General features: G+C 40.3%; 1 protein-coding gene across 1 annotated transcript; it reads right to left on the reverse strand.

Annotated features, from left to right (window-relative positions):
- Window positions 1-2,344: 2,344 nt before the first annotated feature.
- afap1 (actin filament associated protein 1) lies at window positions 2,345-68,027 on the reverse strand. The gene is made up of 17 exons (XM_062444331.1): window positions 67,930-68,027; window positions 53,301-53,429; window positions 48,976-49,058; window positions 25,427-25,535; window positions 25,053-25,264; window positions 24,693-24,872; window positions 18,061-18,147; window positions 16,672-16,747; window positions 13,295-13,447; window positions 12,536-12,747; window positions 11,928-12,073; window positions 11,227-11,341; window positions 6,678-6,807; window positions 5,105-5,269; window positions 4,684-4,874; window positions 4,376-4,543; window positions 2,345-3,426 (listed from the first exon to the last, which is right to left on the reverse strand). The coding sequence occupies exons 1-17, from the start codon at window positions 67,964-67,966 to the stop codon at window positions 3,400-3,402; spliced, it is 2,220 nt and encodes a 739-aa protein (XP_062300315.1). The 5' UTR covers window positions 67,967-68,027; the 3' UTR covers window positions 2,345-3,399.
- Window positions 68,028-117,058: the final 49,031 nt, after the last annotated feature.

The raw sequence follows: 117,058 nt of genomic DNA on the forward strand, positions 1-117,058 counted from the left end.
GATGAGAATCAGCACCTCCAAATCCGAGTCCATGGTCCTCAGCCGGAAAAGGGTGGAGTGCACCCTCCGGGTCGGGGATGAGATCCTGCCCCAAGTGGAGGAGTTCAAGTACCTCGGGATCTTGTTCACGAGTGAGGGAAGGATGGAGCGGGAGATCGACAGGCGTATCGGTGCAGCGTCTGCAGTAATGCGGACTCTGCACAGGTCCGTCATGGTGAAGAGGGAGCTGAGCCAAAAGGCGAAGCTCTCGATTTACCAGTCGATCTTCGTTCCTATCCTCACCTATGGTCATGAGCTTTGGGTAGTGACCGAAAGAATGAGATCGCGGGTACAAGCGGCCGAAATGAGCTTCCTCCGTAGGGTAGCTGGGCTCTCCCTTAGAGATAGGGTGAGAAGCTCAGTCATCCGGGAGGAGCTCGGAGTAGACCCGCTGCTCCTCCGCGTTGAGAAGAGCCAGATGAGGTGGCTCGGGCATCTAGTTAGGATGCCTCCCGGACGCCTCCCGGGTGAGGTGTTCAGGGCACGTCCCACCGGTAGGAGACCCCAGGGAAGACCCAGGACACGCTGGAGAGACTATGTCTCTCGGCTGGCCTGGGAACGCCTCGGGATCCCCCGGGAAGAGCTGGACGAAGTGGCTGGGGAAAGGGAAGTCTGGGTTTCCCTGCTTAGGCTGCTGCCCCCGCGACCCGACCCCGGATAAGCGGTAGAAGATGGATGGATGGATGGACATTGATCAGTAAATGGAGTTTACCCAGTTGCCATTGAAAAGTGAATATTCAAATTTGCATTTTTATGAGCACTTTAAGGACAACCTCAAGTTGAGATTGTTCTGAACTTGAACCACAGCTTTTAACCTGGAGACCTCCTTAAAATACTCCGAAAAATATACATGTTGTTCTTTATTTATAATAACAACCCCACCAATAATTCACAAGTCACCAGAAGGGTTGGTCAGGATTTTTATTAATTTATGTACAAGCATTTCTGTCACCAAGGTGGAGACTGTCTAAGATATAAAACGGAGTAGAACATGTATAAGGTGCAAAAACAAACACTGATGCATGAGTCTGTCCCCCCCCCCCTCTCCCCCAAAACCTCCCACACCCACCCCCACCCACAAAGCCAAGCTATGTACAGCAGGTTCACATTTACTGACATCAGACATCTTGCTCAGTTTTTAAGCCACCCCAAGCTGACAGGGAAACGACATGAACTAAATACGTGTAGATATGAATCCTTTACTCCTTGTCTTCATGCTAACATGCTGGCTACACTCTAGCTTGCAGACATGTGGGGTATCAATCTGAAAGCAAGAAGGGGATAGAAAATATTTACAAGACAGAGAAGCGGCTGGCGTCCATCTGCTGTATGTCTTGATTACCGAACTCTAGCAGTAGTGCATTCTAACGCTTCTGTTCTGTTAACAGTCCAGACGAAGCACCTTGTAGAGTTAGCAGTATCAACATGGCAGCAAAGCGTAGGCAGTGGAGCATAAAGCTTTTATTAAAAAAGCACCATTAAATATATGACACTGATGAGCGCGTGTGTGTGTTAGTGTGTGTATGTAGCTGAAAATCAAAGTCACAGTCTCTGATTCAACACAAAACACAGCAATGTGAGCTTACAGCAAGTGCCTCTATTTCAGTCAGTGTATTATTGATGGGTTTGGAATGTGCCTTGGAGACGTATGAGAGCGCACACACACACACACAGAGTAAGATCACAGGGTTACAGTAGACCAGTGGCGTGATTAGAAGAGCTGGACCATGGTTCTTAGATGAGGGACTAACATCAGCCACATCGTCTGAGGTTTCTGAGTTTTCCAACAACTAGCTCCAAATCTAAGGCCGGCCCCGCCCGAGCCCAGCCAGCCCTGCTTTCCAAGTGCTGCAACCTAATGACAACCATCCATCATCACACTAAGGGGCTATTTAAAGAAGCTCAATTACTCTATTAGAAAGATACAGTACTCTGAAAGAGCACAGTTGAAGCTGCGCTGAGTAACTTTGAATACTGGCGTGTACAAATGGTAACGGGGAAGTTACCATATCTATGTATTAATGAGGAGGTTTTATTAAGGGGCAGATGAGCCATCAAGTAATTCATTTTATTTGCTAGCTTAATATGCTTTGTTTTAACATTGAATTAGTTGTTGTACCCTGTCACATACTGTATGTGGCTAGTGATAGTGGAATCAGACTAATCTTATTTTACCTGTGACCCTAGGTACAGGTGGTAGCCATGCAGGTACTTTTGGTTTGGAACAATTTTTTACTGCAAAAATTGTACTTTTTTGTACTGTAAATACATTTCTTGCAAGACATATTATTTTGGGGGTTTTAGATTATTCAATTCTGTTGGTGCCATTACCAAAATTCAATTCAATTCAATTGTACTGGTGTGGAGAAGTAAATGATCTGTATGGCTAGAGATCACAAAAGAAAAAGTGAGAATAATATGGATTTCCATCTTAAAAACTGACAGTTCAGGTAATGGGCACAACTAAAAAAGGACCTGATGAACACGAGGGGCTCAGGTTTCAGACCTAGTGGACACTAAACCAGGATGAAGAGGCCTACCAACTGTCAGCTGCTGTCTTGACACAGCTACCAGGGGTCAGTGTCTGGAGGTACTCTTGAATACAAATACAGTATTTGTATTCATTCAGCATGGATACATGCACAAGGAAACAGGAAAAATGAACCATTACCCACCAACATACCTTCAAATACTCCCACATCAGAGACATACATAATGAATTCATGATGTTTTTTTTTTTTTTTAGAGTTCTTTGGATGATGCTGAGAATAATCCTGCTTCTTCAAATAAATAGCTTTTTGAGAGGAGCTGAATTATTATCAGCTTGTGTGTGTGTGTTACTGTGACCTTAATAATGCACTTGGTCTGCTGATGCTGACACCCATGAATGAGAACCAGTCATGATGTAGAAAATATGATGGTGTGTAGCGCCACAAATTCTACATAAAAACTTTAAATATATCAACATAAATAAACAAAGGGAAGCTAGTATTTCCTTTAAACATTTACAAATAAATACTTGGTTTTGACCTTTCTGAACCCAAACTGAATCAGATTTTGAGTAAAAGGAAACAAAAAGACTGAAGGTTGCTTGAAGAAAAAGTAGAGCAGACAACACAAGTTGCACAACTTTGTGTTCTAAGCATGCTGGATAGTATAAAAGTTTAAAAAGGTTGCTATGTCTGTACGTTGTGGTACTAACAGTATACTAAAACAGGCAACTTGTTTTGGTTCATGTGAATGCTATGCTTGTGTCCTCCTCAACATGCTCTTAGACTGTATGAACAGTTTTAAATAAATATATACACAATTAAAAAAAAGAAGGAGATAACATGAGACTGATGTGAGGGGTTGAGCGGTTTATGTGCCATTCTTCTGCTCCCATTCCTACAAAACAGACAAACAAAAATAGACACATTTAGTTTGCATGTTCCACATTATTTACATAGTACATTTCATTCCAGGTAGAAGCACAATGTGCTTCACAGAGTGTGAGTTACCACGGAAACTGCAGCCACGCTGTGGCAGGAAAACATTGTGGAGGAAAAACGGCTCAAATTCAACCAAATATGCACATAATGTTGTACAATACATAAACATAATAGTAGAGGATTAATAGAAGATGTGCAGAACAAATTACATCCATTTTCAGCACTTGTCTGTTCTAGCCTCAAGTCTGTCAGAATGATTACAAAAGTCTAAATAGAATGTGCCTCAGTGAATATGTGCAGCAGGATTTGAATGATTTAAAGGGGAGTTTGTAGTGAATTGAATGTTTAAAACACAAACTTACAGTATTTTGATCTAAAAGTGAAAAAGATAATTGGCTCACTTCTAGTCTGTTGTGTCTAACACACTGCTCCTCCTCTCTCCAACCTGACACACAACTTTGCATGCCATTGATGTCACTAGTGGCATGTTCCTCTTTCCCTATTTGCTGATCCAAACACAGTTTCCAGCACTACAGATACTAGTCATACAAATTGTAGTAAAAATGACCAATTATTTTGGTGAGTATGATGTTATCATAAGTGACAGAACTATGATCCAGAGCTGCAAAAATAAAATAAAAAGTTTTCCTTTCCACAAGATGTTGGAAGCTGGCTGCAGGGATTTGCTCCCATTCAGCCACAAGAGCATTAGTGAGGTCCAACACTGATGTCAGGTGATAAGACAGTGTGAGAAAATGTCTTTATGAACTTAATGCATGAGGATACTCATGTTGAAACCTGGAAACAGGAAGGGGTCTTTCCCAAACTAGACTGCAAAAACATTCCCAGTATATTGCAATCTATTATACATCATTCTAGTCCCAGTTTACATTGTGAGCTCTGACCTTGGCCTTCCTGAGGACATGTCCCCGGACTGGTGAGGGCTTCTGGCCGCCCTGCTGCCGGCGAAGCAGTGAGGCACTGTTCACTGGCAGGGAGCAGGACTCAGTGTCACTGGTGTCACAGCTGGAGAAGGGAGAAGACTCCTGGGTCCGACGCATCATCGCCGGTGACTACACACACACACAGGGAAAAATTAGACAGCTAATGGTGGCATGCAGGCAGTTGTTTGCAATTTAAAGTAAACTGCTGGGGGAGTTATGAAGCACCACAGGCAAGTAAAAGACAGTATATTAGAGGTAAGTGTTCTGACCTGGAGGCAAGAGGAAGCAGTTTTCGGTTCGATAGTGAGGCCAAGGGTGACTCCTCCGCTCAGGGCCTTCTTCAGACTCTCTTTCACTTCTGTCATTTCCAGCTCCAGGTTCACCCTTTCTTCCTCCCTTTGCCTGCAGTCATCCTCCACCTTCTTCAGTCGCTCTGACAGGGAGGCATGCGAACGTTTGCCTAATGGAGTAAAAGAGACAGGATATCTGTCCTTTTTTTTTACATTTCGTCCAGCACTAAACACTAAGCCCAATGTTAATATGACGTCTGAAACTCCATCCCCCTCATACATTTCCGAATCCTTTAAATTAAAAACTATTTTAGATTGAATCTTAAAACACAATAAAGCACCATTTTGGCTTCGTCATTTGTCAACAAACACCTTCTCAACAGTGGTCTATCTTTATTACCAGTGGAATTCTCCACAGCAGTACGCAGGTCTCTCCTCTCCTTCTTCAGATGGGTCAGATGGTTCCTGATCTCCTGCTTCTTCTTCATCAGCTCTTCCTCTTTGGTTTGCAACCTCTTGGCGTCAGCCTCCACGCGGTTCTTACCGTACTTAACCTGATCCGCATCTGCAAAACAACAACAGGTGTGAAGAAACTGAATTCAAGAGGCTGGTGTCCATAAATGATGTAACTGGTACCTGTTTCCATTTGCTGCAAGTGTACAGCTTTATAGCCTGTGAACCTGTTAAATTAGGTTATCCCATTCAGTAGACCATAACATAACCAAGGTAATCTGCTCTGAATTGAATTTGGGTGAATTAAGACTCTTTTCATTCTAGAAGACATGGCTAAGAGCAGTAGCTTCAAACAGCTAATGTCTGCTTCCTCCAACACAAAACCTTCTGAACAAATTTAACTGTAAATGTTTTACTGAATGACGAAATCTATAACAACTTCCTCTCTATTCAAGACTTGATCCATAATACTGTTGGCAAACTTCAAAGTTATGGAAAAAAACCTAAAATCCTTAACATTTTAGTTGTTAAAATTCTTAAAAGTTGAAATAAATTGTTCAATAAAATGCTTTTGAAGCCCCACTTCAATAATCTGAGCTCTGGACTCAAGGCCAAAAGACCCCTTAGACCCTTCGTATGGTGCTGCATTCCTCAAAAAATCTGACAGTATGATTTTCCAGGACAACGAGACCCTAAACCAACACATAAGGGGGGGAAAAAAGAAAAAGAGAGCGTAGCCTTGATTATCGGGACACTGGTAAGTATTGGTTAGACATGAACTGCCCAGAAACCCACTGAACTCACAGCCACAACCTTAAGCAGTCATTAATTACATCAGGACTATGCCTCCTCTTACTGGAAAATACACTGAGGGTAACCATCCAACAATGTGTGTGTCATCGTTCACGCATGTGAACTTTGCTCATGACGAATCACTCAATCAAACCGCCTCTGACATTTTCAAATGAAGTACAAATATTTGACACTGGAAATATGAGAATCGTGTGGCGTACTCTTAATCCAACATGACACATATTTAATTTCCATTCTGACGTTTGGAGAAATGACAAGCTACACAAGCGGTCATAACCCTCCTCGTTCACACATTAGGCAAAAAAAAATACTATTCTGGACCACAAGGATTAACATGACCACAGTTCAACCTCTTCCAATGATCTGGCCCCGCTTCTGCTTATCGTGTCTGATTGAACGTTACCCCAATGTTGGCAGAAGGTTCAAGTCTGGCTCAGTGCGTCACATGGATCTTCTTGAGGGTAGGATAGGCTTTAGGAGTTATTTACCCCCCCCCCATTTAAACCAACTGTAATTTGGACATCCTGCATTTTCCAAATTGCTGTGGAGCGGAGTTTTGCTAGAAAGCAATCAGTGGTGGTGAGGCTGGGACTGGGGAGCCAGACACACTGTCTGCTGTTCACTTACAGCACCAGGAACTGAACGGGAAGGGTGGACAACTATCAAAAGTGACTATTTTCACAAAAGTAGTTTATGTCACTACTTACTGGAGTTGTTCCGTTTCAGAGATGCTGTCCCATTCGTCCCATTAACTCCATTCTTCTTGTGCTGATTCTTTGGCTCTGCCTTCTGTTTTGACGCCACCCCATTGGTCGCAGTTCCCTTCTTTCCCTTCAGCTGATTGGAGGAGAATAAGGAAGAGATAGACTTTTCAAATCTCTTCAAAATGTCTTGTGAAGGTTAATACTTTACATAATTTACATACATGTACCGGTTGTCCCAAACATTGCACCAAAAAACGAACATATGAAATTTAAACTCTACAATAAAACCCAATTGCACATTTCTAATAAAGGCTGATGACATTTAATATGGCAAGAAATCTGCTTGTTCCACAGCTTTAGCCTATGGCCCTGGATTGAAAACATTATAATCTTAGTCACCTCTAAACATAATAGAAAAAAGGTGCAGTTTGATTGATTGATTTATAGTAGAATTGGGTCAAAACATGAAAATATATTTGAAAAAGGTGGAACGCATGTGATAAACATTCCATAAACTTAGACTAATAGCATAAATTACAAATAGAAATGTAGAAAATTAAATCTTAAATTGCATTTCATATTTTTGGCCACTTGGGGGCAGCAGAACATGCTACACACAACACAATATTTTAAAGGTGTTATAACTAACAAAAACACTTCCATATACACATCCAATAGAAATGGAGCAACATTAACAATCATTTGGAGTCATAATTTAAAATGTAAGTCTTTGTTCTTTACACCCATAAAGGAGATAGCTGCTTGATGCTCCATTGCAGTATTTTCACTTCACTTTGTCTGTTTCCCATTTGATGCTATTACGTTCTACTTATGTTCTATTTACAACTTCTAATCACACATTCATGTCTTAATTGTTTAGTTACCTCTTGTGGTATACCAAATATGTGTCAAATACACTTTAAAACAAATAAAAATTGACCTTTTTGTGTGGGTTATTGTAGCTAGCATGGCAATATCGTCAGTGGAGGGGTACGTTTGGTTCAGTTATAAAAAACAACAACAAACTACTTCCGAGTAACAAGTAGTGACTGAAGGTGTGTGTTTTTCTCTACAGCTTCGTATCACATTGTATTCGTGCCTACATTTTAGTGGTCCAATCCAATTTGAAGGATTTGAATTAAATCCATCTAGAAATTTGACTACATATTCATTATTTTTCCCTGGGAAATATGTCACAGTGCTGAAAGCGTAAGATATTCTAACATCTGTTTCACTAATAACAGCAGCTTTAACCAATTGTTTTTGTATGGGAGATTTATTTGTGTTTGTTTTTATAATTTTACCATTTAAGAATACCATTTCAACACTATCAGGACATGTTGCTTACAATAATGTGGGGTGGTGAAGTTAGGAATGTTTTTTACCTCATTGTCTGAATTACTTTTTATGTATTGCTTAGGCACAAAAAACACTCAGGGACTGATAATAAATCATATGATTAAAATAATCTGGGTAAACTGTCAGAAAGCAGTACAGGTCCCAGTTAAGTGGTCTCTGTTGCCCTTAACAAGATCTACAGTATTTGTGATCAGAGTAATGGCAGGAGATTTTGCTTGCTGTCAAGGCCAACACTCATATTTTACAAATTCCTTGGTCTGAAAGTCATAAATGTATCAAAGAAACAGAGATATGGAAGCACTATATGATATGGTTTGAATTTGATAGCTTTGACTTTGACTTTGGATAGCTTGAGGCCAGCAATGTGGGCTGTCATCTGTTGTACACCTCTCTGGATGAAAATCTACTTCTTCTACAGTGGAGCGGTACTTTGTGGTTGTGGAGGCAATGTTAACACCCCTTGGCCATGCCACACGCAGCACACACATCAAAGAGTTGGCGGGGAGGAGGCGGAGCTCCATGCAACACCATGCGGTGACTTATGTGGCCGTTGAGGCAGGGTGGCACTTAGAGCAAGGGCTGTAAAAATATAAATTACACACACAGCTGATGCTCATTGTAAAGGGGAGGAAGGACGTACAATATGTGGGACAACCACACAAGCACAAATACACACACACACACACACACACGCATATATATATGCATACACATTCAATACACATGTTCTACTCGTACTGTGCATATAATACACATAAAACACAAGGAAACTGAAATCTGGCTTTTACAGGAACTTATGCAGAAACATTGTATAAAACTACTTGAGCCCTGAACGTGATCATTCTGTAGTGGATGTTACTGATATTAAATCAGTTATTGGTATCAGTCCTATAAAAACTTTAATTGGACCTGAAGTACATACTGAGCGTTTCCAAAGACTGGACACGGGAATGATTTGGGGCCAGTCGTGGTAATAATCAAATTACTTAGAACTACACCAGAGGGAGAGGCAGGCCTCACAGGCTGATGGGAAAGAGAGGTGGACTTGTGGGTGGCCAATATCAACACCTTATCTAGTGAGTGAAAGAATACTTCTTCAGGGATAATAAACAGAATTCCCTCTTTCCCCTTAACCAAGCATCTCTCACTTTGCTCGTTCTCAGAGAATGCAAATCAGGGAATGTCCCATTTCATGACAGCTATGCGCTATAATCAGAGTTTTGAATACACAAATACATACACTCCACAGTTTCACCTAACAGGAAATGTGTTAGCAGAGGTGTTTAGCTTCGACCCTGCAATAATCAATGTTTCTCATATCAACAATGTGTAGCGTTAAGGGTGTGACTCATAGTGAAAAATCTATAGAGAATGATCACATTTCTCCTCAGCTCTACCAAGCTTTTTCAGCCTCTTTCAGCTCATTGTTTCGGTTTCCTGGCCCTGTAAGCTACAGCTGCAGACAGCTGTTTTTGGGCAAACAAGCTCTGATAAACTGACTGCATGCGGCCTGACGGGCACCAAACAGCAGACAAAGTTATTGACCAGCAATTTAGTGAAACATTAATCAATTGCAAAAGCCAAATATCCCCAACAGTTCGTGGAGATGAATGACTTCTAATCAGATAAATCATAGCATGTGACAACTTCTCATCCCAGTTATCCTATAAAAACTTTGCTTTCTGACAGTTTACTCAGGGGCAATAAACCCTAAAGCCTACAACAATGAGAAATAGTTATGTGTGAGACATTTCTGGTCCTATTTCAAGTCAAAATAAGCCTCTGTTACAATCAAAGCAGGTGGACTTATTTGTACAGTTAACAATTGTTTGGGTTTTCAACAGTCACACAGTTAAATATTTGAACTTTTTAAGACATATGAAGTCTAGTTTTTCCGTGGGTCACCATATAAATCCCTAACTGAAGTAGACACACACAAAGAGAAAGTGATGCAAAGTCTGACCACCAGGAAGTATCCTTTAACATATCAAAAAGAAAAGGTTAATTATGATGGTGAATTATAGAAGAGTGAAAGAGGAAAAAGGTTAGGTCAAATGACCAGACTGTTAGTCACCTGAGCAGTGGCTTTAGTTTTAGTATCAGCTGTGAGGAACTTAGAAGAGACTTTAGAAACAGGGGTTTTGTAGTGACTTCTCGAGGTGGAGGAAGAAGAAGTAGAAGAAGAGGAAGGCTTTTGAGGATAGCGAGTAGCCAGCTTGGGCGAGGGCATGTTCTCATATAGGTCATCATTCTCATAGTGCGCATCCTCTTTCAGCTGGCGCCCCCTGGTGCTAGGAGAGGAGTACTGCACCTCCGGGTCCTTGGGTTAAAGCAGGCAAGCATGCATGCAAGCAAGCAGAAGAGAAGAGAAGAGAAGAGAAGAGAAGAGAAGAGAAGAGAAGAGAAGAGAAGAGAAGAGAAGAGAAGAGAAGAGAAGAGAAGAGAAGAGAAGAGAAGTGAAGAGAAGAGAAGAGAAGAGAAGAGAAGAGAATAAAAGAGAAGAGAAGAGAAGAGAAGAGAAGAGAAGAGAAGAGAAGAGAAGAGAAGAGAAGAGAAGAGAAGAGAAGAGAACAGAAGAGAAGAGAAGAGAAGACAAGAAACATAATCCATAACAGCAAAGAAAGATAGAAAAAGGAGAACAGGAGGGAAGAGATGTTGAAATATATTGTTAGTATAGTATAGTAGGCTATAGTATAGTATAGTATGGTACAGTATAGTTATAGTAAGTTCTATGACATGACATTTATTAAAGGTGCTACATGTAGCATTTTAACATTCAGTTTAATTAAAACTGTTCATTAATATTTCTACTTTTAAAAAAACAACAACAAAAACAACTAGCATCAGCTAACATCTACTTGTAATGGAAAGCAATGGCTTTAAGGAAAACTGAGTTTTATGCTTAATAACTTTAATGGTTGTTGCAACAATATTTTTCTCTGTAAAGCACTTTGAATTGTCCTTGGTTGACTGCCTTAACTTACCTTAAAATACCAAACCAATATGTAGGATAATAATAATTTGCTGTGTTCTCACTTGTTTATAATTATTTTGTTCTGTTGTCTACACGTGGTGCCTTTATTGTAATACAGGAAAGTGAAGAGCAGCTAAATCAAAGAAGGAAACAATCAATATGTAGTACAGCCAAGAACTGAATGATGTGCGTGTATCACTAATGAGCAGGTGTGCTTACTGTTCCATTAATAGGCACGTCATCGTAGTGCAGAGCCATCCCTGTGGGGCAGGCGTAGCCGTTGACTGGATTGTCCAGGTACGGGTTAGGAGAGACAGCGCGCTTACTGGTGAAACTGGTGAGGAGATCAAAATTTATGTAAAAATGCATGTATCTTTAATAAAGTACTAAATTAACTAAATTAACTGTATAGTCCTCATTTAACTGCACTTTGGTTACCAGCTACACATGCATGCTGTGCTTAAATGATTTGCTTATCACACAACTACCGCAACAGATAAAAAAAGTTGGTAAAAAAAAAAAGCTAACAAAATAAAGGCAACATCTGCAATTTGGAAGTATTTTGCTTTTAAAAAGATGATGGGAAGCATAGACACTTCCTGTTTTTTTTCTTCCGTCTTTCTTTCTTTGTATGACAAACAGCCGAAGCTACAGAAATATACATTTACATACAGTACATATATCCAGTGAAATTATGAACTTTACAACATATTGCTATGTCATTGTAATATTACGTTGTTTCTTTTTTTTTTTTTTTTTTACAACATTCCCTTTAAAAAGTGTTTTTCATGGATAAAAATAATAAAACTAAGCTAGAAAATACTGAATTACTGAACAAAAGCAGGGAAAAGTAGGGAGAAAAGCGACGGCTCAATTAGAAGTAAATGGCAATTCTTTCACTTTGATTGCGTGTCTCTCACCAGAAGGACTGCTTGGCCAGCTGGATGACGTTGGCAGTGGTCTCGACGTCAATGTAGTCGTAGTGCAAGGTGGCGGGATCAGTGGTGGAGCCGGTCTCTGCCAACAAAACTCCCAACCAGCGACCCATCGCCTCAGAGGAGGAGGCCTGGAAGAGGAAAAAGACAGTAACAGTTTGCATGATATTAAAGAACCTAAAATAGCCTGACACTAAGAGCTTAGAGCTTCACTTTTTACATTGATATAATTTTTTCAACATTTGGTTTGTTGTAGGGAATGGCCACTTCTTGCGTGTTACTACCCATCAAAGACTTGGTAATGATATGGTTGAACAAGGAAAAGAGCCAGAAGGCTAGTAGAGAATATCGTGCAGATGCGTGAGGACAACATTAAAAACATTTTTTTTAAAAAGGCAAATGGAGGAGGTTGATATACACCAACAACATCAAAACACACGCACAAGTCACTGCTGGGTGGAGGAGATGCTTTACCACATGAGAGGAACAGCAGGAATAAGGAGGAAAACGTGACAATCATTGTATGGTTGTACCACGTTAAGCACGGGAATCTCATCTCATCTCTTCATATGTGGGATGAATGTAAAACGAACCTCCAGTACAGCGACCTCCTGGCCGTTGCGAAGCAGGCGGAAGGCGAAGGGGTGTTTGTGGTCGAGGCCGGGGCTGACCTCGCAGCCTCGCAGGGGCAGCGAGGCGATGTGGCTCTTCAGGTCGTCCCGGTCCTTATGGAGGAGCAGTTGGTTGTCTTTGAGACGGCACCAGCGCTCCCGCCAGCGGTTATTGGACAGAACGTTCAGGTAGCCTGTCAATCAAAGCCAATGAAGTCTTTAAGAACTGTGTTGACTGTCATCTTTACTTTTCTTAGTTAGAACAACATGACCTGTCATTATGTCATCATGTAAACCCCCAATTGATTTGGCTGTTTGCTCAAACCATCTCATTCTGCCCTGATTTTCAATTCTGAACAGAACTCTGGGACCTGAACTTTTAAGACCTACTTGCAGTTTCCACCAGCTCTCACCAGGTGTCTCCACATCAACCAGGGCCTCATTAAGGCCACAATTCCAGCGCTTCCCAAACATTTTTAATTACTTGCAGACCAACCAGTGGGAGTGGGCTTAATGACTTTTTTGGGTCTGTTTTTCATTTCGGTTACATACAAATTAACAAATACAAATAGACATGTGGAGATGATGGACTGGTTATCTTCAGTGCTGAATCAGGATCCGAAGCGGCACTAAGTTCAATGAATGTTTTTGAGAAAAGTGCTCAGTGTTATCCCACTTTGTATAATTCTTTACGATCTATTAAAGTTCTTCGGGATAATAACTTAACAGTCTTCTTCTTACCACATGTAGGTGCGTCTTCCTCTGCTGACGAGGTCTGCTCATCCGTAGACGGCTTCTTCTTTCCCAGCCCGATGATCTTAGTGATCTTCTTCCCCGCGCCCTTCCCAACCGTCCCAGACTTCTGCTCTGACTTTGAATTCTTCTTTCCTTTTCCTGACAACGAGGCAGAGATTATGAGTTTAATTCATGACTTAAAACAAAGGGGAAATGAGTAAAATACTGTTTAATGTCCTTTTTCCGATGGCCTCCTGCAGACTTAATGTGCTCATTATTTAGACAAAGGGAATTACTAAGAGAGATGATACATGTTCATTTATGTTGATTCAATTATGTTTGGGTGATTTGGCAGTACTGTAAATAAAGAGGTAAAAGAGAAGGAAAAGGGAGAGAGAGAGAGAGAGAGCAAGCAACCTTAGACTCCACTATAAACAACCATAAGTTCAGAATCAGCTGCATTGGGTTTAATCAGACCCGTGTGGGTTCAAAAAAGCTCTTTGTTGGTGAATTAGAGAGAGAGAGAGAGAGAGAGAGAGAGAGAGAGAGAGAGAGAGAGAGAGAGAGAGAGAGAGAAAGAGGAGTGACAGTGCACATTCTGCTGGAAGAGGACCTAAGCCAGGTCTTAAGAGGCTATGTCTCAGTCCCTCTGTCTGCCTGACTGCAAGGCTACATGAAGAAAATAGCTCCTGCTTGGCTTTCGTGTTTAGATACTGTGGTCTGCGGCGTTTTCAAAATGTGTGTGTGTGAAAAAGAGAAAACGAAAGAAAAGGAGAGAAGAAAGGCGGTCGGGGTCTGAAGACGTGATAGCGCAACGTCAAATATAACAGGGCTTGAATTCTAACCGACAGATCTCGAGTCGAAAAAGAGACAGTGGAGAAGAACTGAGGGGAGCATTCCCCTTCACTGATGTCATCCCGCCCAGACCGCTAACACTGAGTGTCTGGAGTGATTCTAGACGCACACATGCACACATGCTAATATAGTGTGTATAAATCATCAGAGATGGTGTCTTTGCCTTGCACGCATCAGCACCTAGCTGCTGAAAATGAACGAATAGTAGTCCAAACTGATACAGTAACGACAGAAACTCTTTCTATTAAATTCTTTTTGGCACTCGAAAGCTTCTGTTTCAACATTTTTTCCGCATTGCGTTTCGCTCCCTGATATGATGTGACAAACTACCATGGCGACCGCCTTAATTAAATAGGAAGCCGTCTGCACTCCCTTTTCGCGGGATTTCTCTCTTGTCATATGAAAAGTATACAAACACACATGACACACAATGCGGGCCTGAGGTGGAAACCAGACACACAGATGTGAAAGCAATTCAAATCTATTTAAATAAGGAGGAATTATTATTATATTTTTCCCTTTAGGAGGAGAGGAGGAGGAAAACTCTGATCAGGTAAATTTGATTCCAGTAAATCAGCTCTTTTTGTTACCAGCCATGGAAAGAATGTGCCTGATTAAGCTGAAAAGAGGGTTTCAGGGCTGAATGAAGGACTGACTGAAAGTTCAAGGAGAATGGGTGAAGTACAGCGTAGAACGCAATGGAGTATTACGTTTATTTCACTGATGAATCTATTGCTTACTTGTTTACTGGATGACAACAAATGTAGCAGGCAACATTCTTTAGTAACCCAAAGATTGTGACATACCTATGACTTAGATAGATTAGATTCTCCTTTAAGGGTTAGGGTTAGTAAATGTCAAACAACCAATATGTTTCTGACCAGTTATCATAATGATTTACTCTGTATACAACCATCAGCTATAAATACTTAAAATGTCACATGACTTGGGTGTCACAGATGACTGCTCAGCTAATGGAGCTTTTTATTTCCTTCGCCCTCAGAGGGTGCGTACATGTACCGGGAGGCTGAGAATGAAGACTGCTCCGTCCTGAATGATGCTTCTATACATCTCTAGAGACCAACAGGCCAACCAGGTTAAAACCTACCTCTCTGGAGAAGTAATCAACAATTTTATATGACTGCATTAAGCTCATGTGGGAGATCATTACTGATCCTATTTCCACATTTTCCTCCACGGTTTCACAGCATTGACACATAAACACGACTTACACAACCGAGTCAATGAATCACAGCTCTGCGCCGACTCCATAAAAGCACAACTGGATTGAAGATTTGAAATGAAAGTGCTCGTGGGAAATGTGTTTAAGACATAATGTTGGAAAAACCTAACCAATCTTAATGAGGGAAGAGAAATAAGAGTGTTAAATTTTAGTTGCAGATCCAAATAACTGAGCCGAGCTTGACAAGTGTAATGGAACTTCTCTCCCCCGAGGGATTCTGCCTGCTCCGCAAACAAACGGTAAACAATCGAAGACCTTTTAGACCGTATCTCTTTGTTTTGGCGTCTAATCCGGCAGGGAAAGACCAATCTCCATGTTCAAACCCTGATAAATGAATCGAAAAATGCTCATTCTTCATGCTTCATACATTGTTATTAGAGTCTGACCTTTTCAGAGCTTGCAGAGATTCCAAAGATAAAAATAGTGATGATGTCCTACCTCTTATTTCATTTAATTAACAGTGTTGTATAGTGTTTTATTGCACACTTTTATAACACTGCTACACAGTTGAACCATGTGAAGATGTTGAAACATAACACAAATCTGACATAAACATTCCAACTAAGTCCACTTAATACACATTTTTTGTTTTATTTCGCAGTAACCCAAAGAGCAAAGTGTGGGTGGGCTTTGCACTCATGGTGGGACCCTTGATATAGGTCTTTACATAAAGTGGGTTCTCACTGTGGTCTCACTGCTATGGGCCAAATGGGATTATAAGAGCTGTCTACACAAACCCTGCACATTGGGCTTGGTCTATGCTGGTCCACTAGGGCTCAACTGTGTGGGGCATGCACTATGTTGCACTACATGTGGCCACTTGTAACTGTTTGTAGCTGCTTGTAGTTTTAAGAAAATCCAAATTGGGGTCAGTACCTTGGCAAATGTTTAGGTAAAACAAACTGTTGGGGTGTTTTCTCATAATTCCTGGAATTCAGGATAAACCAGGAAATTGAAGAGATGAGAGGTGGTCAGCTACACTATGACTGTCAAACAATAACCTGACTCAAATAAATGTATGACCATTACTGTCTATTTAGCATCTGTGTTTTCCCTGTAAATTTTGAAATGTTGTTCCTACATCCATGGTCAGTTTTGTTGCTCATGCTAACTATCTACTCCTTCTTCTTTTTGTCCATCAATCATCATTTCAGAGGGATTGTCCCCCAAGAAACCACAAGAAAACACCTGCAACACTCTCCTGAACTGTATAAAAAATAATCAATTCTATTAGCAGACTTTTAATTCCATGAAAATGTTACATGCCGTTGCTGTGGACTCTCACCTTGGTCCTTGCAGTCGCTGTGTCCATTCTCGTGGGTCACCTCACCGTCGGAGCTCGGCCTGTCGCATGATGACTTCTGGCAGCAGGGAAGACCACACACAAGAAGAAAAATGGATGCACAAGAAGGTACAAAGTGAACAAAACTGTACTTTTCGGAGAAAAAGACAAGTCGACAAAGGCATTAATGCACAAACACAGCTGTCTAAGTACACTGTAAAAACCCTTAAGAGCATCTGCAACATGTTATGGATGAATAATTAGGCTGCGCTCGTGTTTGCTGCGCCAAGCTGGGTTTTTCATTAAAGAGCCTCTGATGTAGCTCATTTTCCACCACTAAACTCACATGCATTACATACAGGCACGAAACACACGTGCAGTACAGTATGGCTCCAGTGTTAACTGCTTTTTTACCTGCTTTTCCAAACCAATAACGCACCCTGTTAACTCCAGCTCCCTCAATCTTCCTCATGTGCCATATGGAATAAGAGTTATTTGGCAAACAGCTTTTACTACCCTGTGTGCTCGTGTTAGATTCTGCCAAGAAGAGAAGTCTTTATTTGGAAGAAGGAATATTTGAAAACGTCTGTCTATTACAGCACGATCAATTTTTAGGCCCAATTAAGCCGTTGTTAAGTTCTGAGGGAGATTTTTTAAAAATCCTCTATTGCTTCAGAAGGATTAACAATGCATCACTAGTGGAGCAGAGTATGGTTGAGATTTGATAGTATTTTATCAAATCTCAATCTAGCATCAATTTTGAATCCTTTTAAATCCTTTATTGAATCTACTATGATGTCACTTTCAACACTAGTATGTTAGGCTACATCTAAAGCTGCAATGATCAATGTTTCAACATACAAAATAAAATGCTGATTACTGATCTGTTATTGAATCAACAGGTGTAGACCACTTTCCAATGTGTATTTTCATTAGATCCTATGTCTAAACAGAAAAGATGTCCCAACCCTACGGAAAACTAACACCTCTATTAAGTCTTGAAATTGATGGAGTTGATGGAGTTTCTTTTGCTAACAAACATTAAGTAGCCAAATACAGACACCACCTTGCAACATCCAAGACTTGAATTCTGGCCTTTCATAACAAATTGATGGAATTAAAAAGAATATATTTTGTTGCCTGCTATGTTCTGTCATTTGGACTTATGAAAACAATAGTTAGCACCGGCTAAAAAACAAGACATCGGCTACCTGAATGTTTTGAGAAAGAAAGGAGAGGTGATGATAGATTCAAATCCATCGCGAACATAGCCAAGCCAAACCAACATAGACAAATCCAGATAATTCCACATAATTTGCCAACCTGGAACTTAATCCTATATTAAACCTAAGTCATTTATGGGAAATCAGCGTATGAGTGTGTTTTGTTTACCTTTTCCAGTTCGGGCTTGTGCACTGGTGATCCAGATCCAGCTCCATCCAAGTCTACACTCCCATTAACACACACCTCTCTCATCACCTGGAAATGTAAGAAAATATAGCATTAGCTAACCAGAATGCCGCTTATATTAAAAAAAAAGGTGGAAAGTCCACTCTCTCACACATCCTGATCACTACCGAGGGAGTTCAGTTTATACGCTGCCGTGTCGAACCCAGCTGGTGGAATGCTAGGTCCTCACCATCATCATAACACATGGGTGGATCCCTCATTTAAAAAATCCTTAAATATTTCCTCGCACCATTGCCACATAATTAAGCAGCTCATTCCTTCAGCCTAGAGAGCATGCTTTGGGTAATGTGGGCCACATGTACAGTGAACTCCCTCATCTCATATCCCATCATGCTACTGAATGGCAGCCAAGGGATCATAAGGCAATACAGCACATGCAGTGCAGTAACTACAGGAGGCAGAGAGCGTGCATGCATGTGTGGCAGGAGTCTGTGGAGGGGTGGAGGTGTCTGCTACACACATTAGACACCACAGAGTTTTTACTACGTCTTTGGAATCCTTATGCAATAAGGTCCAGTAGGGGTGAACGAGATCTGCAGGGCTCTGGACGGGGCGCCAGTGTGCATTACCGTGACCTCATTGGACTTCAGACCTGGCAAGCCACCGTCATATCTGGCAGTCGTAGGCATGCAGCGGTGACAGGGGTGTGCGTAGATGAGCGGTGGGCAGTTGGAAATGAGATTTCAGACGACCTGCTGCGTGCACAAATCGGCTAATGCACTCTCTGACACACAAAAACGCACATGCACACACACACACACAAACACACACACACACTCCCCCTTGTCTTCTCCACAAGCATTCTGAACCATCTCTGACCGCGCAATGCTCCTCAGCTCATTGGTTTTGGCTTGGAGGGAGCATAATTGGGTTTCGCGGGGGAAATGACAGGCTGTGGCTCCATGGGTTTGGCTCAGAGAGCGACTCAAGAGGCCAAAGAGCGGGACAGACAGCAACATCATGTCTATCTTCCACTGGAGAGCTGCGTTGCCAGACCGGGGTACTAGAAGCGTCTGATGATGTACTACAAATCAAGCTAGAGGAGGTAGTGCGAGTGGTGTGCGGTACTTTTGGATGCGGAAACACCACTTTCAATAAAATAAGTACACTGGTGATCGACAACTGCTGCTGCTGCATGCTTTCGGGCATTGAAGTGGTTTTTATACATATGTACCTCCCAGAACCGCAAAGTTCACATTTTTATGCCATGAAATTCGCTCGAAACCTACACATACTGAACTTTTTAACCATATCAAAGAGTAGTGAAAATGTGAAAACTTTATATATTCCAGTGACAGCAAATCTGCCTAGTTTAAAATAAGTATTTGATGCCTTAACCCATTTGGGATATATTATTTATCTGGTAAAACATCAAAAAGCTTTATAATCAACCAATATTCAAGGCTGCACTTATCTGACAGCACATAGTAGGGCTTTTTATTGGGGGGATTTCTGATCATTTCCATAAAAATGATCAAAAATCATGCTTAATGTTCTGTGGCTTTGACAAGTTGCCTTTGGCTTACTTCACGTACGCCACTAATGCATGAAAGCAGTGCTGAGGCATTTTCTTTTTATTTAAATTTATAATTTTATCTTTATTTGTTTTTCCTTTTTTTATGAATTCTGGGTGCATGTTTATGTGGTTTGTGCTGTAGAAAGCTGGAAGAGTTTGATAGCTGCATTATGTAGTATTTTCAAAGGATAATCTAACTCAAGTGGCATTTTTAGCCTTTTCGATGAAGATGAACGGACATCCCTGGATTTGGATTTTCTTTTTCTTTTTGGAGCAATGTATGCCTTCATAATACAGCTGAAAGTAGTGGTGATGGGAAATGATGGGAGACAGAGGCAGGGAATGGCACAATAAAGGTTGTTGGCTGGATGCAATGCAGGGATGTTGCAGCCTTAACCACAAGGTTACCAAGGTATCCCATTAAAGGAATAAGTGATTTCACTGCTTTAATCAAAGACACTTCTAGCAAGCAATACCAAGTCCTTCATGTCTTAACAAGATGGTGACATGCACAAGATAGACATGCAGTGTCAGCCAGCAACTTGCAGTAAGGGTTGGACTGTCAAGGTAGCATTTGATTGCACACTTAAGCAAATAAGCTGTGAATGACTGTAAATACACAACTTACGTTCCCCAAACTTAGTGCAGAAAAAGACAAGAGAAGAGAAGTTAGTAAGGGATAGATATTACATTAGTCAACGGGTAAAGGAAGAACAGTCCATACTGTAGAAAGAGGCAAAAGGAAAGGGGTGAATATGGATAGAAAGACACAATTTTAATGAAAAAGCACCAGGATGGTATAGTACAATGAGGTAAGGTAACAATAAGGACATACGTGTTCCATAAACACATCATTGGCTGACAGTGTCTGGGAGAATCATTAACTGTAACTAGCAGGCTTTGGAAATCGTCAGGTACTCTCCTTGCCTTCCTTATTGTGTCATCCCATCTTTCAATCCTTTCCTTCCCTTACTATATCCTCTTCCTTCCCTCTCTCCTTTCAACCACTTTCTCATTCTTCTCTACTCCTTTTTCTTTCCATCCCTGTGTGCTGGCCATTGGGCAAACAATGCAAAATCCCGGTGGACCTGTTAGGCTTCAACATAGCCCTGTATATCTTCTGAGCGGTCTCCACATATGAACTCTGGACAGGGTCCAAAGAATCAGGGCTGGAATTTTCCGAAATGTCCCTTTCACACGTGTAGCACACAGCAGGAGATGGTCTCACCTACTGTTTCGGTTTGGGCGAAGGGTGCAGGAGGCAGGACATGATACAAAAAGTATGCAGTGGTTGTAATTCAGCATTTTTTAAGCTTTGCATTAGAAATACAAAGGCTTTTATTCCAAAAGACATCACACTCACTTTTTTCCATTAGGGCTAGCTTCACAGTGGATATAACGGCCGTGGATGAGAGGGGGGGCTGACTGCTGCAGGTCAAATACGTTATATTGAAGTTCATGTTCTGCTTGTTCAACAGTTCTTTGATAAATTGCTCGTACCGTGTCCCTTAGTGCTGGATTTTGTTCCACTTATGGCAATGAGCAATTGTAGCTCACTAGGTCTTTGAATTCTGCTGTATTCACACATCGGACATTACATAGACTTTGTACTAGGGAGCTGGCAGGGTAAGTCCCTCCTGAACTGTGATTGGCTAGTATTCTTTATTTCAACTTAGTGGTCACACATACAAAATACTACCTCGATTTAGTTGTATGTATGCATGCCGTGTGAGTTCAACTTTTGGGTGGCTTTTAAACCATAATAATAGTTGCAACACTATGCGGCATGGCAAGACAAGTTCAGTGAAAAGGGTGGTCGGCAAGAGAGAGAAAAATATTTTTTAAAAATAAGTCATTTGTTTGATGTGTCAACCTCAACAAGTACCAAGTATGATGTCACAGACTGGCCACTGGTGGAGGCTGCTGAGCCTGCCATTGCTCACGAACCAGCTGACACAGTAAGAATAATATTATGCATGCAGATGTAAAACAAACTGAACTGAACATTTTGTAGCTGGAGTCTGTCTCCATAAACTGACAGTCAGTTTGTCGATTAGACTACTTTACAGTGCTGCTCAGTACATCACAACAATTGGTAAATGTTCAATGGACTGTACTCATATAGCACATTTCTAGTCTTCTATGACCAATCAAAGCCAACTTGCTCATCAGATGGAAGCAAACCATTCACATACATTCATTCACTGTTGGCACAGCCATCACGAGCAATTTGGGGTTAAGTATCTTCCCCAAGGACACATCGACATGTGTGCTGGAGGAGCCGGCAATTGAACCGCCGATCTTCTGATTGGCGGACGACCGCACTACCTCCTGAGCCACAGCTGCCCCTGTATGCATCCTGTAGCCTAGTAGTAGGCACAAAGGCACTGGTACTGTACTGTCCTTGTTCCTCTTGTAATTTCAGTAGTCTAGTAGTAGTAGCAGTAGTAGTACTAGTAGTAGTAGTAGTGGAAGCAGCCTAGTAGCATTATTATGATGAGTAGTAGTAGTGGGAGTGGTAGCCGTAGAATATAATTATTAAAATGATGATGATTACAGTAAGAAATAATAATAATAATCAGTGACAACCATACATTTGATTTATAAAGCACTCCTTTATATAACACATGAAGGCATTGCACCTAATGGACTGCTGGGCCTGTGTGTGGGCTGGTCTGAACAAAAGTCCAGGACCCGAATTTTGGTCCCAGTTCATCTCTGACCGTGTTGAAGTTTAATGGCTCTGGGTAGAAGACGACAGAAGACCTGGACTAAAAGAGTTGAAGGGAATGATGATGAAATGAGTGAGTGCTTAATACCCAGTGGTCCTAGCAACACTGGATCCAAACACAGACACAAAGAAAAACGCTAATCTTTCTGGCTGGATGCCACTCTAACACACCCTGAGACTCGGGAGAAACTTCAGTCACTTCTCTGCTAATGACAGCATACGGACCTCAAACCAGACTTGTTTTGCAAAGGAGGGTGTGAGCGCAGAACTTCAGCCAACTGGATCCAATGACTGCTGATTGCAGCAGCATGACAAACTACATGTGCATCGATTAAGCGAACAAAAAGCTCCAGGGTGATTGCGAGAGTGAAAAACTAACTGCCGTGGTGTTATCAGTTCAATATGTTTCCAATATCCAGGCACCTGACTAAATATGCACTGAGACCCAGTTCCTCCAAGAAACAATTAGTACAGTTGTTACCAAAGTTTGGGTGGTGCAGAGATTTGTATATTTTCACGGGTCTGGTTGCAACCGCCTGTAGATACCTCGGCCCCGGCGAGGTTACCTGCCCCAGCCAATCAATAAACAACGGCTAATTACCATTCGGAACAAGTAATCGAATCAAGAAGAAAAACACCAACGGTTTTGATCCTTGTTTCCTGACAGCCATAAACATGAAAAACTAAGTGGAGAAAGACAGAGAGCAAACACTGCAAATAAGAAGGCTGGTGTTTCCATCAATGGTCTGCGGGGCAAAATTGCTCCACACTTCATTTTTTAACAAGACCTTCGGGCGAGTAATGAATAAAAAAGTGCGCCTCGGAGTCCAAAAGCCTGTTGGTAAAACTGCAGCGGAGGGGAATGCAGTTGGCAGAGGCGAGCAGGCCCAAATGATTACAGGAATACCATTGCACAAAACGCCAAGAAGGGATCTTTAAAAATAGCGCACAATAGATTGTCAGGGACAAACAAGGGATTCCGGGAGATGCTTAGGAAAGTGAAGTAGAAGTAGGGTGAGGGGTTTCTTTTTAAATCCAAACACCAGATGAGGCCTGTCTTCCCTCCTGTGATTGAAATAGAAAGAGCCCAGAGGTGCTGGCACCACATTCACAACAAACGGACGGAGAGATTGAAAAGCAGAAAGCACCGGAGCCTATTTGATGTCGGCGGGGTAGGTTTGTTTTGCAGACTTGTCGAGCGTCCAGAAGAAAAAGATCAGAGAGCAGAGGAGAAGGAGAGAGAGAGGGGGGGTGGGTGACAGAGGCAGGGAAAGAATGTGTGAGAGACAGAGGAAAGGGATCAGAGGAGGACTGCAAACCAAACATCTTCACATCAGAGAGAAACCAGCAGAACCACCTGTTCATAACAAACCACCAATCATACAATATCAGGAAAAGGCTCATCCTAGAGAACAAAAACCAGAGAGCTACACTCCTTCATTCTTCAATACCCGCATCTAATTTTACCTTCCTGACGACAACATCCGAAATTAAACTTTCAAGCTCGCACAATATCTTGAGAATTTCACCCCAGTCTGAACTACGTTTCAATGATCTATGGTAAGCTCCACTGACGCTGGTATACAGCTAACTTTACTGTGTTTGACAGCTCTCTACTTTATGCAATGAGCCACATGATGCTGTGGTTTAAGTAATTTTAGAACAGCTAACAAGGCTTTAGGCCTCTTCACTGTTTAGCAATCGTATCTTTGGCAATGCTATGCTTTAAGAAAAATGGTCAATGCAAGTGTCCAAGATGAAGTCTCACTTTGTAAGAAAAGAGTAGAAATGATTCAAGGTGAGTAAAACACCCAGTAATCAAATAGGTTATGTTAACATCATTCCATATGGTTAATAGTTGTTAAAGATTAACTGTAAATTATACACACACATTCTAAATCCTCAGGTTAAATCTGTTCAGTTTTCATTAAACTGTAGATGTTCAAACTCAGCTTAAAAGTTGAGCCAAGCAGACATTTATGTGCTGATGAAGAACAAGTCATATGGTTGAAAGCTCTAGAGCAAGTGAGAAAGTGGACCTTGACTTTTGTGAACTGCTTTTTCCAAAGTCAAGAATGTATTGTCCAGCCTCTGACTGACCTTAAAGATCACCAGAAACTCGGGTTCTTGCTCTTATTTCCCTCTCCTGCCATTACATTCATGAAGCCCTGTGATAGGTGCAAATTGTTCCCTCACGCTGAAACATATTCCACTTGTATGGACATGTATTTGCATCGATTTGTGTCATCTGGGCAAATGACTGTCTACTTGCATCATTGCATTGACTAATAGGGTTCATAGCGTCACCTTGAGCCACTCCTCCGCCTGTTCTTTGCTCTGCACTGCCAGCACCAGGGCGTCCGCTCCCTGGTGGACGATCTTCAGTTCGTGCTTCTTCTTCTTGCCATCTTTGGGGATGTGAGTGATGCTGCAACCAGACAGGGTCAGCTCCATCTGGGGGTTGTGGTCTTTGGAGGTTTTGTAACACTTAGAGAGAGAGAGAGAGAGAGAAAGAGAGGTGGAATGTTAAACTGGAGGAACGTAAAATGTTGCTGGTATGATGTTTCCTCAATCGCCAATGGGCGAGAACTTCTTTATTGTCTTTGTTAGCTATAAGCTGCACACATATATACTTGTATGTTTATACATGCACAGAATTGCCCTCACCAGCAGTTTGTTATCCTTGATGACACAGAGAAGCTTGGTCCATTGGCCAAAGCGTTTCTTGCGCAGCAGGAATGCACAGATCCGAGCGTCCTTCACCAGATCCATAGACGCCTCCTCAGAGGGCCACTGGTGACGCATCTTCTGACCTTTACCATCCTCCTCTTCCTCATCATACGACTCATAGGAGCTGCTCATGGCGTCCGAGTCATAGTCTGAGAGGTGTGGGGTATGAGACAATAAGATAAGTAAGCTGAGCAAAACAAGACAAAAGACATGGTTCTACACTGTTTCTCTTCAGCAGCATGTCCATAAACTACTGTCTCTATGTGTGACTGTATTGTATCAGTGATGCCTATTATAAATCAGTCACTCACTGGATGTGATGTATTCAGGAGCCTTTCCAGGAGTTAAAGGAACCGCTTCCTCATAGTAACCTTCTGGTAGAGAGGAGCTGGGCAGAGGAGGAGGGCCGCTGTTTGGAGGCTGCAGAGAAAAAAGAAGATTCTATTAGTCAGTGCAAAGTTAGAGTGCTCACCTCAGCGAATCCTCATGACACTTAAACTGCTTTAAGTCACTATGAATCAACTTATTAGGGCCCGAGCACTAACAGTGAGAAGGCCCTATTGCGTTTGAAGGAATTCATCACTGCTTTTAGCATTTTCACTTCAACTGAATCTTTAACTCCTTTCCATGTGTCATTTACAGTTCAGCTGACAACCTTTCTCCCATATATAACTCACAATGAATACACTGACAATGAAAACAAAAATGGAGTTCAACATGAGATCAACTAAAATGATAAAGTTTTATCTTGTGAGTCTTTAGTGCTGGTGGCAACAATCAGTAATAGTCATTTATCTCCCCATCAGCAAGGAAGTAGTTAGCTGTAATTTGTGGGTCTGTGGCGTGGGAGAGGAGACTCTTCAGATTTTCTTGATCAGAGCAGGGACAATACAAGAGGAGGCATTTATAATGTTATCAGTGCAGCACTCATAATTGGCCAGTGTCAATGAAAAACAGGGCCCACCACTGTGCACAAGACATTTCACTAAACTCAGAATCTGAAAAAGAGAAAGAGTAGAGATCCCGGAGACTGGAGAAAGAATGCTTGTGAGGAGGGAAAGACAATAATTACAAGGTACTGTGTGACAGAAAAAAACAGCGAGTGGCCAAGAACAGTGTTGGTTTAAGAAAGCTATATTAAAGTCTTTCAGTAATGACTAGAATCGAATGTAAGAGCAAGTCGATACACAGAATAAAGAAGCAAAGCCGAGAAAACCGACTAATTGAAAAAGCTGGTGAAAGCTGATATGTTATTGCGTGGTGAATAATTAGACCTTTCATGGATTTAAGGTATTTCATGGTATTATACTGCAGAGCTCACGAGAGGAACAGAAAGAGACGAAGAGGGAGAGGGTGGAGTGTGGAGGGTAGAGGGAGAGAAATGAGACCCCCTTTTGTTTGGATGTGTTCCCTTTGGCACCACACAATCCAGCAAATCCAGTTGTTAGAGCGAGGGATCAACTGAACAGCCTGACGTGATCCGTCTTGGATGGTGCTGAGCACCGTTCCTCTGACGTTTCACCTCTTAAAACTAACAGAACTGTGGTTATAAACATCAAATCTGATAATCTCTAAGCACATAGAAAATAATATCTCACTAGTTGGCATATGTCACTGTGATTCTAGCATTTCCACACTGTAGAGAACTGCTTACTGTAGAGTTAGGTCATATTTAGCTGAATTGTAACCTTCATTCACACAAACAACCATTTGAATGCTGAATTATATACTCCCCCCCCCCCCCCCCCCCCCTTAAAACAGCTAGTTTAACAGGCCTGCAAATGTTATCTGTAGCTAGCTAGCATTAAATGCTCCTAGCTAAAACTCAAGCTAATCTCACATTATACTCTTACCTCTCTTTTTTACTTATTTTTGTAATATTTATAGCATGAAATCATAAAACTAAGCATGAATGTTTGCTCAGGGTGAAGCATTTTTTTTTGATAATACATCTTAGCGTCAGTTATTAGCTTACTTTCCTATTGTGCTGCCTCCATAAATTGGGATATAATGCTTGAGAGTCAATAGGTCTTTATCACAACAGCTATTTAGACTTGTCATGGTAGGAAAAGCACAGGTGTTACTAATAACACTGTTTATTTCAAGTGTCTCAGTACAGTCCTGACAGTGTGACAATGAGCCCCAAATAGAATTCAGCTGTTATTCATTTTATCATTTACACCTGTGCTTTTGTGGGGTCACTGATGTCAAGTGGACGTTCATCCAGACTGGTGAAAATAAAGATTTTTTTTTAAGGAAGTACAGTACATTACAATGAAATGATGCTTATAAACCCCTGCTTACATGAGCACATTGGAATATAACATGGTCCATTAAAAAGCAGTGTTTCTTCTGGAGCGTCGTTCTAATAAGTAGCCCACACAAGCAAGTACCAGACAACCTCAAAGTGTATGAAATGTTGACAAGCCATAAAGACCTTATAAGGCCACACTCTAAGTCTCTCTGAAAGCGCTTTTCACAAGGACCAAGCTGCAATCCAGGCAGACTTTTTCCTCTTATGGAAAAGCCCCTTTGATTTCTCTTTTTTATTTTATTTACTGATGGTGGTGCCGATTTTTCCCCTGCCGACTCAGTTCTGAAGAGGAGAAACTCCACAACTGCTATGAAATTCTATGTGCTATGGGCCATTGGTTACAGCTGACCCAATCAGGCGTCAGCCCTGCGGTGATGTCAGCATCCATTGCTGTAGCAACGTGGAACATTCATAAAAGCTGGCGGCGGGCTTCAATGGCGAACTTCTTTAAAGGGTAGAAAGTATGTGTCACTGCACCTTCAAAGTGGACAGTCTAACATCACAGTCATTCTGCCATAATTATGATGTTGCTGTAATGAAAGAGAACTTTGAAATTTTGTTTGAACAAGCATATCAAAAGAATGCCAAGAGAAAGGCTAATTTATTAGAGACACTACTACATTTGCCATTTTTTTCAAAGATGACCTTTCATTTACATTTTTATTCCTTTTGGCCTGAAACACATTACTAAATGTTAGAATTTGGGGATTTTTCTACAAGTTATTTATTATCCTTTGGTTATTTATTTGGAAGGATACTCCATGTAGTTGATGTTGACATTTAATGAGTTTGAAAATGTGCTTGGAAAGAAGTAGTCTGTGAGTGGGAGGATTTATTGTTGACATATCTGTGATAAATTATTTTAGAGTCGGGGAATATTCATTAGCCTTTTTTCTAGAGTTTTCAACCCTTTCCCCTGGCCCTCTTCAGTGAATGCAACTTGCTAAGGCGGGATCCCCAAGTACAGAACCTTTCTTTACATTATAAGAAGTGGTTGTAACTCCCACCATTTATGACCACTTGTTATCACATGATCAAAATTCTAATCTTAAATTATGTTAAGAAGTTACATCCCAAGAATCCCATCTCGCCCGGTGAAATAAGTGCTTTTGAAAGCTCTGCTGCATCAACGCTACAACCCGTCACATGGTTTTCCTCAGCATGTGCAGTGCTGACTTTGGGGTGGAGATGGACATAGAGCCTAAAGGGTCCAGTATTTTAAAATGAATGAAATAATTTGTCAAATCCACAAATTTCCGTTCATTTCCTGAGATTTCCATTTTTACCTGTCAACATCTACAAAAACCCCACTTGTGCCATTACTTGTGTTAAATCACACATGAGGTACTGTCCCATTTGTTAATATTAGCACCAGCTCTGTACTTTTAGTAATACGTTGAGGTCAAGCCCTTAAGAATGAAAGATGGAAGGAGATGAAAGATAAACACTGATAAATACCAGGCCTACAACACCATTCGCCCAACAATCCATTAAAATGTTTAAAACTCCCTGACCTGACCCTCAGTTTGTTTTCTCACACGTTTTCCTTCTCCCTATAGTCTTCCTTTCGTCACTATACATCTGTCTTTTTTTTTTACTGTTGCACAAAATAGATCCATCTCCACAAGTCATCTAGAATCTAGCTGTTTTCTACAAACTTGATTTTTAAGACTCAGTGAAATGATGAATGACTTCCTAATGAAAAAGTCATCTGTGGCATTTTTGGTTCGCCATGCACAAAGCAAAGTTGTGTTTCTTTGTAGTCTTTCTTTTGTCTCACTCAATACATCCCCTCCTTTTTGCAAATCCTCTTCTTCTTCCTCCCATTTCTTCTCTTTTCATCCATAAGGCAAGTGGCGAGCCAGGCTTCTAGCAGAAAAACCTTATCGCATCTCCTTAGGGGGAAACAGCGGTTCGGTGAACTCATTTCTTGGCTGGGATACATTGCCCTGCTAAACTCCATGGCCGCTAGTACTCTCCTCCCTATCCCAGCCCAAAAGAAGAAGAAAAAATCCCCCCAGAGAGGAAGACAGAAGGAAAAAAAGGCAGAGAACTGAAAAGAACACAAGCACTCAACCTCAACGGTGAAACAATAGAAGAATATCAGAATATCAGGTCTGAGAAGTGGATGTGAAACTGGACTTGTTTGCGTTGGTGGAGGAGGATTGTTGATATGAGGTCTGTAGCTTCATATCTCACATCACAATGACTTCCTTTAGCAAACTTTGAGTCAACAATAATACCATTAATAATCATGCAGAAGACGATTGTTTGGGGAAGCATTTTTCCCTGAGTGCAGCAGAATACATTACACTACACTCCAGAGAATGTGATTCCATTGCTTTGCTATGTGGTGACTCAAAGTTTGGAGGCACTGGGGTTGAGGAAAGTGTGTTTGCATACACTGCATACACACACATACACACACACACACACACACTTGTATACAGATGCGCGTATGCTTGCACTCCCCAAAACAACAGCTTGGCCGTATCACACGAGAGATCTGCAGATCGATTATGCTGCAACACACTGAAGCTAACAGGAGTTCATTGCGGTCACAATGCATACCGCCCCTCTGCTGACCGTAAACACACACTGCGTAATCACCAACATGCAAAGGTCCACGTTTCACTGCAGTCTAGCTCGGGATTTTCAGTGCTTCACAGATCTCAGCTCACTTTATCCATACAGCAGAAACCTACTAACTACAGATGTTAACTCGCCAGTCAAGCTTCTAAATATTCACAACCAAGTTTACATTAAAAGAGATTTCATTATAATGAATTTGAATTATCTTTGCGTGGAAACGAACAGAGACTCCAGGAGGTCAATAAATAGCTACAGCATCCCAATAAATCACAACTTGTCATTTTTACATCTTTTTTTTTTTTTTTTTTTTTTTTTAACAATTAAATAAACAATATTGCATGTTAATTTATCAATTTAGAAGTGTTGGTTGGCAGATTTTTGACCTTTGGACAGAGCCAGACTAGCTGTTTCCCTGTTTCCAGTCGTTATGCTAAGCTAAGCTAATTATCTGTTGTCTTTAGCTTCATACTTAGTGGACACACATGAGAGCCATATTAAGCTTCTAATGTAACTTTCAGAAAAAAAGAAAATTATGGACAAAATATTGAACTAGCCACTGTCTAACTTTTTCTTTGGGTATTCCCAATAGTAGATTATGTGTAGCTCAATGAACCGAAGATATAATAATATATAAAACAAAACAAAGTTAAAACGCAGTTTACATTAAAACATTGAAACAGATTTGTAGCTCAGTTTTTTTAAAGTCTGAAAAGCTGTTTTTCACATGAAATAAAATGCTTCCAAAGGCTCTCAATATAACCTCCTAGACTTTGGGAGCTAACACTGAGGGGATAAAGTATGAAAACTATATTTCAGGATGTCCATGGCCTTGCTTTCATTCAGGTTGCTCAGCTTCAAATTTAAAGAAAAGCTTGAAGGCATATGATTATTTTCAGAGATTTTCAGACGGCAGTCCAGGACCGCTCCAAGCTATCTGAAACCTTCTACAGTTTCAACAAGCTGTCCGCCAAATAAAAATGTGTGTTGCCCTTTTTTTAAATGACATGATGGAATGAATGTACTACTTGTTTTTGTCTTTTTGTTTGCTGGAGAAATGTTCTTGCCAAAGTGGAAAATGAAAACAAAGAAAAACTGACCATCATGAACCAAAATCTGTCAGACATGCAATGAACATGTCATGTCAGGGTCTCATTGCTGTTCCTCCCTGACAAGAATACATTTCCAGAGGAAATACTGTTACAACCATAAGTAGAGCAGTATGTACAGGTCATGTGCATGGATGCAGATCAGAAATGTCAGAATTCCACAGTCATAATGTGTAATTAGGTAGTGGTAAAGAAGTCCTGACCTTGGTTTGGATACTTGGAGTGGGAGGTTTGTCTGCTGCTCTGGCCCTGAAACTTACATCCAAACATTTATGCCAAGTATCCATTTTTGCCCTGCGTAGGAGGACTGGACACGAATAAATGTTTCGACCATGGTGCCAATGGGATGCTGGAATGGATAAACTGAGTGGACACAGGAAAGCCACTCCCTTCGGAAAGGCTTTGGAAAGGAAAAACTGCATTTTCCCATGATTCTTGGCAAATTACCTTACATTGGGTAATGGCACATATTTTTCTAGCTAAAGCCAAACTTAAAATATTTTTGGACAGCAAACATTGCTGGAATGAAACCAGTTTGACTCGTAACCAGTAACTTGGTCAGTATTGCATTGATGAATGACCATGTCACCTTTACATACAAACTATATTTAAAAAAATTGTACTTCATTTGTTATGCTACTGGACAGCAAATGATATGGTAGAGTGTACATAAAATAGTACAAATACCTTGCTATGGCTGCGTTCTGGGAAGGGTGTTTTTAAGGTTCACTGACAATTTTAGGAGACTCAAGATTCAAGATTCACTTTATTGTCCCACATTGCAGGACATTTGGAATGGGCTTCCACCCATTCTGCATCCATAAAAAAACATTCCACATGCATTAAAGACATGGTAAGACAGCCACAGGGAACAAGAAATATATCTAAGAACATAATAGTAAAACATACAGAGAAACATCCACTGATGTTAAATGGATAAAAAAAAAACCTATAGTACAGAAAAAAGCACAGAATGTAAAAATAAAACGTGTTGGTTTTTATATCGATTTAGCTTTATTTCATCTATTGAAGAATTGATACATCCGACAGTTCCTGGGCTTGCATGGGCCTGAAACTATCCTGGTTGAATCATCAGTGCAAATGATGAATAACTGTGTAACAAAATATCTGCTTATCTGCTTCTTTGATATAAAAAGACAAAGGTACAAGTCTCTTTTATATAACGTAAAGACAGATGTCAATTGAGACTCCCCCCGGTGCATTCAAGCAGTTTGGCGAGCTAAAGTCAAAGCAGAACATCCAACATACATTCAGCTGTTTAAATCAGTTCCTCCTATTCCAACAAAGCTATTAGGGTACTAATGATGCACCAGTATATTTTGGTCAATACCCTTACATTTCTATAAGAATACAAAAACACGTATTCAATGCTGTGGTACAAAATATACAGGTCCCTAAAAGAAGCAAAAGGGCTTGGGGGGATATTTGGAAGAAATTTGGTTTATGACAGTGAATGACTTCATGAGAAATGATAAGACTTAGTCTGTAATTTCTATCATTTAAGACAACTACTACTTCCATTTGAAGGATACATGGCTGTTAATGAAAATACCTTCAGCTCCCACAAGGTAAGGATTATCTGTGAAAGCTCTTTTTAAGGTTTGCTCAAAGCTTTATTTATCCAAAGAGGGGTATTTTGCTGAGGCCTGCGCTCTTTTCCAGCACCACCCTGCCTCACAGTTATACACATTCACATCTGGGAGCTGCACAGTCCAACCACAGTCTTCTACTGTCAGCCTCTGGTCACCATTGCGCTTCTACAACCGGAGGTCAAGTGTTTTGCTCGAGGTCACCTGAATGGTAGTTATTTGATGGAGGGCGAAATTTGCTTTTTCCTTGACCAGATTATTGCAGCTGTTCCCAACTCCCCCTCTCATTTCCAAAGCTACTGCCACCCATTATTCAAGCACACATGTGTTCTGTCTTGTTTCCCGATAATGCGCAGATGAAAAAAGACTGCCCAAATTCTTCAGATCAGCTGTTGCAGTATCAGCACACCTCCAAACCTTTGAAAAGTTTTCAATTATGACTACAATCCTTGTCTAACCATCTTCAATAAAAAGAGAAAGACATGGGAAAGACACATGGGACATAGTTTGGACAGATATCCCCTTCCCCCATACATTCTTCAAAGCTTATGCATGAGGTCAAGCTAAGGCAATGACTTATAAATGGATGCCAGATTGCAGAAAAAAGATGAAAGCACAAAAGGCAAAAGGCTGTAGTGATAGTAGCCCATTAGCCTGCAGGTTGACCCAACATGGCCTGCCTTTGTTCCAAGATAACCTTCAGACAACTAGCTTGTAAAAGACAGAGAAATTGTTGAAATTTTACAGCTTGTACTGGATCTCCAAAGGAAGATAACTTGTAAAATTGTATTGCAACAGTGTGTATACCATACATGCAAGTTTTCATGGAATATTATGGTCACTTAAGTTGTGTTTTAAATGAATCTTCTTGTAAAAACTATAGTCTGCTGTTGGCTATTCATATACACTAACATTCAATCATCTCAGACACTCTGTATATATGAATCTGGGTTATCAGTTGAAATATTGTGATTAACAAACCACAGAATACATTATGGTGGTTGCAACAGTGGCAGCTGTCCAGCAGCACTACTGAAAGCCTCATTGTGTGGGAGAGGAACTTAATCCGGATGCCAGCTGATTAGCCAACGCACACCCTTTACATAAGAGCCCTCTTTTACACCATACACACATCCATACTGGTCTTGAAAGAAACAAGGAAATAAAAGACAAACTAGACTAACACACACACACACACACACACTAAATATCTCTAAAATTCCTCTCTAAGCAGGACTCGAGGCCTCGTCCAAGCTCTGGACCTGCCAACCCCTGCGATACATATCTAAGTGTTCCACCTTGCTGTTTATACATGAACCACCCATGCTAGTGTTACCTCCAACATTCACACGTACAAAAGCGTTGGTCTGGAAAGAAACAAGGAAACAAAAGACAAACTAGACTAACACACAGATACACACACACTAAATCTCTCTAAAATTCCCCTCTCCGCAGGACTCGAGGCCTCGTCCAAGCTCTGGACCTGCCAACCCCTGCGATACACATCTAAGTGTTCCACCTCTCTGTTTATACATGAACCACCCATGCTAGTGTTACCTCCGAAAAAACAAAAAACCTTTCTCACAGCTACCATTTTAAACTCTATTCTTCCCTTCCCCTCAATCACTTTCCCTCCTTCCTTCCTCAGGCTGGCTGCTTAAGTGTGTATTTTGCTGGACAGGTGCATTCACCAGAGTGCAGTTACTGGCGGACGTGCCTGCTTGCTGGCTGAGCTGAAAAAATAACTGAAGAGTGAGACTGGGTTGGGTGTTTCCTGCATTTCTCTCACCTCACAATGAGGTGTAAATGTGGGTCAGCAGCAGCCGGTGGGAGCCGGTAGGATCTGGTGGGGTGGGGTGGGGTGGCCCTGCTTTAACTGGAAGGGAGCCATGTGTTAAAAAGTAGGTACTGTACATACTGGAATGGAACCAGTCTATTATAACATCACTAAGGGGGTAGCCCCATGGAGGGACTCATGCGCTAATGCAGAAACACAACATACATTTACAGCATTCAGTCACCTACAGCAGGCATCAATCAAAGATAATGTACTGATCATATATTATGAGTGAAACACATTAAGGTATATTGTATACTGACAACCCTAATCCACTAAGAGATCTTAAGTACCTGGAACCTCCCATTAGCACTTATTGTAAGAATCTGTGAGGTCTTGGTTATAGGTTCTGCCTCGTTTTCCACTATGTATTCCACACCAGAATATTTCAGATATACTTAAATGACACATCTTATGGTGACACCGACAAAAAAAATTTCAGCACCGTTTGGCAGATGAGTACAGTTCAGTTCATTGAAAAAAAGTGTTGCCAATATAGGTTTTCTTTTACATTTACATGTGTTGAATTTTAAACGTCAGTATAAAGTCATAGAAGAGCCCCCACCCGACACCTCTTCCAAAGAGTGCATGGTGTGTTTGCTTGATTGATGCATTTTCAGGCCATGAAACTTAACCATAGTGGTTGCTGCTTGCTTGCTAAACCCTTCTCCATTTCTACCTAGGCTATGCCCCATTGCCCAAATATGGATTTTTATGCTTCGGCAGCTGACTAGAGGCCAGTAAATGGTGAACCACCAGGATTCACATCATTCCTTTAGAAGTCTATGCGTAACGTCACAATCAGTACATTTCTTATGCAGTTGTCAGCCTCACTGTTTAAAGTTTAAAAATCCAGACATTTTTTTCTTTGTGTGCCATTATTGTTAACTCCAGCTTTCTCCAGACAAACTGCTCATTTATTTCTGTTACAGTAATAGCTTGTATTTCCATTTGTTTCTTAATTTGTTCCAATTTTCCTGTCTTTATGTAATCACACCACCACATTAACATGGAGTAGCTCACCAGACACTTATTATTTCACAGATAGAATGAATAGACACCTTACCCATTAAAGGTGGTACTGACAAGTTAATCCATTACTAAAACCTTTATTCAAATGCATATGTTTCAATCACTCCTGATTCAGTCTTCAATTTTTGTTAGTTCTCTACCAGCCTAAAGAAACAGCTTCCCTCAGTGCTTTGTCACTCAGATCACATCATGTGTCAGGAAAAAAGTCCTGGCATTGTAAAAAGCCTTCAAAAGCACTTAAGTGGTGAAAAAAAGCTGTGAAATAGGTTTTCCATCCATGCTCCAGTTTCTCAGTGGAGATTTTTTCCAAAGTATAAGTAGACTGAAACTGTTCTCGCCCTCAGGATTAACCAGCCTGTGGGCATGTGTCACTTAGTGAGGTCCCGCCGCTGACTGCAGTTAATCAATCTCCAATTTGCCACTTGTTTGGTTGCCTCAGTGACAAAAGTGTGACGCCTCCCAATATGATCTATTAAGCAACCTCATTTCTTCTCTTGAGTCAATGACGCAATAGTGCTGATGTCACTGAATGCTTTGCTGTGGTTGACCGAGCTGCAGAGTAGGGGAATCCCACAGAGGAATCACGTAAAGTAAGAAAACAGATTCATCAGCACCAAGTAGAGACCAAAACATGCCCTGCGACGAACTCCCAAAAGCAAATTTCGTATTTTTCCCCACTGCAAATCAACACAAATTTGAAATTTAAGTGATCACCTTTGTCCTATAATGAAGCATTTCTATGCTGATGGGAGTGGTCTTGTCCAAGATGACAGTGCCCACATGCATAGAACACTGGGAGTCACTGAATAGTCAAAATGCAAGGGGATATTCTTACTAAGGATAAAATTTGATGATTTGGAAACTGCATAGGGGCAACTATAAATGGCTAAATGATGTGCGTAATAGTTAAATAACGAAGACTACTGAAAATATATTCAAGTCCTTGCATGAGTTGTTTCCACCAAAATATATTTATGTTTCAGATTTTTTTGTACTCGATAATAAAACCATAAGCATGAGCATAGCCGGTAATCAGAGCTGTGGCTTTCTGAAGCCACAGAAAATAAACCATGTGAAAGCCCAATATGATAGATCCACGTTATTATAGGATACACATTTTTTTCAAAAGCTTCTGTGTATAATCAGTTTTAGTTGTTTAGTGTATATCAGTTTCTTTTGGATTTCTTGTGTATATATTTCATCAATCTATTTTCTTTTCTTCATTGCTTCTACTTTAATCTTAGGATCTATTGGGTTCTTGTGTCCAAACTCCAGGTTTTGGATGGTTCTAAATGTAGAAGTGGTCTCCTGAACTCCTGAAGCGTTTCTCTCACTCATGCCTGCATTTATTTTCCTCCATCCCTGGTTTTCTGCATGTAGCCATGGAAACACCTTTAGTATGTTTTCCTCCTTGCTGGAGCCCAGGTCCTCTTCAACGGTGGCCACCTGGAATCCTGGCACGCTCAGCTCCTTTACGTCCTTGTAGGTCCATGGTCTCCAGTGGATTTCAATTCTTGTGAATGGAGTTTGGAAGTAAATGCTTCCTCTTTGAGCACTTTTAAAATTCTCCCATAGACTCTGTGCTTCTCCATCACCTCACAGGCATAATCATTGTCACAGAAAATCTGCTGGTTATTTATGTTAACTTTCTTTTTCCAAGCCAACTTTAGGACACTTTATGTAACATCAAGCTGCAGGGAGTTTATAATGATAGACCTTGGAGTAGCATCGTGTCCTGGCTTCTGTGTCAGAGCGTTGAATTTGCCGGGACATACTGTCGGGTAAGGGGAGCTCCGTAGTCAGCAAATTTTCCACAAACTTAATCATTGCCCTTGGAGTCCTCAGGCACACCGTAAATCCGAATGTTTTTTCTTGTGGATCTGCTTTCCAGATCGGTCACTTTTTCACGGAGCCAGCGTTGTTCTTTTAGCAGACACAGCAGGGCCTCTCTGGTTACATCGCTGCTAGTTTCCACATCTGAAATGCACTCCTCCACCTTGGTGATAGCCTTGCCTTGAGCTTGTGGAGTGTCGCCCTGACCTCAGATAGCCTCTAGTTAAGTTTCTGTTCAATGTTCTCTACTCTTCCTTCAATTCTTTCCATAAATCCCCCTTAAACTCGGAAATAGCCGTGGGTATATATTTTTTAAAGTCGTTGAGGTCTTTAAAGAAAGACGACATTTCACAGAGCAGCAGCGTTTCCAGATGTACGATAATTATTGTATTTGTATAACATTTTGCCTTCTGTACGATATATGATCAAAACAATCAAAAGTAAAGCCAAAAGTCCCATAATGTACAATAATTTGATCATTTTGTGACACTTACTATTAATAGTTGTAATCAGTTTAGGCTATCTTATTCAATTATTTTCCCGACATGATCAAAATAGTATAGGTCTGTGTTTATGCATTTCTTTTCATATGACGTCTTTCCAGCCAATCAGACTACCCCTCCCATTAATCATATAACTACTTTAGCATTTTTTTAAGCAATGTGGACAGATTTGTAAATAGCAAATGGACTGCACTTTTCTGTACTTTTGTCTTTTTGACCACTCAAAGTGCTTTTACACTACATGTCTCATTCAGCCATTCACACACATTCATACACTGAAGGCAGGGGCTACCACCAGGGGGGGCCAACCTGCTCATCAGAAGGGAACTAACATTCACATCATTCACACACCATTGGTGCAACCATCTTGGTAATTTAAGTATCTTGCCCAAGGTTGATACCCAACATCGACATGTGGACTGGAGGAGCCAGGAATCCAACCGCCAATCTTCCGATTGGTGGATGACTACTCTACCCCTTAAGCCACAGCTGCCAGGTGGTGTCAATTAACTAAATACATTTTTTTCTGAAAATTATACAGTACCAGTCAAAAGTTTGAACACACTTTCTCATTCACATCAATGAAAAAGTGTGTCCAAACTTTTGACAAAAGTTTGAACACACTTTCTCATTCACATCAATGAAAAAGTGTGTCCAAACTTTTGACTGGTACTGTACATTTATCCTATTTTTTTCTTTTGGTTATTACTAGCATACAATAAGTTTCCTTATATTTTAAGCCTCTGGTATGATACGTTATTATTTCCCATATGTCAACGCTGTGAAACAGCTCATATCTGGAACTCCCATCTCAGGAACTTCTTCTCTGCTAGCTAGCAAGGCACCATTTCCCTCCTTGAAGGGCTCTATTTGACCTTTTTTTGATGTGAATTGTTCACTTACCCACTTTTTTGAACTCTTCTGACCTCTCTAATTTCCCCCACTCATACTCTGCCCTCAAAGTTTTCAGGTTAAAGGGGATGTTTTTAAGACCAATTGAGACAGAGTAACTATGCGTCAATCCCAAGCATGGTTTCACCACAAGTCTCAGCAAATCATTTCTAAAGCAAGACTGATTCAACAAAAATCGTCTCATAACGAGCCAACTCTTGCCATGCACGCACTCCGTAGCTTGACACAGCACAGTGACACATTTATTTGCAACGATGTGTTTCCCCTTTAGGCCAGAAAACATTTGGTCTGGCAAAATACAACAGACTTATATTTGTTCCAAATTTAGTGTTTCTTTTTCTACAGCCACCAACATGGAATGCAATGACTTGCAGTGGGTAAGAAATGCTTTGAGAAGATGGTGGGTTCAAAGAAGAAAGAACCACCAGTAATACCTTACAATACATAAGAATGAGTTTAGACTTCATGTGTACCGTATTGGAAACATAAAATTGACCTCAAGGTGGCACTGTAAAAATCAAGTTTAAGTCTTTGCGTTTATCGCGAAAACAGCTTGGCTTAGAGTCCAAATTCTCTCAAGTCATTTGCATCTTTGCTCTCCTGGTCTTGGCTACTTGCCACCAAACTTAGTTAGGATCATCTACAGCTTTCACTGATCTTAGGCGTTAAATATATTTCAATACGTCAATCCATTTCGATTTCAATATTAGCTGATCAATTTTCATCAAAATTCTGAAGTACAGTAGATGTCTTGTATCTTGCCAATGCATCATCTAATATGTCTGCTCTTTATGACATTCTGTGGATCATTCCCACGTTTTATACCAATAGACTACAAATGCAAAACATTTATATCTCATAATTAGCTGCACATCCATTGATGTGCGACAAAGGTTTGCCTATATCAACCTATTATCAATTTAGAAGTTTTTCACTCTTATTTTTCAAAATATGAAAAATCAATCAATATCTCTATTTCCACGAAGTCTTCAATCAAATGCTACCATAATTGCCAGACACTCTTTAGATACTAGACACCACATTTCAATTGGTGTTCAGATGTGTCAAACAGTGAGTCCACAGTAATATTCAGTATCTTATGGCACGCAGGTGGTCGAGTGGTTAGAGCGCATGCCATGTACACAGCTGACCCCGGTTCGAATCCCGGCCAGAGGTCCTTTGCTGCATGTCATACCCCCCTCTCTATCCCATGTTTCCTGTCTGTCTACCTCTGAATAAAGGTGTCTATGCCTAAAAAAAGGCGGTGTCTTACTATAATGTGTATTGTTTGAACAAATTTCAAATCTGCGAAAAGCAGGCTGATAAAAAAAAAACTGTATCTCCAACATTTAAATTACAAAAAATGATCCCATTGGCCCATGTCATTTTGTTCCTTCAAAATCTGCCAAGGCAAAGGAGCTGGGTTAAGGGTGACCAAGTCCTCCTTGTAAACACTGTCAATTTCATCTCACCTACTCTTCAAGCTGTTCAAGCTCCCTTTTTCTAGAACTGTGCATTGTGCTCGGACCCTGTCAATCACCGCTTGCGGCTATATTTATCTTTTAAAGTGCTTGGGAGAAGGGGGGTTGTCTGATTCAAAATGAGAAAGAGAGGAAATTAATTCCAAATGGGACCCAGACTGCAATGGATAACACAATCCGGCTGGTTTGTATACAAATGTCCATGACATACATACACTGTATGCACAATAAAAGCTAAAAAGAAAGCAAACAAACTTGACGCATGGTGTGAAATTTCAGTGTGTGCATGATGCAACGCACCTCTGTGTGCGTGTTAAATGGTTAACTTGCTGAGAAAAGGGAGGGTCTGCTTGAGGGAAGACGAGGGAGTAGAGGAGGAAGGGGTGGGCGTGGGGTGAAGGGGATGGCATCGCTCTCCAACATCAACACAGATGGAAATAATTTGTGTCTCAACAAGAGGACTGGTCCACATTTTCCTCAAGCAAACGGAGACTTGCACGGCCCATGCACAGGATGCAACCGATGATGTGACTGGAATACTGACTGTTTTTTAGAAAATGAGAGCATTAGTACTGAAGTAATCGGCGAGAAAAGCCAAACATTTACAGCCTGTTTCAGCTGTAAATTCATTTGAAAATGTGCTGCTTCTCTCCAGTTCACATTACTGTAAATATTTGGGGGTTTTAACATGTGGCAGGAGAAAACAAGCAAATTGAAGATGGCACTTTGGCTTACCGAACTTGTGACCAAACAATTAATGCAATCCTAAATCACAGTTGCAACATTGTTGGGATATTGTTGGGATGTTTGTTGATAAGGCACAATGTGATAAATGACAAAGACCTTGATCAGTCAACATAAACAATGCGGATTGAGGAAGCGACCCACAGTCAGACATCCCAGGGGGGGGTATTTGAGAGTCATAACGAAGCTTTTTTGGTTTTGTAACATCAGAAAAAGGGGTACTCTGTGACGCAGTGGGGTACCCACGTGACCGTGGTCCCTCCCCTACTATATAAGACCGAGAGTCAGCTCTCCTCATTGGTTAACCTACCTAGTGGCGAGTTATTGTTAATATCTAACACTACTACTACTACAGTCTACAGTTAGCCGCCGAGCTAGCCGCAGCTAGCTCTCAGACGTAGCGTCCATGTTTCTGGTAGAGGTGGTGACTTTGATTGACAGGTGACACTTGGTAGGGGGCGGGGTTTCAGCAAACTCGGCGGCCACTCCCACAGCGTTCGGGAGAAGAGAAATAGGCTGACTTTTACACAACTTTGAAGCCTAATTTCATATATTTGGCGATTTTTTTAATCATTCCAATTTGGCAGGGTGGTTAACAACACACTTTTCTGTGGTGTGTCAAACTCAGAACACATATTTAATCTTATTTTACACGGACTTTAATAGAAGTCATAGGAAAATGACGGGATTAATTGTAATAAAAAATTAAAAAATTGCACACATTCTGACTTTCTCCTCAAAGTTGTCATGGTGAGGCATTTGATTACACACGAAAAGTGACTGAAGTAGGTGTATGAAAAAGTAAATATAAAAACGGTTGAAAGAGTACTAGTTAATCTGGATATTTGGACTATTAGCTTCAGAAATGTACTCAAATGATTTCCGTCATGTACAGTACAAGACATCCATTACAGCTGCATGGCCTTTATCTGGTGAATTTAAAGTTAATTTCAGCATGAAGCATTAAGTATGAAAACTGCAGAAAAAAACAGTTCAATGACGCAGCTCCACTCTACATCTGGAAGTCGATTTTGTTTGCTTCAGTGCAGCTTAATGGAAACACATAATTTACATTTTATTTTTCAGGATTTTTGCTCAAAACTACTTGACAGCTGGATGGAAACAGTTCATGTGGCTGAGGCAGTAAGCTTATTGACGACAGGAATGTATTTCATGCCAAAGATAAAAGAGCAATATTAGTGTAGCATTAATCTTGGATATGAAAAGAGACAGAAAAGAGAAAGAGGGAGATTCTTGTAGTTCTACAAAACTTCAGAGGGATTTTGTCACACTCAGTGATCATTATGATCTAATTAGAGACAGACCTTGGTGTGTGCGTGCTTAAATACATGTGTATGTGTTTGAGTGTGGCACGTAACACATTGTAAAACAGTACAGGGATCCTCTTCTTTAGATCACTAAAGATATTTATGAGCTGAGGGGTGTGGAGAGTATCAAACTGACATGAAAAGATCGAGCTTCTCTCTGTATGTATACAGTAACGTGTGTCTGAGCAAACCTACCAGTTTACTGATTTAAACTCCTGCACACATATGAGAGCCTTTGTGCATGAGAACACAAGGAGGAATGCCTTCCTCCATTTACTGATGTTTGTAGGGTCACCAAGTTTTATTAAAAATCCATCAGCTTCATATTATCATATACCATATTGGCAATAATACAAGATAGTGTATTATCCCTTGAAATTACATGAGCAAGTCAACGTTTTACTGCTCAAATGATTTGTTTATTGATTGACAGACAATCCACAATAATTTGGTAATCGATAAAGTCACAGATTAAGCACAAATGTCAAAGACTTGTTGTTTTCAACTTCTTAAACATGACAACGTACAACGTAATACTCTTTTATATTATTTTCAAATTAAATGTACATTGCGTTTTGAGCTGTTGGCCATTCAAAACAAGCAATCTTAAGATGTGTAATTGGGTTTTGGGAAAATGTGATGGAGATTTTTCATTACTTTGTCACATTTTATCCACTAAAAGCACCCAGAGATAAATATGTTACAGAATAAGCCTGTTAGTTTGAGAGAGTGTTGTATCATGGGTCATCAGTAGCCTTAATGTTGCATTTCTTCCTTCCAGTCTACAGCATGGATATACAGAACTGGATATAGCCCCTACACCTTGCTGCCAATTTGTCCCTGTGGCCACTTGCAGTACTAGAAGAAAGTTGGTGTTTTGCTAAAGTTTTGCGTCCCCATTTTTCTGCTGGCTAACATGTATGGAGCGTGTCTTCTGACTTCTTTATTGAACAAGATCAGTCCCTTTAAAGAGCTTTATGAGAGAGTGTGTGGGTACATGACTAAAAAACAGAGAGAAGTCCACAGCTGTTATTCAGTTGAATGCTTTGGAAATCACATTTAAAAGCCAATAAATATGATTTATCTGCTTTCCTTGTTTTATTCAATGTGGTTTGTCTCTTGAAAAAGTCTTTCCATCTCCAAAAAAGGACACAAGCAGTGTTAAGGACAATGTTACAATCATGGTCATTTCGAATTTGGGCCACTATAGTATTTTTAGCACTAGGATTTGCTGTTGTCAAGGCATGCATTTGCTTGTCCGATGTCTGCCTTGTATTATTCAATTTAGTATTGCAGTGACTTCTTAATTAACCTCTTTAAATGCACTCACATACACACAGAAAAGGGGAAGCCCACAGGGCAGTTCAAAGCAGACCAGCTTGGTTGTCTATTTGATTAGTGAACATCCTGCTGTGTCTCCTGATCCCTAATGATATTAGTTTGTGTGTGTGTTTGTGTGTATGAGAGTCAATAACAAGTCTGGCCTTGGGAAACAAAGTTTCGCTCTCAGCTACATAGTCATAGCATACAAATCAGTTATTTGTTTCTTTTTCACTTTGCTAATGCCCCAGCTAACAAGTGTGACACATGTGACTATCACACCCTGCTACACTGTGTGAGAAGGCTAGCATGTCTTTAGCTCAGCTGACTGTCCAGCTCTCTGTCCTGAGGCAACACCATCACTAAAGTTGTATTAATGTAAACGCTTGAAGAACAGCATTTCTGTAGATGCCTTACAAAGAGCCAATGCATTCATCGGCAAAATCCCATTCTTTATTGCTAACATTTATTGCTAGCTAATAAAAAGACAATGTATTTTCTAAACCACAGGAATAACGAAATTAAAACATCACATTAGCAGTGCATGCTAAACATTGATGTCTGTCCTGAATTTGTTGTGAGACCTAATGGTTCTTGCTGCTACGAATACTTCACATCACAGCTCCTTTGTCAATAAATATATAATGTCATGTCTACTTTTTTTTATACATTACTAATACAACGTTAGCTACTTTTTTTTTTTTTTTTTTTTTACACTTCTACAGACTGAAAATGTTGCATTGGCAGCTGCAGTGCTAATACAGAATTAGCTAACATTGTATTTGCAATGTTAGCTATTTTTGTACACCTTTCCAAGCTGAAAATGTTGAATTGGCAGCTACAGCGCTAATACAAAATTAGCTAACATTGTTATTACAGTATTAGCTTTTTTTTTTTTTACACTTCTACAAACTGAAAATGTTGCATTAGCAGCTATAGTGCTAATGCAGAATTAGCTAACATTGCTAATACACTGTTAGCTACTTGTTTTTACACTTTTACAAACTGAAAAGTTTGCATTGGCAGCTACAGTGCTAATACTGAATATGCTAACGTTGCTAATACAACGTTAGCTCATTTAATTTCTTGCTACCGTATGCAGCATACATTTAAGAGCTTGTAAAGGAAGACAGACCTTCGTGACAAACAATTTCCCTTCAAGTAAACACACCATGGAGGTCCCTATTTGATTACTTCCTCTTTCGTGTTTACTACACAAAAGAACACTTTGTAAATGGCAACGTCCATTCAATCCATGTTATTTGAATGATTTAGTGCAACAACACTGTCACTTCACTATCAACAATTACACTGTAAATCCTCAAGACTAAACTAATCATTCCTTATAACAGTGAGTAATCAAAATGGCTGCCACAGGCTTTGGGGTTCGACGGAGCATTGATGTAGCTTCTAAAGCCGCAGGCTTGCAGTGTTGCAGAGTGTTGGTTTGGCTCGCCACTGAGCCTTGACGGGTCACAGACAGACCGTGGCCAAGGCCGTCTCTTCCTCCTGAATACTCCTCCGTTCTTCCACCACTTCTCTCTCCTCTGTTTATTGCACTTACTCACCCTCAGTGACTCACGACTGATACTTTATAAAATATTCTATTGCACAAATGAACTGAGCATCGCGCATTAAAACACGACTAAACACCGGTTGAGTGTTTCCTCTGCACTAAATATCCTTTCCTCTTTGTTTCTTTAACTCTCTACCCTGTTTACTCCTCTCTCTCTTTTGCAGTCTCCTCCCTTCTCTCTTCGTCTTGACCCATCCATCTATCTTTTTGTCCTTTTTTTCCCCCCGCAGGCTGAAATTTATACAAACGAAGAGCGGTGAGGAAGCAGAACAGATTTTCTTTTTCTCTCTGTCTGGACAGCTTATCCAGAGGTCAGTGTGGAAATGTGATGAATGGTAATTTCAGAGTGGAGAGACAGCAGCAGAGAGAGACAGAGAGCTGGAAGAAAATAAAAGACAGTAGCTGGGTTTCCATCCAAGTGTATTTATGTGAATTGTACTTTACTGCTGTTATTCTGGACACCCTGCACATATGTTACTTGTGGAACCTTTTTTTTATTTTTTTTTTATTTTTTAAATATATAAGGCTATATTTCCATTTTGCATGTTTTATTGTTGTAATAATTGGCTCCATTATGTTTGAATTTCTCCTCTTTATCATAGTGTTCCTAGTCCCCCAAGAAAAGCTACATCCCAGCTAATGGACTTCTCACTGTTTTCATTTTTCATTCTTGTTTCATTATTGTACGTTTGGAGTTTCACAACTTGGCCGTGGGTGTGTTTGGCCATCAATCCCTGCTGTTTATGATAACATAAACCAATTTTCACTCCGAAAAACCGAGGACGCAATGACATCACCTAGAAAAAGAGCAACGGGGAGAGAAATCTGGGACTTTTTCCCCCCCTGAGACACTGTCGGCTTCAAGTTTTAACATCGCGCTGGACGGAGGGAAGACAGAGTGTTTGAAAAGACACTCACAAACTGGACTGGCAGACTGGGATGGTGGTCCCCATTTTTAAAAAGAGGGGCCAGAGGGGGATCACACTACTCAGCCTCCCAGGAAAAGCTTATGCCATGGGACTCTGCATCAAAAGGAACCAGCTGAAGTGGTTTGGGCACCTGGTCAGGATGCCTCCTAGACGCCTCCCTTTTAGAGGTGTTCCAGGGTTCCTCTGGCCTGGGAACGCCTTGGGATCCCCCCCAGGAGGAGCTGATGAGCGTTGCCGGGGTGTCCGGAGTGTCTGGGCTTTCATTGTTAAGCCACTAATGCCACCGCGACCCAGCCCCGGATAAGCAGCAGAAAATGGAAGTGGATGGACACTCACAATCACTATATTATGATCCAGTAAACATTTTATAGAATATGAAGAATACAACATGTTTGAATGGTGATTTTTTTACTTCTGAAGATGCATTAGAAGGCACAGGAAAAAATACAGAAAATGGACTTTTGATTTGAGATGATTGTGTCACACATATCAAACCCAAGAGCTAAAATTAAACTTCAGTTCCCAGGTGTCAAAAGAACAAAAAACACATTTTGCAAGTAACAAAAAAATAAAATAAAATAAAAAATAAAAAATCCACTGCTCGTCTTGTGGTCGTGTTTATCAAAGAAAAAACTGCTGACAGAGGCTGGTCACGAGGTTTTTTTTTTTTTTGAGGAGCTGGTGTAATTGCAGTATGGAAAAATGTCTATGAGGACGTGCAAGGACAGAGAAGGGAGAGACTGAAAGGAGAGACACAGACATCACTCCTCCTCTCTCGTTTTTCTAGATTTTTCCGGGAAAACTTTGGCTGTGATTTCCAGACACACGCTGGGGTCACCGGAGGAGGCTGAGGCTGTGGACTGGTTCTAATTACAAACTGCACTGTAAGGCATTTTGCCTTCAGTGAGAGAGAGAGAGTGAGAGAGAGAGAGAGAGAGAGAGAGGGAGAGAGAGAGAGAGAGAGAGAGAGAGAGAGAGAGAGGATGTAGAACAAGGTGTTGTGGCTTATTGTTATGGTGCGAAGGCTTTGCGAGGCATCACAGCCACCTGCTTTCCATCAGAGGCATCTGCTCCGACACTAACGACACACACACACACACACACACACACACACACACTCCATTATTCCTCATGCTGGTTCCTTTTATACACGTATGCTTCTCATATCACTCGCACTATATAGCACACACGCACACACACAAAGTTGTTATAATAGAGACATTACAATCCTCACTGACTGTCAGGGTGATACAAGGCACAGTGTGAGACAGGAAAACATATTGAAGCCATGACCAGCCTTCCTACTGCTTTACAAGTGACTTGTAAAAACACCCACTCACATGGCCACCATGTCCCACTGTATTATTACATCTGACATTCATGTGACTAGAAAGCACTGAGGTGTGTTTTAATTTGACAATAGAGGATGTCTACTACATTCTAGTACTGGGTATCAAACTGTTTTATTTGCTGTTGATTGAAGGGATCAAAAAACCTACCTACCTACCTACCTACTTACCTACCTACCTACCTACCTACCTACCTACCTACCTACCTACCTACCTACTTACCTACCTACCTACCTACCTACCTACCTACCTACCTACCTACCTACCTACCTACCTACCTACCTATCTACCTACCTACCTACCTTCCTACCTACCTACCTACCTACCTACCTACCTACCTACCTACCTACCTATCTACCTACCTACCTACCTACCTTCCTACCTACCTACCTACCTACCTACCTACCTACCTACCTACCTACCTACGCCTAGGGGCCCCTGGGCACTGAAGCTCATGTCCCCCAAACAACTTTTATTTTACTCTGATTGGATAATGCTGCTGTCAGGTGGAAACATGTAACTCCATATTTTGTTTTAGACATACTAGGTTTCTGACAGTGACCATAATTATCAACATCAAGAGAATGGGTCAAGATAAAAAAAAAGCACACACATCTTTTTTCTCCCCATCATTGAGGGCCCCTCTCTGCTCAAGGGCCCCTGGGCACTTGCCCAGATTGCCCGTACGGTAGATCCGGCCATGTAGACTGGTACTCAGTATCAGCAGCTGTATAATTTGTGTTTTGAGAGAAAGTCAAACTGATGAATCCACAGTTTAGACATTTCACATTTGAGAACACTGGCTTCTTTTGTTCATTTAAAAAAAGTATTAACATCAGAATAAAACTCTAGTATTGTATCAGCATTATTATCAAACCAATAACAAAAGCCAGCCCTGGCTCAGTCCCTTCTGTCTTTCCTGATTTCCTGAAAATGCACATTTATCAAGAAGATTTTGTCAAACTACTACATCCAAGATCAATACTGACCAATACTGATCCAAAAATACAGGATGTCTGAGAAGTTTTTTTTATCAGATTTTAACTGTACCAAGAGAATGTGTTGTGAAATAGAATCTAATCCAGAGCCATGTGACCTGCAAGTGACTTGCCAGCATTGTCAGCGTTGCCGTGGCGATAAGTAAACTTTGCATTGTTCACCTGAGAATTGTCAAATTTTTTTGGCACCACAGCAGCTCAGATCAGCCACAATTTGCAATAAAACAGATGAAACGCAGAGCTGGAAAAAAAAGTGACAGCATTTGGAAACAGTCATATGTTCACATACTGGCCCCGAATATGAAAGTTAAAAAAAACCTGTTGGCTGTAGCTCCTCAAGCTTTTGAGGGATGTGTTGCTGTAAGGTTAAAGGTTATAGGGGTCAGGAAGTCTTACCAGCCAGGGGTGAGGGATTTCAGGGAGGGGCATCTGAGGTGGAGCTGGCAGACCGCTGTGGATCTCTGACTTGAATGAAGGCTCTGGGGAGGAAAATAAATGGGTGAGAATTTTTTATTTTATTTTTTATTTTTTTTACTAGACAACATAAAATAGGAACTAGGAGCCTCTAATCATTTCTTTATTTTCTTAAAGCGACTCTTACCTTTCTTGCATTTCACACAGCACTTGAAGAGCAACAACCCCTCCTCCCTCCTATGTCCCCCCCCCCCCCCCCCCCCCCCCCCCCCCCCCCCCCCCCCCCAAAATTGTACTTTGCCTCATATAAACTGGTTCTCAATTAAAATCAAATCCAGGTCACAATCTCTTCTATGGAAGTCAGTGGCTGCCAATACTAGAATTAAGTAATGTAATCAAAATGAAAGTTCATTTTCCATTTGAGTGTGCATGACGCACTGCTTTAAAACACTTAAAATACTGTTTTCATTTTCATATTCAGAAACACAAATTACCGTGAAGATAAAATAAAAACTGTAATTTTGCATACTGGCAGACAAAGTGCAACCTAAACTAGAAAATGTAATTACAAACTGGCCATTTGCATTCAAATCCAGTCATAATTTTATTTCATTTCTAATAGAATGATGTTTCATTTTAATATTGGCAGCTCTGAACTTCCACATTTCAAACAAATGAAGGCTTATTCCAAACAAAGGCTGTGGAAAAGAAAAACAAAAGTACCTAATGCTGCGTTTACTGGTGGTTTGTTGTGGGTTTTATTCTTTTACCAACATGAATTGATAGAATACTATCATTTAAAATTGCAAAATATATTATGTGTATATATTTAGTAGTAGTAGTTGACGGTAAATGGACTGTACTTATATAGCGCCTTTCTAGTCTTTTTGACCACTCAAAGCGCTTTACACTACAACTCATTCACCCCATTCACACACTGATGGCAGGGGCTACCACGCAGGGTGCCAACCTGCACATCAGGAGGAAGCTAACCATTTACACACATTCGTACACCGTTGGCACAGCAACGGAAGCAACTTGGGGTTAAGTGTCTTGCCCAAGGACACATCGACATGTGGACTGGAGGAGCCGGGAATCGAACCGCCAAGAGGACGACCACTCTACCTCCTGAGCCACAGCCGTCTCAAGCATAGCGTACAATCAGGAACATTCAGTCTTAGTTTTTGGTAAAAAATTGTGCAAATGTCATTTTAAATGAGATAAAACCAAAAAATTTTAAATTTTTATGCTTTTAAAACTATTTTTTAAAGAATTGTTCATCTTGCCAACCCTTATTTGTTACTGACCCATATGTCCACAGCCTTAGCTGACAGCTCCGTTTACTTAAAGAAGGGGGGGGGGGGGGGTATTTAACATATATGTAGGATCATCATGCAGGGACAAAGTAGCATGTGCAATAGATAGCAGCTTGTTGTACAGATTACATGAACTCATTTACACTACAATGTGTCGGAATAATTGATACAAATGAACATTGAGCAGAATTGTTTGTGATTAGAAAAACTGGTTTCATTTTGTATAAACATAGCTGTAATATGATATTCTTCAATGATAACAGTATTAAAGGAGGATGACATCACGCAATATCGTGTGATGTCATTCATTGTGTGATGTCATTATAACATGAAATCCATTTTTAGAATGCCTCTGATCTCACAGGGTATTTTACATTGAAAGAACATTGGTAAGTGTCCATCAGAACAACACATTTGGACTCAACACTCGAGCTGAGGAGGTACCGTCGTCAGTGGAAAAAAACAATCAACTACTTAAAAACATTCAGTTTGTTACCCTGAGAAGAATTTTAACAACACCACCATAGAAATGGCACATAGAGATCTGAAAAGCAAAAAGGTAAGACATTGAGATCAAATACAGGCTCAGAGCAATATGACTGTAAAAAATAGGCTGCAAAAATGAATTCTTTAAATGTAGAAAAAAATAGTGATATGTGCAGATTGCACGGTGCTTTTTAAAAACACTAATCAGCAAATGTAAAGCCAACATCCTAAGTGACAGGGTTTTTGTTTTTGATATGAAATAGTGCTTTCAAATGTTGAAAAGGGGAAATTTCAATATTGAGAGAACCAGAAATGAAATTCAGTTCAATCTATTGTATTGGGGTGGTGGATCTCAGAAATGTTTATCTGTGAAATGTGGACAAATGAGACACTAAGTAGTGCCAACCTGACTAATCATTCTCCTTGTTTTTTCATCAGGACTTCAGGAGGGAGATGGAGGATCAGTCCCGTATGATCCAGAGGTTAATGAAGGAGATGGACTGCCTCCGGGAAAACCAGCAAAAGCTGGAAAAAAAGAATTCCGATGCTGAGTGTATCATCAAGAAGATGAGTGGCCAGCAGAAGAAGATGTGTCAAACTGTTGAAGAAAAAGACAGTGTAATCCACGAGCTGAAGGACAGGCTTGAAAAGTCTGAACTTCGTGTTAGAGAGCTCACAAACAAGTCGGAGGGACAGAGAGCGGAAGTTGAACGAAGCATGTGGGTCACTAAAGTTGAGGCTTTGGAGAAAAGAGAGACAATTTTAAGAGTGGAGCTAATCAAGACGGAACAGGATTTTAAAGAGAAGCTCTCCCAGATGGAGCAGACCTTGACGGAGAGCTACGAAAAGAAGCTCTCAGAAGAAAAGACGTTTTATGAACAAGAGCTCCTAAAGAAAGAAGTGAGCTATAAACAAAAGCTTCACTCCAAAAAACAACAAAAAGAGCGTCCTCTGTGTGAAGGGACTTTGCACCGGCAACACATGAGGTCAACGGTGGAGTACTTCACCCAAGAGTTAAATAGAAAAGAGGAAATCATCGGCCGGGCTGCCACTGTTTTTAGATCTTGGCAGGATAAGGCTCGTGAGTTCGAGAATGAACAGGTCCTGTGGACGCGGAAAGATGAGGAGTCCACAGAACAAATACGGGACCTCATCATTAAATGCATAGATTTGCAGAAACTTGTTTTAAAAAAGGAGAAGAAGAAGAGGAGAAGCTTCTAGAGGTGTCGCCATAACAGCAATGATGATGACATGATGGCTGCTGCTGATGAATTTCCTACATCCAACCATAGATCCCCCATATATACTCCCCTTCAAACCCCCCCCCCCCCCACCCATCCTCTGACCTAACTTTATCCTTCATTTCCCTCCTCTATCTATCTATCTATCTATCTATCTATCTATCTATCTATCTATCTATCTATCTATCTGTGTGTGTGTATGTGTGTTTGTATATCTATCTGTCTGTGTGTGTGTGTGTGTGTGTGCACGTATGTGTATGTCTGTCTGTCTGTCTGTCTGTGTGTGTGTGTGTGAATGTATGTGTCTGTCTTTGTGTGTGTGTGTATGTCTGCGTGTGTGTGCTTATGTGTCTGCCTGTGCGTGTATGTGTATGAGAGTGCGAATGGGTGTGTGTGTGTGTGCATGCCTGTGTATGTGTGTGCATGCATGTATCAAAAAAAACTTTTTTTTAAAACTATAAAATAGCAAAAATAAATGCAGTCACATTCTGCTTATAGGCCTTTTAAAGGGTGCAATCTGTCCCTGTAGATACTGCAATGTTCCTTGTAATCTGGTTATTCTCTATGGTTGTGTGCTTTTACATTATTACTTTAAGGTTTCCATCATCAATTCGACTTTTCAAAACTTTTACTTCAATAACAGTCAATGGCTCTGTCTTACCAAACCTTCTGTAAAGAGCTTCTCTGTGTAGAATGATGTTTTTACATTCATCTGCTGCAAGCATAACATTTCTCTGTGTTCATTGAAAAAAATCGAAATTTAAAGCTTCGGTTTATGGGCATGATTTGTGACATCACAAATAATTTGGAAGCCGCTCACGTTCCAAGTTACAGCGTGTGAAGTCGTAACTTGAAACCTCAAGTGCACACGGAGTTTAGACTTTTTAATGTTGAGCAATAAAACTCAAATGAAATATTTTAACAAGATAACTGATCTTTTTTTGTTAAAATAAACGACATCAGACACAAACTACTATTCAAAGTAGATTATTTTATATACATCATAAAACATCTTAAGAGGAGATCTTTAAATTATCATTAAAAAACTAAAATATACTGACAGTGGGCTGGAAAAGGGTTAGGGTTAGGGTTTGGGTTACCAATGATAAAAAGTCATCATTACTTTTAAAACCCAGTACTATTAAAATTAGCCAAACCTCAAAAGGTCAGAATTGATGACAAGTCATTACAGTTTGATCTATAATAACAGTAAGACTTGATCCAAACTACTTCACCCTCTCTACATGTGACATTACTGTCTCACCTTTATCTGAGAGGACTCTGTGGAGGATGTTGGAGAGGTGCATCTTCTTCTCTCGGACCCCGGCACTCAGGTATTCCCTGTCCAGCAGGTCCAGGAACAGACGAAGCTCACACACCAGCTCCTCCATCGCTGCAGAAAAGACAACAATTAGGGATTTACAGATGTAGTGACATGCACATTAGAGCAAGAGCAACTCATAACACGATCAAATGGCTTGTAAATAGCCAACCGACTGACCAACCAACCAACCGACCTCCCAACCGACCCACCAATTGACCGACCAACCCACCAACCAACCAACCAATCAACTGACCAACCAACCAACCCACCAATTGACCGACCAACCCACCAACCAACCAACCAACCAATCAACTGACCAACCAACCAACCAACCAATCAACTGACCAACCAACCAACCAACCAACCTACCAACCAACCCACCAATTGACCGACCAACCCACCAACTAACCAACCAATCAACTGACCAACCGGCCAACACTTCATCAAACTGCTTCATTTGAAGTTAAAACCAGAAGCGTAAGAGCATTTAAGTCATCATTTCATAAATTACAAGTAGGTCACAAGTCATGGTAATGAAGTCAAAGTCATGGCTTACAAGTGTCAAGTTAAATCAGAGTCCTAAACTTTGTGTTTCAGTCCTAAAGCCAAGTGTAGACTACCCCGACTCGTTTTATAATCTTAAAAAAATATGGAGTCTGTCGGCTTGAAGAGTCCTGTAGTGTGAAGTGCTCAATGACAGGATTATGTTCTGTCCCTGTCCAATCTGGAAGTTGTCTGTGACCACAGGACAATCATGACATGTGAGCTGCTCTCCTTGGACAGGGTGTGTAGACTTCACTTAAGCAAATCGGACAATTCAGATCGCAGCAGTAAACTAAATAAGTACGGTGTTATTATATCAATAGTAAAGATGATGCAAAGCTACAACAATTAGACCAAAGTCGTAATAAACTATACTGCACGTTTTAGCTGAGGCAGTGTCTTTTTTGCACTGTAATCCATCATTAAGCAGACGCTGAATAAAAGCAAAACACAGTTACATAAGAGATAACTGGGTAGCCAGGTAGAGAAGATGGAAAACAGAGCTTTCTGTCAGTCAGTGATAGCCCAGCTCTGTAAGGACAGACCTGGCAACCCACCTGACGGACGTCTCAGAGAAGAGTTATTGCCGTAGGTGGAAAATACACCACCTCCACCTCAAGGATGGGAAATATAGCCATAAAATCATATCACTAGATTTCAGGGTATTTCTTTGATAATGATAGGAGGGAAACCAAATATAACATATAGTGAGGAGCTGAGGTTCATGTGTGTGTTCAGTATTCACATCCTCATCTATGAGAGCTTGTTGTGATATGGATGGTATCGTGTTAAGGTTTAGAAGCGTGACTCGCAGCTGCCACGCTCTGCACAGGCACTCAGATAACAAGCCCCCCTCTGTCAAACTGAGGTTCCTGGCCTGTGTTTGGTGCAACTCAAGCTTTTTGTAAACACGTGATTGTATCGGAGGCGATGACATCGTGCTGGAAAGCAGCTGTGGATTGAAGGGGGGAAGTGGGGTTAATGATAATATGTTTGTTTTTCATTTATTTGCCCAGAAAACGGTGAGTCCAGTGCCAGGTTCTTTTCAGGTCATACCGATGTGACAGTTCCAAATGTTTTACTGTTGGAGCTGAGGGGGTCAGCGGGAGGGAGAAGGTTAAAGGTCAGGGAAAGAAGCTGGTTCAGAGCTTAACAACATGCCTGCATGGTATGCTTGCTCTGACAGAGGGCCAATCTTTTGTTGTAATTGAAACGATGCCACAGTTTTTTTTCAGTCATAGCCCTTAAACAAACTTTTGATTTATACTTCTGGACAATCTCAATGATTCTGCCATGTTTTCATTAGTGGGGAGATCTGTTGTGATTCATTTATTCAAACCAAGTTCTCAACAAAACATGGACTGAAAAATGGCCAACTTCTGTCATGTAAAACTTGTGTCTGATATGGCAAAAGAGCGTAATGATTACTACATTCATTGATTAATCACTGGATCAAAAGGTAATTAACCTACAACTATTTTGAGCCTCGATTTGAGCACTTAAAAATGGCTTCCAAAGTTCCAGCTTCTCAAAGTTGAGGATTTTCTGCTTCTATTTGTCTTGTGATAGTAAATCAACAGTCTTGTGGTATTGGACTGCTGGTCATTGGCTGTAAAAATGTAATAGTCTTTTTTTGCCATTTAGACCAAATAATTAATCAATAAATTGAGAAAACAATCAGTATTTTGATTGATAATGAAAGTAATTGTTAGTTGCAGCCCTGACACAGCTTACCAGCACAGGGTAATACCACTCTGTGTGTGTTTTTGTGCATTTATTTAGCAGTGAAAACATACACATACCAGCAGTGTCATATTTGCTCCCCGCATCAGCAAGTCTTGGCTACGATACCTTGACTGCATGGTGCGTTCAGTGTGTACTACGGGCATAAAATGATGCGTGTCGAATAATGTGATGCTATCCGGCCAATCAGCATTGTCGGAGAAATCTTACTTCTTAGTCGTAAAGATTCTCACTTTATCAATTATGAGACATAGTTGATGGTTTATTCATTGCAGACACTGCCAAGCAAGCCCAGGCAACATTAGGCCTAAAAGCACAGGAGGTGTACCAGTTTGACCCAAGTGCTAAACGTCCAGGCACTCCAAAACCAACCATCCCTCCACCTGCTCCACATGATCAGGTTTGGGATTAGAATGTACCAACAGGTCTATTTTTTCGGGCAGGGACTAGATGTTCTCACAACTTTACGCCAAGTATCTGCGATGACGCAACACACCTCTTCATCTCCTTCAAAACACGTCCGAATTCCCAAATGTGATCGTAACTCACTCGGCCTATCACACAGGTATCTAACCAGCAACAGGTGAGGCAGTCGTGAGCTGGCAAGCGACGGAAGGAAAACACGATGAATTCTCCAAGAGCTATTTATATATAGGTTTCAATGCAAGCGTAATTCATTTTCATAGCTGCAGGAGAGGGTCGGACTATTGGACAGCAGCTCAGGGGCTGAATACACAGCCGCTTTCACACATTCCTCACATAATCTGATTATTCTACAGAAGAGAGAGAGAGGGGAGAGAGCAGCAATAAAAAAAAAAAAGACAGAAGGAGGGAAGGTAAACCAACCAGGAGAGAGAGAGAGAAAGAGCTAAACAGAGCAGAATTTGAGACGTGATGGAGAGAGTGAAAGATGTAGAGACAGAAAAAGCTGAAACATGATCACAATAAATCAACAAAATGTCAAAACATACACATTTTGGAGTATGTATGATTGAAAAAAACCCTTTTCTTGAATCAGGGACAAAATCAGTACATGTACAAGGTTTGCTTTGGATCTCAATTAAAGTGTTTGTGTGCACGTCATAAATGTTTGTGTACTTTTGGTTTGGGGCTGAAAGTAATGTTATTTTCATTCAGTCACATTTTAGACAACAATGCGCTTCTAACTTTGCAGCGAAAGTTTTCAGGAGACCCTTTCCTGTTTCAACATGATGGCATCCCTACAGTACAAGCACTCAGACAGTCAAAACGGGTCGTAAACAAACCGACAGTTAATCCCGACGATCTAAACCACTTTATATGGAGGTCAAACTGAAAGTGAGCACACTTGAAATGTTGCTAATAATGTTTCCTTACACAGAAAAAACTGATCCAGGAGGTCGGTTTTCTAAAGTTAGGGCAATAAATATATGTAACAATAGCATAAATTTAGCATTACCCTTTGTTCTCTCGTCTCCACAGAAGTTTGGCTAACCTGGGTTTAACCTGTGTTTCTTGCCACGTCTGACTTAAAAAGTAGAAGTGGGTGATTTAGATTTTTTTTTTTTAATCTTCATCATTTTCATGGTATAATTTTATATAGTCATTAAAACATTCTCTGCAAACTGAGAAACGGCTAATTCATGACGATGTGTGTTTTAAGCTAATTGCGGCAAAAATTGAACGCTTGCCAAACAAAGGCACACCTTACTTCTCCCACAACTCTAGTTACTACTAATAGCTTTAGGAATGATTGTAAGAAAAAAAAACAAAAAAAAACAACCAAGTTGTTATAAACCAGACTTATCCTTTAAGGGGTCATTATGTAATCCGCATTTTTCAGACAGGATTGCCTGTAATAGCAGCAGCACTGAGAGAACTCTCAGGGTTTGGATGAGTCTTTAAATTTCCCTTCATGGTCAGATGGAAGCGTCATCAATCATGTCAGCCAAGCTGTCAGTCTGTATTTAAAGGAGAATGATTCCTTAAAGCGGAGGAGCAGCAGCATCCCTACTGTTAAGCTGAACACCCCGGTTTTCGCTCTCACCATGCCTTGCCTGTTTTTATATTATCCCGAGCAGTCTTTGCTGCTCCATTTACAGTTTCATAGAGCTTTCTGCAACATGCACAATACTTTACCTCCACTGGGGTGGTCAAAAAACTAACCCTGTGTGTGTGTGTGTGTCATTAAAATCTAAAGTGAGCTCTTCAGTCCACAAAAGACGGCGAGGGGGAAAATGAAGTGGCACAGAGCGAGATGGACCACCCTCAAACAAGGCCCGAGGGCAGAAAAATACCTTGTCGTGCAAAACAAACCGCCCACGCCCTTTCTTCAAAAACACACTCCTTTCTTTTCTTTCTTTCTTTCTTTTCTTTCTCCATCTGTCATTCCTCTCCACTCCTTCACTTCCATTTTCTCCATTCTTTCCCTCTCTCATTGACAATTCTTAACACTCAACTTGCTCTTTCTCGTTGTCTCTCAACCCATCTTTCCACCTCACTTCATTTCTCTACATAAATCTGCTATTCCTTGCATGCATTTTGTGCATGTACTGCATACTTTGGATGTAACAAATCCATGTCAGTTTGTTTTCTGGTATGCGCAAACACACGTCACACATTCATTTCATTATATTTACATTTAAATGGATTCATAGCAGGATAATTAACCGCTAAACAGATTTGCTGTGTCAATGCTCGCTTGCATAACAAATGATAGGAGCGCTTTGCCAAAAAAAAAGCTATTAATCTCTCCATCCACCCACACAAACACACACACACACACACACACACACACACACACACACACACACACACACACACACACACACACACACACACACACACACACACACACACACACACATAGAAACACAAACCCACTAAAAACACCTAGACAAGTCAGAGGGATGTTTTCACTGTGAGGTATTCACACTTCCTGGAGCTCAGAACAAAAGGGGGTTTTCCTGGGTGAGGTGTGTGTGTGCGTGTGTGTGCATGTGTGTGCAAGGCAACGGGGTCATGTTTGGGTCTCGCAGAGAACTTGAGACCCTGCGGCTCCGTAGCGAACTTGTTGTTGTCGGCACAAAAATGCTTAGCAAGGTTAGAGGGAGGAGGCCTTTCTGCCCTCTTCCCAGAATACAGCTGTTGTGATTGACAGCACACTGACAGACACTATCTTACACTGTTTGTGTGTGTGTGTGTGTGTGTGTGTGTGTGTGTGTGTGTGTGTGTGTGTGTGTGTGTGTGTGTGTGTGTGTGTGTGTGTGTGTGTTTTTCAGGTGTCTGTTTCTTGTTACCAACATTGTCTTTAACACTTCAGGGATGTGTTTAGTCTAAGAATTTGACAAGCTTTCGGGTCAGGATCTGCCTCCGCACACACTTAAGACTTTACGTCATAACTTGAGCATCAAATATCAGCACTTCTGCAGTCACACACACACACACACACACACACACACACACACACACACACACACATACACACACACACACACACACACACACACACACACACACACACAAGTAAATCCAGTTTCTCTCACTGTGTTAAGACAGTGGTTTTTCCCTTGAGAAAATGTGTCCCACTCATTCTAATTACAAACCATCATCATCATAAAGCCATGCCACTCTTGTAAATCATCATGGGTTCTTAGTCAGTTTACTTGGATAAATAAGGGGTTTGCAAACATCATAAAGGTCTCTGAGTCGTGGCCGGGACTACGAGCTCATGATGCCAAAAAAAATTAACAAGGGTCAGTGGGTAAGAGGGAAAAAACACCCTTTTATTAATGCAGTTTCTGTTTATTTTCATGTAATTTAACACTAAACTACTTTGCAGAACTGGCTTTGTTGACATCAGCTGACGTCAGATTTGCTGTCATGGTCACATAGGTAGCAGCAGTTGAATTTTACAAAGTTGCCTTCACTCGTGATCTATGGTATCAAATCTAAAAGATGTTACTTCCCAGATGGTTTGGTGTTGTGATTAACAGTTGATCTTTTTTCCCCACCATTTGGCATTAACAAAGGGCAGTTGGGCATGCAACAGTTTACAGTCACAATGCATTTTGCCAATGCGGCCTGCAGCAGTATAAAACTCTTACACGTACACAGTTAAAATGTTATATTAATGTGACCACCCAACAAGCAAAGTGTCAGACTACAATATCAAGTTAATCTGGCAGGGACGCCAAACACATAAAAATCCTCTCTGGCTCCTGGAGATCTCTATGACCTGTTCAGATGGCTATTTTTGGATTCTAATTAGAGGGCCCAATTTGTTACAGTTGAGCTACAAAACTTCTTTGAATCCACATCTAAAGAAGGATCAGCAGATGGCATGTCGACTCCGCTACACGTCATGGCAGATCAAATTGAAAGCTTTCTTTTTGGGTAACATCTGCTGTTTTTAGCTATGTATTCTAGGTGTTTAAAATGGCAACATAGGATGTGCAGAATTTTTTCCATTTCTAAAGTCGGGTATACACTGATGACGTCTGATTTTGGGCTGTCCTAGACTAAAGATGGCGCTGCAATGTCGTCGGTCGTGGTTCCAAAACGGTGGTCCTACATCGCACTGTGAGAGGTTCACAGATGGCCGTTGTCAAAGTCTTGCGACCATGAATAGTGTCACACATTTCAGATCACAATGTGACTGCCGATACGACCGACGACTGCAAACCGGTAGGTATGCCGTTTGAATTGACGCATTGCTCGACGTGACACTACCTCCATTGATGAAGGTAAAATGAAATGTTTGGGATTCCAACAAAGAAGAAAATCTTGTTGAGTTGTGGCAATAGGAGCCTTGTGGATGTAGCATTGAGCTACGATTCTTGCTTAACTTCATTCTTTCCCACTTTAACACATTATGATGCACGCTGATGACGCTTTCTTTTATATTGACTTGCATTGTAGCCTACGATTCAGTGGGTGTGATCATTGTACAGTCTACATACATCAAACTTGTTGTTGTACCCAAGTTTATTAGATCCATGTCACACAGTGTGGCTTACAATAAACTTATAAAACTACTGAAATTTAAGTCTATAGGCGCCATAACCTGATGAGCTTCAAGGCTGCCAGTGACATTCCCTCCTCTAGGCTTGCTGACGTAGCCAACAAATGCATGAGAAGGCCAAACCACTTAATGAGCCAACCGCCAAATCATCTTCGGGGTGCACTCTCTGTGGTTTAGGGAAACTTAACTTGTGGGCTGAGTGTTACAGTAAGACAGTGGTTGCTGTTAATTGGGGTTGGTTTATGGTCTGGCATCATCATGGTTACTGCCCTGAATGAGCCACAGAAATACAGCAGGGCATCATTGGAAAGAATTAATTTGGGCAACAGATAAGCAATTTCACATACATACATACACACATACACAAACAAACACAGATTTATTTGCAAAAACATCTTCAGGTTTCCAACATTGGCAAATATAACATATAGAAGTATTTTCAAATTATGGTACATCTGATTTTCACACCAGACACCCAAAAGAGGTTTTACTTCCTAACTATTTTGCCTGAGAAAACAAGTCTGTACTCAAATATCGACTCTAGTACTTAATCAAGCAGCCTCTCATGCTTGAGCCTCGCATGCTTGATCATGAAATCAAATCAATACTGTTCTAATTTTTTGGTTTAACTCTTCTTTAGCAAAAATAGCAATTGTTGGATAATACTTTATCAATTAACTAAAAATCTGCTGAAGTAACTTGAAACGGAAAAGGGTCTTTGTTGATAAATGGATTAAGATTATTATAAAACATTATTTTTAGTTGATAGAACCAACTTATTAATGTTTTATTCTTAATGACATTTAAATGGTTAACTTAAAATTCATTGGAAAGCTTGATGAAAATATCCTTCATGGCTAACAGGTTATTCATAATGGAAACTGCACCTCACCTCGTTTGTTTTTTGCATCATTTAAAAGGTTTCTTCATTTGAAAAAAAATCTCATATACACCATGTCTATAAATTATATGGTACTGGTGCATTTTGGTCTAAAGTGCTCGTGAAAAGCTGTGAAAGTCATGCAATATTACGAGTCATAAATGTTTCATAGAAGGTTTGCAAACCCTCAACTTGGATGAACACCAAAAGAGAGGGAGAGTTATGAACAGATCAGAGGACGGGCGACGCTGCATTAGTTTATGATGAAAGACAAGCTGTCTCGCTCTCTCTCCGTTTCTCAGGTCTGTAATTATGAGGTTTGCGTGTTTTCTTCGTTCCACTGAACATGCCAAGCGAACATCACAGAGCGGAGATGATTGCTATCGAACAGTACAGGTGGTTTACCGTAGGAGCAGATGTTTCCCCAACCACAAATACACATCTGCAAAACCCTGATCTGAAGGAAGGGGGGGTGGGGTGGGGGGTGGGTGGGGAGATTAGAAATGGAGGGACAGGGCAGTGCTGATGGAGGTTTACAGAAGATGGTGTTTTGTGGGAGTGATGATGCTCCCTATGGTATCTCTTTTAAAAAGATAATTAGAGAGTGCTCAGCTTTAAACCACAGGCCAAGTAGAACGAGAGATGGGGTAAAGGGATGTAAAGGGAAATGTATGGAGGCTCCAGCTTTGAGATTCTATCCTCTGGTGGGAACAGAGGACATGTGGTTTCCTTGATTAAAAGTGGCAATAGTGGCTCACTGGGTGTGAGAAACGAGTGTCATTGAACAGAACCTTTTGATAAGTGAGGTTAAACAAAGTGCTGTCATAGGATCATTCATTTATCCACAGATGACACACAAACCCAACCAAGATATAAGCAGGAAGTATCATAAACTGTGGAAGCACTGATCTGTTATGCTAAATAGATTCCAGGCTGATTCTGACCTTACAGAGTAGATTTGATCCACGCCGAATACAGTTTGTTCTTTAGTGTCATTTCTGCTATCAGGTATAACTCACAGCCAGTCATCAATTCACTTTTTTAGCACCAATCCCTGACCTCATGTTACCTTACATCAAAATGATCCCAATGAGTTCCATGTAGTGTGGTATTCAGATTTTCAATTTATTGAAAAAGGAACCCCCCTATTATTGGATCGGTAATTGGTTTCTGCAGGTACCCTGATGTGAGATATCCGAGATGGGAGATATATAGTCAGATCAGTGCGTCCCTACTATGAATCTGTTCAGCCACACTGAGACTATACTTTCTTTTTCCTTACTTTCTTTTCTTCCATTCATAAATCACTTTTCATCAATTACTGATTAGACAATCAACAGAAAAACATTCTGACTTGCCGCTTTTTTGGTGTTAATGTTGTTGGAAATTGGACTAAATTGTCTTTCTAAATTGTTGTTGTAGGTTGGTTTTGTACTATTGGTCAAACAAACAACTTAGAAGAAATCCCCTCAGGCTCTTGGATGTATTTCTTTTCAAATTGACAATGGTTTGTTGAAGCCATGAAGTACTCTCTTTCGAAAACTGCTGCATCAATAAAGTTTACTTAGAAGTCCAAACTTGGCACCCGATTTAGCCGTCTTCGTTGCCATTTTTATACAAACATGGGATGATTTCATTGTGAAACCATCAAACTGAGTTTATAAGATGGGAACAAAGTGTATCATGCATGATAACTTTTGTCAGTGGAAAGTAAACCTTACTCGAAAAGTCAATAAAGGTTTCTAGATGATGTCATGGACCTATTTGCATAAATGCTACAGTGTATCGTGACATGCCTATGAAAATGTGTCAGGATAGTCAATACATAATGCCAAAGCAGCTCTCTTCAAAAGAAAGCTCATATTTGGCCAAAACATAACAAAAGGGGGTCTAAAAAGTTGCTGAATCTAGAAAAGTTGCTTTATTGCCAACAGTGCCATTATTATGAGTGATAGCAATGACCAACACTACTTACAAAGCAATGGATATAACCCAAATCTATGAAAGGGTATACACATATGGGAAAGCCCAAGAGCAGCAGGGATGTGACAATCTTCCCTCTGACAGATTATAAGTGATTGAACTCTCTGTCATCTGGTTTTATGCCAGTACCATCTTAGGTTTAGATGCTCAAAGAGGTCTAACTGTGACTGACAGCTCCAAGCATTTTCATCAAACAACCCCATTATATACCGCCTACAGTACCAGACCAGTGTACACCCCCAGAACTAGACACACCCATATTGGCATCTGTGTGAGTATAAGCATATGTGGCTAAATGATAATGGGCTAGACAGGCAGATCCAAACACCACTCATGTAAACACATAGAATACACACGCAACCATTATGTGCTCACGACAGTGTCCATTTGGCCGAACAAATTCCTTAGCCCTTCCACTGTTGTTGTTGTTGTCTTGACAGGAGGACCTCCCTTAAACTCTGTCAACCCCCCACACACTCCATATCATCCCCACTGCATTGGCTACACTACACCCCCCTCCATCATGGCATGCCACCAATGTAGCTTTGGTCTTGTAATCCTAAAAGCTTTGTCCAAGACAGACAGACAAGCTAACAAGCTAACAGGCTCATCCTATTACGACAATAAGCCTATTAAAGATGCCTGGTGAGGCTCATCATAAATGATCCCCTCTTAATGGACCTAAATTACCAGGTTAACCATCAATGCCAAGAATAAATAGGACTGTTTCAACTGTTAGTTTTCGATTTTGAGGCAGGAGTCCAAAGATAAATGCTTGGTTGATGATGTTAAATCAGTAGGCTGGTTGCCAGGAGTGTTTAAGCCATATGAAACCGTGCTACTTGGCATGCATTGGGATCTTCTGAATTCTCGAGTTTGGCCTAAGATCCCCATCCTTCTCGTGTTTTTCCAGATGGATACTGACACAGGGGAAGGCCGGGATGGCTATGATTAGTCAGCCCGAAATTAAAGTCTCTGTTCCCGCATGCCAGCTTACTGACAGACCGGCTTTGGAGGGAAGGAGGGAGAGATTACAAACTCATTTCTCCTCATCTTTCCTCTCTACTTCTGGGATACATCTTCCCCCCGCCACCAAAAAAGGAGGGGCTCCTGCATCTGACACATGAAAGCTTTTAAACTTCAATCATCATTGGGCGAACTGTCCTTGTGAACGAGGCGGATATGGAAAGCGACCCCCAACTCTAAAGCAGAACCAAATGGGCCAAGTGGGCCAGAACAGTGACACCATGCACCCATTCTGCCCACATCTCACACACCCCAATTAATTGCTCGTTGACTCAGGGTTTCCGTGAGGAAAGCTGCAATAATAAGTGGCAATAAACACTTTAACACTTGTGCATTTTTACCCCCAAAACACTGCACCCCATAAGTGGGTGAGTTCTTGAACAAGGACTTGCTGAAAGGGACCCTTGACTCTGCCAAAATAACTTGCTGTGTTTCCCCCAAAAATCAACCCTCAGCACAAGTCAACAGGGAAAGAAAAGCAGACTAGGGTCTATTAGGCCAGTACACATTTCATGTTGGATCTCAATTACCTCAATGGAATCGCAGATATAATATGGGGGTATGGGGTAAATTTGAGTGGACCTTTCTTATAACTTTTTGACATGTAAATTTGGAATCTTAACAGTACTCCAAGGCCCACATGCAGTAAAACGTTATCATATACATCAATGATAAAGTATGATGGATAGGGTACACTTTGATTACATATTTATTGTTAAATGTGATACTTTGTCTACATGAAGGCTTTCATCTGAAATGACTTGGATCAGAACAATTATATTCAATATTACTGTCAGCTTTGGTTAATATGTGTCTGATAAATGCTTCTGTTTTTTGAATTCATGAGCATTCAGTGGCTATTGTTGAGCATGGACATGATAAAATGATATGCTGTGATTGCTGCTTCAAACTCTAAAACACTGAGTAGTAATAGGCAGTGAGTACAAGACCTCCTAAAACTATAACTTCAAGCCTCGATCACTACAAGGCAAGCTATCAACAATATACTAATAAAAACTGAGTCAAGCATTAAATAATGGCTTTTCCCCTAAAAAGCACTGTCCTGCTTCTTATAACTTAGCATCCAGCACCCAGCATTAACTGGGTAAACTAGCTGTGTTTACCATCCACTACATACCATCATATTGGCTTGTCTTAAACTCACATTTGCTAAACCCCTGTCCAAATCCCAAGCTAAAACATGATCTGCTACACTCTCGTGCACCACCGAGTTGTGATTACAACCGCTACTACACAATGGATGTCTGTCAGAACCTCGCCAAATGCCGGGCGGAGAAGCGCCCGATGGGCTACCTGATACTGTGCAGCTGCCAGTAGAGGTCCTGTTATTGTAGGACTCCATTCACCGCTACAAGCAGGAGAAACTAGAGATACGGAGCATTTTGTGTTGTCATTCCAAGATCATGTTGGGAAACCTCTGGCTGCAGTGTGGTGTTACCCCAATGTTGACCTGGACTGTGTAATATCTGACTGGGCACTGTGGCAGCTTTACTTGAGCTGGGAAATCTGATAGAAAATAAGCAAAGTGGTTGAAAAGTGATACTTCAAATTACTTCTCTTAATAGAGCTTTATTTGATAGATGAATGACCTATGATCTTATTATGGACATTTAAAACTGTACCATGTGTAATATACATAGGTTTGACACTATTTAACAGTTAACCAATCCACCTAATGTCATTAAAATGTAAGTCTAAACAGAGCTAATAGTGTAAGTGCAATGTCAGAATTTGTGTAAATTCCATTCTAGGCCATATGGGGACATGGACCAAACCTCATGTTTATACCCTGCAGGCCAAACAAAACTGTACTGTAAAGACTGCAGTTCATTTAGCTAGTGGAAGTCTTTCTTAGTAGTATTGACAGTAATATTTAAGAGCAATCCTCACCCCTTATTTTCTGTTTCAGTGAAGCCTGCAACATAATATGTGTTGTTGATGTATCTGGATCTGTTGTCTAGCAACAATGAGGTAATAAAAACCAGGCTAGTTTTTTTTAAGGTCACATTGCAAGAAAATAAAGAACTGAAATAACAGCTAAAAAAAAAGTTCATGTTAACACCCTCTACACGCTCTTTTAAAGTCAGTTGCTGCACATTAGGACTTCAGTAAGTATGCCAGGATACAACTTCAACAACAATTTAGAGAGAAAAGAATAATACATGTGTATATAATTCATTAAGCATGGAGGTCTACTCATTCCAGTCAAGTTTATGTAGCTCTCCTGTTAATCCTGTGATTATTCCACCAAATTCCACTGCGGTAGGTCGCAGTAATGAGCAGCGTGAACTACATCTGAAAAAAGGTCAAGGTCTGAACTCCTGAAAACAGAAGTCGCAAAATATCTTCCGTCACATTTATGGGGACATGCAAGTAAAGCCACATTAAATTACCAGATGATTGAATGGAGTTTGGCATGAAGTTCATACTACATAGACATTTGACAACTGACCACAACCCTAATGACACTGTCAGCAGCCAACTGTCTATCCAGTCTCTGCTCTGTGTCTCCTTCCTTCTCACCCTCCCACTCTAAGAGAAACTGGTTTACCATTTTTTTTAAACATTGCTCTGAAACACGGAATCTTCACATTTCTGATCAATAAAATGACAGTGTGCTATTCTATGAACCTATTGTGAACAAAGCATGGACCAGCTCTAAATCAGTGGTTCTCCAAGACCCCCAGGGGTCCTTGAGGAGGTTCTAGAGGCTCCAACAAAACGTACAATTAACTTATTGTCATCATAGTTGCATCCATAAGTAAAACAGTGACAGAATGTGTGACTAATTTGGTCATGAGTTGCAAAAGTCTTATCAGATGAGGGGTCCGTGATCTACTTTGTGTCAGTTTAGGAAAAAGAAATGAAAAAGTTGGAGAAGCACTGATTTAAACAACCTACTTGGAGAGATCTCAGCGCGTGCGTGTGCCTACGTGCGTGCCCGCGCGTTTGCGCTGCTGACATACAATATTGCAAATCAGAGCAAGACTGTCAAATAAATAATAAAGCTGGGAAATGTTATAGTAAAAGTTTCAAATCACAACTTCTTGCACAAAATTCCTTTTGACTAAAGACTATTACTTGAGATTTTAAAACATTAAAAAAACATAACTTTAAGTGCAGTAATCAAGCTATAATATATACTGCTGAATGCTATTGAAACAACAAATAAAACCATAACAGTTAGTGCAAACTCTAAATGAAAGCAGTTCATGAAAGTATAAACCTCCTTGTGTTTCATATAGATATTATAGAAATGCTATGTAGAAATAAAGCGCAATAAAGTCACTTTAATCTGCAAGGAGGAATATGAGGAGCTGTGCGGTGATTTTTGTGGGTCAGAGAAACAGTCCCCGGGTTGAGGCACTCACCCCTGCTGGAAGTGAATAATACAGGGTCGCTCCTCATCGTGAAGTCTCACTCATCTAATCCGCCCAACGAAGCGCACAGTGTGCCCAGCGGCTCCCCGGCAGCAGCAACTAAAATCCCCACACACGCAGACTTTGTGCCGTCTGTGACTCCTGTTTCAACCTCCGCTTATTCCTTTTCTACAGAGCCGGCCACTCAAACGTCTCTCTTTGCCTTTCAAATCTTCTTTTTTTTTTCCTCCTCCGGATCTTTTCTCCTCCTCCTCCTCCTCCTTCCTTTCACCACTTTCCTCCTCCCCTCTGCTTCTCCTAATGTCTCTCTATCACACTCTCTCTCTGTCCCGCGAACTGCCTGCCTGGATCGTTGCGCTGCGTTTACAGGTCGTCGGGAATAACGCTTTGCCTGTCAGAGATGCGTTTTGTCTTAGTCATTTTATGTTTTTTATGTTTTATTACTACACCAAAATATGTAGATTACAATTAATAGGTATAAAATATAATTATTGCCAATATTTTAGCCTTTTAATATGTGATTTAGGCTATTATTATAACAGTTAAATTAAAATAGTACCCTAGAAAAACACTATAATTTATATTCTGTGCAATTTTCATTTCCTCTTATTCATTCTTCTCATGAAAACACGCAGTCAGCCCACTTTGTTACAGGCTATATTCAACTCAAGTACATAAATCCACAACGTTTCAATTGAGATTTACAGAAGTACACATGAAGGCAGCATTTTCCTTCTCTTTTTCTTATCCAGTCCCTCCTCTACCTCCTCCACCTCCTCCTCCTCCTCTGCCTGCAGAGTCACAAGCAGCACTCAGTTTATTAATTTTCACTTTAAAAATATGACCTTTTTTAATCACATGAATCCATACAGACAGTAAGAATATAGAAGAAATTAGTGGTTGCATCCAAACTTTTGGCTGTTAGTGTAGATCCAGGAGGATGAAACACACCAACAGTGTAACCACACACAAAAATATATAAAGAAATATTTGGAATATGATCAAATAATCATTTCAAAAGCAATAGAAAGTAAAGTTATTGTCTTGTCCTTTTGCTGCTTAAATATAAAGGCCTTCCTTACTATTGGTTGCTTGCAATTGTGATGATATACACAGTGAAGTTCACTCTTGCGCTCCTTAAATGTCTCTCTTATGGAGTTTAAGCCAGATACAAGAGAGAAAGACACAAACAATGAAAAAAAAAGAGAGAGAGCACGAGAGAGGCTAGCCTCCCTAATTACGCTCCGTTACCATAAGCTGCTGATCCCCCCCCTCCCCAATCCATCCCTAGGGGCAAGCAACAGCAGTCTGAGTTCAATATCCCATCTGCCACCAGAAGAGGAGGAGGAAGAGGGTGAGTCAGACTGAGGCTACCCAATGCTGTGTTTTGCTTTTCTTTTCTTTTCTTTTCTTTTTCTTTCTTTTTTTTTTTTTTAACCACTGCACTTTTTCAGTCAGGAACATGAGACTGAGGGAGGGAACAGTGCGGAGAGAAAGAATAATGTCCCGGCTCACCTTTCAGTTCCACCAGTTCAAGGAGAGCCGCAGAATGGCAGAGGTTGTTAAAGTGTATTTCCCTGAAGGATAATCACCATAATGTTCCTGTAACTATAGCACTGCAGGGAATGTGTGTGTGTGTGTGTGTGTGTGTGTGTGTGTGTGTGTTTGTGTGTGTGTGTGTGTGTGTGTTGCTCAGAGGTGAATATATTGAGACTATATTTGATATATAATATCAATTATATTATGATCTCATAATCAATGAATCATGGATTTTCTGTGGTATGTTGCAGGGTAACACAACTCTGGACTGCACAGCTTTTTACTGTCCTACTGCATCATCCTCATGAAAAAGTCCAGTTTAGGGCCAGTAAGTGTATAGAAAGTATAAATCAAACACAACATCTTTTGAGTGACCTTTTTTGTCATATTTCATTATTTTGTTATAAGAATATGGAAGCCTTAAGTGTTCAATATTAAACACATTAATATTTAAAGGGGAAAAACATTAAAAAACTCTGTAAAATATACATTGTGAGTGTAATGAATATTATTTAGGACATTGTTTGAGTGATGATGAAAATGTGATCAAAATATCCTTTATGAAAAGTTTTCATTTTATAATTGACACACAAATGTACCCCCAGCCCTCTTACCTTTCAGCCAATCGCATGCCTGTTACCTCCTATGCAAGCAAGCTAAGCAACAGTTAGCAGATTTAGCCAGTTAGCAACTAGAGAAATAATTATGTCAACGTTCCTTTAACATAAGTCCCAACATTGTCCATTTCCAGGTGTGAACATGTGTTTATTAGAGGGCAGCACAGTAGTTCAATAGTTAGCGCTGTAACCTGAATGTTTATGACCACTCTGGGTCATAAAACAAACATATTGACATATTATCACCTTCTAAAGTTGTTATAGAGAATATTTGAGCAAATAATTAGATATTTACACATCCAACATTACTTAGCATTCATTTAGAGTTACATTTATGTCCACTTCGAGAAAGTCAGTTTAATATTCACTCACTATTTACAGCTAGGCTATCTAGCAGTTAGCATATGTGAGACTGACTTTTTTTCTTTTTTGCTAAAAATCTACTAGAGTTGTTTGAGACATTATAGCATTTATATAGAGTGTTAGCCTGTCTATACATCTAGCAGACTTTTTCCAACCACATTGCAAAATAAGTCAAGCAATCACTCTACTTTGAGCTCTGTTTTGGTCTCCACCAGAAAAGTATCTGGCTTTTTATGCTGCTAAATTCTCCACAATATTCATCGGCTAGTTGCTAACTTTGCTGTTTGGTGCTATGGAGGTGGTGTACTGTGTCCTTATCATTGCTTAATTTGCTAAGAACAGGTGGAAACAGGATTGAGCAGAGCTAACAGAGGCTTAAATGCTCCCTAAAGCTGAGGGGAACTGCAGAGTCAGGTGATTCTTTATGGGTGTGTCACTTTGAGTAACATATTCCACATTAAACACAGTAAAAATCTGCTGTTAAATGTCAAAAAAAAGAAGAGTACAGCTTTAATTAATGGTTATTGGACTTCGGGTTAGGGTTAGAGTTAGGGTTAGGGTTAGGTTTGTGAATGTAACTCTTTCCTTTTGCCAGCTTTAAAGTTGTGTTTGAGCATTCACTGAACAACAGTTATCTGCTTTTAAACTTATCTTCACTCACAGCATGACAGCCAACGCTTTAATCAGCATAAAGAGCCTTAAGTTCATCACAAGAGGCAGTCAGCAAAGGGCCACACACAAAGACTGCTGTCGGAGACAATTGCTTCGGACATGCCTGTCAAAACAAACAGAGGGCTAATCCAAACCCAAAAAAGCCCCTCCAGATTTTATCTTGATTAAAACTCACTTAATAAGGGTCTGGAATCAACAAGGCCGGAGAGGCAGGTTGGGTTTATGGGTGTTTTTATGGGCAGCGGAAGGTGGCATTCCTCACGGTGCTGCTCATACAGGCCAGATGACCCTGAAGTCAGTTAATTACCGTGGAGAAATCCAGCGGGAGGATCTCTGCTTGAGCGATGAGACTCTTATCAGGGTGAGATATGATGATGGAGAGGGAGTGTGCGGTGAGCATGGGCGTGCTGAAATGATGACCGATGAAAGGATGGATGGATTTTAGCTGAAAAGCATGTGTTTTGTAACTCTCAGCATATTCTTCATTTAAATCTGTGTGTGTGTGTGTGTGTGTGTGTGTGTGTGTGTGTGTGTGTGCGTGTGTGTGTGTGTGTGTGTGTGTGTGCGTGCGTCCGTGTGTGTGTGTGTGTATGTCAAACACAGACTTGAATGAAGAACTCTGCTATGCTGTAATATGTGTGTGTGATCCCAGTGAAATCTCATACTGGATACTGTCAGCCTGGCTCTGCTGTATAAAAGTCAACACTGACATCAGTGTTTGGCCCCCTAACTGAGATGAAATCTAATAGAGATTCAGATACTGTAATAACTTGGAGCCTTTGCTACCCCAGTCAGCCATCAACCTGTCATGTTATTCAGACACCCCACTGAGCAGACACACACATACACACATGTCGTGGTCCACCTTAAAAGCTGGCAATGAAACATCCTTAGGTTTCATTGGAATTAATAACACCTTTCCCATTTCTGGAGGTGCGTTTTACTTTTTCTTGTTTTCAAGAAAGGCAAAGTAAAGTCATGCTTATTTTGTCAAGAGATAGGTGATAATTTGAAGTGTGTGTGTGTGTGTGTGTGTTTGTGTGTGTGCGCGCGCGCACTATAGTACAGTACAGTACAGTACTTCAATACAATATTGAGGTAGTTGGCTTCCTTTTTATATGCCTAGTCAACTACATGTATCTGAAAACTAGATATTCCTTCTGTTGCACATTACATTTTGAACACAGGCCTTGTTGTTGTGACTCAGTAAATTTACTCTGTGGTATTGATACTTTTATTTAAATAAAAGGATCTTAATACTTAAATCCCACTCATGCCGTCAGGGGATTTTCTTCATAATTTGGGGGATATATAAATGAAAGAAAATCAACTGTTTCCAGTGTTGTGAAATAACTTCATCTGCTTTGGACCCACCCTGAAATGAATCCTTGGCTTCACCACTGAATCCTGCATCTCACTCATTCTTTGCCCATAACATAAATGACATCATCACCTGTGATACAAATCCTGAGCAAAGATCATCAGCTGAAACCCTTTTAATCAACTGCAAAACAACTATTTCTGGACCCCTAAAAAGCGACAAACACACAGTCACATGTTAGGAGACTGACTTGGAATAAATATATTTCTCAACCCATCCCCCGTTTCAGTTTGCTTTATTGAATTAAGACACATAGTTTGGGTTTGAGACAAGGCAAGCCTTGTCCCAGCAGCGTCGGCAGCCACTGGTAGAGTGTGGCACTCTCAGGGGCTGATGGGAAACCAGAGATGCAGGGTGACACCAAACTGACAAACACATCTACAGCAACTGACTGACTGATTCAGATATCAATAAGAACAGTGGCTGATTTTTCCAAAGGTCATTAAAAAAAAACACTGAACTGTCATTGGCCCAGTTTCCAGTAGATGATGGGGTGGCCATGGTCGAGAAAGGTTCTCAGAATCCACAAGTCATTAGGAACATACTGAGCCTTGTTGTAGGGAGGTTGGGTGTGTCCCTGTTTAACTGAACCTCCTTGTGACCCATGACCTAATCTGGGGTGTCCTCACAATTATCAAACATGCTCAGTACAACAGAAGGAGCCAAACTGTCATTCTGGACAAAGTCAAGATACTAATTCCTCTGAAGAACGAGAGATGTCCTCCAGCAAGACGATGCATCATGATCGCTTGGTTTTGGAGGAGTAACAAAGAAATGAAAGCTGGGAATAAGTAAAGAATTAAACCTTTTTTCGCTAACAAGCCTGTGTCTGATGTCCTGTCTTGGGGAGTGAAGAAAGAAAGCAGAAACAAATTCTAAACACAAACAGAAGAAAAAGACTCAACAGAGCAAGATTGAGCAAGAGCAGATACTTTAAAAGTGTGTTCAGGCTCAAACTCGGCAGCGCAAATTGATGCAAAGACGGGTATTTAAAATGTCTTGTCTTGAATATAAAATTAGAGCTCATCGCAAGGCCATATCATATATATGCAGAGACAAGAGGCAACAGGAGGTTGATGATATCTAAATAGCTACAGGTATTTACAGTCTGTATATTATCTGCAAAAACAATTATAACTAAGAATGAAAAAAAACTGTTGTAACTGCCCTTTATCTTTGTCCTATCTGTCCTGTATGGTGTCTGGGAGAGCAGAGAGAAAACAGAAACAGCAGAAGAGACTAAATAGAGCGAGACCAGATTCACATTTGAAACAAATGTGTGTGCATGTTAGAAAAAAAAACATTTGTCTGAAGGATGGAGAAACCTACACAGGACCAGGGTCTGGTATCTCCCCAGTGCTACCAGGGGTAACAGGTTGAAAAAGTGGACTGAGCCTCCCTTAACAAGGACGTGTGTGTATCTGAGTCAGAAAGACACACACACACACACACACACACACACACACACACACACACACACACACACACACACACACACACACACACACACACACACACACACACACACACACACGCACAAAAGGCAACGAGAAGGCATGGCTGTGTGCTAGACAGCTTGTGTGTGTGTTTCCCCCTTCCCAGAAAAAGGCTGGTATTCAAGGCATGCCTGTCAAAACAGCAGCCAACCTGTGCACCTCTCAGCACGCAGCGAGATGTTCACCCAACCTAGCAACCGTCTGAGGGTGCAAAGGTCATCACAGTCAAAGCCAAGAGAGAGAATGCTTTAAAGGATACAACCTTTCAAACTCAGTAGAATGAGGAGTGTATTCCATCATCGGCAGTGTTGACAGCTTTGTGTCCTCAGATTCACAAACAACAGAGCTGAGTGCTACATACAATGTGACATCTGAGGTCATTACCGAGCTTTATTCTGAGGATGCAGTTTTCTATAAGCAAAGACATCAAAAAGTATTATTTGTCGGTTAAAAATGGGTGACTTTGGGGTCCAGTGGTGACTGTCCCCTGCATACTGTAGAGAGACAAAAACACATGTGATGTCAAACTGTCACGGTACAAACTGTAATAAGGGGACTGGATTTAACATCAAGGATGTGTTCATCTGGAGCATAATTCACTCCATATGTGTATGAATTGCTCAAACATTTAGATATGTACAGCTAGGCTATGTAGCAGCTAGCGTGTGAGAGACTGAAAATACTTTTTGCCAGCAAATTTAACAAGAAAGCTCAGAATGCTAGTGCTAGCATTACTAGCACTAGCATTCTGCTAAAAAAGCTACTACACATCTTTGAGACATTATAGCCTCGTAAGTTGCTATAGCTGACAAACAGTGTTAGCAAACACTTGCCTGTGTACACATCTAGCACACTCTCACTTTTTCCAGCCACAAAATAAGTCAAATATTCACTCTACTTTCAACTTTGTTTTGTTCTCCATTTTTGCTTTAAAATGTTTGAGACATTATAGCCACATTAAGTTGCTATGGTGTTTGCTAACACAGTGTTAACAAACACTTGCCCGCGTACACATCTAGCAGACTCGCTTTTTCCAGCCACATGGCAAAATAAGTCGGATATTCGCTCGACTTTCAACTTTGTTTTAGTCTCATATATCAACTCCTGAGAAAAAACATGTGGCTCTTTAGCTGCTAAATGCTCCACTATGTTCACCAGCTAGTTGCTAACCGTGTGACTGAACCAAAACAGTACAGTTGTGGGCCTTGAAAACAAAGCGCGAAAAAGAAAGATGCTTAAAGCCAAAGGGAACTGCACAGGTGGTGATCATTCTCTGTGGGTTCATCTTTACATGTAACAACTAACCCTAACCCTAAAAATATTGATTAGTGCAGCTAACCTAAATCTAACCTTAAGAAACAACAACAACACAGCAAGTTAATTTTTTTTAATAAATACTGGGTGAAGATGTGTTTTTTCTAAATGTTTAGAGCAACATGTGTAATTAGCCAACGTTATGTGTGTGGTCATGATCTTATTTTTTCTACAACCCCAACATTATGTGTCATAAAAATAAATCTGTCGCCACACTCGCACCAAATGCTGCACATTCCCCCCAAAAGTTGAGCCACTTCAAAACCATCAAGCTGGAATGTGGGTGAGGAGAGGAGGAATTCCTTTGGATCCCAGACCTCCTGCTGGCTGTGTTACAACAGACTGCAGTGTATCAGCTCCACCATCAAACACACCGTGCTGCTCTCCAGTAGCAGGCACGATCATTTAGTAGTGTGTGTGTGTGGGGGGGGTGTGTGTGTGCGCACGTTTTTTATATCTGGCTCGTGCCTGTTTTCCATATGGGATGGAATCTGCACACACAATCCAGTAAAACCAATTAGGAGGATGAGGAGATATCCCCTACACTTCTCTATTTGTGTGTTATATACTAATGTACTCTGCACGCACGTGGTATGAAATACAGGTGTTGTCTGATCTTGCTCCCTGTGGAGGGAAAAATATGACATGTAGATTTTTGCAGCTGGTTTAGTTTGCAGCATGTGTATTTGCATCTGTCCATACATACTGTTTATATCTTTTATTATGTGCTGCATGTGCATGTGAGTGCCGTTACAATATCCAGATGTTTCACATTAACTTAGTACCATACAGCCCACAGGCTCAGAAACACTTGGTAACCAAACAGAGAGATGCAGGGTGAGTCTCAACTGGGCTTCAAATCACCGGGATAGCAGTGTAAATGGTATTAATTCACACACTCACACACACACACACGCACACTGCAGGCTTTCCTTTCCTACTGGGAAGTCTATGAGGGATGCTGACGTCAAGCTATTATAAATCTAAAGTCGTAGTGCGTCACTGTTGAGAAGCAAGCCAGCTCTAATGTCCAGGTCTGAAAGTCCCATCATCATTAACATCACCATCTTCACCAAAGATGAGCTGTGCGTGTGTGTGCATGTGTGTGCGTGTGTGTGCGTGCGTGTGTGCATGCAGGAGGGCTTGAGTGTGACTGCTTATGACTGTAGCCATGTCTATACAGTATGTCCTTACATATGTCTGTGCCTGTAGAAGTGCATTATGGTTTGGTATGTGCACTACATCAACACTGTCAGAGATTCAGCTATACATTTCTGAATTTCTGTCAGGGCACCTTTATTTTGAAGGGGAAGACTATTACATAATGTGTCATCACAGATAGAAAAGTACTTAAAAAACACGAGTGTGGAGATTTTTTTCACCACATTGGTGACACATACTATATCATCAAGTATTCTAAGTGCAATATGCACTTTTTCCAGCCTTTTCCATTCACGGAAGAAATTGTGGGATACAGTCAAAAGCTCGGGGGATAGCTAAGTAAGCGCACCTAGAATATTTATGACAGACAAACAAATCTTAACTCGAGTGAGTTAACCATGACCATAAGATGCAGTTGAGAAAAACAAGTAAATAGACACTATCAAACTATCATTTCTATGGTCTAACTTGAAAAACTGTCTCTATGATCTATTTGGGATTAAGTTGTTATAATTAAAATGTCAATAAGTAAATGTTCTTTTACTACATCAGCTGTTGACTGTGTAAAACTCCTCATCTCTGATTCTAAATGTATCACAGCAACTATTGCATGGACTGCCATGAAATCTACAAAAAAATATTCATGGTCCCCAGAGGATACGTTCAAATGACTTTGTTTGATCCTCTGACTTTTCCTGTGGCACCACCAGCAGCCCAAAAAAATGCACAAAATTTGGTACAAATGCTCATGGTTCCCAAAGGATCATATGTAATAACTTTGATCTCCTGACTTTTCATCTGGTGCCAACATACTTTGGCACATGCATGTAGTGTGTTGTGTACAGCTCAGTTTTATACATATTTTCTTTATTTATTAGGATGAACATTATAAAAACACATGATGTGAATACTTATGGAATGTTAAAGTGTTATTCCACACAAAATCGATCATTTAAGTATCAAATACTCAACACGGATGTCAAACATGAACATTGTAAGCAAACGTAGCATATTTAGACATACGCTGGTATAGAGTCTTTTTAATGAAATGGAATCTATCGTTCCTGACATGAATCCTGCTTTTGGTGAGGGAGGAAACTACCAACTTTGCAATGTAGGTAGACAGGGGATCAACGATTTAAAGGAAGCATCTGTATGTGGCTGATGTCTGGCTGCAGGGCAGTTTGGGAGTCGGGGGTCTTTCTCTCTGAAAGCAAGGCTGTTGCATAATTTGATACGTCTGTCTCTGTCAGAGCGCAGCAGCATATGGAGCTGTGGACTGGGTCCAAACTGAACAAGATGTTGGCAGACCGGTAAGAGGAATTAAATCAAGAATGGAACCAGGTCCTTTTACAGGAAGTGAGTTCCATGGGCGTCGCCAGACTTGGGCCTTCGGGGCTGTAGACCGGAAGATTTTTTCTTTTACCTTTAGAATAATTCTCCACTTTGGTCAGTTTGTAGTTGTCTTCAGTGAACAAGACAGAGGCAAGACCAATCGGTGAGGGTTTACAGGAGAAAACTTGGAAATACTTGTGTCTTATTGGCTGACAGGTCTCTGTCAATTCTGGGTTACTATACTAAATGCTAGCTCACATAGTCAGTGTTAGGAAAAATAGGATATATGAAGATCTTTTACCAGTAAAGGGGTTGAAGCTAAAGCAGTGGCACAATTATCTTCTCATACTGAGCCAGGAAAACAAGGTTTGTCAATGTCTGTATTAGTTCCAAGTCACATGAATATGATACAACAGTTTGTTAATGATGGTTTGGTTGAAACTGTTTTGGCTGAAACAATTAATCAGTTACACAAGTTTGATCATCAATGAGTCATTTGTCAAGCAGGAATAACCAATAGCCTCTGGTTATAGCTTGTAAACTGTAAATATTTCCTACTCTACACTGTTTTAAATCATTGTGAAATTGCTAATATACATTGTGGCTAATATAGTGGTTGGTCAAAAGTAATCGAGAATTGAGTAGATCTATGAGTAATCAAAATAATTATCATAGTTGAAGCCAAAGTTTAGTTTCATTTGACTCATCTTTTAAACTTTCATTTTGACAAAGAGTAAACATCCTTCTCTTACTCACTTTCCGGACTTTCTTGGAGAATTGATGGGGACCTGTGGCATTAAACTACCAGACTTTGCCAAATAAAAGTTTAAACTTTTGTGACGGCTATTACTAATATATTCTTACTATTGGAAAAGATAATTAATCTTAATATTTTTTACATGAAATCCTCTTGGTTTCTCATTTTTTCTAAAAGCCATCGGCTGGGTGTAGAAATGATCACAGAACAGATGGAAGCAATGTCTGCAAACTTGTTTTGTCCGTCCAGTTCCAGCTGGAAATGTTGACTTGTACCAGTAAATTGAGAAATCTGAAGTGTAGCCATCACCTCAGTCAGCCAACACAAAGAGTTTTACACTCCATTTGTTTGGTTTACTCTTTAGTCAGTTTCTGGCCTTTGTAGCTGCCACCTTCTTGATCTATTCAAGCAGTTTAAGTGAAGTTGGAAGAGATCTTTTAAGTTTGGTTTAAGTCTGGAGATGTATGCAGTGTGCCATGCCATATCTTGTGGTCACACATTTATTTCCTTGATATTAAAAGACAGTTCATCTCTGATTATCATACTGTACAGTATCAGGAATAAAAATCTTCAAAGTTCCCATGATGAAATCATAACAGCTACTCAACTTGCAACAAATCAATCTCCATCAGAGATAAGCGCCATCTGCTCTGGAATAAGCTAGTGAGTAGACCTTGAGTCAGGATTGTTTCTTTAAAAAAATTTCACGGTTCCAAGTTTCATGCTTGTCAAGAATATGATTTTGTATTTTTCTTTTTTCTTTTTTTCTCTCTCATTGAAATCAATTGCACTTCTTGGCAGTGATGACTATTGAAAAAAACACTGAGCCAAGGAGTCCAACATGGATGAAGCCATCGAAGCCCATTAGCTGTGTTGTAACCATCAACTTCTTCTTAATCCTCCTATTTAACTGTAAATCAAGTGGTAACAAACACAGCTTGAGGTTGAAACCAAAGTAGAGGTACTTTGAAGTGCAATACCAGCAATGGCCACTAGATATTCCAACTGACTCCCATTGACAAAGGGTAAACTTCTCTCTAAAAATACTAAGTCCCCTGCTGCTCTCTCTCTCTGACTATTGTCACAATATTTCATTAAGTTTAATGTTACTTGCTAACGATACCTTTTCAGCTCAATTTAGCTAAGGTAGGTAATGTAAGTCAACCAGTAAAGTGCTAGGTGTTCCAAGTAAGCTAGCATTTGCTTGGGTCCAAGGTAGTCACAATGTACACCTTATTTGGAAGGAATGGAAACGATGGTGCCAACCATAAGCTGCAACTCCGGATTGACAAATGAAGTTGGGCATGAAGTTCTCTTCCCATACCAGAGATAGATACTTGAAAACAACACACAACCCTAATGACACTGTCAGGAGCCAACTTTCTTTCCACTGTCTGTCTCTTCCCGTCAGATAGTGAGGGTTATAAAAACTCAAGCAATGCACCGACAGGTTGACATGACAGGCCTGCGTGCCATCCACCAGTAATTACGAGGTGACGGTAAGGGGCCCTACATTGAAAACAATTACCTGATCAAACGAGGAATGGAAATGTGAGGAGAGATGGATGTCAGCCTGCTGAAAAGAGAGACATTTAACAAGTGCAGTTTGACATTCAGTTTCCATCCTCTTTTGTCTGCCATTCACATCAATCATCTCCCCCCTCTATGGCTGGAAATGATAGCTCATTACATTTAACTTGAATGTTGTTTCCTGTTTAAACTATACTTCATTGACTGTGCTCTCCGTGAGACGTCTTCACACACATTCATGTAAACACCCACACTCCCCACACAGTTGGAGTCGGTGCTACGAGTAAGTGTACAGAGATCAAGCATGGATGTCGGAAGTGTGCCTGTTTGAGGTCAAAGTGTGTTACATGGCGGTCAAAGGTCACTGGCTCCAGTCTCTGTTCTCCCACTGGGATTTTTTCTGCTTTTTTACGACAGAGAAACTATCCTTTCACCCATAATAGCTCTCAGAATTGCTCTTAAATTCCCTTTTGACACGCTTTAAAAATACAAAGACACAAAACTTAACCATAAACCCTTTCAAAATAGCCTTAATTCTCCTTCAAATAACCTTGACCTTCCATCCTCCCCAACTAAATAGCTCTAAAACTACGGCTCCATTTTCAAAAAGCCCTTTAACTTCACCTCAAAACTCCCCCGAGCCTTGAAATATTCCCTCCTACATCTCTCAACCACCACCCTAAAAAATTCCTTGTAACTCTAAACTCTACCTTAAAACACCCTAAACCTCTACTTTACCTGTCAAAGCACCCTTCAGTGTCTCTCCCTCCCTCCTCAATACCTCTCTGTACCCTCACAAGAACTTCAAACTAACACCTATCAACTTCAAGTGACCTTTAACCCTCAACACTCCCCTCAAAATTGTTTCTCAGCACCTGACTGAAAGGAACTCCTCACCCTGAAGTCACCCTTCAAAGTAAATCATGGTTGGTAGCTGTTACGATACAAGTTGAATTGCTGTAACAAATCATTGTATAGCTTGTTGAATTTCACCTGAGCTAATGATGAAAACAGACGGTATGGAAATGTCTCAGGTTAAGGCAGCAGAGGGGGTCCCTCCTCTTTAAAGCCCTGGCATGAGGGTGTGTATGTGTGTGTGTGTGCTTGTGTGTGTCTAATCTTGGGTCCGTATAAAGCAAGCTGTTATCAATCAGCACACAGGAAATTTAAACAAGCCTCCTTCATTACCGCACTGATTGACCCTCTACTCACCCCATTCAGTGACGTTGTGTTTGTGTGTGCGTGCAATCAGACCATTCTTACTCCATTTCCGACTGTACACAACACACTGATTACTGACTGATGATGGCCAACAAAGTTAGAATACTGCATTTTGTCTCGGTAGCTCACTGCCCACAATGTTTGTAGATTTGTCTTCATATGTGATTTGCTTATGCAGCCGGGGTGACTACTGTTGCTCATTCTGACTATACCAGTCAAAAGTTTGGACGCATCTACTCATTCAAGGGGTTTTTCTTTATGCCACTCATCTGAACAAAGCAACTGTATTCTTGGTTTTACACTGGAGACCACGATACGAAGATCATCTTCAACTCTGATAAACCATTACCTGTCTTTGTCCTTGATGAATCTCAGTGTAGAAAATGTGTTTTCACATAAATATGTAGTTCCAAAGGAATAAGTACATCCATTGCAGCTATTGACAGTACTGAGTATCCCACAGTCACTGACAGCCAGAAGTCTTCCAGTGTGCATGATGCGATAGGAGTCTGTAATGCCAGTCAGAAGAGAGGTCCAACAGGGCATTGTCCAGTTCCAGCGACAGGTGTTGTCACTTGAGGTGATGAAAGACTGGCGTATCCAGTCATATCTCTCTGGTGTGTCATCTTTTGGGAAGTGTTGAAACTGTTAAGCAGGCTTCTGATGACCGTGAGTTCAGAGAATATATTAACACTAAACCTCAACTCCCATGGCCCATCTCTCCAGTATCATTTTAAATACATTTGTATTTGGGGCCTTTGGAAGGACATATTTAGACAGTTCAGTTTGTCAAAAATGCCTGCCAACAATGTAAAGCTAGGAACCCACTTCGGGTCAGTCAGGTCGTAACAATGGAAGAAACGAAATCTGATATTAAGGTTTGGACCTCTTCACACAGTTCAAACAGTCTGATCAATTCTTAACCGCGAGAAAGCCATCTGACTTCTGTGTGAAACAGTAGTGATTCATGGTCTGATCCCATTTCATGGCAGAGTGTGGCAAACAGTCTGGTTTCCACTGGCCAGGATTTCATGGAGAACACCGCAGAGTCCTGGCTTGAGGTTCTTTCAAGCTAGGGCCTCTCTGTGGATAATGCAGTGGGAAAGTTTCACATGCGGAGCGACATCCAAAACATTGGCTTTTAGTCCCTTTCTTGTCCCCTGAACTGAGACACACTTTTCCCAACTGGTGCATTTTACTGTCCAGTCCTCCAGTGACGTGCAAAACAACATATCCTCATACATTTTTACCTCATAGCTGTAGCTTACAAATTCATCCAGCTTCACATCACCTGACACATCTGTCAATTCGTCCATTTGCAGTGACAATCTTCCACTTTACTCTGTCCATGAGCTGGTTTTTTTAAATGTTGTTTGCCATGTCATGAATGCGCCATCCCATTGTGTCATTTGACAGCATAATAGTCTCAAGCGAGCAAGCTATTTTCTCCCCATGCATACCTCTTGTCATTGCAATTGCTGCTGGGCGGATGAGGCTCTCAGCAGTAGCGTGGGGCTTTTTCGATTGAGCCACCAGATATGCCACTTCACATTAAGCTGCCAGCGCCCTCGCAGTAACTTTAGAGCACTTGCTCACCACTGTCTTTTGGCTCCGCAGTTCTCCCTCCTTACGTCAAAAAAACTCTTGTTGATGTGAGTGTTTCTTTTCCAAATGTCTCTTAAGTTTAACTTGTTTTAAGCGTTCATGTGCAAGTACTTCTGAACAAATAATACATGGATATTCCACATAGTTTTTGGGCATGTATTCATATTCATGTAAATCCACATGGCAGAAAGTTAGGGTAATATTTCCGGAGCTTGTAGGGAGGTCGGGGCTCTGTTAAAACCGGCGGCACCTTGCGTTTCTCAGTTGAAGGTACTGGTGTTTGACTTTTGGGTGACCCACGTTGAGACACCTCCTGTTGGCTCAAGACTTGAGCCGGATAGAGTACTTTTGTCTAAGAAGCCATCACTTCATAGTCGTTCCATGTGAAAGCTAGCAAAACTGACTTCATCCCCTAGTCTAAAATATGTTAATTTATTTTCCTCCGCAACCATTTGGTGACCCCCAGGCGGAGAACCAATGCTCCTAAAGTATTCCTTGTTTTATGTTTTTGATGTGAGTATGGTAGCTCCTCCACCCCTGACGTCTATTTGACAGACTGTTTGTCCACTTGCTCATACATCTTTAACGCAGCCAACCCAAACAGACACACACGTAAAACGATAAAAATCTGATGGCCATTGCAAACAGGAGCAGATGTGTTATTGTCTTGTAACTACTCAGACACACACACACACACACACACACACACACACACACACACACACACACACACACACACACACACACACACACACACACACACACACACACACACACACACACACACACACACACACACACACACACACCATGACTAGTGAAAGGCCATATGGTTCAGTGAAGGATGACTGGGTGCTGGAAAGAAGGCTGGATGAAGGAGGACGGGATCAGAGGTAGGTGGGGCTGGATGGATCCAAGGTGGGGCTTATGAAAAAAAAACCCCTCTTATTAAGTATATTTTCTGATTTTTAGGAAAGTTATACATGGCGTAACTTACAGGATATGTTGAATATACAGTATATACAGGTTGGGGACCAGAAATTCATATTGTATCCAGACTGAATAAAGTACACCATTCAGCTGCTGAATGTAATGTGGAGCTCATCTAATGAAGGCTGGAATAAAGGAAGTGGAGGCATTAAAACAAGCCTTTATAGTCAGTATAGTCATTTTTAGTCATTTTTAAAAGAGGAAATGACACATTCTTCTTCTTCCGGATGACAAGTTGAATTCATCAGTAATAAAAGTACATTCAGGGGTTTTTGCTGCTACAGTCCTACTTGATATGACCAATGTTCACTTGGTATGACCAACACCATATGGTGGCGACTGTTAGGCAATATGACTGAGCTTTGTTATGTAACTTGCATTACTGAACCAGTTCACCGAATACATTACTCTTCTCTACTTGCTGCAGTTATACTAAATGATGGCATGTTAGATAAACATTTCCAGATACAAGTTTGTTGTTCCCAGCTTACAAAAAGACTAATAACTGACAGACATACTTTCAACACTTTAACAGATGTCTATTTTATAATGAATCTAGCTCCCTACCTGCTTGAATTGTAAATAGGCAATGGCTTGCTGACAAGTATCAACCTTAAATGTTATAGTATGTCCGTGTTTGGTTTACAGCCTGTTTCCACTGCCCCCAAGTGTCCAATAAAGAGTCTTAAAGCAACAGCTGCACTATTACCAACTGTGATCTTGTGGCCCCACCTTCTAAAGGAGTCCTTGGTAAAAAAAAAAAAGTGATTAGGGTTAATGTTAGGTTTAATAAAATACATTTGAGTAATTTGTTAGAGAAAAAAGGGTATAGGGTATCAATAGAGACCCACAGTTCATTTTCACCAAGGTGCCTTATTGTATGTTTACCTGGTCCTGACAGTACAAGACACTCCAGATACCCACAATAACACACATAAGCTCTGTACTGGATCAACAGATGGGTGCCAGGACAGACAAAACAACACCTTGGCTGCAGTTTTCTGTGCATGCTTGTGTGTGTGCACAGATACATTTGGATGGGAATAACTCAACGCTGTGGCCAAATAGATGCAATCTACAGCTGTAAACACCCAATGAAATAAACTCATATTAGAGAAATCTGTCAGTGGATTAAGATTCCATTTATTTTCTGTATTAATCAACTATCTTTCTTAGATGAAGAGTGTTCTTGATAGTAAAGTGGTTTACTTTGATAAAATATATTAAATACCACTGAAAACTGATTTTTTTTTTTTTTTACAGTACAGCAAGGGGGCATTGGTATGCACCGTGCACACAGTCAAACCAGCACTATATAAAAGCCATATGCTCCAGAAATGTGGTGGGTGATCCCGGGGATGGAATGAAATGAAATGACTTCATCTCTTCCACTGGATCCAAAAGGAAGACAGAGGGTGGAGGAGGTGGGACAGACAGAGCCTGGAAAGCAGAGGATGTTTCATCATCCTGTACGAATCAACGGCTGCTTCAGCTTACTGTCATATGGTATTTATAGTTTCGACGGTTGCTGGAATCCATCTTTGTGTGTGTGCGTATATGTGTGTGTGTTTGGAGTTGCACATGAAACTCACACAAGCTCACAAACACACATCTCAGTCACCCGCCATGCTGGCTGATGGTTGTTTGGCATGCAGGTAGGAAACTTAACACGAAGGGCTTATTCAGCTTGTAACCAACCAGAGTGCATCTGTGTGTGTGTGTGTGTGTGTGTGTGTGTGTGTGTGTGTGTGTGTGTGTGTGTGTGTGCGTGCGTGTGTGTGTGTGTGTGTGTGTGTGTGTGTGTGTGTGTGTGTGTGTGTGAGCAGGCAGCACCACACACCATTGGCTCCTAAGTGGTCAGAGCAGGCTCCATCCAGTCAACCAGTATTTAGCCAAGTCCCAGCTGCGTTTCCAGTCTGGGAACAGGTCTCAAGAGTTCATACATGCAACTGAATATTTCTAACACTGGTAATTATTCAAGTTCAGCTTTCAGCTTTAATAATATCACTCACATTGTAATTTGAATTAAATAATGTTGGAAAGAATTGGGAAACATTTACAACCACTCTTCTATTTTGACCCTTTTTCATGCGAAGAATATTGTAAAAATGAGACAATTGGAAAAACCTCACAAATAATAGTGACTGGTACCACTTGTTATATAACTGACATGCAGCACAATATATCTACAGTATATAATGCTAAATCTAGATTGACTCAGTGTAACAACTAATGACACAACTGACAATAACAGTGCTAAATGCCAAAACGTCATGGAACAGTCACACAAAGAATCACGACTGTACAGGAATATCTATCCTAAGTTTGCTAATATCAGCTAGCATTTGCCAAATAAGGTAACGGTGATAAACAACAACAGTAAAGTAACAGTAGCCTTTCATTGCTAATCAATCCATCTTCTAATTTTAGAGGAACGTTATGATATTTCGCGTCTCGGAAGTTGCATCGTATAACTTTTAAAACATGAACAAGTCAACAAACTTGGACTTAATAATGGCAATGTTGGTCTGTTCACTTTAGTCAGGACCACTACTTGCTAGATCGCTATGAAATATATCATCCACAGAGGATTAATCCTAATGTGGTTTTAGTGACCCCCAGGCTTTTTTGTGCCACCATCAGACTTACAAATAATATCAAAACTTCTCACAATGTAATGTACAGCCTTTTTTATTTTGAACACATTCCTCCAGTATTGAGATATCTCATATTTGAATATGCAGATTGCCATTGAAGATGCTGAATATGTTCATTTTCCCAAAGAGATAAACCCTTTGACTTTAATGACTCTACAACCTTTCCAATAGTCTAGCCACAACCTCAGGACCAGTTTGACACTTTTAACTCCATTACTGGTAAGACTCTAAGAATATTAAAAATGTTGTTCCGGGTACTCTGATTTCCACAGTAAAATACACACGAATATGGTATTAAAGAAATTGTATTGCCATTGGAATGACTAACAGGCTCTCAGTGTTACACTGCAACTCCATATCCACTGATTGGACAGTGGTCGAATACAGAAGTGAAATTTCCCCACACAGGTCAATAACATTTATAAATATCAAGAAGGGAAATACATTTTCATGACAATCCTGAGATTCAGTACAAACACACTAACCTGTTCCAGAGACTGAGCCTCCTTCTCTGGCTGTACACACTATCGCTCGCCTTTTTCTCTCTTCCAAGAAATACTGAGAAAACAAACACTGATTTGAAACTGAAATCTAATCTCAAACACTTTTCTTTCCAATGTAATATAAGTCATGTAAATAACTACACAGCTACCGCGCTCCACTGAAACATCAAAGAGAGCAAGGGGGGGGAAAAAAACCCACATGAGAGCCGGGACCATGTAAGGACAAACCAGAAGTCCACATGATTCATGTTAGGAAAACCAACCATGTTCAGCTATGAAACCATATCGGATCAATAGCTTAAATGCCTATGCTTCTTCTTATTACTGAAACCTCACCGAGTCTCCAAAAATGACAGAACAAAAATAAGCCAAATAAAGGGATTGATTAAAGAGTTATTCCAGTAACGCAAAACATGTCCTCCTCTCACACAAGGCATGTCTGATCTGTAAGAGCATGTACTCTTTCAGTAGAGCCATTACAGATGGTTGGATTGGTGCTGTATTAGCAGTGAGGTTGTGTTCAGACAGACAACAACAGTTTGTGAAAAAAAAAATGTGGCTGCCTCAGTTATTTGAATGAGACCATTTTTTACATAGTTGGGGTTCCAACAAGGGGGACTCCACCAAAAAAAACCCCACAAAACCTTGCTCAACTTTAGTCACAATAGAAAGCAACTTCATCCAACAAGGCCATGCATTGGCTATTCAAATACATGCAAATGCACTTTCATGGTAGATTACTTTGCCATGTGAATGCTGTCCAGGCATACAGAAATGACTGTTTACCCTGCAATTGTCACAAAGAAAAAAAATATTATTGCTGCCATTATAACTCTTTTTGTGTCTGATAAGCCTTCAAACTTAGACTGGAATTCTTGGATGGTATTCCATCGTCTCAGCAGTGCCTCAAGCAACACCACACCAACAAACCCGCTTGCAATTATTTTAAAATGCAGGGTTATTTTGGTCTGGATGCTCGATAATGCCTACATGGTACCAGACTGATGTAGTGATGAGGGAAATTAGCCTGAAGGCAAAGTTCTTGATTTACCAATTGAACCAACCAGTTGCTCCAACCCTCAACTATGGTCATGTGCTTTGGGTGATGACTGAAGAAGAATGGGACCATAGACAGAAACGACCAAAACTAGTTTCTTTCACAGGGTTGCTGGGCTAACCCTTAAAGATAGGGATACGCCCTCAGACATCTGGAAGGAGTTTAGAGTTGAACCGCATACCCCTTTTTTATTGAAAAGAGCAAGCTGAGGTGGCTTGGGCACCTGATCTACATGCCCATAGGGTGGCGCTAGGCGCTCCAAGAATGACAATAACCACAATGTAGCCCCCCAAGAAAATACCAGGTGTTATATAAACGCCTGTGAGTTTTCTTCATTTGGCTGCTGTTTATAATATTCCCTGGTTGATTAGTTCGAAAGGACCCCCCATTTACCATATTGGCTGTGCTGGAATCACCTACTTGAGTTCACGTTGCTCATATAGAGCAAGACGCCACAGTTTCACTATAAAAGAACCTTGCCAAATGAACCAGAAACTAGTGGAAATGACGAAGTGGAGGCAGGCATGGAGAAACACCTATGACAGGTACAGTAGCTCCTCCGGCGCCTCTCACTTACCCAGCATTACTGCGCATCCAACCTTTAAGATGAAACCAACCCCAAAAACCATCACAACAAGGAAAGGGGGCTGGTTAGACCAGAATATTCGGTCACCAGTGAATAACACAGCCCCTACCTAGCCCAAGCAAAACAAAATCTCTGGCACCACCTATGGTCATGCCTCCTGGATGCCTTGTTGTAGAGGTCTTTTGTACAAGTCCAACTGGGAGGAGACCCCAAGGCAAGTCCAGAACACATTGGAGAGATTAAATACCCCATCTGGCCTGGAAACATTCCCCAGGATGAGCTGGAGGACTTGGCTAGGGTTCAGCATGTTTAGTATACCTCAGCCTGCTGTTACCCAAACCCAGATAAGCATCAGATATTTGATGGATGGGATTTCAAATGGACATAAACAAGGTACCACTTTGACTCTCTGATACATGCCTTTTCAATATATGCTGGAACAAAAACAGAACCTGCATTACTTTGATGATTGACTTCATTGCTGCTGTGTCAATAGCTCTAATATTTCCAGTGAAATGAAGGACTAGCAGTTCACACACTAAGCATTGGTGGACTAACACAGAGAAAGATTTATTGACGAATCAAAGGATAGGAAAGGTTTAAAATAATTAAATTACATTAAGTTCATTATGAGGCAAGTTACTTTCAGTAGGTGGCATCCATTAATTCTAAGGCTCTAAGAAAAAAAAAGCCACAACTGACTTGAAATGATTTGGTTATTTTCCTCCCTGGCGAGAATTTGAGGTGAAGACACATCGCCAAGGGAAACACATATTTTCAAAGACACAAATTGTGCAGTAAATCTAGAGAGCTCGGTCCGGATTTACAGCCTAATGAGAGGCAAAAAGAGGAGTATTAGGGAGAAGATGATGAGGTAATGAGAAAATGGTGATGAGTTTCATATGTCTGCCTGACTTATTCACGCAGTACACACAAGGCAGGGGGGCAAGTGGCACAGTGGATGACAAAATCCAAAACCGCAATTTGTTTATATTGCTTTTATTGTTGAGTGTCTGTTTCCATTTTACAAACTGTATTTTTATTTGCTGTTTTCATGCTGTGTATTATTATACATTTTTATACATTTTATCAACTGTGAAGCGCTTTGGAACTGCTATTCTGAGATATGCTATATAAATAAAGTTTACTTCCTTACATGTATGCCACATGGTAGCCTAAACACCACAAGTGGTTTTACATTATTGACAGTGTTTGTTCAGTAGTGAGTTTCAACTGTTCTTAAAGGTGAACTCCACCTATTTTACACATCAAAATCTATTTCCAGCTGTTGGGAAACACCACTGCATAGTATGTTTAGTTTATTTCGGTTATTCAACTCAAATACACATGTATAAATAAAGTCAATAATCATATGTCCTTGTTCCTTGTCCTTTGTCTCCATTGGCAATAGGCCAAAAGGGAAAATAATTAAAGTTTAAATAAATAAATAAAGCAGTGTCTGACCGAAAATGTGTAGGCTGAAGCATTTGCTTGTAACACCAACCCTTTTTACATTAGTCATTCAGTAGATCCCAATGTACATAACAAACACAATACATCTACGATAATTGGCTATATATATAATACACATATAATAACACAGTGAAATATACACATATTTCCTTACATATGCATGGTTATCCCCAAAAGCACCAAAGTTCTTATACATAAAGCAATCCAGTACAAAGTTCAGACATACAATAATATTTATGCCTCAGTTTTATATTTATTAATCATCTTATTTTTAAATATTCTTTTAAATCTATGTATATTTTTTTTTGTTTTTTTTTTACACATTTTCAATACTTTTCAAGCATATTCCACAAAATGACTCCTTTAACCGATGTACATATTTGCTTTGATTTAGTTCTACTCTTTGTTTTTATAAACACGTCGATAAAATGTGATAAAAGTTGTCAAATGATGTCACTTGAGTCAGCGTCAGTTGGGGCTGAAGACAAATATCTCTCTGTAGACGGCTCCTTATCTCTGCTGGAGGCTAGCAGCTTAACATTACATTAGCCGCTACTAGCATAAAACACCTGAAGCTCCAACCAGATTGTCCACAATTGAGTTACACTGCGGTAATATAGGCACTCGGTTTTAAAAAAAGCAAGTAGAATGGATAGAATATAACATAATATATCTGGTTTTGCTGCATAAACTCTATATGTTTCACACCAGTCCATTAGTGCGACACTGTTATAGGCTAGTACTGCAATGCTAACTTGGAGCGCTAACTTGGAGCGCTCTTGACAAACAGGCCCTTTACCAACCCTACAACAAAGTTACCACATATTGATCATCTCTGTTGTTTCCACATCTTCTAATTCACATTTTAAGCAGGCCCTGTGAATCACTGCTGAGAACGAGCCGACCATAATGCTTTTAGTCACCTATGACTGTAACTCCAATGCCACAAGCTAATGATTCAGTGACAATAATGAAGACTCAATACATTCAGTTCAGCGTGAGAATTCCATGTTAGGATTTGTCTGTACATGTACTTAACACCTCTACTGTTTGAGTAATTAGTTTTAGGCAATGCTAACTCATATATCCATTGGTTTAGTCCACTTGTGATAAATATATACAACTCTCCCGTAGCATGTCTAGAAATCATAGTGTGGGTGGGCACAGAGAAAATCAGGTGGGCCTAACCTATCCAAGACCAATAATACTTAATAGGTTCTGAAATGTTCACCAAAATAGGCCATTACAACTTGCCTGAACGCATCACAGTTTAATCATACAAGCTTTATACATAATCAGAGGTAATGTTACAGGCACTAAGACAAATATTAACAGCATGACACACACACACACACACACACACACACACACACACACACACACACACACACACACACACACACACACACACACACACACACACACACACACACACACACACACACACGCAGCAATATCAGCATGAAATCCAATTATGTTATTCACTGGATGATCTAGCATAAAAGGAAGCCTTCTGATTGGTCTCCTTTAACTCATGGAGAATGGAAAAATGTTTGCCTTTTAGCTGATAATGCTCCACTTTCACATTACTCAGTCATTATTCTGCTTCTAATGAAAACAGCACTTTGAGATTGGATATTTTTAAAACTTCATTGGAAATAAATGGGATGAAATGTCCACTTGTGTCCCAGTTCTTGACACATTTCTGTGTGTGTGTGTGTGTGTGTGTGTGTATGTAGAGAGAGTGAGGGACAGAGAAGAGTGAAGCCTTGTTAAGACTCAGTTCTGCTTTCCATTCGCCCTCTTGTTAAAAGCTATTTACTCAGGGATTCCAGTGCATAGATGGTTCAGTGTGGCAGTAGGGGGACACACCCACATCTACACACACACACACACACACACACTCAATATCATACAACTATATTTAAACATTATAAATCTACCAACAAACACACACTGAAACATATGTCTATAAAGGCCTACGTACACACACACTTTAAGGCAAGGTGACACATAATGTCACAGCTGCCCTTGACAGCTGTAACTCCAACCAACACAAATTGTTCCCGCTTTTTCTTTTTTCCAACCCTTATTTTTTTTGATTAATTTTTTTTAAAGGGTGTGTCACTCTCATTATCAGTGTAAATATGGCGATCGGAGCCCAGAATAGCTGGCATTTGCATCAGGAGAGGAGGGGTAAAGTGGGTTAGAATAATAACAGAATGGAAACTTTGCGTGAAATTGACTTTCAGCTTCGCCGTTAGCACGCGGGCCTTATATAAATAATGACTAGAGCAGGGCTGCCAACCACACACACACACACACACACACACACAGTTCACTTGGAAAGAAATGCCAGAGCCTGCTTATTAACATTAAGTCAATTTGCCAAAAGCCACACATGGCAAATATGTGGTGCTGTAAGACTAGGGAAGGAATGAGGGAGGAGGTAAGGAAAGGAAGGAAATAAGGAGTGAGGGAAGGGACGGCAAAGAAAGAAAGAAAGAAAGAAAGGATGCAGGAAAGCAAGAAGGGAAAAATAAAGCAACAGGGGAAAAAGAAATAAAGGAAAACAAAGAAAAAAGTGAGGAATAACAGAAAAAGGAACAGAGGAAAGTAAGAAGGGAAAAATAAAGCAACACGGGAAAGAAAGAAAGAAAAAAGAAAGAAAGCAACTCAGAAATAAAGAGAGAAATGAGGGAACAAATAAAGAAAGGTGGGAAGAAAGGAAGAAAAAAGGGAAAGTGGGAAAAGATGGGGGAAACAAAATAGAAAGAAAGGAGGAAAGAAAGAAAAGGGAAAAATTAAGGGATGAAAGAAAGAAGAAAGGTACACACACACACACACACACACACACACACACACACACACACACACACACACACACACACACACACACACACACACACACACACACACACACACATCACAGAAGAGACCGATGTCACTACAGGCCCTTTTACAGTCCCACACACACACCTGTGGCCCTCTGGGACCCACTTTGCTTCCACCAGGACCTGCTACTGCTTCAGATGCTCTGCAGTAAGTAAAGAGTTAAAACTGCAACAGTCACATTGTTTACATTAAGATACCTGCAGGAAAACAGGAGAGCTATACTATCATTCTATTTAAAAGCCTGCCCTGTTTATCTCAAGCTGAATTTTCAATAAGGCAATAAGCACTTATTGATATGGGTGCTCCAATCACCAATCAAATGTTTTAGATGAGTGTGTAGGCCTGTCACAATAATTATGTTATCAACTTATCATACAATAACGCAATTATCATCATCATCATGTCTATATATGGACTGATCATATGATACATGGACATGACCATGATCATTTTTTTGACCTCAGTATTGCCACACATCACATTAGCAGCTAAGAGGCTATTCATGTCACATTGACTAAACAAGTAGTGTCTCCATACATTTGTTCATAAAGACTCTATGAAGCAGGTTTAAAGCTGCATATTACATCTGGTCACGGTTGCAACTTTTGAATATTTCCCTGATTGAGCAATGAATCATTTTGGCAATAAAATGTCTGAATATATTAGTTTTAGTTTTGTCCAACAGTCCAGAACTCCACAATAAAAAATATAAAATGACAATATTAAACAGAAAAAAGAAGAAAATCCGCAAGAATTTAAACAATTGTCAAAATTGAGTATTTCACATAAAGTTTGCACAACGCTCACAATACTTGTCCATAATTACATACACTGTATTTCTATTTAGTGTATTTAGCTACTTTTTACATTTAGTGTGGAGCAGCTACTGAGTAATGAAGTTAACCACTGTGCGAGTCAGTGATGGGCAGCTCAGAGTGTGGAATGGACTCATTCATTCATTCAGGTGGCGGGTGAGATTTAATGAGTGACTCAGCGCAGCAGGAAGTGACATTATAAATCTGTCACTGGCCATTTCCTCTCACGGGTCACCTGTGGCCGATCGGGTTCAAGCACTTCCATGATTGAAATTTTCCCTTTCACCTCCCCCTTTCCTCCTCTCTCACCCAATTTTCTGTTACTTTTACTTCAGCTGAAGGTGGATAAGTCACTTTTAGATTCCAGCTGATACTTTTCCTTCCCTTTAATGCAGATAATTACAAATTTTTCCCTTAAAAAATAAAGAAAAATGATTTTTTTTAAAGACTAGAAGGAGGGATATATATAAAGAGACACAGAGACGCCATGGAGACGTTACAGTATGAGCTGGTTGTGACACACATGCTGCTCGCTGGACAGCTGGGCAACACATTAACATAAATGTGTGCACACGAGTTGGGAAGGTGAACACAGAAGAGGAGGATGAACAAAGGATGATAAAAGGAGAGGAATGAAAACCTGAGGCGCTGAATACCTGCAGCTACACACCTGAATCTCACACACACATTTACACACTGAAACCAAGACAAGCTGCTTGTACACTCCTTCTGCCTGCAGCTACATGAGGCCTGTGTGTCTGTGTGTGTGTGTGTGTGTGTGTGTGTCAGTATGAGATCTCTGGCATTTCATTCCTATAAAGTAGCGAGCTGGAAGATGTTTTTCTGACCACCGCATGAATCTGCCTCATCACATTCCATCCAATCAGTGCAGCCTCAGCCCAAAAGACAGACTCGGTTTGTCTCATTCGACTTGCGTTCTGGTGTGAAGGCATGCAGAGGCGGTAGGGAGGTATAGGCTCGGGGTTTGTGTGTGTGTGTGTGCATATTTCTTGCCCTGGGTGAGTGTGTGGTGCTTTGTCTTTGCTTTGGATGTTAGAAGGCTTAGTCTCTCTCTCTGTCTCTCTCTCTGGGGGGGGACTGGTGTTTTTTTCTGTTGTCTTCACCCTGCAGGCTTTTTAATAAACAGCCTTTATCTGTGATCAGACTATAACAACAAGGCAAACCCTGACCGTATACCCTTCATACAGGAAATGGAATCCCACTGGCACTGAAGCAGTGCGTTTTTTTTTTTGGGGGGGGGGGTTATCATTATTATGAATGACTGAACAGCCAAAATGAAGACAAAACAACTTTTTTTTCTCTAAACTGGAAACTGAAGGACCACATATGAGGAAAAACATTGTAAAAATGTGTGTACTTTGCATTATACATGCATGAATGGATCAAATCAATATGTGTAAATCGAAGGTGATGACTGCACATTTTAGCCTCTTTAAGCTCATTGTTTCGGTTTCATGCCCAATTAACTCTGTTCTATTCTACCAAACTGCAGACAGACACAGTTAGCAACACGCTGGAGAACATAGCATAGCATTTAGAGGCTCAGAAGTGGGCGACCAAATGGGATCTAAAATAAGACGTCGATGTTGAACTTCATCAGGTCAGGCCAGAAACACGACTCCAGATGGTTGCGGATGTTGCTCTCGCTGTCTGTCGGATGTGCTAATAGAAAACACATTCGCCATAGCTGTTTGTTAAAGAGGACATATACATACTTCCAGCTGTATATTTTTAATCCAGGGCTTTACTAGAATACTTTTGCATGATTTACAGTTTCAACTCCTTTTTTAACTCATACTACTCATACTTCATTCAGCTCAGCCCCTGTTTTAAACAGGGCGTTTTTAGTGTCTCTAAAGCTCTCATTAAAAACAGTCCACTCTGTTCTCAAGACACTTCCAGGGGCTAAGAGGCAATACTACATTTCCCATAATGCAACACCAATGCTAGGTAAATGTCCACTTTTTCTACTTATCAGTAGAGTATGAGTAATATTCCACATTAGTTACCCTTGATGAAGCCTGTCACAATAACTACGACTTATCGTACAATAATGTAATTATCAGCATCATCATGTCTATATATGGACTTATCGTATGATACATGGACATGGTCTTTTTTTTTTACCTCAGTATTGCCACACTTCACATTCTATCAGTGATATAAAATTATCTCCAAATGACAATAATATCGTATATCGCGATAATTTCTGAGACAATATATCGTCCAACACAAGTATCGTTACAGGCCTACCCTTAATAGTTCTCCTGTTACTTTACTAGCACTGTACTTCAAGATATCTAACCCTAAAACATCTAAAATACACTCAAATTACCCAAAAAAGCTTCACTCACACCTTTCTGACGCAGATCTGGAAGCTGACAATCAGCTCTGGAAGTCAACGTTATTTCTTACACTCTCTCCCGTTTCCTCCCAGTGAAAAGGAGCTCCAGACTGGTGTCAAGTGAAGGAAAGCAGGTGTTGTTTTGGGTGTTTTGCGAGGCATTCAGGGACCTTATGGCATGGCTGTTAACAAGTCCAGGCCAGTGGTCTGACCTAAATCGATGCATTCATGTACTGTTGGCTCAGGTGAAGGAGGAGGACATAGAAGATGTGGTATATAAAGGTCCATTTCTTTCTTCTGGCTTTCTTATGATCATTCTTTCACAGCTTGGAAGCATCTGTTTTGTGTGTATTTGAGTGTGTCTGTGGGTGTGTTTGTATGTACGTATATATGAGAGGTATTTCATGAGGGCAGAGAGACAAATGATGTTGGTGAAGTTGGTGAAAGAATGAAGGGACCCCACAGTTTGAAACAATGAGTAACGGTATATGTGTGCGGGTGTGTATTTTCTTTTGTGTGTGTGTGTGTGTGTGTGTGTATGTGTGTGTGTGTGTGTGTGTGTGTATGTGTGTAATGGCCACAGTGAACACCCAAGCAGAGGAACAGCTGTGCATGATGAGGCATAGTCTGAAAATATGATGACACAAGATAGATTTGCTCTTCAGTCTGATGTTCAACAGCAATTCTACACTTTGGAAGACCAAATGGACTCAATAGATACACATCTATATTCTATTTAGATGAAACTAGTTGAAGAGACTTGTCAGCAGTGGGTGTTACTGGGCTCATCAAATGAACACCTCCCTTCAAAATGTCTTCATATTACAGCAGACCTACAGGTCCTCCAAGAGATGCACTCAAAGAAATAAAAAATGCATTACTTGGTCTTGGATAGAAATGGATAATGCACTCTAAATAGGTAAGAGAGTCATTTTCTAATGCTAACATCAATAACTGCAATTTAAAGCCTAACTTAAAGGGAACGTATATTTTGAGGCCTTTTCCTACACTGATAGTTGAGAAAATAACTGCTAATTAAACATAAAGCTGCAATGATTAGTTGATTAAGCGATTAGTTAATTGGCAAAAAAATGGTTCGACAACTACTTTGATAGTCAATTCATAGTTTTGAATCTTTTTTGAAAGAAAATTTGTATTTTCAATGCCAAATTCTCCATTCCAGCCTCTCAATATACACATGTTTTATGATTTCTTTTATGACAGTAAACTAAATATCTTTGTGTTGTGGACTGTTGGGACGAAGGAAGACATTTGAGGACATAATCTTGGGCTTTAGAAACCTTTAAATATTGTCTGACATTTATAGACCAAACAACTAAACAATTAACCAAGAAAATAGTCAACATTCATTGATAACAAAAATAATCAATAGTTGCTGCCCTAACGATATATCAGCAGATATTCAGATTTTTAATATAGACACATAGAACATCATATTTTTGATAAGTATTCTGTCAATTAGTTGATAAAGAATTGTAACCTAGCTATGCACTGAATGCCACATTTTACAACAGTGCCCTCTATGGTCAACGTACGTAATGGCAACAATATTGTTAAATTACTGGACTACATTTCTTATTAATTATTGTGCGCTGTTATTAGTATGCTGATACTTTTATATGTGTGATAATGTATTATTGGCCTGTATAACGTTGCTCTTGGGTGCAAAACTGTTACTTTTCAGGAAATTAAAAAAATCAATGGATGGTGTAAAAAGATTTAGTCACAGGCTATTTTTAATATTTTTTTTGTTAAATGTTTGTAATAACCCACAGACAGATATAAAGGGTGACCAATAGCATTGATTTATGACAACAAAAAAGGTTTGTATGTTACATTTATGATTATTATATAAGTCAACAGTATACCACAATGATCTAACATGACATACATAAAAACTTCAAATGTGTAATAACTGTCCTGTTGTATAATGTGACTTTACAATAGTATTATTTTGGCTTTACACCTTCTATTGCATATCTAAGGATAAACTTTCAAATACTTTCTGATCTTTACTTCCAAAAATGACAGAAGTTATGGTTCCTCAATCTCTGACGCGACCCTTAAGCCTTTACTGAGTGGTACATCCTCTAAATAGAGACTCTCTGACTTAGCCTAGCATCTGTGAACCATTTCACTAGCCTTTAACAGGAGCTGGGAGCCTCATTCAAATGAACACCGCCCTTACAACTCGCATTACACTGCTCCCTGAAGGTAAGTGAGGTTGAAACTCCATCCGCTTCTCTTTAAATGCATCTACTTTGGAGCGAACCCAAGCCACACCACTTTACTCCGTTTACTTTTCCTTGGATGTGGCTGAGGCGCTAACGATACAGTCGCTCTTCATCCCCTCTATCATCGTCTTCTCGTCGCTGGCAATCGCTGCCATGTGGGGGGGGGGGGATGCTGGTTAGGTCTGCAGTGCATGTGTATGTGAATGTGTAGTTTTAATTGTCAAAACTGATATGACAAAAGGTGATAGGTCATAAAAGGTGGTACAGGCTTATCCAGGGGACACAGCGCTTCTTGATACGGTAGAATTTTAACATTCTACTGTATCATTTGAATTGGGACTGAAAATCCCAATTCAAACTTTCAGTCTTCAACAGTCATGAAGACTGAATAATAAGAAAAAGTGCCAACACTTCTATTTTTAACAGGGGGTCTATCTTAAGTCCTCCTATTTAGCATTTATAAGCAGTAAACGCTTACTGTAGCAAACATTTCCTAAATGGTTTATAACACAGTATAATGTAGTTGTTATCTCATGTCGTGGTGACCCATAAGTGGAGGCTGTACATAGATGATACAGTTAATGGATATAGTGAAACACACTTGTAATGTAACTTCTCATTAGAGGTGTCATTCACAAATACTGTGGATTAATAAACAGTTATCTTATAAATGCTTATATGATAGTATTTAAACTAGTGTTTAAATAGGTTTACATTGGGTTACATAGTACACTCAAGATAAAGTGAGATTGAAAAGGTCATTTAAAAGAAGACTGGTTAGCATTAGCGTGTTAAATACATACCTTTAACAGTATTTCAGCCAAAAAAACCTTTTAGAGCAAGGCTGGTTGTACTTTAGAGATCTATATGTTAATCTATATGATAAACTATAATTAAAAAACAATGACCACGGACATTTCAGTTACACCTAATGTATAAAAGTCAACATCAGAGTCAGGTAGTAATTAACTGCGGGTTCATCAATAAGTGACCTCTCTCAAACTACACAGTGATTCAGTTCATTACAGTAAAAATGTGATTAGCACAGCTTTAAGTTATATGTATAATACTGGTTTCTACTGTAAAATGTGTTAATAAGTGATTTTCAGTAAAAAAAAAACGTATAATGACGACAGTTTTTACATTATCTTTGCAGAGGCGGATCTATGAAAGGACCTGGATGTGCGCAGGCCCACCCAGACTGAAAGCCTGCCCACCCTATCAGATTCATGGGGGGGAAATTGCTTTAAATGTTTAATTGTTTTGTCTTGACATTTTTTATAATTTAACATATGTAGCTGCTTAAAATTAATAATATTCAAAACTTCTTCTCCGATGTGACTGACGTTATGCTACATCACGTTGTGTGCTGTCAGAAGTTGGTTTCGTGTTGCCTACCTAGCAGCTGGATATAACTAAACATCTGTCTTGCTCAACTTAAGACAATTTTTTCTCCACAACAAACCAGATCCAGACGCTCCTGAGATCATCCGTGCTCACCAGACGCCCCCGAACAACTCGGCGCTTTCAAAAGTCGACACTTCGGATTACGACATGACATAATCGACCTTTTCAACCCAAAGCCCAGAAGACTCCTTGTGTAGGCAGATTAACTGCGGGGGAATCCTGGCCTGCTGTAGCATGTTACCATTTCAGTTTCTATGAGGAAATTCTGACGTGTAACATATTCCTCCCATATCATATTCATACAAATCTAAGATTTTTCCAAGCCCGCGTTCTATATCCACCGCTATATATTTTAATGTCTGTACTATATATCAAAAAATCATGATGAAAGACACCTACAAGACAAACTCCAAGATTTAGGTGAAATATAAAGATCTGAAGTGAAGTGAAAAGAAGGTGAACGTGGAGAGATTGAATGGAAATAATGGAAGTCTCTGTGGATGTTCAATGGACATATTTTACAGAGTGGATGAGAAAGACAGAGGAAGAGTGAGACAAAGGCTCTCCTGTGTACCAACCTCATTGAACTGTGTGTGTGTGTGTGTGTGTGTGTGTGTGTGTGTGTGTGTGAAGAACTGACTACACACACACACACACACACAGACAGCTCATACCCCCTCAGACAGTGACTCACAGCACCGGGGATTCATCTGTTAAATTCTTTGACATCTTACAGACACACAGACACACACACACAAACACACACACACACACCCCTCTCCATTATTCTTCACTAATGCTTTTCTTCTACCTGCCCTGCAGCAAAGTCTGTGTGTTATACGACATCTTAATGGAAGAAACCTGCCTGGCTAACACGCTCACTTATCACACGCTAATACACACTCTCTCTCACAAACACACACACACACCTCTGTAATACTTGAGCTGATGTTGACTTACACGTTCTTCAACACCTGAAGCTAAGCCTATTTATCTTCACACACTGACAGACTAATGCTGACCTTTATTTGAAAACTATTTCAAGCTCAATAAAAGCTTTTGGATTCTGTACAACACACACACACACACACAGTCACTCACACACACACACAAACACAGTGAAAAAGAAAATAGTCAGTTAATGAATTGTGTTCCATAATCCCAAATCCTAATTGTAATATAAAGTCAGAGTAAGCCACTTTTTGTTTTACTATTAAAGAGAAAAAGTTGTTTTTCATAATAATATTGGGCAGCATATAATTACATCCATTCATTTTATAAGCAAATCATTTGTCAATTTTTTTGTTTTGTTTTGTCTGTTAGAAAATAATAAAAAATACAATCTTACAATCTGCTTTCTAGTCCTTTGACTAATAATACCTTTTGCACCACAAGTCACATTCACCTATATTCACACACACATTCACTCATCAGGAGGAGACTAACATTCACTTGCTCCGGGACACACCAACATGTGGACTACCTCCTGAGCCACACCGGCCCCAGTGGAAAAATGCAGTGCACTATGACTACCTGGATTGGACAATTAAAATGGTCACAAAGTTGAGTGTGGAACTATGGACACTTCTCACCCTCAACGGTCACCATCTTGGCTACATAGCAGAAGGGGAGGGGCCCTAGCTTTTTATTACTAGAAGTATAAAATACATGTTTAGGAAACACTGTGGAAACGAAATAATTTAAATTAAGTCTTTTTTTGTCTTTATGTTATTATAATATATTGGGGTTCAATTATAACATGTTGATTCTGAGTCTAATACTGTGTCTCAAATCTCATACTTCTATTAGTACACTTTGTACTTACTTGTGTAGTGCGCATATTTTGACAGGTTAGTGTCTCAAATCAAACATGGCTGTTGTGCACTTACTACAAATGGCGATTAGCGAGTTAGCAAGCTAGCATAAGAATTCACGTTAATGTTTGTGGTACCAAATCATTACAGACTGCTAAATAAAGCCAATAAACCTACTGATGGCTTATATGTGACAACAGTATAGTGGTGTTTAGTATTAAAAACACATGTATAATTTACATTTGTATAAGGTGGTGATGTTCATTTTAGTTAAAACGCTCTCGGCCGCCATTTCTTGTTTGTACATATAGCACACTGAATGTGTCCATACCTCTCAGTGTGAACGCACTTATGACCTCAAAATATTAACAGAAGTACGAGATTTGAAACACAAATGCATTAAGGCAATATTATATTGTTGTCACATATGCCATGAGTACGTTTCTTGGGTTAATTTCTCATTTGGTACAGTGAACTATAACGATAACGCGAATGCTAACGCTAGCTTGCTAACTCGCTAATCATCATTTCCGGTAATTGCGCAACGGCTGCGTTTGATTTCAGCCACTAATGTCGACATTTGTGCATTACACAAGTACAGAATGTACACAGCGTACTAACAGAAGAGTATTAATAGAAGTTGAGACATTAGACAAGCATTAGTCTCTGAGAACACAAACAGTCACCTAGCACCGACTTGTAACCTTCTTGCACAATTTCTAATCTCTCTAATCACTTTTTGGTGTTTCCTTTCAGTTGAAATGTTTCAAGATCACAGCAAGGGGAAAAGTACCAACGATCAGTGCTACAGATGATTGAATTACAAAGGCTCTCTCACGCCTGGACGTGTGTGTATGTGTCTGTCTTCTCAAATGGTATTTTAAAAATGATAAATATGTGTGTGTGTGTTTTGCGTTGGTGATGAGTGGAAGTGAAGAAAAGTTAGATCACACACACACACACACACACACACCCTTTCAACAACCAAAACACAGCCGCTCTCACTCAGAGAACCTGATGCTGAGGTGTGAGTGATGCTGTACGTTAAAGGCCGCTGACAACCTGTTGTTTAAGTTTAACCGCAAACTTACACTTCAGACAGCTTCCTTCCTCTCATGTCAAGTTACATCAGTTTTGTTTCCATTTTTGGCGATAAACTATTATTTTTAAATGACTGTAGTGTATTTATTGTTCTGTCAGTCATGGATGTTCCAGTTTTGATAATCCCCTGAGAGAAGTCAGAATGTGAGTTGAAGAAAAGGGGAATGATGGTTTGCTGAACTTGTATTGACAAAGGCTGAACTCTCCAAACACATTAGCCATGCGCCGCAGATGCCGACTGTGTCCCGACTTGAAGTTTTTTTAAACACAAGCATTGCAATCATGCATTTCGTCTGTCTCCTAGCAAGCACCGACAGGCAGACAGAGAGAGGCAGAAAGACAGATGTGTTCTGCTAAATCACCTCAGAGCTCCGCACGGTGCAAAATGCTCTTTTTAACTCATTATGGAGACGACTGCCTCAGCCTGACTGTCCTATAGGGGACAATATCAGGACATGATTTACTGAGCCTGGTAACATAAAGCTGGGAACAGACACTGTTTCCACCAGCATACACAGATTTCTTTGGTATGATGTTTGAGTTAAGTTTGAGCAATCAGCTATATTTTCTGATTGTATCATCATTATTGTATTTGATGATACCTGATTGGGTGGTTGCATACAGGCTGTATAGGTTTCCAATCATGGAACTTCCATAGCAATGCAGCATTAAGGCTTTTGTAAGGAGAATCATTTGTATTATTAATTTGTCTTATAAAGCACATTACCAATGATTCATTAAAGTCCCACTCCACTTAAAATTGTTAGTACTCAGATCCTTTACTTAAAGTAAAAGTAATACTCAATTACAAGTAAAAGTACAAAACTATGAGCAGTAATATGTAGTATGCAGTATTACAGTAAAAGTACTGCAGTATTATGAGCGATGTAGTATGCAGTATTACAGTAAGAGTACTGCAGTATTATGAGGGATGTAGTATGCAGATGTAGTATGCAGTATTACAGTAACAGTACTGCAGTATTATGAGTGATGTAGTATGCAGTATTACAGTAAAAGTAGTGGTTTGGTCCCTCTGACTGATATATTATTATATATGACATCATTAGATTATTAATAGTGAAGCATCAGTGTTAGAGCAGCATGTTACTGTTTACACTACTTTATATACAGTTATCTAGTTTAAGCCAGTGGTTCCCAACCTAGGAGTAAAGTACAAGGGTTTTTATGTGGGGAAAAGATATATCAGACATGTATTTTATTATTCAAAGCAGAGAATATTCATATGTCTGAACATGTCTGAAGGGGCCTTTGAAATAAACTGATAAGTTGAATAAAATATCATCATCAAAAGACAATCAGTCCCCTTCCCAATATGTGCCTTCATAGCAGTTTTAGATCAATTACCTATAGTCCAAATTTTGAATGTCAATTTATGAAGTGTTTAAAACCTCAAAACTCCTACAGTGGGGTGAAAAATATTCATATACTTCCCTACTTTTTGACAAAAGGCTGTGAACTGTAAATGTGTGTATTTTCTATCTTTATTTCTCCCTTCACAAATGTGACGTTAAATGAAAAATGATCCTAAACTTGATCTTAATGAGAGCGTCAGGCTGTGACTGGTGAACACACACACCCACACCCACACACACACACACATACCAATAGTGCAAGTGTGTGCACGTGTCATTGTAATACATCGTACAGTATGTGCAAGAAAAGGCTGCACATGCCCACAAACACTCACACACCACATCCAATATCTCATCTTTTTTTCTTCCTTCTTGACTTGTGAGTATGAGGGTAGAGTCCTCACCTGCAGGCAAACACCTGGACCCGACAGCAGAGAGAGAGAGAGAGAGAGAAGAGAGAGAGAGAGAGAGAGAGAGAGAGAGAGAGAGAGAGAGAGAGAGAGAGAGAGAGAGAGAGAGACAGAGAGAGAGACCAGAGAGAGAGACAGAGAGAGAGAGAGAGAGAGAGACAGAGAGAGAGACAGAGAGAGAGAGAGAGAGAGAGAGAGACAGAGAGAGAGACAGAGAGAGAGAGAGGATATTGACTGGAGACAGAGTGCAGGCTGGAAATGTTGGCCTAAAGCAATGAGGATACAAATACTATGGAGGGAGGGAGGGGGTGGAGACAAAAGGAGAAGAGACACAAAAGAAAGAGGGAGACAAAAGAATATAGAAAGAGGAGAGGGCCAGAGAAAAAAAAAACTGCAATTGCAATGCACATAAGACCTGTAATGTCAATCATATTTACGATATTTCGGGCAGCACATGAAGGCAGCGGTTGTATGCTTGCAGCAGGAGGGGATATAACTGAACACATGAGGTTTACTGACAGGGGGGGGCCGTGTATCAAATCTCAGCTCCCACCGTTACCATGGCATCTCAACACACACACACACACACATACACACACACACTGGACCCAGATGTCCGATCACGATGATGTCATCAGCGGCGATCACCAGTATTGACAGGGCTGGGATAATGGAGCCAGCTGTTTTCTAGGGTCACACATAGGAAGTGTTTTCCACATTAAAGTGCTTGATACACACAAAAAGAATACAAGCAAGTATATTTCTCATTTACACTGAATTAAATAAACATATTGTCAAGAGGACACATTCATGTAATTATTAGGCTAATTAACGAGGTGTGGTTTTGAAGGCTTGGGGCCTCAAGCTAAACAAAATAAGCAATATCTCAATTAGAACCTGGCTGATATATTGGTTAGGGGGGGGGGGGGGGCACAGTGGGGCAGTGGTTAGCACTGCTGTCTCACAGCAAGAGGATAGCTGGCTGGAGTCTTTCTGTGTGGAGGTTATAGTTCTCCCTGCATGGGTTCCCTCTCATGTACTGGCTTCCTCCCACAAGTAGAGCACATGCAATTCAGGTTAAGTGGTCACTTTAAAATGCCCATAGGTGTGAATGGTTGCCTGTCTGTATACTACATGTATATGTCAGCCCTGTGATGGACTCAGAGTGTATCCCGCTTTTAACCCGATGTTAGCTGGGATTGGCTCCAGCCCCTCGAGCCCCTCCGACCCTCTTAAGGATAGACGATAGATAGATAGATAGATAGATAGATAGATAGATAGATAGATAGATAGATAGATAGATAGATAGATAGATAGATAGATAGATAGATAGATAGATAGATAGATAGATAGATAGATAGATAGATAATTTTAGTTATTTTAGTATCTTGGGCATTATACTTAACCCCAAATTGCTCCCAATGACTTCGCCAACGGTGTATGAATGTGTGAGTGAATGTTAGTTTCCCTCTGACGAGCAGGTTTGCACCCTGTGTGGTAGCTCCTGTCATCAGTGTATGAATGTGTGTGAATGGGTGAATGTGACATGTAGTGTAAAAAGCACTTTGAGTGGTCAAAAGACTAGAAAGTGCTATATAAGTACAGTCCAATTACCATTATGCATCTTTGACACATCTTTGTAGTTAACAAGTGTTTGATTGCCACATTTGATGGGTCATTGCAAAAAAAAGTGTTTTTATGAGTATTCTGTATTCATAAGATATATCCATCCAATATATGAATAATGGAATTTTTATATCAGTGCTGTAAGACGTAGTCCCCCAAACCACTAGGAGACAGAAAAATGAAATATACACTTTCCTTTATTGGATTACTCGCATGTTTTTTTGTATCTGTCTTTGTCAAAATCACACAGATTTTTAAAAAGCAACAAATAAAAGTTTAGATTAAGTTACCTCAGAACTGTAGCAAGAACAGAAGCAGGTGAGATGGTGTGGAGAAGCCTGGCAGGAGTGTCGACGAAGGTGTTACGAGGAAGTCTCAGAGATTTGTTCAATGACTTAAAATGAACTTAAATGCAACCATAGAAGACAAGGAAGTCCAAAAAAACGAAAAGAAGAACAGCTAATTGGCTAGTCTCTCACACCTACAGCAGGTCAACAACAATGTATCAGTAGACACTATCCACTCAGACGATACTGTAAATATTCCTAAATGTATTCCAAGAAACTATCTCTTCCTGTCCTCCACATCTTCCACTGTCACACCAACCACTTGCAAGTCCTCCTTCACCAAGTTCATAAATCTTCCTCTTTTCCTCTCGCCTGACAGCTCCCAATTCTCCCCATATGACCAGCTACCTCACTTCTTCTACAAGAGCCTCTTCCTCTGTATTCTTTCCTGTACAAGGAGTAAATGTCATTGTCTTCCTTCCTCTGTCCAGATGACACACCAAGATTGTTCAAATGGAACTTACATTCAGCCTCATTCCACGAAGTGTGAGGTGAGTCAAACCCCTCCATGTTATTTACTGCTCCTCTCTCCTCTGTGTATATGCAGGTTTACACTGTTGGCTCACAGCTCCATCCTCTCCACAAGCCAGCAGGATGTATACACTTTGTCTGCCTGCTATTGTCCATTGTTACATAACCACCGGCTGTGGTTGAAGCTGGTCCCGGCCTTCCCAAAGCAGCCGAGGAAATACAGAGCCTCGGGCACAAGCATTGTACGCACATACAACAAAAGAGTCAAAAACATAAAAGACAAGCAGCTTTTAGAAGTGTTCTTGGAATTCAAAATTAAGGATGGAAACATGTCGGATGAGGTAAGACAATGGAAAGCTAATCAGCACTACCTGTTTTGGAAAAAGGATGAAACCACTGCAGCATCCTGTTTTTCAAATCAACATTTTGCTTATTTTTAGACTGCACTTTATTCTTGGTTCTGTCTTTCCAGTAAAAGCACCTCAGCTGATGATTTCACTGCCACATCACGCCACAAGTGTTGAGAACCAATCAGTCATCATCAGAGATAAAGGTTCAGAATCAACCTGTTCTATTGAAAACTGCTGAACATTAAAGACAAAAAAACGACATTTCAAATTTCGTATACTTTTTATGTGCCACCTAGTGGTCGCAAAAGCACATGACAGTGTAAAGCCCAAATGGCAAGCATCTTGGCCAAGTCGATCACCAGCCGATCCCCAGACAAAAGTGGACTAGGTACAAAACCTTATCAGATTTTATAGTTGAAACTTGTTTATTTATGCTTAATAATGTCTTTAGTTTGTTATGCTATAGACAAGTGACTAATTTTAGCAACAGCAACAAGCTATGACCAGTGGCGGCTGGTGACAAAAATGTTTGGGGGGGGCGCAGTTTGATGCAGTTTCAAACAAGCCGTAGCACCACTTCATACCGCAGCAAAAAAATTAAAATAAGAAAGGAAAACCAATCTAAAAATAACACAACACACTATAATGTCCCCTGGTTTGTCCCAGTATGATATCTCTGACCCACAGAGAGAGGAATAAAACATTCAAATTAGACATGATAAAATTCACTCACATCACCTAAAGATACCAGCAGTTAAAGCAGAGTTACCAATAAGGTAATATGCTTAAAAAGAGACACCACCTATATTTTAGTTATTGTGTTTTCAGTCCTGATTTCACTGTAATCTGTTAGTTGTTGCAATACCTAAACATGACAATAGATGGCGCATTAAGCACTATACACTGCTATGATTAAGCATAACTTATTTAGCTTATTTTAATAATGAAATGTACTCCAAATCAACTGTAATAGTCAAAATTACTTCCATCATTTCTTATCCTGCATTTTAGTTTTTTACACTTCATAATTATGTCTTTTATAAAGTCTTTTTTTAACACTTTACAATATAAATAACAGGAATGCAGCTACTACCTGATCTTTTATATGTCCTGTTGGAGTTGCTGGATGCAGCCACTGAATGAATCTATGTTCCTCTTCTGGAGCTTGGCATAGCAGAGGTCCACATGTGGCCAGATGTGGTGAAACAGCTGCAGAAAGAGCTCAGCAATGCTAAGTCTGCTAAAAACAACTTAGCTCCATGCTATTGTCTCGATGGCTGCAGCTTTCTGTTTGCATTTTTTCAGAGACATGTTTTAGGTCTCGTTCCCCTGTCGTTGTCCACAACGCTTCGGTGCTGACACTTTGAAACAGCAAACAGATAAAGCAATAAAAGGAATAACTCACACTGCATCCAGCTAGCCATCTCCGTTTATCATAACAGCAGCAGGAGAAACTCTCAGCTCCTCCATCACCTGCTGCTGCTTTATCCTCTTTCTCTCTTCAAGTGAAAGTCTTGTGAAATTATGTTTTTGTAGAGAAATTACAAAATAATCTTCTTTAATTTCCGCGGCTCCACTTTAACGTCATCTCCTGAAACTACCGTCAGCAGGAGTTTGGGGGACAGCAGCTGACGGGAGGGCGTGAATGACAGCCAAAACTGTCCAATCACAGTAGATTAAAAAACATGAAACAACAACAATTCGCTGCCAATAAAAGTGGGCGTGTCCGGGACGCACTGAGCTGCGCTCCGTGGGAAACGTGACGCAGGCCAATGAGAGAGCAGCCTCAGGTCATGTGCTTATCAAAAGTTTGAGGGCTTGCGTTGACTCCCATTAGGCCGGTGCCCCGCATACAGGAAGTACATATAGAAATTAATAAAATACAATTTAGAATCGATATATAATGAATGCTGACAGGTGCTGAGAGACTAACAGGCGCATTTTACAAGCAAATACTTTTTATTTCATAATGATTTAGCATTATCTAATTAATTTATATTTAAAATGTTTAAGTAGACTTTCTCTAGATTATTGGATGGGGCGGTGCCCCAGCGCCCCGCATTGACCAGCCGCCACTGGTTTGGAGTATTGGTCAAACAAAACTAGCATTTCATTAACATAAAGGCCATTTTTCACTATTTTTGACATTTCATAGATCAAAAGATACATTAATTAATCTTGAAAATAGATGTCTAACAACGGTGACTGGTGCTTTATAAGAAGTCATTTCCAGCTTTAGCTGATTTTTTAAATCCCATCAACAGTTCCAGACTAATTACTCAGAATCGCATGTTTTGTCTATCTGGTTCTTCTATTGTATTTGATTAATTGGATCTGTTCCACATCATTAAGCTGCAGGAACACCCTGCTGCCATCCACAGTCTGTTGCATTAAATTGGGGAGGTGGTGGAGGTGAAGGTGAAGGGGTGGGGTGTGTGTGTGTGTGTGTGTGTGTGGGGGGGGGGGGGGGGGGGGTCGGGTACTAGCTGCTAGATCAGCTGATGCCTGTGGAAACTCTTCATCTCAAAGTGTAATTACTTTACACCCTCAGCTAAATTTCTACATTTTTTTAAATGGAGTTTTGAATTATGAAATAAACTCTTGTTCTATTCATCATAAACTTCCTCTCTTGCCGTCCTCTCCTCTCCTTTCTCCTTGTCTGGAGGTCAAAACATCTACGGTTGACAGACATCCCAGGCTCCCAGCTGGTCTCCCCCACCTCCTCCACCTCCTCCTCCTTCTCCTCCCTCCCTGCAGGGCTGCTGATGCTGGGAGCAGCCTGCAGCCTCCAGCCTGGGGCATTGCACATCCTCAGTCAGCCAATTAATCACACTCCTCCCTCCGTCCCCTCTCCTTTTCCTCTTCTCCTCTCCTACACCACATGGTCCTTTGTACCCTCTTATAGTCCCATTCACAACACTGAAGCCCCTGTATTTCCTCCTGACATGTGCTTCTACTCTTATATATCAACAAAATACACTTTTAAATCAAGAGCATGAACAAAATCCATTCTATATCACAAAAAGGAACGATGTAGTGAGATAGAAACATTATTTCATTAGGGGTATGCAGTTTAAATATCATATAAAACGTCTAAATAAGAGGAAAATGTAACAGTGACAAAGAAAATAGCACTATTAAAGACAATAAAGTCATGACTCAGCACTACAAAGACACTAGAATTAGATTTAATAGTATTTTAGTGCTGCTAATTACATTAATAAAAATACCAAAGTGCACAAAATTGACCATTTATCATTATAGCAGCACCACATTAGTCCATAAAAGAATTCAATATCAACATATTGGTTACAATTATAACATGCATCCTTCTGCATCACTTTTAAATCCATTCAGTCGTTTAGAAAGGATGCGTTCAGGTCAGCTGATCTCCGTCACAACAAACAAACAAACAAACAAACAGACAAACAAACAAGCAGTAAAAAAAACTGATGAATGAAAGTAAATAAATAAAGTATTAAAAGCCAGCATGAAGCTTACCTTTGTCGTTTTTCTGTGTTTCCATGTTTAAAATAAATATTCCTCTCGGGCCGGTGACAATAGAAGCAGGGCGGGTGCGCCTGTCAAACCCCCATTCCCAACTGTGATTGACAGCAGCGGCGGCCAATTGTAGGCTACGTTACAGGAGGCGGGCTTTGTGGCGTTTACAGCCATGTGGGACATCTTGCTCAAGTGTATCTCTATTAGATACACTTGTGCAAGCTTATTCAATCCAATAAAACAACTCTGCTTTAACCCTTTCAAGCTTGAATTATGATAACCTCAGTCCTCCTAATTTGTTTCATTTCTCTTTAGGCATGAAAAAAAATATTTGAACTTTCTTTCACAAAATGATATACCATAACATTATAGTAACATAAATCAACTGCTCAACCAAAAACATTACAGCAGGTTTAGTTGTGATGTATGGGATGATGCACTAGTGTCCACTGTGGTGGCTGAAGTGTAACTATGCCATCAAAATCCTTTCATACATAAAAAAAACAGCTCTTGAATAGCTGTCCACTGCAGTGACCACTATTCGTGAAAGGGTTAAATTCTACCTTAAAGAAGTTTATGTGTTCATTTTTTATTGACATTATGAGAAACGTAATAATTCACCTCAATGTTTATTATTGAGGTCGTAGTAGGTAATGCTGGTATACTGTTGTGCATTATATGGAAAAGTGTTATTATGGAATTATATTGAAACACCATACAATATAATGCACTCCAGTACACCAGCACCACCCACTATGACCTCAATACTAAAAGTATAGTGAGTTAACATCAACTTTAAAATTGGTATGATGAAGTTAATGCGCTTTTTTAAAGAAAGACTGGATTCAAAATACAATGAATTTCAAAAATTGGACTTACAATATTGCTCCCTAAATGCTGGGTCCTACATTTCCCCATAATGATGTAACTACGGGCGCAAAGAGTCCTTTAATAGAAGCCAGAAGTTGGTGCACAGCAGATCAGTCAGCGAAGGCAAACGTACAAAATCAGCAGGCGAAAGTCTAAGAGTCTAAGACAGATACTGGTCAAAAAATTTAAAAAAAAAAAGCTCACAAGGAAAATCCTAAATAATGCTGGAACACTGTCACAGGGGAACAAGATGAACTGGCTATATACTCTACAGGCAGGGGACACAATGAGACACAGGTGCAATAGAGTAGGGCAGGGCAGGTAATCACACAGGTGGGAAAAACATGAGGGCAGGAAGTGAAGAACCTAAAATGAGACAAGAGGTATCAAAATAAAACAGGAAAAATAAGACAAGAGACACTAGGAGAAACAAAGACTGGGGTGTGACTTATGCAACTCAATTGCATATTTGTGTTAGACTCTCTTGCCTCGTAAATACCCATCTATCAAACTCTACATCCTCAGGCTTCTTATCAAAAATGTGAAGTCTTCAAGCTAAGCTGAGGTAACCCTAAAAACAACATTCTGTATGCTGAGTGGTATGGGTGACAATAGTGATGCTCAATTTCTGCACATCTTTATTCATTCTTTCAGGTGGAACATTGTCTAATGAATTCAGTAAATTAAATATCAAAGCAATGAAACCATTGAATTATGCTTGGAACCCCTTAAGGACATGATACATTTAGATTTGATTAGAAAAAACATAATAATAAGGACATTTGGTAGTTATAGCAACTAGAAGGAAGTTATGACATAAAAACAACTTAATATAGTACAGTCCTATAATACCACAACAAATGCAATCATTTCGAGTCATTATTTTAATACCAATCCATTAAGGGAGGTCATTTGTAACTAGAATATATCATAACATTTATTATGAGATGAACATCAGATATCAGATTTGCAACAAATCTAACCAGGAAGCCAATCAGACAAAGAAATCCATCATGAATCAGACCTTTGACTCCATCACACAAAAAAAACTGTCACGATAAATCATAAATCGGGTGATAAAACAGTTACTTGAATTCAAATGGCTCATAGGGTACACTCATTCTTCCACTTGGAAACAGATTTTTTATTTCAACAGGCACTCTCTGTTCCTTTGAATGTCCGTATTGAGAAAGGAACTTCACAAATATTATTTCTCAAAGTGAATCTTACACCATGGGCTTTGTGCAATGTGTGGAGGTCCTCAGTGTTGTTTTCTCTGGGTCAGAGGCCTGTTTGTCTAAAGACATGAAAGGTCTCGCTGTTGCAATCCAGCCTGGTTGGGTTTATGTCCACTCACTGCTTTGATGGAGCGTCACACACTGTGGGCTTCATGCTCAATTTGAAACTACCGCACATAATAGCTGTGTTCGTATCTTTCTTGGCTTCTTGCATGTAACCCATATCTGATACCAACACATATAAAGCAAATGAGTAAAGGTGCCCTTGGTTTTTCATCACAGCTAGAAGCAGTTATAAGCCTTTTGCATAAACATGTGCTGGCTTGGTTTGACTCGGTTTGACCCGGTCCATCAGCCCAGCACAACAGGGATTGCATCTCTATCACAACAGGGCTGCCCCATGGATGTATTAAGAGAACTGGATAAAGCGTTGGAGGTAGGGCATGAAGCCAAAAAAGCCTGTTCCTGTTGTAAAGTAATGACCCAGATATTGCTCAGGCTTCATGGTCATTGGGTCCACAGAACATACGCAGACTTCTAACAATCGAACCAGCTAACTTCTGGTTTAGCCCTCCACTAACTTGAAAGGGTATATAATGTGACATTCCTCTTTCCATTTTACTTGTGCTTCCTGGCTCAGGAGCCAGTGGGTGGGACTAGAGGGACAAGAACTACCTGCACCTCTGTAATTTGGGCCTTAGCTTATTTAGCTTGCTGCTTTGTTAATCACTCTCTCTTCTTTTCCTTCCAGGCCTCCACCAGCCAGATGGGTTAGACTTTTGGTTTTGTTTGCCCACACAAAACATTTCACTCATCCACACTACTTTAACTGACTAGCATTATTCTAGTTTAATTAAGTTCATAATAAATATTATTTTAGACGCTTTGTCAAGTGTGATTCCCATTTTTGTTGTGGACTTTGAGCCGCTTCGTAACAATAACAACCCTTTAAATGTGATCTGACCAAATTGATCAAATTCTAATAGAGAAACTAATCATTTCTGGTGGTTGTGACACAAAAATGTATCTACTATTTTACAGCCACTGTTCTTCCCGTGACCTGGGAAAAACAGTTGGATCTGGAAATTGTAATTACACAGTTTGGCCACTATGTCAAAATGGCTTCAAAGCCTGGCACAGTTCCTGGGGGCTTTTTGGGGGCCACCCACTTAACCCTCTTGTCGTCCTCCCGGGTCAAATTGACCCCGTCTGTGTTGACTGTTCCTTCTTTCCTCTCTTCCTTCTTTCCTTCCTCCTTCCTTCCTTCCTTTCCTTCCTCCCTTCCTTCCTTCCGTCTGTCCTTCCTCCCTCCCTCCTTCCTTCTTTCCTCCCTCCCTCCTACCTTCCTTCCTTATTTCCTCCGTCCTTCCTTTCTTCCCTTCCTTCCTCCCTTCCTTCTTTCCTCTCTTCCTTCTTTCCTTCCTCCCTCCCTCCTTCTTTCCTTCCCTCCTCCTTCCTTCCTTCCTTTCCTTCCTCCCTTCCTTCCTTCCGTCTGTCCTTCCTCCCTCCCTCCTTCCTTCTTTCCTCCCTCCCTCCTTCCTCCCTTCCTTATTTCCTTTCCTCCCTTCCTTCCTTCCTTCCTTCCTTCCTCCCTCCTTCCCTTCCTTCCTTCCTTCCCTCCTTTCCTTCCTTCTTACTTCCTTCTTTCCTTCCTTCCTCCCTCCCTCCTTTCCTTCCTTCTTCCTCCCTTCCTTCCTTGACTCGAGGACAACAGGAGGGTTAAAGGTGTGTATTTAACTGACTATGTGCTTGTCTTGAGTCAATGACATTTAAAATGAGCGCCCTCTATAGTGCTGGTTACTCAAGCCCCCTGTTCTATCTATTTGAGGGTCATTAACAAGGAAAAGTTCAGGAACTCCTCGCCAAACTACATTTCAGTTGCTACATATACCAGAGGCAGTGCATGTTCCAACTCCTTGTGTCTCATAATTTAGATATATTAGTGTTTGTCAAAACATGTCATTAAAAGTAAAGTGGAAGGGTGGAAGAAGTTCCATCAAGATGCTCAGCCCATACGCGTTTAGAAGGCACGCTCAAGAATGAGAATGGGTAAAGGCCAAAAGCACTCTTGTCCTGCAAACCCACGCCCATCCAAGTGAGATACCAAGTTTTTAGGGAGTCCCCCATCTTGGATGCAACTCGGCACAACTCAGCATGTTTAAACCGGTAATGGAAATGCAAATCAACCGCTATGCTTTGACTCGACGTGGCCAAAAGCACCAATGGAAAAAACACTATTTGAGCCTTTTTACTCCCTCATTAGGTTAATCAGTATAATCTTTAATAATGTCAGACCACAGAAGTCAGACCAGTGGAGTCTGACATCATGCCTGATGGTGGTTGGGTCCAATCCAATCCATGATCCTCCTAGATGCTAATAGATTGCCAATTTGGAAGAAAGCATTGGGCAGCTGGAGCTAGAGCAAACTGTAAAGCCGTAATGATTACATGTTGTTTTTTTCCTGCTGTTTATTGACTTGCTGCCCAGCATTCTCACACTAGTCTTTACATGTAGGATATAAAACACTGCTGTAGTGTTGAAGACTTTTTTTGCTGACAAAATGAAACATGTTTGAATCTTTTGGATGCTTAAAACAGCTAGGATGATTATTATTGTGGGTCAGACAGCAGACTTCTACACATTTACAGAGGGAGGTAACCTCACTGCTACATGCCACAACATTCTACACAGGTGAACTTCAAGTCAGAGGTGTCCAAACTATTCTATAAGGGGCTCATGTGGCTACAGGTGTTCATTTCCTCATTGCCCCAGTTTGTTTTTGTTTTCATTTCTATCCATTTTTCTGTTATGTTATATTGACCTGTTAACCTGTCGAGTTAAAATTCGGTTGGATTCTACTAAATGCTTTTAACTGATACCTTTTTGGAGCTAATGTAACTGCTGCATTAATTATGTTCACTCTTTTTGGCCACTTGGGGGCAGCAGAAAAAATTATGAGCACAATATTAACAAATCATCTGTTAATTTAGTATTAACAAACAGTTGCTTATTTCCACATCTGGCAGTTATGGAGCAACATTTTCATTTATTTGAAATCATGATAATTAGGTTCATCACCATGAGGGACGCTTCTCACATTTCACACCGTCATTTCATACATTATTACAAAAATATTAATTATAGCTGCTTTAAAGTTAATCACCAATGACTTTTTCTAGATTTAACCAAGGTGACCACAATATTTCCCCTTACCTTAACAAGCGGCTGTGAGTGCATAAGCATACTCATAATTAGTTCCATTAGTTTCTACTGGCAGATATTGATGGAAAAAACTAAATGAAACTTGTTTCTTGGCTAATACATTCAGTATGAACATGTTGCAACATGGCACACATGCTCATTAAAAACACTTTCTTATTATTTTTAAACAAAAACATAATCCAAATGGCATCATTTTAGATTCAAAACATATTCACTGTTGTAAAATAGTACACAAATGTAATTTTTTGGGTACAAGCTCAGGCTGATTTTGGCAGTTTCTACTCCTACAACTGCTCTCTCTGGCACTAATCTACTAATGCTTTCACAATTTTATAATTTGCACTAACCCTTTCTTACACCAGCCAGTGTTTCAATGCTGATGGAGAGTAGGCCTGTCACAATGTACGTACAATAACGCAATTATCAACATCATCATGTCTATATATGGACTTATCGTATGGTACATGGACATGACATTGATCATTTTTTTGACCTCAGTATTGCCACACTTCACATTAGCAGCTAAGAGGCTATTCATGTCACATTGGACAAGTAGTGTCCTCCATTCCTCACTGTGTACGTCCTGAGTGGAGACTGTAGAAGAATTAAAGGTAAATAACTCTGTCCCCAACCATAATGGCAGTCTGTGTTTTTATACAAGTGTAGCACCCACTCTCCAATCCCACCTCCCCCTAACATTATTATACTATTATATTATCATTATATCAGTGGTATAAAATTATCTTCAGATGACAATAATATCATTTATCGCAATTATTTCCGAGACAATATATCGTTATAT

The sequence above is a fragment of the Scomber scombrus genome, chromosome 23 (genome assembly GCF_963691925.1).
Source record: "Scomber scombrus chromosome 23, fScoSco1.1, whole genome shotgun sequence".
In the NCBI taxonomy this organism is placed as follows: domain Eukaryota; kingdom Metazoa; phylum Chordata; class Actinopteri; order Scombriformes; family Scombridae; genus Scomber; species Scomber scombrus.

What these genes read in the sequence shown, in the direction of transcription:
- afap1 (XM_062444331.1), bottom strand. Translation starts at nt 67,966, where the DNA reads ATGAGGAGCGACCCTGTATTATTCACTTCCAGCAGGG. An exon ending in ACGTGCCTATTAATGGAACA is followed by an intron (nt 6,808 to 11,226) that starts GTAAGCACACCT and finishes TCCTCCAATCAG; the next exon opens with CTGAAGGGAAAGAAGGGAAC. An exon ending in TCTGAAACGGAACAACTCCA is followed by an intron (nt 5,270 to 6,677) that starts GTAAGTAGTGAC and finishes GTTGTTTTGCAG; the next exon opens with ATGCGGATCAGGTTAAGTAC.